At 42.8% G+C, this 123,640-nt stretch overlaps 4 protein-coding genes, 1 long non-coding RNA gene and 1 pseudogene across 11 annotated transcripts in view; 1 reads left to right on the top strand and 5 right to left on the bottom strand.

Moving 5' to 3' along the window:
- The window catches only part of LOC139573378 (glutamate receptor ionotropic, kainate 5-like), a 94,729-nt gene extending 78,573 nt beyond the window's left edge, over positions 1 to 16,156 (top strand). The window contains exons 8-21 of one of the 3 annotated variants that reach the window (XM_071396751.1): positions 447 to 605; positions 928 to 1,080; positions 3,824 to 3,928; positions 4,548 to 4,655; positions 6,599 to 6,802; positions 7,482 to 7,595; positions 7,977 to 8,086; positions 8,545 to 8,718; positions 9,248 to 9,413; positions 10,438 to 10,663; positions 11,230 to 11,358; positions 11,564 to 11,685; positions 12,322 to 12,358; positions 13,010 to 13,186. In XM_071396751.1, the coding sequence (XP_071252852.1) occupies positions 447 to 605; positions 928 to 1,080; positions 3,824 to 3,928; positions 4,548 to 4,655; positions 6,599 to 6,802; positions 7,482 to 7,595; positions 7,977 to 8,086; positions 8,545 to 8,718; positions 9,248 to 9,413; positions 10,438 to 10,663; positions 11,230 to 11,358; positions 11,564 to 11,685; positions 12,322 to 12,358; positions 13,010 to 13,062 (1,860 nt within the window). In that variant the 3' untranslated portion in view covers positions 13,063 to 13,186. Of the gene's footprint in view, positions 1 to 446; positions 606 to 927; positions 1,081 to 3,823; positions 3,929 to 4,547; positions 4,656 to 6,598; positions 6,803 to 7,481; positions 7,596 to 7,976; positions 8,087 to 8,544; positions 8,719 to 9,247; positions 9,414 to 10,437; positions 10,664 to 11,229; positions 11,359 to 11,563; positions 11,731 to 12,321; positions 12,359 to 13,009 lie in introns of all 3 variants that reach the window. The other 2 variants (XM_071396748.1, XM_071396749.1) reach the window with 2 other exon arrangements.
- A 7,831-nt stretch (positions 16,157 to 23,987) lies between these two features.
- Positions 23,988 to 37,518, bottom strand: LOC139573379 (NXPE family member 3-like). Of its 4 annotated transcripts, none has more exons than XM_071396755.1 (6): positions 37,417 to 37,518; positions 28,170 to 28,286; positions 26,495 to 27,258; positions 26,280 to 26,350; positions 25,811 to 26,023; positions 23,988 to 25,717 (listed from the first exon to the last, which is right to left on the bottom strand). In XM_071396755.1, the coding sequence occupies exons 2-6, from the start codon at positions 28,269 to 28,271 to the stop codon at positions 25,173 to 25,175; spliced, it is 1,695 nt and encodes a 564-aa protein (XP_071252856.1). In that variant the 5' UTR covers positions 28,272 to 28,286; positions 37,417 to 37,518; the 3' UTR covers positions 23,988 to 25,172. The 4 variants fall into 4 exon arrangements, with proteins under 4 accessions (XP_071252856.1, XP_071252855.1, XP_071252853.1 ...); XM_071396754.1 differs by having other exon boundaries at positions 25,811 to 26,020; positions 26,495 to 27,261; XM_071396752.1 differs by having other exon boundaries at positions 26,495 to 27,261.
- A 15,866-nt stretch (positions 37,519 to 53,384) lies between these two features.
- On the bottom strand, positions 53,385 to 66,161 carry LOC139572567 (cell adhesion molecule CEACAM6-like; annotated as a pseudogene).
- Positions 66,162 to 69,014: 2,853 nt separating this feature from the next.
- Positions 69,015 to 71,652, bottom strand: LOC139572470 (cell adhesion molecule CEACAM20-like). The gene is made up of 6 exons (XM_071395215.1): positions 71,544 to 71,652; positions 70,957 to 71,277; positions 70,524 to 70,799; positions 70,078 to 70,326; positions 69,596 to 69,715; positions 69,015 to 69,342 (listed from the first exon to the last, which is right to left on the bottom strand). The coding sequence occupies exons 1-5, from the start codon at positions 71,587 to 71,589 to the stop codon at positions 69,639 to 69,641; spliced, it is 969 nt and encodes a 322-aa protein (XP_071251316.1). The 5' UTR covers positions 71,590 to 71,652; the 3' UTR covers positions 69,015 to 69,342; positions 69,596 to 69,638.
- Positions 71,653 to 82,741: 11,089 nt separating this feature from the next.
- On the bottom strand, positions 82,742 to 84,478 carry LOC139573380 (uncharacterized). 2 transcript variants are annotated; one of them, XR_011674583.1, is made up of 3 exons: positions 84,228 to 84,478; positions 83,880 to 83,912; positions 82,742 to 83,721 (listed from the first exon to the last, which is right to left on the bottom strand). It is a non-coding gene; the product is annotated as an uncharacterized lncRNA (long non-coding RNA). The 2 variants fall into 2 exon arrangements; XR_011674584.1 differs by lacking the exon at positions 83,880 to 83,912.
- A 4,422-nt stretch (positions 84,479 to 88,900) lies between these two features.
- Positions 88,901 to 113,406, bottom strand: LOC139573381 (cell adhesion molecule CEACAM20-like). The gene is made up of 5 exons (XM_071396756.1): positions 113,154 to 113,406; positions 112,235 to 112,558; positions 92,802 to 93,077; positions 89,189 to 89,443; positions 88,901 to 89,034 (listed from the first exon to the last, which is right to left on the bottom strand). The coding sequence occupies exons 1-5, from the start codon at positions 113,197 to 113,199 to the stop codon at positions 88,916 to 88,918; spliced, it is 1,020 nt and encodes a 339-aa protein (XP_071252857.1). The 5' UTR covers positions 113,200 to 113,406; the 3' UTR covers positions 88,901 to 88,915.
- Between the last annotated feature and the right edge of the window lie 10,234 nt (positions 113,407 to 123,640).

The following is a 123,640-nucleotide window of genomic DNA, read 5'->3' on the forward strand; positions in this document are numbered from 1 at the left end:
CTAAGGGAAGATATGGCTTGTTGGGTTTGAGTCTCAGCTTCGTTTTACTCACAGATTGGTTCGCTGCTCACTCTGCTCACAGATTGGTTTGCTGCTCACTCTCTCCCGGCTGCTTGGGGATATATTGATCTATTGATTTTAAAGGCTTAATGGAAACTATGTTGTCTGGCCTCTACATATATTCACCGTTTTGAAGGTACAAAACAGAGCTACTATCTTCCCATGCGTCGAAGGGGATACGCGCATGCGCCTCTCTCTCTCTCTCTCTCTCTCTCTTAATTCAATTCAAATGGGCTTTATTGGCATGGGAAACATATGTTTACATTGCCAAAGCAAGTGAAATAAACAGAAATTAACAGCAAACTCTGTCTCGCGCTCTGTTTCTGTTTCTGAGATTTCATAGACATGTCACTCACCCAACTAATCCTCTCCTCACTCTCTCCCAGGACTTCCCCCTGCTGAGGCTGGATGACATAGTCGATGACCAGTCCAACATCATAGGGTTCTCCATGTTCAACACCACCCACTCGTTTTACCTGGAGTTCATCAGGAGTCTCAACCTGTCCTGGAGGGAGGGCTGTGATCTCATCTACCCCGGGCCTGCGGTATGTTCTACCAGGGTGTTACATTCACACATACCTGTGTCAGCTGGTGCATACCTTGTTTTAACTGAGAAATTGTATGGTAACAAGTGTTACTTCCTGGTGTGTAGGTATCAAATGGTCCATATGGACGCTTGTCTCATTGAATCACCAAATACAGACACCAAAATGGAATAAAGTTATTACTATATTATGAACCATGTTACCCCTTCCTCCCTCCTGCAATTCCTTACCTACCACCCCTATTCGCCCTCCTGCAACCCTCTTCTCCTCCTTCTGCCCATTTCTCCTTTCTTTCCCCCGTGCACCTCTTCTCCCCCTCCAGTTGTCGTCAGCGTTGATGTTTGACGCGGTGCACGTTGTGGTGGGGGCGGTGAGGGAGCTCAACAGGAGTCAGGAGATTGGAGTCAAACCTCTCAGCTGCACCTCTCCTCAGATCTGGCAACACGGCACCAGCCTCATGAACTACCTACGCATGGTCAGTACACACACACACGCGCACACGCACACACACATACACACACAGGCACACACGCAGCCACATGAACACACACAAGAACACACACAGTTCACTTTCAATTTGAGTCTTCATTTGACAAAGAAGATAGATAGTTTCTTCTCATACCACTATATCTGCCATTTAGATACCAATGGCAGCCACATTGTTAAACAAGTCACCAGCATCTACAGCATATCAGTCCGTCACACTCCTGTCCTGCCCACCATGTCGTTGTGTTGGGTCACACTCCTGTCCTGCCCACCATGTCATTGTGTTGGGTCACACTCCTGTTCTGCCCACCATGTCGTTGTGTTGGGTCACACTCCTGTTCTGCCCACCATGTCATTGTGTTGGGTCACACTCCTGTCCTGCCCACCATGTCATTGTGTTGGGTCACACTCCTGTCCTGCCCACTATGTCGTTGTGTTGGGTCACACTCCTGTTCTGCCCACCATGTCGTTGTGTTGGGTCACACTCCTGTCCTGCCCACCATGTCATTGTGTTGGGTCACACTCCTGTCCTGCCCACCATGTCGTTGTGTTGGGGTCCAGTGTTGTTGGTAATAGGTGGTTGTGTCACTCTGTCTGTCTGTCTGTCTTCCATCTGGCACTCCTCCTCCCTTGTTATTTTTTTGTTATTTGACGAGGCTGGTTGTCTGTGTGTCTCATTGACGAGCTGTCTTCATGGCTGCCTGTGCTCCATCTCTCTTTGTCTCCTCGGTACAGGCCTGTCTGTCTCTGTTATCAAACCACTGCCTGTGCTCCATCTCTCTTTGTCTCCTCGGTACAGGCCTGTCTGTCTCTGTTATCAAACCACTGCCTGTGCTCCATCTCTCTTTGTCTCCTCGGTACAGGCCTGTTATCTGTCTCTGTTATCAAACCACTGCCTGTGTTCCATCTCTCTTTGTCTCCTCGGTACAGGCCTGTCTGTCTCTGTTATCAAACCACTGCCTGTGTTCCATCTCTCTTTGTCTCCTCGGTACAGGCCTGTCTGTCTCTGTTATCAAACCACTGCCTGTGCTCCATCTCTCTTTGTCTCCTCGGTACAGGCCTGTTATCTGTCTCTGTTATCAAACCACTGCCTGTGCTCCATCTCTCTTTGTCTCCTCGGTACAGGCCTGTTATCTGTCTCTGTTATCAAACCACTGCCTGTGTTCCATCTCTCTTTGTCTCCTCGGTACAGGCCTATCTGTCTCTGTTATCAAACCACTGCCTGTGCTCCATCTCTCTTTGTCTCCTCGGTACAGGCCTGTTATCTGTCTCTGTTATCAAACCACTGCCTGTGCTCCATCTCTCTTTGTCTCCTCGGTACAGGCCTATCTGTCTCTGTTATCAAACCACTGCCTGTGCTCCATCTCTCTTTGTCTCCTCGGTACAGGCCTATCTGTCTCTGTTATCAAACCACTGCCTGTGCTCCATCTCTCTTTGTCTCCTCGGTACAGGCCTGTCTGTCTCTGTTATCAAACCACTGCCTGTGCCTCATCTCTCTTTGTCTCCTCGGTACAGGCCTATCTGTCTCTGTTATCAAACCACTGCCTGTGCTCCATCTCTCTTTGTCTCCTCGGTACAGGCCTGTTATCTGTCTCTGTTATCAAACCACTGCCTGTGCTCCATCTCTCTTTGTCTCCTCGGTACAGGCCTATCTGTCTCTGTTATCAAACCACTGCCTGTGCTCCATCTCTCTTTGTCTCCTCGGTACAGGCCTGTTATCTGTCTCTGTTATCAAACCACTGCCTGTGCTCCATCTCTCTTTGTCTCCTCGGTACAGGCCTGTTATCTGTCTCTGTTATCAAACCACTGCCTGTGCTCCATCTCTCTTTGTCTCCTCGGTACAGGCCTATCTGTCTCTGTTATCAAACCACTGCCTGTGCTCCATCTCTCTTTGTCTCCTCGGTACAGGCCTATCTGTCTCTGTTATCAAACCACTGCCTGTGCTCCATCTCTCTTTGTCTCCTCGGTACAGGCCTATCTGTCTCTGTTATCAAACCACTGCCTGTGCTCCATCTCTCTTTGTCTCCTCGGTACAGGCCTATCTGTCTCTGTTATCAAACCACTGCCTGTGCTCCATCTCTCTTTGTCTCCTCGGTACAGGCCTATCTGTCTCTGTTATCAAACCACTGCCTGTGCTCCATCTCTCTTTGTCTCCTCGGTACAGGCCTGTTATCTGTCTCTGTTATCAAACCACTGCCTGTGCTCCATCTCTCTTTGTCTCCTCGGTACAGGCCTGTCTGTCTCTGTTATCAAACCACTGCCTGTGCTCCATCTCTCTTTGTCTCCTCGGTACAGGCCTGTTATCTGTCTCTGTTATCAAACCACTGCCTGTGCTCCATCTCTCTTTGTCTCCTCGGTACAGGCCTGTTATCTGTCTCTGTTATCAAACCACTGGGTGTGTTCCATCTTCACCACCACTCCATTCATCTTAGCTCTATCAAGCTCTGTCAGCTCTGTCACACTGTGTACTAGATATGTGTAGTGTAAGTATAGTGTTCTCTCACTTTGTCGCTCTCTCTCTCTCTCTCTCTCTCTCTCTCTCTCTCTCTCTCTCTCTCTCTCTCTCTCTCTCTCTCTCTCTCTCTCTCTCTCTCTCTCTCTCTGTGTCTTTCTCTCTCGTACCTCTTTCTTTCTCAATTAATTAAATTCCATTAAATTCAAATGAGCTTTATTGGCATCATAATAATATTTCTCCATCCCTCCATCTCTTTCCCTCCCTCTCTCTCTGTCAGGTGGAGTATGATGGTCTGACAGGCCATGTGGAGTTCAACAGTAAAGGACAGAGGACCAACTACACCCTGAGGATTCTGGAGAAACACCGCAGGGGTCACAGAGAGGTCAGAGGGCACTGGGGTTATAGAGAAACAGAGTTTGACACAAAATGGCTTCTGTGTTGACAGTAATCCTCCCTAACAGTGACATTCTAGCCATATAATTAGAATTGGTTATGCTATGGAAGTGCTTTGTGATTCGCTACAGTATGGACTTAGCTATAACACCAGCTGAGGACTAAAGGCTAAATAGAACAGCAAAATCAATGGTTGTTTTTGGGTCGACATCTCCAAAAATGTAGCACTCGTATTCTAATTAGATGGTTTTCCCTCTGAACGTGAAGGTCTTTAACGTTCTACATTTCAAACACAGTGAGGGTGCTGACATACAGTATATCTACAACGCTCCTAGAAACTGTTCTCTTAGAAATGCAGCACGAGAAGAGAAAATATAGGACTTTAGAAAGAAATGATCATTCTATCTTTAGAGCCATTACCTATCTGACCCATAGAGAGATGTATGTGAACATATAGTTTATTTTCCAAAGTGCCTTTGGGCTTGTACTCTGGATTCTACCTCCTTCTTGTTTTACACTGTCACATGGATTTACTCTACCTCCTGTATAATCACACACATCCTGCAATTATTATCCTCTCTCTCTCTCCCTCTTTCTCTCTCTCTCAGATTGGTATCTGGTACTCCAACAACACACTGGCTATGAACGCCACCAGTCTGGACATCAACGTCTCGGAAACACTGGCCAACAAGACCCTCGTCGTCACCACCATACTGGTGAGGTCAAACCCTTTATTATGGCCACCATACCATATGGCCACCATATCCTTCCAGTTCTCTGCTGCCTGCGACTGGAACGAATTGCAAAAATCTCTGAAGTTGGAGACTTTTATCTCCCTCAACAACTTTAAAAATCTGCTATCCGAGCAGCTAACCGATCGCTGCAGCTGTACATAGTCCATCTGTAAACTACCCACCCAATTTACCTACCTCACCCCCCATACTGCTTTTATTTATTTACTTTTCTGCTCTTTTGCACACCAGTATCTCTTCTTGCACATGATCATCTGATGATTTATCACTCCAGTGTTAATCTGCTAAATTGTAATTATTCGATTTATTGCCTACCTCATGCCTTTTGCACACATTGTATATAGATTCTCTTTTTTTTTCTACCATGTTATTGACTTGTTTATTGTTTACTCCATGTGTAACTCTGTGTTGTCTGTTCACACTGCTATGCTTTATCTTGGCCAGGTCGCAGTTGCAAATGAGAACTTGTTCTCAACTAGCCTACCTGGTTAAATAAAGGTGAAATAAAAAATAAAAAATAAAATTGGTGAGGTCAAACTCTTTATTATGACCACCATATTAGTGAGGTCAAACATTTTATTATAACCACCATACTGGTGAGGTCAAAACCTTTATCATGACCACCATACTGATATGGTCAACATCTTTATTATGACCACCATACTGGTGAGGTCAAACCCGTTATCATGACCACCATACTGGTGAGGTCGAAATTGTTATCATGACCACCATACTGGTGAGGTCAAACCTTTATTATGACCATCATACTGGTGAGGTCAAAACCTTTATTATGACCATCATACTGGTGAGGTCAAACCTTTATTATGACCACTATACTGGTGAGGTCAAACCTTTATTATAACCACTATACTGGTGAGGTCAAACCTTTATTATGACCATCATACTGGTGAGGTCAAAACCTTTATTATGACCACCATACTGGTGAGGTCAAGACCTTTATTATGACCACCATACTGGTGAGGTCAAAACCTTTATTTTGACCACCATACTGGTGAGGTCAAAACCTTTATTATGACCACCATACTGGTGAGGTCAAGACCTTTATTATGACCACCATACTGGTGAGGTCAAAACCTTTATTATGACCACCATACTGGTGAGGTCAAAACCTTTATTATGACCACCATACTGGTGAGGTCAAAACCTTTATTATGACCACCCTACTGGTGAGGTCAAGATCTTTATTATGACCACCATACTGGTGAGGTCAAGACCTTTATTATGACCACTATACTGGTGAGGTCAAAACCTTTATTATGACCACCATATACTGAGGTCATCACCATATACAAAACACAAAAAGTGTACAAAACATTAGGAATGCTCTTTCCATGACATTGACTGACCAGGTGAATCCACTTCAATCAGTGTAGATGAAGGGGAGGAGACAAATAATGATTTTTAAGCCTTGAGACAATTGAGAAATGGATTGTGTAAGTGTGCCATTCAGAGGTGAATGGGCAAGACAAACGATTTAAGTGCCTTTGAATGGGGTATGACAGTAGGAGCCAGGCACACCAGTATGAGTTTGTCAAGAACTGCAACGTTGCTGGTTTTTCACGTTCAACAGTTTCCCGTTTGTATCAAGAATGGTCCACCACCCAAAGGACATCCAGCCAACTTGATACAACTGTGGGAAGCATTGGAGTCAACATGGCCAGAATCCCTGTGGAACGCTTTCGATACCTTGTAGAGTCCAAGCCCCGACAAATAGAGGCGGTTCTGAAGGCAAAAGGGGGTGTAAGTTAATATTAGAAAGGTGTTCTAATGTTTTGTTCCCTCAGTGTATAACCTAAGGTCATTTTAGTAAATCACATAGTAAATCACAATGCCAGAGTTGACATGCATCCCTCTGTCCCCTCCCTATCCCCTTCCTCTCTGTGCAGGAGAGCCCCTATGTGATGCGTAAGGGGAACTACCAGGAGTACCAGGGGAATGACCAGTACGAAGGCTTCTGTGTGGACATGTTGAGAGAGCTGGCAGACATCTTGAAGTGCTCCTTCAGGATTAAACTGGTGGATGATGGGCTGTATGGAGCGCCTGAACCCAATGGGTCCTGGACCGGCATGGTGGGAGAGCTCATCAACAGGGTGAGCACACACACACACACACACACACACACACACACACACACACACACACACACACACACACACACACACACACACACACACACACACACACACACACACACACACACACACACACACACACACACACACACACACACACACACACACACACACACACACACACACACACACACACACACACACGATAATAAGGGACTGTGTGCTTAATTAGATCACAGCATACTTCAATTACCACAGTGTGGTCCCCATGTGCCTCTTGCCATGGTGCTGCCCTGCTCCCCACTCTCTCTTCCCTCTCTGCTCTCCTGACTGATTAAACCAGACTAATCCCATGTTCATCAATTAGGCTTTAATTTGACTGTCTGACAGGAGGTTCCATAGATGGAACAGCCAGCCAACAGTTCTGCTGCAGTAGATCTCTGACTCTATTGTCTCTCTGAAAACACAATTTTTCTCTCCGTGTATGTGTCACTCTGTCTTTCCCCCTCTGAGAGGTAGAGGAAATGCCATTGGCTCATAGGTGCATCTCCAAACCAGGGGTCTCTGACTCCGAAGTGTCGGTTTGTTGTCATCTATTTCTGACCCCCCCCCCCCCCCCTCTCTCTCTCTCTCTCTCTCTCTCTCTCTCTCTCTCTCTCTCTCTCTCTCTCTCTCTCTCTCTCTCTCTCTCCCACAGAAAGCAGACTTGGCAGTAGCAGGCTTCACCATCACGTCTGAGAGGGAGAAAGTCATAGACTTCTCCAAGCCCTTCATGACGCTAGGAATCAGCATCTTGTACAGAGTCCACCTGGTAAGACAGACAGACAAACCAGAGCAGTTGGGTGTATTAGATTTCCCTAACTGCTGTTTGTGCTATCCTGTTTATTTTATGGGCTGTGACAATGCATTTCTTTGAGGCTATCGAGGATATCTGAATCTGATTCGGAAAGATAGAATGGATAGGTCTTATAGAGTTTATGGTTGTACATCGCACACGGTTACCGTTCAACTCTCTGAAGCTTACATTTGTTGCATTATGAACAGCTTCACATTGCGGAGATGATGTGCTCTACAGTTGCAGGGAAGAACACTGCCGCTCTGTGGTTGAAAGAGGAACTACATGCCCGCTATCTAATGTAATGTAATAGAGCCACTCCAACCTGTCCTATCTCTCTCTCTGTCTCTGTTTTAGGGGAGGAAACCGGGGTATTTCTCCTTCCTGGACCCATTCTCTCCGGCCGTTTGGCTCTTCATGCTGCTCGCCTACCTGGCTGTCAGCTGTGTGCTCTTCCTGGCTGCAAGGTAAGTACATGAGAAAGCACCACAGTAACCCAGGGCAACAGGAACAGGAAACCAGTGAGGAACTTTTGTGCATTTTGGTTGACACAATTGAATAATAATGAGTTTTAGTAGCTTATATATACACCAAATTAAAATGCCTTGGTTGAGATAGATAGATGTTGTGTACAGAGGTCCTTATGGTCCTTTCTCTCCTCTACACTCTTAGAAAAAAGGTGCTATCTAGAACCTAAAAGGGTTCTTAGGCTGTCCCCGTAGAAGAACCCTTTGAAGAACCCTTTTTGTTTCCAGGTAGAACCCTTTTGGGTTTCATGTGTAACCCTTTCCACAGAGGGTTCAACATGGAGCCCAAAAGGGTTCTACCTGAAACCAAAACGGGTTCTCCTATAGGGACAGCCAAAGAACCCTTATGGAACCCTTTGTACTAAGAGTGTTCTCCTCTCCTCCTCTCCTACTCCCAGGTTGAGTCCCTATGAGTGGTACAACCCCCACCCGTGTTTGCAGGGGCACAAGGACATGCTGGAGAACCAGTACACCCTAGGGAACAGTCTGTGGTTCCCTGTTGGAGGCTTCATGCAGCAGGGCTCTGAGATCATGCCCCGTGCCCTGTCCACACGCTGCGTCTCAGGGGTCTGGTAAGTCTGTGTGTGTGTGTGTGTGTGTGTGTGTGTGTGTGTGTGTGTGTGTGTGTGTGTGTGTGTGTGTGTGTGTGTGTGTGTGTGTGTGTGTGTGTGTGTGTGTGTGTGTGTGTGTGTGTGTGTGTGTGTGTGTGTGTGTGTGTGTGTGTGTGTAGATGTGTGGGTAAGTATGTCTCAGTCTGTATTTCTGAGTTAATGTTTCTCTGTCACCCTCTCCTCTCTCATTTCTCTCCATGTCTGTGATTCTGTCAAACTCTATTTTCTCGGACTCTCTCTCTCTCTCCGCCCCTGCCTCTGTCTCTGTCTCTCTCTTTCTTTCTCTCTCTCTCTGCGTCTCTCTCTCTCTCTGTCTCTCTCTCTGTCTCTCTCTCTCTGTCTCTTTGTCTCTGTCTCTGTCTCCCTCTCTGTCTCTCTCGGACAGTCTCACTTCTCCCTTTCTTTCCCCTTAGTCCTACCTCCCTTTCCCTCTCTCTATCCCCCCTCTCTTTCTCTTACTCTCTCTAACTCCGTCTCTCTCTTCTCCCAGGTGGATGTTTACGCTGATCATCATCTCCTCCTACACGGCTAACCTGGCAGCCTTCCTGACCGTCCAGAGGATGGAGGTGCCCATCGAGTCTCCTGACGACCTGGCCGACCAGACCAACATCGAGTATGGCACTATCCACGGGGGGAGCACCATGACTTTCTTCATGGTACGGCCCGACGCTGGCCCTGGGGGGCGTATGTAGAGCTTTGAATGGAGAACGACTGGTAGGGAGGTGTGTGTGTGGGTGTGTGTGCTGTTGTTCTAGTATTTGCCGACCAGTCTCAGATCGCTCCTATTTGTATGTGTGTGTATGGTGAAGTGTGTATGTGTTTGAGCACAGTGTGTGAGTGTAGTTGTTTCCCTATTTGCTGGCATGTCTCTGAGCTCCTGTTGTGTTCTTTATGGCTGTTAGTGTTAAGTGGCTGAGTGTCAGTGTTTGCTTATGTAAGAGCTGCTGGCATCTGTGTTGGCATCTGTGTTTGTCAGTGTGTTTGGACTGTATGTTTGAGTGTGCATGTGTGTTGGTGAGTAAATCTTTAGGTGTGTGTGTGTTCATTGTGCTTACCCAGACCTCCCTTGATGCTGCATCATCCCTCTCTCCACCTACCTCTTAACTGTACACACTACCAAATAGTCCTTCACATCCAACCCATTTTACATCTCACCTGTTTTGTTGCATATACAATACTGTATCTAACTAGTTGCTGTTACCTTGACTCTGTGTCTATGCTGTTCCTTAGCATGACATATTGTATGTACACTACCACCTGGCGTTTGATTCAGCTGCATCTGGATAAAGGATAATGCATCTGTTAATTATGAGGAAATATGAGGAAATGTATATATCTCTATTTTCCCACCCCTCCATCTCTATCCCTTCTCCTCCCTCCCCTTTCTATTTCCCACCCCTCCATCTCTATCCCTTCTCCCCCCTCCCTTCTCCTCCCTCCCCTCCATCTCTATCCCTTCTCCTCCCTCCCCTTTCCCTTTCCCACCCCTCCATCTCTATCCCTTCTCCCCCCTCCCTTCTCCTCCCTCCCCTCCATCTCTATCCCTTCTCCTCCCTCCCCTTTCCCTTTCCCACCCCTCCATCTCTATCCCTTCTCCCCCCTCCCTTCTCCTCCCTCCCCTTTCCCTTTCCCACCCCTCCATCTCTTTCCTCCACCCCCCCACCTCCCTCCCCCCTCCAGAACTCGCGCTACCAGACATACCAGCGCATGTGGAACTACATGCACTCCAAGCAGCCCAGTGTGTTTGTGAAGAGCACGGAGGAGGGCATTGCCCGCGTGGTCAACTCTAAATATGCCTTCCTCCTGGAGAGCACCATGAATGAGTACTACCGCAAACTCAACTGTAACCTCACCCAGATAGGTGGTCTGCTGGACACCAAGGGCTACGGCATCGGCATGCCACTGGGTGAGAGAGGGATGGAGGTATGGGGGAGAGACGGATGGAGGGAGGTATGGGGAGAGAAAGGGATGGAGGAGGGAGGTATGGGGGAGGGAGGTATGGGGGAGAGAGGAATGGAGGGAGGGAGGTATGGGGTCAGAGGGATGATGGAGGGAGGTATGGGGGAGAGAGGGATGGAGGGAGGTATAGGAGGAGAGAGGGATGGAGGGGGGAGGTATGGGGAGAGATGGATGGAGGGAGGGATGGAGGGAGGTATGTGGGGAGAAATGGGAGAGAGGGATGGAGGGAGGCAGGTATGGGGGAGAGATGGATGGGAAAGAGGAGAGATGGAGAGATGGGAAAGGGGAGAGATGGGAAAGAGGAGACATGAGAAGAGATGGCAAAGAGAGAAGAAGAGATTGGGTGAGAATGGCGGTGAAATAGAGGGAGGATGGGAGACAGGGAGAGACGGGGGAGTGGTACAACCCACAACATCTGGATGAGAAGGGGAGGAGACCACAAGCCTTTTAATTCCTCTTCCTCACCATCTTTCCCCTCTTTCTCCTCCTCCCTCTTTCCTTTCGTCCTCCCAGGCTCTCCGTTCAGAGAGGAGATCACTATGGCCATCCTGCACCTGCAGGAGAACAACAGGCTGGAGATCCTGAAGAGGAGGTGGTGGGAGGGAGGACAGTGCCCTAAAGAGGAGGACCACAGAGCCAAGGGTCAGTACACTACTCTGTTTCCAGTGTCTTTGAAGCGTTGTATCTCAACTAATGTCTGAGTGTTCTGAATGTACGAATGTACTGTAAGATGGGAGATTACCAGGGTCTGTGGTTTTGTCTGTGTAACTGTTCTTGTGTCATATCAGGGGCATATTGGTGGTACTGTATGTGTGTGTGTATTAACCATCATGTCTCTCCTCCACAGGTCTGGGCATGGAGAACATTGGGGGTATCTTCGTGGTGTTGATCTGTGGCCTCATCATTGCTGTGTTCGTGGCCATCATGGAGTTTGTGTGGTCAACGCGCTGCTCTTCAGAGACAGACGAGGTACGCCCTCAATCCTGCCCTCGCCGACACCACAGACCCACCCCAGTAGGTCCCCATGGCAACACACCAACCCTGACTCCCCATCCTCTGTCGTGCAGCGTGTGTGTGTTTGTTGGGCCGCCTCTGGAACTGTGTGTGTTTGAATATGTGTTCGTCGGGCTGCTTCTAGCACCATGTGTGTGTGTATGTTAATCAGTGTGTGTCTAGTCTGTGTGTTTCACTGTTGGGTTTGCTATGTATTGTGCATGGGTGATGAGGGTGGCTAGTTTTACAACTGAACCTCAAATGAAGCAGGACAGATTTCTCCTGTAAGCAGATCAGGGTCCAGTCACATGTTGTGATGTTGTGTGAACGTACTTGTGTTGGCATGCTATAGTACTAGCGTTGGTGTGTGATCGCGGGAGGGTATTTTGACTGTGATCAGAATGTGTTCATGATTAGTACAGGGTATGGATAAGCCAATATTGTGATGCCAATATTTGCTTGCTTAAGAAGCAGTGTGTAATGATTTCCCTGGCATTAAATGTCACGATCTATCTTCTTTTACATGCCTCACATGCTGGTACTCTTCCTTTCCATTCTTGGATCACTCCTCGCTCTGTGTGGGTCTGCCACACCTGTCATTCTGTCAATCAGTGTCTGTTTTCTGATAATGAATACTGTTTCTGTTTGTGTAAGAGTATTATTCATCATTGTTATGATTTTGTAGATTATAATATTCCATAATGTCTACGTCTATGTGTCCTTGTTGGTGCATTTTGTTGGAACTTTTTGTGCAAGTGTGTGATGCTGTTGGAATGTTAAGAGGTGTGTGTGTGTCTGTTTGTGTGTGTGTGTGTGTTTGTGTTGTTTGTTTACATGCACCTCAGTTTGCGGGCCTGCCTGTTTGTTCATAGTTCCTTATGTACCATTATATATATTATATATAATGTGTAATGAACACAATTTGTTCTGCTCAGTTGGTAATTTGTATGGATTGTATTAACTCTCTCTGCTCTTTGGATATTCTCCAACCTCTATCCATCTCTACATCTCCCCTCATTATCTCCAAATCATTTCTATTCATTAACACTTTCATTGCCATCCCTGCCTTTTCTACCTTTCTATACCCTCATTCGGTTCTCCTCTCCTCCTACCATCTCTTTTACTCCACCTCCGCCATGTTTCTGCTTTCCTTCTCTTTTTTCCCCCCTCTCCCCCCTCTATCTATTTCCCTTTGCCTTCCCTCTTTCCCCCGCTGTCTGTCTACTTTGCTTTTGTGGCCCCCTATCTCCCCCTATGCTCCCCTTCCCGTCGTCCCTCTCTCTCTCCTCTGTCCTCCCAGGTGTCTGTCTGTCAGGAGATGCTCACCGAGTTCCGAAACGCCGTCTCCTGTAAGAAGAGTTCCCGTTCCCGTCGTCGCCGCCCCCTGGGCAACTCCGCGGCCCTCCGCCACCCCACCCGCATCGCCCTGGGGGCCCAGCGGCCACTCCGCCTCGTACGGGAGATGCGCCTCAGCAACGGCAAGCTCTACAGTGGCTCGGGACCCCTGACTGGGGGAGCAGGGGGGCCAGGAGGGGGTGTAGGGGCTGGGGGAGGTCCATCAGACATGGGCCCCGGGCCTCAGCGACTCCTGGAGGACCCTCTGGGGGCCAACACCACCCCTCCTCACCCGCCCCAGCCGCAGGCCGCCGTGGTGCTCCCTCGCAGCTGCACGCACGTCAGGATCTGCCAGGAGTGCAGGAGGATCCAGAGCCTGAGGTCAGGGATGGGCTCCACGAGGATCCCCCCCTCATCTGCACCCTTGCCCCGCCTGCCCCCTCCTCCTCCCCCCTCCTCCTCCAACACAGACAGCGAGGGGGGAGGTGGGTCCAGCCCCCGGCGGCTCCCCCACAGCACCCCTGCACCCTGCCTACCCATACCACCCCCACAGAGCAGCACCGACACAGACCTTCTGGGGAAGCAGGACTAAGACTGACGAACTAGGAGGGGCTGGAGGGTATATGTGGGGGCAAGTTAACAGTGACTTAACTGATGTTTTTAGCTGCTCAGTGACACAATATTCTGTGACCCTCTGTACATTGGCCTCCAGGAGGGAACTACAGGGAGAGAAGGAGGGAGAAAGAGAGAGAGAGAATTAGAGGGATCAAAGACGTTGTGAAATGTGTGATGAAGCAATGGAAATTATATATTTGCACAGATACCAAAAGACACACCCATACAGAAGGAGAAAGAAGGAGAGACTTCCTATGCTCTCCAGCGCGCTGCCCAGCTGGTTCTGATGTTAGCCCAGTCTGTTCACAGAACCATGCTCCACTATGTTCTGGCTTTGTGATTTACTTGAAGATGGCTGCTCGGTTCTTATCTTGACTTACCAGTGGATCAATCAGGACTGAGCTACACTTTAAAGCAGTCAGGTAACGCACATAATTTGATGCCAGACATACTGGTTTCTCTGTTGGTCTCTCTCTGTTCTCCCCGCTCTCTCTCTCCATCTCTCTCTCTCTTTCCCTTTCCATGGTACCACAGACTCTCATCTAGAGCGGCCAGCTCTTCCTCTCTGGACGGTGACCACTGGAGGAGGAGGCCACATCGATCCTGGAGGACCTTTAATCTATGTAACATACAACAACAGAAGACTTTAAAACTGAGTCAGAGAATTATATGATTTTCTCGATTTTTTTGTTGTTGTCTTTGTCATTTGGTTACCATTGTTCTAAGTGGAAGTTACAGAAAAATAAAGACTATATATGTGACTAATGTGGTGGATCACGACACACTATGAAGAAAGGACTCCCCTGAGGTTTACTGTGTGGAGGAGGTGTTTTGTCCCTCCGGGGACCCCGTAGCTGCTTTTGAAACGACATTGAAGAAAGCAGATTTGGCTGGAAATTAGTTGCAACAAAGTCAGATATGCATAATAGAATTGCTGTGTGTGTGTGTGTGTGTGTGTGTGTGTGTGTGTGTGTGTGTGTGTGTGTGTGTGTGTGTGTGTGTGTGTGTGTGTGTGTGTGTGTGTGTGTGTGTGTGTGTGTGTGTGTGTGTGTGTGTGTGTGCGCCTGCGTGCGCGTGTGTGTGTGCGCACACAGAGGTCTGTCCTTACAGTAAGTGAGAGAAACAAATTATCATACCATTTCAGTGTAAGTATATGATAATCAGAGGCTTTGCGATATGAAATGACTTTTTATCCTGGAGAATACTTGCCAAGCCTTTTCTCCTCTTTACCTCTGTTCATAGCACAGAGAGAGAGAAAGAGGAGAGAGAGCGAAAGAGGAGAGAGGAAGAGGAGAGAGAGAAAAAAGGAGAGAGCAATGGAGAGAGGAAGAAGAGAGAGATGAAGAGGAGTGAGAGAGAAAAAATAGGAACGCAACAGTGAGGAACAGAGAGATAAAGGAGGACTGTATCAGAATGACAAATTCCAAATTGAACTACTTCCATAATGAGATCTCTCCTGATCTGGTAATTCTGAGCAGCATCTTGCAGGGGGCTTGGCCGTGCTGCCGGGTGGCTGGGACTAAAGCTTCCCTGCTCTACATCACGTTGAACTGGCTGTCTGCAGCACAGACGCCTGCCAGAGCTCCACACAGAGCTCCACACCACCCTGAGCCCTCTCATTACAGCCTGTGGAGCTTTAGATCTGGTAATTATTCCCCTTTAATAACTAATAGCCACACAATGACTATGGAGGAGACTGAGGTCATGGTTTAATGTTATAAAAGTATGATTGGGAATAATGTTAGGGTTCAAGCCTTTCTGAGGATTTCTGCTGCCTCTCTCACATATACACCACAGATCGTCACACACACACACACACACACACACACACACACACACACACACACACACACACACACACACACACACACACACACACACACACACACACACACACACACACACACACACACACACACACACACACACACACACACACACACACACACACACACACACACACACAGACAGACAGACAGACATAACCATGCAACCTAAGAAATACATAATTATCTCTGTGTTCTTCTATTGAACCAACAGTGCAGCAGTGAGCCAGACACACACAGCTGCATAGGTCACCACATTGTCTGTGATCTCCCTCTAGTCTCAACTCAATGCTGTGAAACCACTGGATGGCTTTGTTCCAATTCACTTCATTGGCCACCTTTCCTCATCTCCTTTCCTGCTCAACAATTGATCTTACAGGGATAGACAGGTGAAAGCACTGGTGCATCTCTAACCGGTCCTTTCACCTATCAGTGGTGAAGAAGGAAAGGAAATAAGAAAATGAAGACCTTTGAGTATTGGGATGCATAACAATGTCAGGGGGAGGGAAGGAGGGGTAGCCAAAGTGAATCAGAGGGGTGTCTGTGAGGGGAGAGCGTTTACTCAACAACAAAAAACATTGTTTTTGTTTACTTTTATGTTCTCTCTGTTATTTTTTCATATTTCTATACTAGTGCTAAATGGATTATTAAAAGAATGACGTTGAATATTATGAATAGATTTGTATTATTATTATTGTTCCTATTGAAAAACGGATCTATAGGAGGTTGCTGCTGTTTTGGGGAGATGGGTGGGTGGGGGGAGGGTGTTGGGCAGGATTGGGTTGATAGAGGTGACGGGTACGTCCTCTCCATAGCAACCACCTGGTGTTAAAGCCTATAGACACACTAACTCGTTTGGAATAAAAAAATATTCAAACTGTCCAAGCTGGCATGATGTATCATCTCTTCCTGCAGTGTTACTTCTTATGGCTGCAATCCCGTTAAAGGGATGATATGACAACAGCCAGTGAAAGTGCAGGGCGCCAAATTCAAACAACAGAAATCTCATAATTAAAATTCCTCAAACATACATGTATCTTATACTATTTTAAAGGTAATCTTGTTGTTAACCCCACCAAAGTGTCCGATTTCAAATAGGCTTTACAGCGAAAGCACCACAAACAATTATGTTAGGTCACCGCAAAATCACAGAAAAACACAGCTATTTTTCCAGCCAAAGACAGGAGTCACAAAAAGCAGAAATAGAGATAAAATGAATCACTAACCTCAGATGACACTCATAGGACTTCATGTTACATAATACATACAGTGGGGAGAACAAGTATTAGATACACTGCCGATTTTGCAGGTTTTCCTACTTACAAAGTTTTCCTACTTTTCCTACTTACAAATGCAAATTAATTACTTAAAAATCATACAATGTGATTTTCTGGATTTTTGTTTTAGATTCCGTCTCTCACAGTTGAAGTGTACCTATGATAAAAATTACAGACCTCTACATGCTTTGTAAGTAGGAAAACCTGCAAAATCGGCAGTGTATCAAATACTTGTTCTCCCCACTGTATATGTTTTGTTCGATTAAGTTCATATTTATATCCAAAAACCTCAGTTTACATTGGCGCCATGTTCAGAAATGCCTCCAAAATATCTGGAGAAATTGCAGAGCCACGTCAAATAACATAAATACTCATCATAAACTTTGATGAAAAATACATGTTTTACATAGAATTAAAGATACACTTGTTCTTAATGCAACCGCTGTGTCAGATTTCAAAAATCTTTACGGCTAAAGCACAATATTCAATAATCTGAGAACAGCGTTCAGCCACAAAAGGAAGCCATATAGTTACCCGCCAAATTGTGCAGTCAACAAAACTCATAAAAAGCATGATAAATCTTCACTTACCTTTGCTGATCTTCATCGGAATGCACTCCCAGGACTCCCACTTCCACAACAAATGTTTGTTTTGTTCGGTAATGTCCATCATTTATGTCCAAGTAGCTACTTTTGTTAGCGCATTTAGTACCCAAATCCAAACGCTCGTGCAGGTCCAGCCGAACGTCGGACGAAAACTTCAAAAAGTTATATTACAGGTCGAAGAAACTTGTCAAACTAAGTATAGAATCAATCTTTCATGTGGAATGCTATCATGTGGAATGCGCGTGACCAGGACCTGGCTCTCTGCCAGACCACTGACTCATTCCCCTCTCATTCAGCCCCACATCACAGTAGAAGCTTCATTCAAGGTTCTACAGACTTTTGACATCTAGTGGAAGCCGTAGGAAGTGCAAACAGATCCATATCCTACTGTGTTTTCAATAGGCGATGAGTTGAAAATCGACCAACCTCAGATTTCTCACTTCCTGGTTGGATTTCTTCTCAGGTTGTTGCCTGCCATATGAGTTCTGTTATACTCACAGACATAATTCAAACAGTTTTAGAGACTTCAGAGTGTTTTCTATCCAATACTAATATTAATATGCATATATTAGCAATTATGACTGAGGAGCAAGCCGTTTACTCTGGGCACCTCTGTGCACCTTTCATCCAAGCTACTCAATACTGCCCCTGCAGCCATAAGAAGTTAAAGTGTGTGTCTGTGCGCACGTGCATGTGTATGTGGGCACTTGTGTGTTTGTCTGTGTGTGCATGTGTGTGTCTGACAATTTGTCTTTATTGTATGTTTCTCAGTTTCAGGCTGAGCACCTAATTATTTTTGTGGTATCCATCTTAGCTGGGTCTTTCCAGTTATATGCATATCATATCTTCTGGGCCCGAGTAGCAGGCAGTTTAATTTGGGCATGCACCCTAACCCTAACCCTAACCCTAACCCTAACCCTAACCCTAGAGAAGTTAAACAGTATAGTCATTACACAGGTGCACCTTATGCAGTTCTGTCACACAACACCATGACACAGATGTCTCAAGTTTTGAGGGAGCGTGAAATTGGCATGCTGACTGCAGGAATGTCCACCAGAGCTGTTGCCAGATAATTGAATGTTCATTTCTCTACCATAAGCCGCCTCCAATGTCGTTTTATAGAATTTGGCAGTACGTCCAACCGGCCTCACAACAGCAAACCACGTGTAACCACTCCAGCCCAGAACCACCACACCCAGATAAATATTGATTTACCATTATAGCCCATAGAAACACACATTGAATAACATACAGTATTAATAATTGGCAAAAAGACAGTCAAAATACAAATAATGAGGAATAATGTTTTGAAGTGTCTGTCCTATATTCAGACCCCAGGACTTTTTCCACATTTTGTTACATTACAGCCTTATTCTAAACTCGATAAAATAACTTTTTCCCCTCCTCAATCTACATACGTATATAATGTATATATATATAAAAAAATATTTATATAAGTATTCAGAACCTTTGCTATGAGACTCGAAATTGAGCTAAGGACAGGTGCATCCTGTTTCCATTGATCATCCTTGAGATGTTTCTATAACTTGATTGGTAAATTCAATTGATTGGACTTGATTTGTTAAGGCACACACCTGTCTATATACAGTTGAAGTCTGAAGTTTACATACACTTATGTTGGAGTCATTAAAACTCGTTTTTCAACCACTCCACAAATTTCTTGTTAACAAACTATAGTTTTTGCAAGTCGGTTAGGACATCTACTTTGTGAATGACACAAGTAATTTTTCCAACAATTGTTTACAGACAGATTATTTCACTTATAATTAACTGTATCACAATTCCAGTGGGCCAGAAGTTTACATACACTAAGTTGACTGTGCCTTTAAAACCTTTTCTCAATAGGGGGTGCTGTTTACACTTTGAAGATTTTTCTTTCCCAGATTAAACTGCCTCGTACTCAATTCTTGCTCGTACAATATGCATATTATTATTACTATTGGATAGAAAACACTCTCTAGTTTCTAAAACCGTTTGAATTATTTCTCTGAGTGAAACAGAACTCATTCTACAGCACACTTCCTGTCAAGAAGTGAGATTTCTGAAATTGAGGTCTCTGTTCCAGGGTCAGTTTATAAATTCCCTTATAAGCTATGGGGCTACATGCACTGCATACGCCTTCCCCTAGATGTCAGTAAGCGGTGAGACTTTGAATGGAGCGGATAGCACCATCTGGGGGAGTATAAAACCTCTTGGAACGGAAGTACCGACCTTTTCGACGAGGCGCCTGACGCAGGAGGGACACCAAGCATGGCGTCCTGGAAAGCTTTCGGTTTAGCAGTTCTATATCTCCGGCTCTGATTTAATTTGTTTTTTGTCTTAAAAACTTCATAAGGTAGTTAATTTAAACCAACTTATAGCAGTTTATAGCAGTTTATTGCGATTTTCTGGAGTTTCTTTGTCAGGCGTTATCACGAGTTGGGCACCTCTCCGGTACATCGGCGTTAGCAGCTAATTTCTACAGGAGTAGAGGACATCTTTCAACCAAAAGACGATTGTTCTGGACAAAGGACCACTTGCCCAAGATTCTGATGGAAGATCATCCAAAAGTAAGAGCTATTTATGATGTTAATTCGTATATCTGTGGAAAGATGTAAAATTATTAGTCCGCCATTGATTTAGGCATGGTCTCGCTGTAACGCACGCTGAATGTCGAGTAACGTTAATTTAAAAAATCTAACACAGCGGTTGCATTAAGAACTAATGTGTCTTTCATTTGCTGTCCAACCTGTATTTTTTACTCAAGTTTACGATTAGTTATCGATTAGATTAGGTGCCTCTCCAAGATGGCGTCGGCCAGATTGCCTGAAATGTTGCTACTAATCACATTGTATAACCACGATTTGTGCTGCTAAATATGCACATTTTTGAACAAAACCTATATGCATTGTGTAATATGATGTTACAGGACTGTCATCTGATGAAGTATATCAAGGTTAGTCAAAAATTATATATCTTTTGCTGGATTGTTACGATCGCTAACATTTGCTACTGGTAAACGGCTTGTGTTTCCGGCTATTGTGGTCAGCTAATATAATGCTAAATTGTGTTTTCGCTGTAAAACACTTAGAAAATCTGAAATATTGGCTGGATTCGCAAGATGTTGGTCTTTCATTTGCTGTACGCTGTGTATTTTTCAGAAATGTTTTATGATGAGTATTTCGGTATTTGACGTTGGTCTCTGTAATTATTCTGGCTGCTTCGGCACTATTTCAGATTGCAGCTGCAATGTAGAACTGTGATTTATACCTGAAATATGCACATTTTTCTAACAAAACATATGCTATACAATAAATATGTTATCTGACTGTCATCTGATGAAGTTGTTTCTTGGTTAGTGGCTATATATATCTTTATTTGGTCGAAATTGTGATAGCTACCTATGCAGGAAAAAAATGGTGGAAAAAAAAGTTGTGTCTTTTGCTATCGTGGTTAGCTAATAGATTTACATATTGTGTCTTCCCTGTAAAACATTTTAAAAATCAGAAATGATGGCTGGATTCACAAGATGTGTATCTTTCATCTGGTGTCTTGGACTTGTGATTTAATGATATTTAGATGCTAGTATTTACTTGTGACGCTATGCTAGGCTATGCTAGTCAGCTTTTTTACTGTGGGGGGTGCTCCCGGATCCGGGATGGTGTGCAAGTAGAAGTTAAACAGCTTGGAAACTTCCAGAAAATGATGTCATTTGAGTGAATTGGAGGTGTACCTGTGGATGTATTTCAAGGTCTACCTTCAAACTCAGTGCGTCTTTGCTTGACATCATGGGAAAATCTAAAGAAATAAGTTAAGACCTCAGGAAAAAAAATAGTAGACCTCCAAAGTCTGGTTCATCCTTGGGAGAAATTTCCAAACGCCTGAAAGTACCACGTTCATCTGTACAAACAATAGTACGCAAGTATAAACACCATGGGACCACGCAGCCGTCATACCGCTCAGGAAGGAGACATGTTCTGTCTCCTAGATATGAACGTACTTTGGTGCGAAAAGTGCAAATCAATCCTAGAACAACAGCAAAGGACCTTGTGAAGATGCTGGAGGAAACAGGTACAAAAGTATATATATCCACAGTAAAACGAGTCCTATATCGACATAACCTGAAAGGCCGCTCAGCAAGGAAGAAGCCACTGCTCCAAAACCGCCATTAAACAGCCAGACTACGGTTTGCAACTGCACATGGGAACAAAGATCGTACTTTTTGGAGAAATGTCCTCTGGTCTGATGAAACAAAAATTGAATTGTTTGGCCATAATGACCATTGTTATGTTTGGAGGAAAAAGGGGGAGGCTTGCAAGCCGAAGAACACCATCCCAACTGTGAAGCACGGTGGTGGCAGCATCATGTTGTGGGGGTGCTTTGCTGCAGGAGGGACTCGTGCACTTCACAAAATAGATGGCATCATGAGGGAGGAAAATTATGTGGATATACTGTATTGAAGCAACATCTAAAGACATCAGTCAGGAAGTTAAAGCTTGGTCGCAAATGGGTCTTCCAAATGGACAATGACCCCAAGCATACTTCCAAAGTTGTGGCAAAATGGCTTAAGGACAACAAAGTCAAGGTATTGGAGTGGCCATCACAAAGCCCTGACCTCAATCCTATAGAACATTTGTGGGCAGAACTGAAAAAGCGTGTGCGAGCAAGGAGGCCTACAAACCTGACTCAGTTACACCAGCTCTGTCAGGAGGAATGGGCCAAAATTCACCCAACTTATCGTGGGAAGCTTGTGGAAGGCTACCCGAAACGTTTGACCCAAGTTAAACAATTTAAAAGGCAATGGTACCAAATACTAGTTGAGTGTATGTAAACTTCTGACCCACTGGAAATGTGATGAAATAAATAAATGCTGAAATAAATCTTTCTCTCTGCTATTATTCTGATGTTTCACATTCTTGAAATAAAGTGGTGATCCTATCTGACATAAGACAGGGAATTTTTACTAGGATTAAATGTTAGGAATGGTGAAAAACTGAGTATAAATGTATTTGGCTAAGGTGTATGTAAACTTCCGACTTTAACTGTAAGTCCCCTACAGTTGACAGTGCATGTCAGAGCAAAACCCAAGCAATGAGCTTACAGGAATTGTCCGTATAGCTCTGAGATAGGAATGTGTTGAGGTACAGATCTGGGGAAGGGTAGCAAAAAATATCTGCAGCATTGAAGGTCACCAAGAACACAGTGGCCTCCATCAATCTTAAATGGAAGAAGTTTGGAACCACCAAGACTCTTCCTAGAGCTGGCTGCTCGGCCAAACTGAGCAATCTGGGAAGAAGGGCCTTGGTCGGGGAGGTGACCAAGAACTCGATGGTCATTCTGACAGAGCTCCAGAGTTCCTCTGTGGAGATGGGAGAACCTTCCAGAAGGACAACCATCTCTGCAGCACTGCACCAATCAGGCCTTTATGGTAGAGGGGCCAGACAGAAGCCACTCCTCAGTAAAAGGCACATGAAAGCCCACTTGGAGTTTGCCAAAAGGCACCTAAAGGACTCTCAGACCATGAGAAACAAGATTCTCTGGTCTGATGAAACCAAGGTTGAACTCTTTGGTCTGAATGGCAAGCGTCATGTCTGGAGGAAACCTGGCACCATCACTAAAGTGAAGAATGGCGGTGGCAGCATCATGCTGTGGGGATGTTTTTCAGCGATAGGGACTGGGAGACTAGTCAGAATCGAGGAAAAGATGAACGGAGCAAAGTACAGAGAGATCCTTGATGAAAACCTGCTCCAGAGTGCTCAGAACCTCAGACTGGGGTGAAGGTTCACCTTCCAACAGGACAAAGACCCTAAGCACACAGCCAAGGCAACGCAGGAGTGTCTTCGGGATAAGTCTCTGAATGTCCTTGATTGGCCTAGCCAGAGCTCGGACTTGAACCCGATCTAACATCTTTGGAGAGACCTGAAAATAGCTGTGCAACGACGCTCCCCATCCAACATGACAGAGCTTAAGAGGATCTGCAGAGAAGAATGGAAGAAATTCCCCAAATACAGGTGTGCCAAGCTTGTAGGTTCATACCATAGAAGTCTAGAGGCTGTCAGCGCTGCCAAAGGTGCTTCAACAAAGTACATAGTAAAGGTTCTGAATACTTTTGCAAATGTGATATTTCCATTTTGCAAACATAAAAAAAAAACTGTTTTTGCTTTCTCATTATGGGGGATTGTGTGTAGATTGATGAGAAAAAACTAAACAATTTAATCAATTTTAGAAAAAGGACTTAACATAAAAGTCAAGGGGTCTGAACATTTTCCAAATGCAATGTATTAGAAAGCTCAGGATTGTTTTGTTTTTGTTGACATCCCTTATTTTTGGGGGGCACAAAACTACCTCCATACTTCCACTCATTCGTATGGGTCCTGTGACATGTGTGGTAGTCGTAGCAAAACAGACAACACCATCGTGTTTGTGAGAGTCTCCCTTTCCATAGAGTGGTCATAATAGTTTGTAAGCCAAACCGTTTGGACGCTACAGATGTTTCGCGAGAAGACCAATTTTCGGGATGTCTCATGGTCTGACAAACACCACTGTAACTCCAAATAACACTGTAACTAAGGCACCTTCGATCGCAGATGCAGAAAGCCAACATAGGCGGATGCGGTGGATTGAGACGCAGATTTTTTTATTATGTTACTTGGATTGACACACGGGTGCATCAACAGACTCTTAGGGATGAAGTAGTGAGACTACTTTCTGGAGGACAATGCCATGCTGACTCACATGCGTTTCTAATTTGTGGGTTGGGCTAAGGCTTAAGAGGGTGTGAACTATGCTGAATTGGTGTAAACAAAGAAGAGCTCTCTAGGAGGTGTGAAAATCTCATAAAAATCTTTCAAAGGGAATTTTCTCACACTTGTCTCCAAAGTGGGAGAACAAGTTTATCACCTTTTAAAGCAAAATAACTTTCCCATGTTTCCTCCAACTACAGTGTATGATATACTATTTTGAAGCTCAGTCTGTACTTTTATAAAAGATTTAAAATAAGCAAATCACTTCCGTTCGATATACACTGAGTGTACAACACATTAAGGACAACTTCTTAATATTGAGTTGCACCCTCCCCTTTTGCCCTCAGAACAGCCTCAATTCGTCGGGGCATGACCTCTACAAGGTGTCGAAAGCATTCCACAGGGATGCTGGCCCGTGTTGACTCCAATGATTCCCACAGTTGTCAAGTTAGCTGGATGGCCTTTGGGTGGTGAACCATTCTCGATACACAAGGGAAACTGTTGAGCGTGAAAAACCCAGCAGCATTGCAGTTCTTTATACCAACGGTGTGCACCTGGCACCTACAGCCATACTCCATTCAAAGGCACTTAAATCTTGTGTACTTACCATTCATCCTCTGAATGATAGACATACACAATCCATGTCTCAATTGTCTCATGGCTTAAACATCGTTATTTAACCTGTCTCCTCCCCATCATCTACACTGATTGAAGTGGATTTAACAAGTGACATCAATAAGGGATCATAGACTGACCAAGTGAATCCAGGTTAAAGCTATGTCATTGGAGGAGCGGTTGTCTTTAATGTTTTGTACACTCAGTGTAAGCCTCAATAGAGAAATCTGGACACAAATGTTCACAGACAAAATGTGCAGGCATTTTTTTACATTCCCACATTTTGAGAGTAACAATCATCATTCATTGTGATGTGACAACAGTAAAAACACATAATGTACATGTATGGTATGCAGAATTTGGTATTTCTAGGATTTTTTTGAATATTGCACACTGTAGGTGTTGAATGATAGAATTCTGACATAAATCATTCTTAATCTGCTAGCTCTACTCTGGGCAGACATGAGAGAGGATATTGTCTATCATGTTCTTGATGATGATAGGAGGTGGGTGGAGGTCATGGGGGAGGTGGTGGGCAAGGGTCATCTCCCAGGCGTCTATCAGCAAAACATCCAGACCCTTGAACATAGCCCTGAGCACCCCGTCCAGCTGCACTGAGAACCAGTCACTATTGTACAGGCTCACCTCCGGGTCCAGGGCCTGGAGGTTGGCCGAGCGCAACACCACCAGGGTCCCCGAAGCCCGGTCCAGAAGCCGCACCACCGCCCGCCGAATGTGGCGTAGTCGGCGAATGTAGACCTGCACAGGGAAGGTGCTGAAATGGGACCATATGCTGATGAACACCACAGTATTTGACCCACCAGTTAGGCCATCCAGCTCATTAGCTACATAGCGCATCTCACTGGCGATGACAGTGTTGAAGCGGATTGGAGGACCGTGACAACGGTATTTCAGCAGGATGTTGTGGGTGCTGTCCACTGCCATGAAGGGCCCCACATTCTTAGGACTGTAGAGGTTGAACTCCTTCAGGCCTGTCACAAAGAGGAAGGGAGAGTTGGGAGTTGGACAGACAGAAGAGAGCGTTAGAAAGCACAGTAGAGAGTGAAAGATGCCGCAGGACTCACCTGGTACTAAGGTGTTGAGGTACTCAAACCACTGTCTGACAGTAGAGTCTCCGTACATGTACACCACCTTGCCCTTCAGACACTGAGTGGCAGATGAGACGTTAAACTGGCGCATCACACCACCACCCAGCGCTCGCCATGACCCTTGGAAGTAATACCCGGAAGGAGTGATCCCGGTAGACTCTGTCTTCATGCTGCTTCTCTCCACGTCTGCTTTGTTTGATAGAGAAAAGCAAACATCTTCCACCAGCTAGCATCATCACTTTACAGGCAATAGAGGTGCTAGGACTTTCCCACCTTACATTACTGTAGATGCAGTAGTTGGCTTGAATACTGTCCTGCACACCCAGAAACTCTCCAGGGTTGAAGTAAACAGCCACAAAGCAGAGCAGATCAGTTAGTAGGCTGGCTAGCTAGTGTTAAAAAGATAAACACACAGTTGTACTGTGGTATCTCCTTGCTCGCCTACCTTTTTTCTCAGGCAGCACAATGACACTGTCAGACCCTGAAGGATGAATGGAAACTTTGATGTTCACACCACTGAGAAAAAGTGGAGAAAGAATCATATTTGAATGTTAAATAAACTCAATGCAGCTTGCAATCTGATACATTGGAAACAAAGTCTGTGAATACATTTCACACACTTTCAAACTCATTCACTTGCATACTGTAAAACTCACTAACTTCTGAAAGAGCAATGCCTCCTTGTTCACGAGCAGATGGTTCACATAGGGTCCCCTGGCATGGTTGATCCGTGTGTCACAGCTCAGCAGCTTGGGCTTGTAGCAGTACCAGGGCTCCCCTGTGTGGGGGTCTGTGTAATTGCACAGCGGCCTCTGGTTTGTCGGCAGACACAGGTTACATACAGTTGTCTGGGACAGTTTTCCAGAGCGGAACAGACTCTGAAATGGAATCCGGTCGGGCCGTTCCTCTCGTATCCGTCGTAGAACATGAACTGCCTCACTAGGATGGACCAGTGTCACCTCCACCTGTGCAGACCCCTGCCATAGTAATGGGAAAATGGCAGAGTAGGTCCCATTCCTGTGGTCCAGCACCTGTCCTGCAACGCCTGCCCCCAATGTGGAGGAATGCAGCCGGGCCAGCAAGAAGTCTCCACCATAGCTCTTGGGACGCCCCTGGAAGTCATGTATATGGACCAGAACCTCCAACTGGTCCCCCACGTGCCATTCTCTCCTGCCCCCTGCTGGCAGGATCACAAAAAGGCTGTGTGCAGGGTCACTGGTCTGGTTCAGGGACACATTCACAGAATGGGTCTGAGGCTGTGGCCAGGCGATGGACTCCAGGAGGTCACGCTCCTCCAGAGCCTCCTCCGGTGAGGGCTCCTGGCTACAGTGGCTCCGGTTGCGGTCCAGAGGAGAAGGGCCCTCTGGGAGGAGGATGTTGCTTTGGTGCTGGTAGAACATTGACACTGCTTGGCAGTTGAGCTTCTGCTGAGTAAAGAGGAGAGGTCACTAACAGGCATGCTACACTGGACACTAACTTTTGCAGAGCGTGTGACGCTTCCATTAATTTCAATGAAACCTGGACATAAGCAGCACAGCTCTGTGAGAGGCTTGCGCTGTTCAGTGTAAAATGACTCTCTGGTACTATTTTCAAGAATTTGATGCATGACTCACACCCAAGAAAACTTGATAAAGTGGGTTGTATTCTGCTGATGCTGGCAAAATCTATGCATCAAGTGTAGCATCTAAAAACCTACTGTTTTTGTGACGCCCTAGCTGCTGTTAGCAACGTGGGTGTATTTACATACACTAGCTTTGCTTTCAATTGTATTGGTTTGTACAAAAACAGTCCACGGAAGCTAGAAGTTAAATACATTTCAATTTCAACTTACTGTGCCGATGGGCAGGACTGTTGGTCATTATGAAGGCTGACTTTGAGAAAAAATATCTAAAGGATCGTATTATTAAATAGATTTTTCCAAATGTGGGTCTGTTGTCAACCGACTTCCTCTACTTACCTCATGTCAAAATAAAAGTCCTTCACATGTGCCATATGTGGACAGAGAGGAAGTGGGTCTACAACAGACCCACATTTGGAAAGTATGTTTCATAATACGATCCTTCAGATATTTTGTCTCAGATTCCAACCTTCATAATGACCAACATTCCTGCCACCCAGCACAGTAAGTTGAAATGGAATTGTATTTAACTTAAGGCTTCCTGTGGACTGTTTTTGTGCCACCCAATATAATTAAAAGCAACACTAGTGCATGTAAATACACCCACGTTGATAAAAGCAGCTAGTGATGCCCGAGTGTAGCTCCCCTGATGAGGGGGAGAGGGTGATAGAAACAATGTGAGATTGGTTCGTATTAGGCCAGATGGCTTTACCCTACCTCCAGAATGTTTATGTTGCTGAACAGGAAGAAGAGGCCTGCCAGGGCCAGCAGGATGAAGATACAGATATATTTGGACAGGCTCCTCCACATGGTGGCCATCCTCTGTCAGTCAGCCTGATGTTGACACAAAGAAGCTGGTAAGGGACAGATCACAATTGTATTTAATTCTGTTGAGCCATTTTCTTTGACCAAGTTAAATTGTAAAAATAAGTTTTTTTTTTTTTACATTTTCTGTCTTATACCTCTCAGATATAGGACAGAAACAAAGACCTTTCTTCTGAAACTCGTCAGTCTATTCTTGTTCTGAAAAATGTGTACTACTCCCTTCACAGAGCAGCGCAAACTGGCTCTAATCAGAATAGAAAGAGGAGTGGGAGGCCCCGGTGCACAACTGAGCAAGAGGACAAGTACATTAGAGTGTCTAGTTTGAGAAACAGACCCCTCACGTCCTCAACTGGCAGCTTCATGAAATAGTACCCGCAAAACACCAGTCTCAACATCAACAGTGAAGAGGCGACTCCGGGATGCTGGCCTTCTAGGCAGAGTTGCAAAAAAAAGCCATATCTCAGACTGGCCAATAAAAATAAAAGATTAAGATGGGCAAAATAACACAAACAGGACAGAGGAACTCTGCCTAGAAGGCCAACTGTCACGCCCTGACCTTAGTTTTCTATGTTTTATGTATTATTTTGGTCAGGGTGTGACGAGGGTGGGTATGCTTGTTTGTCCTGTCTAGGGTTTTTGTATGTCATGGGGTGTTTGTTAGTCTAGGTCTTTTGTAGGTATATGGTGGCCTGAATTGGTTCCCAATCAGAGACAGCTGTTTATCGTTGCCTCTGATTGGGGATCCTATTTAGGTTGCCATTTTCCATTTGTGGGTTATTGTCTATGTATAGTTGCCTGTGTCAGCACTCTGTTTAATAGCTTCACGTTCGTTTTTGTTACTTTGTTTAGTGTTTTTCTTCATTAAAAGAAGAATGTATTCCTATCACGCTGCGCCTTGGTCTCCTCACTACGACGAACGTGACACCAGCATCCCGGAGTCGCCTCTTCACTGTTGACGTTGAGACTGGTGTTTTGCGGTTACTAAAACAGTGGCCCATTTTAGTAAACTAAATGCCATTTATTTTTAGTCATATTGTAACGGAGACGCTGGGAGTCAAGGAGCAAGTGCAGGGGGTGAGTTTAATAACACAATAAACATGGACCGATACAAAACAAGCATAGCATCTGGATATGAAAAACAACTAATACTGCCTGGGGAATGAATCAAAGGGAGTGACAGATATAGGGGAGGTAATCAGTGAGGTGATGGAGTCCAGGTGAGTCTCATAATGAGGCGCAGGTGCACGTAACGATAGTGCCAGGTGTGCGTAATGATGGTGTTCAGAGCCAGTGATTAGTGAACCGGCGACGTCGAGCGCCGGAGTCGAGCGCCGGAGAAGACGTGACACATATTTTAGTCACATCACATTTGTATTGCCTCATTAACATATAGTTAACATAAATCACTAACTTCCATGTGTACTAATATCATAGTGTCATTTATTTGGGGGCTTATTCACCACATGAGAAAGTAAAAACTCAAAACACATTAGCTAGATCGCTAACACTAAATATAACACCCACTGCTAGTAGTCATGTATTATTCTAACAGTGTAATGTCATAAAAAAACCTTGCAGTTGTAGCCTGCTACCCTATACATTCGCAATGGCCGATGCACAATTGTGCATTTCGCACTCTTCGTATCTGAAAGCCATATAAAATATCTCAGTTGTAAAATAGTTGCTGTTAATCTCAATATTAAGAGATGACAAATAAAAAGAATACCCACAGAAAGTTGAGAACAACAGTTGCTTCCAAAAGGTATGTATTTCCTGCAATTGGATTTTGAAATGTTATACAATCAGAAGCCTTTTTTCTCTCTCCCGGAGCGCACATCAAGAGGCTCGCTTCTATAGAGGTCTGTAGTATTTTTCCCGTCAATTTATGGGTGCAAACGCTGTCTTCTCCCATGGAAAAGTTGCATCTGGTCTTGTTGGAATCATTCGGTCTCGTTTGAATCACTGGGAGGGAGCCGTGCCTTATTTGCATCAATGATTTGTTGTCACCAGATTGCAAATTACACTGAAAATAACTAAATCTCTCATTCTCTAACACGTAACTCAACACAAGGCATCCATATAAGGTCACGATTGGTTGTGTGCAAGAACGATGGTTAGCTAGCTCAATCACAGTCAAGGTTAGGGTTATGTCTAGGATAAGGCCCTAACCCTAGCTTCATGTCCACTCTGAGCTCGACCCTATTTTTTCTAATCAATTTTAGAATTAGGCTAATGTAACAAATGTGGAAAAAGTCCAAGTGGTCTGAATTCTTTCTGAATGCACTGTATATATGGAAGTAGTTTAGTACCAAAAAAAGGGGCTTACATATGATAAAAAATATATAGAATAATTTCCTGATCTTTCTTATATCTCTCAGATATAGCACAGACACCTCAAAACAATTTTAATTTTCATGAATTGTATGATTATTTTTTTCTGCAGTGTATAAATGTGTTTCTATGGGCTAATAGCGGTAATGCCAAATGCAATGTTTAATAAAAATACATATAAAATGGTGATACCTACAGGGGTCTTGAAGTTATAAATCAAGTAGCAAAAATGATCCATGGTATGACCATTTTAAAACAATCCCAAGTCAGTTTAGGATTAGGTACATGTGAATGTGAGGGCAGTTTCTTTCCTGCAGTCGAATGACAAAAGCGCCCTCTAGTGGCCTCATGAGTAGAACGTTATTAATGTTCTTAATTTCAAATCCGGTGTTTCTACGTCAAACGGTTTTGTTATATTTCCGTCTTCTGTGATGTAAATAAAGTGTAATATTGGGATGCAAAATCAAAACGGAATACATTTCAACTCTACAGTATATCTGACATGGTGCAGGTGTCTTATTTCTTTTAAGTCCACAACCCTGTGTGAGGTGTATAATTTTGTTTCAAAGTAGGTTTGTATAAGACGACCAAGAAACCCTCTACATGACCCTGATTTAGCCCAGGTTTTAAGAGGGTCTCGAATAAGAGCCATAGTTTCCCCCTGTACATTAAACACACACACACAATATTGGATCTTTAGTTAGACATATCCTGGCTTTTTTGTAAAAGTTTTCTGGCCAGGTGAAATAATGCATCATCGTCATTATTATGGATCTAAGTAAATGCCAGTAGAAAAAAAGCTAGTGTAGGCCTACTGTCGTTCCATGTGGAATGTTTGACGTGACAGAGTTGAAATCACCAGGTAGGCCAAAACTCCATCCCACCAAAACAGGCTGAATTTTCATGCAGTCTTTTCTAACAGCTCTTACACTATAATGGGCATTATCATTATTTTCACAATTTCACAGTATTGTTACATCGTCATAGTGTGGGAATATATATAAAACACAGAAAAATCACGTTTTTACTGCACTGGGCCAACCTGTTTTTTTTACCCAGGTGTTAGGCTTTAAGGTAGTTACGTCCCAAGGAATCTGGATAGCACTAACTCCAAAATACTATAATATGTTGGTAAATGCTATATAAAAGCAATAAGGCACGCGAGGCGGTGTTGTACTGTACCTCTGCTTTCACCTCTAGTGCCTTATTGCTTAATTAAATAGTTATGGCTAACGGCATACAATTTTATAAACCTAGTTATAATGAGTGTTATAGAAGACTGTTCATCCTTTTGTCATACGCTCTAATGCCAACTGTTAATAACAACTGCTATTCAGTGGTGTAAAGTACTTAAGTAAAAATATTTGAAAGTACTACTACTTTTATATTTTTGGACTATTTTTGCTTTTACTTCACTACATTCTTTAAGAAAATATTCTACTTTTTACTCCACACCCAAAAGTCCTCTTTACATTTTGAATGGGCAGGACAGGAAAATGGTCCAATTCACGCACTTATCAACAGAACATCCCTGATCATCCCTACTGCCTCTGATTTGGTGAACTCATTAAACACACAGGCTTCATTTGTAAATAATGTCTGAATGTTGGAGTGTGCCCCTGGCTATCCGTAAAAAAAATATATATTTTTTTTAACTTCCATCTGGTTGGCTTAATGATACATAAGCATGTTTTAAACCAAATACTTTGACTTTTACTCAAATATAATTTTTACTGGGAGACTTTTACTTTTACTTGAGTCATTTTCTATTAAGGTATCTTTACTTTTACTCAAGTATGATAATTGGGTACTTTTTCCACCACTGCTGCTATTACACAGTCTGCATGACAACTTATTTCATATGTTGTTACATGCTACATAACGTCTGCATACCAGATGTTATAACAAGTTGTTATGTAATTTACCAACCTCTGTGCCACATTATTACATTGAATGGAATGATGGGGGTCGTAACCATGTCATATGCCCTTATAGAGTGTTCACAGACACCGTCTTAAGTAAAGTGATGAATTTGAGACGTTATAAAATAGCTTAGAATTTGATTATATACCACAGGATGAGTTGAAAGTATCACAAAACATTACCATTCAAAGGATCTCCAGATGTACTTTTTTTACAACAAGACACTAAACTGCCCTTAGTTGTACAACTTGGACCACGCCCAGATATAAAAAAGGACATTATATTAACACTTACCAAAACGAAATTGAAGCAAATAGAATTTTACATCAAAATCAAGGTTGATGGAGTACAACATGATTTGTGACAGCTGTGAAAAAAGGAAGATGTGCAGTAACAATTAAAACTATATTATAAAAAATTGCTAGTTAGTCAGGTAACTAAGTACAGTAGTTAGGGGTTCAAGCAGCAAAGCTGCTGAAAAACCCAATTGTGTTTCTTGGCGTTCATTATTATTATTATTATTATTATTATTGTTTGTTAGCATCTTTTTCTGTAAGGTTATTTTAAAATGCAAATTCCCTTGGGATCGTAAGGCCTAGGTGGGTGCAACTTGGCCTTATGGTAAAGGCTCATGGGCCATACTCTTTCATGCAATGCCATGTGAATTGGCCACATGGTGGCGCTATAACAAGGGATTGAAGATGCAAACTTTGAAAGATCATGCCCCCTGTTTGAGCTAGAGTCCAGAAATTCAGTACAGGGATCCCTCCCCTCACAAGGAAAAAAGATGTCTCAAGGACACAAGGTCCTCCATGATGTATTTTACGTCATTTAAAAAGAATAAAACATTTAAAAAACGCTACTCCTCTTAGTCCAGTAGATAAGCTGGAACATTTTTCGATTTGGTTTAGAAGTGTGAAAATAGGCGCGGAACAAAACCTGATAGAGTGCCATTTTAGCTAAGCCTTGGTCAGTGTGCTGAAAATGCATTTGCATTCTTTTACATTTTGTGTTATGGCTTCCCCTGTGTTGGGTCTACACGACCCCTAAATAGCTTAAAATGTTTGTATTAGTTTGGGGAACACATTTAATGAACAACTGAATCCATATGGTCTTTGTTGTTACCTTGATGATTGCAACAACAATAAAAATGTATTTTACATTGCTGTACAAATTGGTATTTCCTTACTTTGAAAGTGATGTATTAAATACAAAGTTACCTTTTACACTGTAAAAAAGTTATGTTCCCTGAAGTCTACTGATTACAATGATATATAATACATGTAACTTTGTAAGTTTCCAGCTGAACAAAAAGGAGAGCAGTCAGGGATAACTTCAATAAAAATATTATCAGTTTAATTATAAGTTGCAACAGGGACATACCTCCTGCATAGAAACAGAGAAAATGTTGAATAGGCTCTTTTCTGAGAAGGCCCTAAAATATGAATTACACACTACCCGAGTTTTCAGTAAATACCAGCCCGAAAGGCTTGTAGGAAGTCACAACATCAGCGTCTACAGAACCACTCAGTGTCACAGATACATTATCAGTGTTTCCTCTGCGAAATCAAAAAGCAAACTTTAACCATAACATTCAACACTGGCAGACATTTGATACTGGCAGTTAAACAAGACAAAGGTAGGAAGATCAGTACTTAGTTATAACAGTATATACTCAAATGCAAGAAAATAATGAATCTAATAAATTCCCATTACAATATGATATTATAAAATGCCACTTTTAAGAAATGTGTCAGGAAACCTACCCTGTACACATCACTCTAAGTAAATGATGATCGTGGACTTCAGGAAACAGCATAGGGAGCACCCCCCTATCTATATCGACGGGACCACAGTGGAGAAGATGGAAAGCTTTAAGTTCCTCGGCATACACATCACTGACAAACTGAAGTGGTCCACCCACACACAGTGTCTCTTCAACCTCAGGAGGCTGAAGAAATTTGGCTTGGCACCTAAAACCCTCAAACTATTACAGATGCACAATTGAGAGCATCCTATCGGGCTGTATCATCGCTTGGTACGGCAACTGCACCGCCCGCAACAATAGGGCTCTCCAGAGGATGGTGCGGTCTGCCCAACGCATCACCGTGGGCAAACTACCTGCCCTCCAGGACACCTACAGCACCCGATGTCACAAAGATAATCAAGGACAACAACCACTGCCTGTTCACCTCACTATCATCCAGAAGGCGAGGTCAGTACAGGTGCATCAAAGCTGGGACCGAGAGACGGAAAAACAGCTTTTAACTCAAGGCCATCAGACTGTTAAATAGCCATCACTAGCACATAGAGGCTGCTGCCTATATACATAGACATGGAATCACTGGCCACTTTAATAAATGGAACACTAGTCACTTTAATAATGTTTACATATCTTGCATTACTCATCTTATATGTATATATTGTATTCTATACTATTCTACTCTCTTAGTCTATGCTGCTCTTACATTGCTTGGCCATATTTATATATTCTTAATTACATTCCTTTACTTAAATTTGTGTGTATTGGGTATATGTTGTAAAATTGTTAGATATTACTTGTTAGATATTACTGCAATGTCGGAGCTAGAACCACAAGCATTTCGCTAAACCCGCAATATCTGCTAAACACGTGTATGTGACCAATACTATTTTATTTTATTTGAAACCCATAGGAATGCATTATGTCCAGAAGGGAGATAGGTAACCCATTTTAACAAAATGTGTTCATGATGACACCACAAAACTTGTACAAAAAGCCAGGATATGTCTAACTACAGATTCCCAATATTGTGTGTGTGTCATGTACAGGGGAACACTATGGCTCTTTAAGGTCTATTTGAGGGGAATTAGAGACCCTCGTAATCAGACTGACAGCAGGAACTGCCCGTAAGTTCATATTACACATATTACACAGGCTAGGGTGTGTGTTTGTGTGTGCAGGCGCATAACCTACAGGTGGGACAAGGGGTCATGACCCCACCCCCCCAATATTAGAGACAGGTCAATTTGACCCCCTCAATAATATACCATGATGAATTTGATTGTTTGGAAATAATTTTCCTACCATCCTACCATTCCTAACAGGCAGCTACTGGCTTTCTGTGGCTTTACATGAAGTTATACGACTGCTACTTTGATATTACACCATAATACCAAAATAACAGAACAGAAACTCAACCATCCCAAAGCACACTGCCGTCTAACTTCGCACCTTGACGAAAAACAAGTCTGTGTGAGTGTGTGCAACGGTGGTGGAATCCATGTATTCACATGTTGTGTGTGTGTCTGTTTTGTGCTTTGAGGATGTCTCTGCCCACATGTGGTATAAGTACGCCAAGGCTGTTTGATACATTCTTTATATCCCCCCATGTTCCTGCCACTGTTTTTGAGTGTATGTGTGTGTATGTGTGTGTGTGTGTGTGCATGTAAACAACAACACTGACCAATAAACATTCAATTGTAACATCAACTATTTAGTTATCTAGGTTTCTTTTTTAAGAGCTGCCATTGCTACTGTAGCCTGCACATCTACATTTCTTCACAGCTGTCACAAATCCTCTTGTGCCCCAGAAACCTTATTTTGTTGTAAAATTCAATTTGCTTCCATTTTGTTTCAATATATTTATGTGTTTTGGTAAGTTATTATTAATACAACAAAATACATTTTGTGAAATATTAGCTTTTGTCTGAAGCCGAAAAAGACAGGAGATTGAAATGCTAATTTGACCTATGCACTAACAAGACTTTTCAGCGTACGAAGGTTTGACACATGCTGGAGTACTGTAGTTTTATTGCAACAAGATCTCATAGTTTCACTTACATATTCAACGTATTATGGAAGCATTAATTCCACATGGTTACAGGGTTAAAACCGAAACAACTCAAAGGGTTAAGTTTAGGTATTAATGCCGAGTGGTTTAGGTTAGGGATATGGTTTGGGATAAGCTTAAAACAAAATAATTAAAAACAATGCACTGTTTCCATCAAGTATCATCAAGTATTCTCACGGCTTGCAAGAGCATTATGAACTGTCGTAGCGCAGTGGTCAGAGCAGCACGCTTTATTCTGATCAGCGCCCTTTGCCTCTGAGCATCATGAGTTTGCATGAGTGCCCGGCAAGAGTTAAAAAATGTGTGAGCGCCGAAGGCGGCATATATCGACGTTCTCAGGGCCGTTTCAAATGTCCAAAGTCTATTTCTAGTGATCAGCCTGCTTTATTGGTCTAATGTACTTCAACAACAGAATTACTCACATTGGACAAAATGAACATGTTAACCATAATCAGAGACTAAAAAGTGTTGGTTTACAATTACATTGTTTATGCTCTATTCTTACAATAAAAGTGACTCAAATGACAATAAATGATTCACAATTCAGTTCCTATTGGGCAAAATATAATCCAAAACACAACCAAAACAAACTGCAAATGCATCCAACAAGTTTGTACAGTCAAAAGCTTGATGTAACTTTGGACTATACTATAAGTGTCAAATTACTTCAAATGGGGGGACTAGATACATGAAGTGTTTTCATTTCTAAATGGTAAAAGAGATGTATTAAAATACCCTCACAGGGGGAGGAAACAGAAAGACCAGAATTATCATTATTTTTGGCACAAAGTTCATTAGGCTGATTATGATGCCAGCAGGGTGTAGGCCACTGCAATCAATGAGAAATGGTACTTAATCAATAACCTGTTAAGGAACAGACCAAGCTAAAATTAAAGATTGGCTCTTTGCATGTCATTTCTTTTCTCTAATCCTTGATTCCACATTTACTGTGAAAAGATCAATACAATGCAGCCTGTACCAACAGATTAAATATGCTCATGTGGTTCCTGTTATAATTGATTAAGTTAGTTAGTTGTGCTGTAGTTGCTTACCGTTTATGTATTGTCCCTCTTTGTCTAGAATAAATTATTTACGAAGTTGATGTCCTGTCCACTGTTATTCAAGGCTGTCTGTCTGAAGAGCATTCTTATGTCCTTTACACCCATAGAAGTAGATAGAGGGCGCATTTAGGGCTGTGTCAGTAATGACATTTTGTCTGGCAGTTATTGTCATGCAAATGTCTGCTGGTCTCACAGTAATTGACTGTTAATTAACAAACACGTTCAGCATCTCCAGGCCTCCATGCATACAAGCCGCTGATGCGCACCTAAGGAACATCTACATTTAAAAGTCTAATACAAATATACACCATCACAATACATCCATTATTAATTTTAGGCAGGTCTAAAGAAACAATATTATATGAAGAAAATGTATTTCAGAAGAACAGAATATGAGTCAGTCTACTCCTGTATGTTTTCTGTCTATGCATCCATACCATAGGCTGTAGGCTAGTTCAATTAGCAGACAAGATATGCTTATAAGTCCCGTGCCATTATTTTATACTATATGATTTTATAGTAACAATATAATTGAACTTAGCTTGATAAAATAGAAAGGAATTTTTTCCATTTTGGGGCGAGTGCGCATATGATGTGGCTATGTTGAGTGTAAAAGTTATAATTTGAAATATGTCCTATATGCTCGATTTTGTGTTATTTGTCTACTTTAGTTGTGAATGATACAAACCTTAGAATGTCTTAGAAATCAAAACATTTATGGGCTACATGATGCGACTATAGGATACTGATTTTAGAACGTCTCAAAAAAAGCTTGCGCTCTCTTCTTTGCCTCAGGCTGTTCTCTCATCAAGTGATCATATTATCACCCTGTCGTGGAAATTCTTACACAGGGACACTCGAAGTCTATCTTAAATGAATCATTGTTTATTCGTCAGCACGCTGGAGAGGTTCCAACCAACTCAATACACCATAATACACATGTCAATCAGGAGCTCTCTCTTGGCAGACCAGGCAGTTGTCTTATAAATGGCTATACACAGACAAATTATATTTGCATGATTTAGCATAATTAATTAATCATTACCGTTTTGTTTCATTCATGTGACCGACCAATACTGTTTCATAACATGTGACAGACCAACACTTCACGAGGCTTCTCCTCTCTAAACTGAGACCTTGAAACTGAGATATCTTTAGTTTGTTCTCAAAACAAGGTCTGGGTGTACTGCCAATTTGCAGCTACTGATAAGAGGATTTGTTCAGTCAACCAGTTGCATGAACACAGAAATTGGTTTATAGAACAGCACATGATTTGAACACAGCAATTAGTTACAAGAAAAGCACAAACCTTAAAATTCCCATTGTAACACTATTCTCAATTTAATCTTGTCTTTACTAATATGTAAAATTTGTTTAGACTTAGAATGGCTCATTCTCAGGAACAGGGGCAGTGGGAAAAAAGCATTGGAATAGGGAATGGAGGCCACTTTCCCCCGGATAGGCTACTGCGGTTTTATAGTGGATCATGTGTTTAATAGCAGCTGAGAAATAAATATAGTAGCTGTCACGTCCTGACCATAGTGCTTATGTGTTTTGCTTGTTTTAGTGTTGGTCAGGACGTGAGCTGGGTGGGCATTCTATGTTGTGTGTCTAGTTTGTCTGTTTCTGTGTTCAGCCTAATATGGTTCTCAATCAGAGGCAGCTGTCAATCGTTGTCCCTGATTGTGAATCATATATAGGTGGCTTGTTTTGTGTTGGGGATTGTGGGTGGTTGTATCCTGTGTCAGTGTTTGTGCCACACGTGACTGTGACGGTTAGTACGTTTGTTGTTTTGTATTTTGTCTAGTTTTCTTGTTATTAAATCATGGAAACTTACCACGCTGTACATTGGTCCTCCGATCCTTCTCGCCTCTCCTCGTCTGAGGAGGAGGACGACTTAGACTGCCGTTACAGAACCACCCACCAAACCCGGACCAAGCAGCGTGGCAACGGGCAGCAGCGACAGCAGCAGCGGTACCAGGAGGAATGGACATGGGAGGAAATTCTAGACGGTAAAGGACCCTGGGCAGAGCCAGAGGAGTGTCGCCGCCCCAAAGCGGAGCTGGAGGCAGCAAAAGCGGAGAGGCGGCGTTTCGAGGAGCTAGCTCGGCAGCAGGAGCCGGATCTGGGTTACACCACTTGGGAGGAAATAGACAGGTGGTCGGTTGACCCAGGGAGAGTGCCGGAGTGCCGGAGCCCGCCTGGGATTCGATGGAGCAATGTGCGGAGGGATACCGGCGAATGAGGTTAGCACGACGGCGCGGTAAGAAGCCCGAGAAGAAATCCCAAACATTTCTTGGGGGGGATCTAAAGGGTAGTGTGGCGAAGGCAGGTAGGAAACCTGCGCCCACTTCCCATGCTTACCGTGGAGAGCGGGAGTACGGGCAGACACCGTGTTATGCGGAAGAGCGCACGCTGTCTCCTGTACGTGTGCATAGCCTGGTGCGGGTTATTCCACCTCCCCGCACTGGCCGGGCTAGATTGAGCATTGAGCCAAGTGCCATGAAGCCGGCTCAACATATCTGGCCTCCAGTACGTCTCCTCGGGCCGGTGTACATGGCACCAGCCTTACGCATGGTGTCCCCGGTTCGCCAACACAGCCCAGTGCGGGTTATTCCACCTCCCCGCACTGGACGGGCTACGGGGAGCATTCAACCAGGTAAGGTTGGGCAGGCTCGGTGCTCAAGGGAGCCAGTACGCCTGCACGGTCCGGTATATCCGGCGCCACCTTCCCGCCCCAGCCCAGTACCACCAGTGCCTACAACACGCACCAGGCCTATAGTGCGCCTCGAGAGTCCAGTGTGCCCTGTTCCTGCTCCCCGCACTAGCTTTGAGGTGCGTGTCTCTAGTCCGGTACCACCAGTTCCGGCACCACGCACCAGGCCTACTGTGCGCCTCAGCAGGTCAGAGTCGGCCGTCTGCCCAACGCCGCCTGCACTGCTCGTCTGCTCAACGCCGCCTGCACTGCTCGTCTGCTCAACGCCGCCTGCACTGCTCGTCTGAGCCATCCGTCTGCCCAGCGCCGTCTGAGCCATCCGTCTGCCCAGCGCCGTCTGAGCCGCCCGTCTGTCCCGAGCCGTCTGAGCCGCCCGTCTGTCCCGAGCCGCTAGAGCCGCCCGTCTGTCCCGAGCCGTTAGAGCCGTCCGTCAGTCAGGAGCCGCTAGAGCCGTCCGTCAGTCAGGAGCCGCCAGAGCCGCCAGCCAGTCAGGAGCCGCCAGAGCCGCCAGCCAGTCAGGAGCCGCCAGAGCCGCCAGCCAGTCAGGAGCCGCCAGAGCCGCCAGCCAGTCAGTTGCTGCCAGAGCTGCCTGCCAGTCATGAGCTGCCTGCCAGTCATGAGCTGCCCTCCAGTCATGAGCTGCCCGCCAGTCATGAGCTGCCCGCCAGTCATGAGCTGCCCGCCAGTCATGAGCTGCCTTCCAGTCATGAGCTGCCTTCCAGTCATGAGCTGCCTTCCAGTCATGAGCTGCCTTCCAGTCATGAGCTGCCTTCCAGTCATGAGCTGCCACTCAGTCCGGAGCTGCCACTCAGTCCGGAGCTGCCTCTCTGTCCGGAGTTGCCCCTCTGTCCTGAGTTGCCTCTCTGTCCTGAGCTGCCTCTCTGTCCTGAGCTACCTCTCTGTCCTGAGCTACCTCTCTGTCCTGAGCTACCTCTCTGTCCTGAGCTACCTCTCTGTCCTGAGCTACCTCTCTGTCCTGAGCTACCTCTCTGTCCTGAGCTACCTCCTAAATCTAGGGGGGACCTTTGTGAAGGTTCCTAGACCAGGGTCGGGGGCGAGGGTTGCCACTCAAAGGACGCTAAGGAGGGGGACAAAGACAATGGTGGAGTGGTGGCCTCGTCCTGCGCCGGAGCCGCCACCGCGGACAGATGCCCACCCAGACCCTCCCCTTGAGTTTTAGGGGTGCGTTTGGAGTCCGCACCTCAGGAGGGGGTACTGTCACGTCCTGACCATAGTGCTTATGTGTTTTGCTTGTTTTAGTGTTGGTCAGGACGTGAGCTGGATGGGCATTCTATGTTGTGTGTCTAGTTTGTCTGTTTCTGTGTTCAGCCTAATATGGTTCTCAATCAGAGGCAGCTGTCAATCGTTGTCCCTGATTGAGAATCATATATAGGTGGCTTGTTTTGTGTTGGGGATTGTGGGTGGTTGTTTCCTGTGTCAGTGTTTGTGCCACACGGGACTGTGACGGTTAGTACGTTTGTTGTTTTGTATTTTGTCTAGTTTTCTTGTTATTAAATCATGGAAACTTACCACGCTGTACATTGGTCCTCTGATCCTTCTCGCCTCTCCTCGTCTGAGGAGGAGGACGACTTAGACTGCCGTTACAGTAGCAGCTGGGATCCTCCTCTTTTTAGTGACAACCATCAAAACTCTTTTCACACAGGACTGCATATATAAAAATGTCTGGGCTTATAAAGAAAGCACTTGGCCTACTTCACTCCAGGCATCTAACACTGTTTGAGGAGCATGCAGCCTCTTGCTGCGCGACAGGTGATATTCCACCCAAACTCTGTATGCCTTTGGCTCTCCAACCCTGTTCCTGCAGCTACCCAGTACTCTGTATGCCATGAGCTCTCCAACCCTGTTCCTGTAGTTACCCAGTACTCTGTTTGCCTTGGGCTCTCCAACCCTGTTCCTGCAGCTACCCAGTACTCTGTATGCCATGGGCTCTCCAACCCTGTTACTACAGCTACCCAGTGCTTAATTTGGGAAACGAAGTGAAATCTGTTCGGGAACATTGATACCAACATGGTTTCACAACGAAACATACTGTGTATTATTAAACTGTTGACTACCTCCCTCTCTCTCTCCTTTGTTCTGTTCTCGAGGGCGCAGAGGAGGAGATGAAAACGCTCGGTTGTGAGATTCTCAGATCAAATCAAACTTTATTTGCCACATGCGCTGAATACAACAAGTGTAGACTTTACCGTGAAATGCTTACTTACAAGCTCTTAACCAACAGCGCAGTTCAAGAAGAAGAAAATATTTACCAAGTAGGCTAAAATAAAAAGTAATAAAAAGTAACACAATAAGAATAAAGAGGCTCTATACATGGGGCACCGGTACCGAGTCAGTGTGCAGGGGTACAGGCTAGTTGAGGTAATCTGTACGTGTACAGTTGAAGGCAGAAGTTTACATACACCTTAGCCAAATACATTTAAACTCAGTTTTTCCCAATTCCTGAAACTTAATCCTAGTAAAGATTCCCTGTCTTAGGTCAGTTAGGATCACCACTTTATTTAAGGAATGTGAAATGTCAGAATAATAGTAGAGATAATGATTTATTTCAGCTTTTATTTCTTTCATCACATTCCCAGTGGGTCAGAAGTTTACATACACTCAATTAGTATTTGGTAGCACTGCCTTTAAATTGTTTAACTTGGGTCAAACGTTTCGGGTAGCCTTCCACAAGCTTCCCACAATAAGTTGGGTGAATTTTGGCCCATTCCTCCTGACAGAGCTGGTGCAACTGAATCAGGTTTGTAGGCCTCCTTGCTCGCATAAGCTTTTTCAGTTCTGCCCTCAAATTTTCTAGAGGATTGAGGTCAGGGCTTTGTGATGGCCACTCCAATACCTTGACTTTGTTGTCCTTAAGTCATTTTGCCACAACTTTGGAAGTATGCTTGGGGTCATTGTCCATTTGGAAGACCCATTTGCAACCAAGCTTTAACTTCCTGACTGATGTCTTGAGATGTTGCTTCAATGTATCCACATTGTCACAAGCCGGCTCATAGCCTGTGACAAAAATGAGGGGACACGAACAACAGGTATAGGCCAATTAAAGTGTTCTTTATTATAAACAAAACTATTAACTTCAAACTAAGAAAAAGGAATGAGTGTGGAAGTATCATAATGTAAGGTGTATGTAAAGTGCATGGATGCGTGAATATGTGTGTGTGAACATGACTGAGTGAAAACTATGCAAAACTACAAAGGAACAAACAAAACATGATCATACCTGGAGGAGCAGAGAGAGAGAGAGAGAGGTGATTAGTGAAACAGTTTATAAATACCCTGAGCCCAGGTGACTCCAATCACTAACGACCCTCCTCTGCCTGCAGGAGGAACAGCCCCCTGCACTGCAGAGGAGGAGCCGTGACAACATAATTTTCCTTCCTCGTGAAGCCATCTATTTTGTGAAGTGCACCAGCCCCTCCTGCAGCAAAGCACCCCCACAACATGATGCTGCCACCTCCGTGCTTCATGGTTGGGATGGAGTTCTTCGGTTGCAAACCTCCCCATTTTTCCTCCAAACAAAATTATGGTCATTGAGGCCAAACAGTTCTATTTTTGTTTCATCAGCCCAGAGGACATTTCTCCAAAAAGTACGATCTTTGTCCCCATGTGCAGTTGCAAACCGTAGTCTGGCTTTTTTAATGGTGGTTTTGGAGCAGTGGCTTCTTCCTTGCTGAGCGGCCTTTCAGGTTATGTCGATATAGGACTCGTTTTACTGTGGATATAGATACTTTTGTACCTGTTTCCTCCAGCATCTTCACAAGGTCCTTTGCTGTTGTTCTGGGATTGATTTGCACTTTTCGCACCAAAGTACGTTAATCTTTAGGAGACAGAACACATCTTCTTCGTGAGGGGTGTGACGACTGCGTGGTCCCATGGTGTTTATACTTGCGCACTATTGTTCATACAGATGAACGTCGTACCATCGGACGTTTGGAAATTGCTCCCAAGGATGAACCAGACTTGTGGAGGTCTACAATTTCTTTCTGAGGTCTTGGCTGATTTCTTTCGAATTTCCCATGATGTCAAGCAAAGAGGCACTGAGTTTGAAGTTAGGCCTTGAAATACATCCACAGGTACACCTCCAATTGACTCAAATGAGGTAAACTAGCCTATCAGAAGCTTCTAAAGCCATGACATTATTTTATGGAATTTTCCAAGCTGTTTCAAGGCACAGTCAACTTAGTGTATATAAACTTCTGACCCACTGAAATTGTGATACAGTGAATTATAAGTGAAATAATCTGTCTGTAAACAATTGTTGGAAAAATTACTTGTGTCATGCACAAAGTAGATGTCCTAACCGACTTGCCAAAACTATAGTTTGTTAACAAGAAATGTGTGGAGTGGTTGAAAAACGAGTTTGAATGACTCCAACCTAAGTGTATGTAAACTTCTGACTTCAACTGTAGGTGGGGGCGAAGTGACTATGCATAGGTGACAAACAAACAGCGAGTAGCAGCAGTGTACAAGTAGTGGGGGGGGGGGGTCAATGTAAATTGCTTGCTGACGATCTTCTCCACTTTGGTGTCCTTGGCAGTCTCTAGGGCTGGCATGGAGGTCAAAGGGTACACGGTGACAATGTCCTGAACCAGCTGCACGTGCCCTGGTTTCAACGGAAATGGTCCTTTTGTGTTTGTGTGTCTGAAGGCATGTCTTGTATCTTATGTTATCTGTTTCAGACTGAGCACCTATTTGTTTATGTGTTATCCCTCTCCTATGGTAATTCTTTGGAGAGTTTAGTGCATATTTTGCATGAGTAACATGATGATATAAAACAGAAAGATACTGACCGAGTACTTTCACACTTTCATTTGAGGCTTTTATTGAACAACAATTACCATGAACACAAACTCTTGCTCTAAAACATTAAAGATCCTATCTCTATCTATGTTTTCTAACATGCTAGTCTGCTATCCTTGGTACAATTATTTTTATTATGTGTTTTTTTTGTTTATTTTTTTGTTTGTTGGTATTTTACAAATGTTCCATCCCAAGAATAAATCACTTTTCTCCCTGGTAAAACGGTATTTCCAACCAAAACCGGAAGAATAATTCTAATGCATATAAAACCATCAGACAGAGCCATGTCAGAAAAAAGGAGCAGGGCCCATAGCTGCGGGAAGTAGTGGTGCTGAGGGCACCCCCTGAAAAATATTAATAATACAAATAAAAACATTTATTTTTTCTTTTCACAATCAATAGTGCATTTTTTTATGTCATCACTGCGAGCCGTGACAGCCGCAGTTTACTTGTGAAGATAACTTTAGTGCCGCCCTAAAAAACCCTATTCAAATTCGACACAAACCTTCAAATAGGAATATAATGACACATTATATAAACTCTTTGAAGTGTAATTTAGAGGTGATAAGTTGGACAAATCGGGTGAAAAAAGCAGTTTCCCCACACAACATATCTTCCCTTTTCACGTTCACTCAGTAGCCTTCGCTTCCCCCTCTACCAATTTTTAAAAGACCCGGTTGGAGCTCCATTGCTTTATTCAATCATGGAGAGACGGGCAGCGTGAAGGTCTCGTCATTGATTTTGCTGGAACGGTGAGCAATTGTGTTTTACAATGGTATTAATATTACAGTTGACCTGGAAGTATAAAAAATGTTGGCCGCTAAAATAAGGTAAAATGTACGGAACACTGATGTACGGAAGTTCGCTAGCTACCATTACTTACGGGCCCTTCCCAACAATGCAGAGAGAAGGGAAATAGAGAAATAGCAGAAAAGTAAAACATGTAATAAAAGTAATAATAAATACAAAATTAGCCACGATAACTTGGCTATATACAACTACCGAGTCGATGTGCAGTTGTACGATGTAGTTGAGGTAGCTACAGTATGTACATAGAACTAGTATTAAACTAGTATTACTAGTATTAAAGTGACAGATAATAAACAGTAGCAGCAGCGTATGAGTCAACAAAGTTAGTGCAAAAAGGGTTAATTTAGATTGTTAATTCGTCTGTGTAGCTATTTGGTTTACTAACTATTTAGCAGTCTTACAGCTTGGGGGTAAAAGCTGTTCATGGTCCCCTTGGTTTCAGACTTGGTGCATCGGTACTGCTTGCCGTGCGGTAGCAGAGAGAACAGTCTATGACTAGGGTGGCTGGAGTCTTTGGCAATTATTAGGGCCTTCCTCTGACACTGCCTGGTATAGATGTCCCGGATGGCAGGAAGCTTGGCTCCAGTGATGTACTGGGCTGTACGCACTACCCTCTGTAGCGCCTTGCGGTTGGAGGCCGAGCAGTTGCCATACCAGGCGGTGATGCAACCAGTCAGGATGCTCTAGATCACATATGTCAGAGTCAAGGCCCGCGGGCCACATCCGGCCCGCGAGAAGGTTTTTTACGGCCCCTGGGATGATCTTGATTTATTATTAGAACCGGCCCGCAGACCGCAGCAAGCCGGCAGCCCGCAGATCTTTTACACGCACCAATACTACATTTCCCACAATGCAACGGTGACGCACCGAGCAGTAGGCTGCTTCATTTCAATATTTATTGGCACAGCAGTCGTCAGCATCACAGTAAAATTAACTTTCAGATACCCATCAAAAATGGCAAAACGGAAGGTGGACACTGAGAACCGGGGGTTTCAAACAAGGTGGGAGTCGGAGTATATGTTCACGGAGGTAGCTGGAAAACCTGTGTGTCTTCTGTGTGGAGAAAGTGTGGCGGTACTGAAAGAGTATAATCTGAGACGACATTATGAAACGAAACACGCGGACAAAAACAAGAATATGGACATGGAACAAAGGCTACAAAAGGCAGAGGAATTAAAACGAGGCCTCAAATCTCGACAGGCTCTGTTCAAAAAAGCCAAATCACAAGGCCAGGCTGCTGTCAAGGCCAGTTTTATTTTGGCAGAAGAGATCGCTAAATCAGCCCGGCCATTTACGGAGGGGGATTTCATCAAAAACTGCATGATTAAAGTTTGTGACGAAGTTTGCCCAGAAAAAAGGCACTTTCCCAGCTGCTTCAAAGATGTTTCGAGCTTCGTGAGGAGATTTGTCTGTTCTTGGACAGCAAAGGGAAAGACACAACACAACTCCGAGACGAAATGTTTCTGTGTGAAATGGCTTTTCTGTGTGACATTACGAGTCATCTGAATGCAATGAACTTGCAGCTGCAGGGTCGGGATCATGTCATCTCTGATATGTACAGTACAGTGAAGGCATTTAAAACCAAACTGACTCTGTGGGAGACGCAGATGCGGAAAGAAAATTTGAGCCACTTTCCCAGCTGCCAGACCATGAAAGAGAAGCTCTCTACCAGTGCGTTCCCGAGCGCACAGTTGGCTGATAAAATAGGTATGCTTGCCGCTGACTTTCGACGCCGATTTGCTGACTTTGAAGCACAAAAAAGCAGGTTGGAACTGCTCGGTAACCCATTTGCTGTTGACGTGGAAAGCTCACCACCAAACCTCCAAATGGAGTTGATTGACCTCCAATGCAATGATGCACTGAGGGCAAAATATGCGGCAGTGGGTGCTGCGGAGTTCGCCCGTTTCCTCCCCGACACAATGCCCCAGCTGCGCATCCAGGCTGCTCAAACGTTGTCTATGTTTGGCAGCACATACCTGTGTGAACAACTCTTTTCTTTGATGAACCTGAACAAAACATCACACAGAAGTCGACTTACTGCTGAACACCTCCACTCAATTCTGAGGATTTCCTCAGCTCAGAGCCTTACCCCGAACATTGATGAACTTGTGGAAAAGATGGGACACCACCAAGTATCACCCTCAACCTCAAACAAGTGAACATTACTGTGCAATCACATATTTAGAGTTTTTACTCAGTTCAAGTTTAAAAGTTAAAGTTTAATATTTGTTTTCACTGCATGTCCTTAAACAAAGTGTTGTTTTTGATTAATAGATTTTTGCACTTTATTTTATTGTATTTCAATCCAATTATATTTTAAAAATATTTCAGTTGAGTGGATGATAGAAAATTGCTATTATTGTTTTTTTCTTTGAAGTAAATTTAGCCCACTTTTGCTAAAATAGAAAATATAGGCTACTGATGGTGCCTTGAATACCGGTTTCTTTCATTTAATGTTCATGTTATGGGGATTTTTATATAAAGGAAATTTGTCTTTTGTGTCTGTTGAAAATTAAAGATTACTGACAGAGCCATAAGAAAATATTGCTTTATTTATCTGATCATATTGGAATATATTTGTTAGGTTTTCAGTAGGTTCAATTAGGTTCACTAGACTATATGCGTCATTTAAAAATTTTTCAATGAACATTCGAACAGTCCGGCCCTCGGCTTGTAGCTAAATTTTTTATTTGGCCCTCCGTCCATTTGACTTTGACACCCCTGCTCTAGATGGTGCAGCTGTAGAATTGTGAGGATCTGAGGACCCATACCCATGTCTCTTGAGGGGGAATAGGCGTTGTCGTGCCCTCTTCACGGCTGTCTTGGTGTGTTTGGACCATGATAGTTTGTTGGTGATGTAGAAGCTTGAAGCTCTCAACCTGCTCCACTACAGCCCCGCTGATGAGAATGAGGATTGCATAACCTTACCACCTGGATTGGATCCAGTTACAGAGGGAGGTGTTTAGTCCCGTGGTCCTTAGCTTAGTGATGCGCATTGAGGGCACTATTGTGTTGAACGCTGAGCTGTAGTCAATGAATAGCATTCTCACGTAGGTGTTCCTTTTGTCCAGGTGGAAAGGGCAGTGTTGATTGCAATAGAGATTGTGTCATCTGGGAGCAGTAAGCAAAGTGATAAAGTGAAGGGTGCTATGGTAGACGCATCCAAAGGTTTAAGAGTAGTGGCTGCTGCGTTCCGATAAATGGTGTCACCATGGTTGATTGTACAATCTGCTTCCTTCTGTTTAGGGAGAGGCATGGTCTATAGTATTTCTTTAAAATAAGCCTAGTTTAAATCTCAGCTTCTTAACTCGCTCATCCGTATGTTTTTTAAACGTCTAATTATTGTCAATTCAAAAGCCCAGATATTTATAGGCGGGAACCTGCTCGATGAAAGAACCATTCAATGCATAAATGTGTAAGCCATCTGAAATATTTCTACGAGAATTAGACATTAAACTACCAATTTTTAAATCAACAAGAACTTTCTGCAAGATGACAAAATCAGATTGCAGCTCCAACATAGCCTGGTCAGCCATAGGGGCGAAAGCATACATAACTGCAGATTAATGTTACAGGTTTTTTAAATAATTTATATCAGTAGTAACGAGGACTGGTCCCAAAATCTACCCTTTTGGGACACCTTCAGTAATATTAAGGTAACTTGACACCATCAGAAAGCACGTAGTGTCCTGTCTGACAGATGGTTCCCAAACCACTTGCAAGACGAGTAGGGAATGGTTGACAGTGTCAAAGGCCTTGGATAGGTCTATAAATATGGCAGCACAGTGATTCCTATGATCTAAGCAATTGAATATATAATTTAAGACAATCGTAGCTGCTGAAACAGTGCTACTGTATGTCCAGGTCTAAAACCAGGCTGGTACACAATAAAATAATTTGACGTTAAAAAAGTTCTTAGCTGAGAGTTTGCCAGTTATTCTAATATTTTTGCAACGCAAGATCATTTCTTAACTGTCTGTCCTCGGTTGCAACACTCACTACCGAGTTCCAAACTGCCTCTGGAAGCAACGTCAGCACAAGAACTGTTCGTCGGGAGTTTCATGAAATTAGTTTCCATGGCCGAGCAGCCACACACAAGCCTAAGATCACCATGCACAATGCCAAGTGTCGGCTGGAGTGGTGTAAAGCTTGCCGCCATTGGACTCTGGAGCAGTGGAAACGCGTTTTATGGCGTGATGATTCACGCTTCACCATCTGGCAGTCCGACGGACAAATCTGGGTTTGTCGGATGCCAAAAGAACGCTACCGGACCCAACTGTAAAGTTTGGTGGAGGAGGAATAATGATCTGAGGCTGTGTTTCATGATTCGGTCTAGGCTCCTTAGTTCCAGTGAAGGGGAATCTTAACACTACAGCATACGGCATGACATTCTAGATGATTATGTGCTTCCAACTTGGGAAGGAATGTTCCAACATCTAGTGGACAGCCTTCCCAGAAGAGTGGAGGCTGGTATAGCAGCAAAGGGCGGGACCAACTCCATATTAATGTCCATGCTCTGGGAATGAGATATTTGACGAGCAGGTGTCCACATACATTTGGGCCATGTATCTCCATGGGGCGGGTTGATATAGGTGAGGGGTGACGGGTATGTCCTCTCCATAGCAACCAGCTAGTGTTAAAGCCTATAGAGTCACACACTCATTTGGAATAAAAAAACATTAAAACTGTCCAAGCTGGTATGATGTATTGTCTGTACCTGTGTTAAAATGTTCCGATGTGTGCGTCTGTGTAGATGCGTGAGCCTGTACGTGTGCACTTCTGTTTGTGTCTGTGCGTGTACACTTGTGTATATGAAAGTGTCACGTTCCTGACCTTGTTTTCCTTTTGTATAGTTGTGTTTAGTGGGTCAGGACGTGAGCTGGGTGGGCAGTCTGTGTTGTTTGTTCTATGTTAAGTGTCAGTGTTAATTGACCTTGTATGGCTCTCAATCAGAGGCAGGTGTTTGACGTTTTCCTCTGATTGAGAACCATATATAGGTAGGTTGTTTCACATTGTTTGTTGTGGGTGGTTGTCTCCTGGGTCCGTATATGTTACCACACGGGACTGTATCGTTTGTTTGTAGTCTGTACCTGTTTGTGCGTTCTTCGTTATATGTAAGTTCACATGTTTTAGGTCAGTCTACGTCGTTTGTTATTTTGTTAATTATCAAGTGTTATTTCGTGTTTCGTCGTTTGTTTAAATAAATCATTATGTCAACATTTCACGCTGCGCTTTGGTCCAATCCCTACTCCTCCTCTTCAGACGAAGAGGAGGAGAACGACCGTTACAGAAAGTCTGTCTTTTATTGTATGTTTCTGAGTTTCAGGCAGAGCACCTATTTGTTTGTGCGTTATCCCTCTTAGCTAGGTCGTTCCATAAATAGTGCCTTTTTGGTAGTATAATTTTTTTAAAGAATATAGGCTCTATTCAATCCGAATCACAGAAGTTCAGCTTTACAGAGTGATTGAAATTTAAAGGAAATGTTCCCACTTTAGTGGAGACTGCATCCAGTGTCAGCGCTGTATATGTTTACATTTACATTTTTACATTTAAGTCATTTAGCAGACGCTCTTATCCAGAGCGACTTTTGTCTCAATTGAAAAACTACATTTACATTTCTAGTGCAATATCTTTACAGATTGAATAAAGCCCCTATTTATTTCATTAAAAGCACATTAAATGTTATAATCAAACATCTCCAGAGCTTAAATTAAGAAAAATAACTTTAAAAAGGTGACAATTAAAGTAACAGAGTTGACCGTAACAGGGTATGACAACTTCCTATTACAATCAGCCAAACTTCTCTTGTGAAAGGGGTAATGGAAGCTTGTTGTGTGCAACCGGGAGGGGCATTTGAATGCAAGCTTAACAAAACATTGGAACTTACAACATTTCCAGCCCATCCATCCATCCATGGCTAACAGGGTTGATGTGTTGCTGTATTCTTAACACACTCAGTTTCCCACCTGTCACGCCCTGGCCTTAGTATTCTTTGTTTTCTTGATTATTTTAGTTAGGTCAGGGGGTGACATGGGGAATGTATGTGTTTTTGTATTGTCTAGGGGTTTTGTATGGTATATGGGTCAGTGTCTTGTCTAGGTGTTTGTATGTCTATGGCTGCCTAGATTGGTTCTCAATTAGAGGCAGCTGTGGTTCATTGTCTCTGATTGAGAGCCATATTTAAGGCAGTCATAGGCATTGGGGTTTTGTGGGTAATTGTCTATGTTGAACGTTTGTTGCTTGTGTATGCACCTACGTCGTTAGCTTCACGGTTGTTTTTGTTTAGTTTGTTATCAGTGTTCGTTTCGTGTTTTTTCCTTTCTCTAAATAAAGGAGAATGTATTTTGCACACGCTGCGCCTTGGTCCTCTCTCTCACCCATAGACGATCGTGACACCACCACAAAATTGCAACAGAAAAAATAGTAGAACCAGCTCACCTGCTTTTACACTATGATTTGACTATTACACAGAACAAAAATATAAACCCAACATGTAAAGTGTTGGTCCTATCTTTCATGAGCTGAAATAAAAGATCCCAGAAATGTTCAATATGCACAAAAAGCTTGTTTCTCTCAAATTTGGTACACACATTTGCTTACATCCCTGTTAGTGAGCATTTCTCATTTGCCAAGATAATCCATCCACCTGACAAGTATGGCATATCAAGAAGCTGATTAAACAGCATGATCATTACACAGGTGCACCTAAAAAGGCCACTAAAAATATGCAGTTTTGGCAAACACAATGTCACAGATGTCTCAAGTTGAGGGTGCGTGCAATTGGCATGCTGACTGCAGGAATTTCCACCTGAGCGGTTGACAGAGAATTTAATGTTAATTTCTCTACAATAAGCAGCCTCCAATGTCATTTTAGAGAATTTGTCAGTACGTCCAACCAGGCTCAAAACCGCAGACCCAGCGCATGGGCGAGCGGTTTGCTTATGTCAACGTTGTGAACAGAGAGCCCCATGGTGGCTGTGGGGTTATTGTATGGGCAGGCATAAGCTATGGTTAACAAACACAACTGCATTTTATTGATGGCAATTTGAAGGCACAGAAATACCGGCCCATTTTTTTTAAGGTACAGTATCTGTGACCAACATATGCATATCTGTTATCTGTATTCCCATGTGAAATCCATAGATTAGGGCCTAATGCATTTATTTCAATTGACTTGTTTCCTCATATGAACTGTAAAATCTTGGTAATTGTTGCATTTATATTTTTGTTCAGTTTATACTAGATGTGTTACCATATTAACACAAGAGTTCTAGAACCCACAATATTAAAGTTGATCTTTAATATATCTTCCTTGTTCAGGGGCAGAACAGATATGTACCTTGTCAGCTCAGGGATTCAATCCACCAACATTTGAATTACTGGCCAAATGCTCTAACCACTGAGCTACCTGCACAATGGTGAAAACTTGGGGGAAACTTAGAGAGTTTAGTAATAATCCATTTAGTATAAAGGAAAATAAACAAAAAAAGGTGGTCCTCCAACCCTGGAAGCATACATTTTGCAGAAAGTGCTACGCTCAAATCAATTTAAATTATACCTGGACGTAAGCAGCATTACTCCGTGAGAGGCTAGCGCTGTTCATTGTAAAATGACGCTATTTTTCTGTTTTCAAGAATGACACATGGGTCACACCAGAGAACATTTGGTAAAGTGGCTTGCGCTCTGCTCACGCTGGCGTAAAAACAAAATCTGTGTCCAGTGTAGCAGCTAAAAACCTAGAGTTTCGCCAAGCCCCAGTGTAGCTCCCATGTGAGGGGGAGAGGGTGGTAAAGGAGGTAAATTGTGATTGAAGCCATGTGAGAAATGAATCATGTTTGACCTGTAACTTGTTTTGAGTGCAGATGGATTTACCCTACCTCCACATTTACATTTACATTTAGAGCAGAGCAGCGAACAGTTTTGACTGGGCTGAGCGGGAACTGTACTTCCTCAGAGGTAGGGAGGCGAGCAGGCCAGAGGTGGATGAACGCAGTGCCCTTGTTTGGGTGTAGGGCCTGATCAGAGCCTGAAGGTACGGAGGTGCCATTCCCCTCACAGCTCCGTAGGCAAGCACCATGGTCTTGTAGCGGATGCGAGCTTCAACTGGAAGCCAGTGGAGAGAGCGGAGGAGCGGGGTGACGTGAGAGAACTTGGGAAGGTTGAACACCAGACGGGCTGCGGCGTTCTGGATGAGTTGTAGGGGTTTAATGGCACAGGCAGGGAGCCCAGCCAACAGCGAGTTGCAGTAATCCAGACGGGAGATGACAAGTGCCTGGATTAGGACCTGCGCCGCTTCCTGTGTGAGGCAGGGTCGTACTCTGCGAATGTTGTAGAGCATGAACCTACAGGAACCTACAGGAACGGGTCACCGCCTTGATGTTAGTTGAGAACAACAGGGTGTTGTCCAGGATCACGCCAAGGTTCTTAGCACTCTGGGAGGAGGACACAATGGAGTTGTCAACCGTGATGGCGAGATCATGGAACGGGCAGTCCTTCCCCGGGAGGAGGAGCAGCTCCGTCTTGCCGAGGTTCAGCTTGAGGTGGTGATCCGTCATCTACACTGATATGTCTGCCAGACATGCAGAGATGCGATTCGCCACCTGGTTATCAGAAGGGGGAAAGGAGAAGATTAATTGTGTGTCGTCTGCATAGCAATGATAGGAGAGACCAGAATGTTGATATTGCTGAACAGGAATAAGATGCATGACAGGGCCAGCAGGAAGAAGATACAGATAAATCTGGTAACTGTTTGCCCTATAAGTGTTTGCACATGTGCATAAATAGAGCAGAACTAGAAAATCTGCATTCATTTAGCATAGCAGGCTTCACAAAGATGGCGCCAAAGAACATGGCTGACGTTTTACATTCTCCCAACCAATTGTGCAATTTTTTTTGTGTTTTATGTAACTTGTTTTTTTACTTATTGTGTACATAATGTTTCTGCTACTGTCTCTTACGACCGAAAATAACTTACCGCGAACAGGAAGAAACTTTTTCCTTTAAAAACTTTTTAGGGCTAGGCCCCTTTTTTCTCGATTTCCCCTGAATGACATACCCAAAGTAAACTGCCTGTTGCTCAGGCCCTGAAGCCAGGATATGCATATAATTGGTACCATTGGAAAAAAAACACTTTGAAGTTTGTAGAAATGTTAAAATAATGTAGGAGAATATCACACAATAGATACGGTAGGAGAAAATCCAAAAGAATAACCAACCAGAATTTCTGTTTTGAGAGACCATGCTCTTACAATGGCAAGTATAAGGGCATACTCAATTCTAGCTCCCATGATGCAATTCCTATGGCATCCACAGGGTGCCAGCAGTCAATATTTAAGGTTTCAGGCTTGTAACATCCAAAACGAATAAGAAATATCAGTTTTAGTACAGGGACACAGTCTTGGAAATTTGTGTTTGCATGCGTGATGAAGACAGGACGCACCTGCTAAAAAAACGGTTTCCTATTGAACATACTTCTTTCCGTAAGAAATATTATAGTTTGATTACATTTTAGGGTATTTGAGGAGTACAGAGAAATGTATTTTGACTTGTTGAAACAAAGTTTAAGGGTAGATATTCGGATTCTTTCTCTGCATGTTGAACGAGTGGATTACTCAAATCGATGGCGCCAACTAAACTGACTTTTTGGGATATGAAGAAGGATTTTATCTAACAAAACAACACTACATGTTATAGCTGGGACCCTTTGGATGACAAATCAGAGGAAGATTTTCAAAAAGCAAGTGAATATTTAAATCGCTATTTATGAATTTATGAAACCTGTGCCGGTGGAAAAATATTTTGATGTGGGGCGCCGTCCTCAAACAATCGCATGGCATGTTTTCGCTGTAATAGCTACTGTAATTGGACAGTGCAGTTAGATTAACAAGAATTTAAGCTTTCAACCGATATGACAATTGTATGTACCTACATTAAAAAATATATATATTTCAACTTTTTTTAACCAGGTAGGCTAGTTGAGAACAAGTTCTCATTTACAACTGCGACCTGGCCAAGATAAAGCAAAGCAGTGCAACACAAACAACAACACAGAGTTACACATGGAATAAACAAGCGTACAGTCAATAACACAATAGAAAAAAAAGAAAGTCTATATACAGTGTGTGCAAATGGCGTGAGGAGGTAAGGCAATAAATAGGCCATAGTAGCAAGTAATTACAATTTAGCAAATTAACACTGGAGTGATAGATGTGCAGATGATGATGTGCAAGTAGAAATACAAGTGTTTTTTTATTTAATTTTTATTTCACCTTAATTTAACCAGGTAGGCTAGTTGAGAACAAGTTCTCATTTACAACTGCGACCTGGCCAAGATAAAGCAAAGCAGTGTGACACCGACAACAACACAGAGTTACACATGGAGTAAACAATAAACAAGCCAATAACACAATAAACAAGTCAATGACACAGTAGAAAAAAGAAAGTCTATATACAGTGTGTGCAAAAGGCATAAGGAGGTAGGCAATAAATAGGCCATAGGAGTGAATAATTTCAATTTAGCAGATTAACACTGGAGTGATAAATGAGCAGATGATGATGTGCAAGTAGAGATACAGGTGTGCAAAAGAGCAGAAAAGTAAATAAAATAAAAACAGTATGGGGATGAGGTAGGTAGATTGGGTGGGCAATTTACAGATGGACTATGTACAGCTGCAGCGATCAGTTAGCTGCTCAGATAGTTGATGTTTAAAGTTGGTGAGGGAAATAAAAGTCTCCAACTTCAGCGATTTTTGCAATTCGTTCCAGTCACTGGCAGCAGAGAACTGGAAGGAAAGGCGGCCAAATGAGGTGGCTTTGGGGATGATCAGTGAGATATACCTGCTGGAACGTGTGCTACGGGTGGGTGTTGTTATCGTGACCAGTGAACTGAGATAAGGTGGAGCTTTACCTAGCATAGACTTATAGATGACCTGGAGCCATTGGGTCTGGCGACGAATATGTAGCGAGGGCCAGCCGATTAGAGCATACAGGTCGCAGTGGTGGGTGGTATAAGGTGTTTTAGTAACAAAACGGATGGCACTGTAATAGACTGCATCCAGTTTGCTGAGTAGAGTATTGGAAGCTATTTTGTAGATGACATCGCCGAAATCGAGGATCGGTAGGATAGTCAGTTTTACCAGGGTAAGTTTGGCGGCGTGAGTGAAGGAGGCTTTGTTGCGAAATAGAAAGCTGATTCTAGATTTGATTTTGGATTGGAGATGTTTAATATGAGTCTGGTTTACAGTCTAGCCAGACCTAGGTATTTGTAGTTGTCCACATATTCTAAGTCAGAACCGTCCAAAGTAGTGATGCTAGTCAGGCGGGCGGGTGCGGGCAGCGAACAGTTGAAAAGCATGCATTTAGTTTTACTAGCATTTAAGAGCAGGCCACAGAAGGAGTGTTGTATGACATTGAATCTCGTTTGGAGGTTTGTTAACACAGTGTCCAAAGAAGGGCCAGATGTATACAGAATGGTGTCGTCTGCGTAGAGGTGGATCAGGGAATCACCCGCAGCAAGAGTAACATTATTGATATATACAGAGAAAAAGTCGGCCCGAGAATTGAACCCTGTGGCACCACCATAGAGACTGCCAGAGGTCCGGACAACAGGCCCTCCGATTTGACACACTGAACTCTGTCTGAGAAGTAGTTGGTGAACCAGGCGAGGCAGTCATTTGAGAAACCAAGGCTGTTGAGTCTGCCGATAAGAATGTGGTGATTGACAGAGTCGAAAGCCTTGGCCACGTTGATGAGTACAATCTTGGCCAGGCTGCACAGTACAATCTTTTATCATTGGCGGTTATGATATCGTTTAGTACCTTGAGCGTGGCTGAGGTGCCCCTGTGACCAGTTCAGAAACCGGATTGCACAGCGGAGAAAGTACGATGGGATTCAAAATGGTCAGTGATCTGTTTATTAACTTGGCTTTCGAAGATTTTAGAAAGGCAGGGCAGGATGGATATAGGTCTATAACAGTTTGGGTCTAGAGTGTCACCCCCTTTGAAGAGGGGAATGACCGCGGCAGCTTTCCAATCTTTGGGGATCTCAGACGATACGAAAGAGAGGTTGAACAGACTGGTAATAGGGGTTGAAACAATGACGGCGGATAATTTTAGAAGAGAGGGTCCAGATTGTCTAGCCCAGCTGATTTGTACGGGTCCATGTTTTGCAGCTCTTTCAGAACATCTGCTATCTGGATTTGGATGAAGGAGAAGCTGGGAGGCTTAGGTGAGTAGCTGCGGGGGGTGCAGAGCTGTTGGCCTGGGTTGGGGTAGCCAGGAGGAAAGCATGGCCAGCCGTAGAGAAATGTTTATTGAAATTCTTGATTATCGTGGATTTGTCCGATGGTGACAGTGTTACCTAGCCTCAGTGCAGTGGGCAGCTGGGAGGAGGTGCTCTTGTTCTCTATGGACTTTACAGCGTCCCAAAACCTTTTGAAGTTAGAGCTACAGGATGCACATTTTTTTTGTCCATGTTTACTTGATTAGGGTGTAAAACTTGATGGGTGAAGTCCAGAGCCAACTGAAGATATGTAGTATATATATATATGAGTGTGAGTGTGAGTGTGAGTGTGAGTGTGAGTGTGAGTGTGAGTGTGAGTGTGAGAGAGAGAGAGAGAGAGAGAGAGAGAGAGAGAGAGAGAGAGAGAGAGAGAGAGAGAGAGAGAGAGAGAGAGAGAGAGAGAGAGAGAGAGAGAGAGAGAGAGAGAGAGAGAGAGAGAGAGAGAGAGAGAGAGAGAGAGAGAGAGAGAGAGAGAGAGAGAGAGAGAGAGAGAGAGAGAGAGAGAGAGAGAGAGAGAGAGAGAGAGAGAGAGAGAGAGAGAGAGAGAGAGAGAGAGAGAGAGAGAGAGAGAGAGAGAGAGAGAGAGAGAGAGAGAGAGAGAGAGAGAGAGAGAGAGAGAGAGAGAGAGAGAGAGAGAGAGAGGTTGGAGCTCGTTTTCTTATTTCCTACGTACTCATACTTGTGTACACCTGCAGAAGCTGTATGGGCATGTGGTGGGTGGAGAGAGAGATAAACAAAATAGCAGCTGATGAAGTTGATAACAAGACAGATTGTTGTCAGCTTGCAAATGTTTGCTAAACTGTATACGCAAACCTCTCTCTGACCTTTGGTTCCTGGTGCATCGCTGGTGGCTATAGTATGGCTGGTGGCTATAGTATGGCTGGTGGCTATAGTATGGCTGGTGCCTGGTTGTGGTTGCTTGTGATCATGGGTTCTGTCCCGGATTTGGGTAGTCAGTTCGTGCCCCTCACGTCCTTTGTCAGGGCTGGACATGGACATATCCTCTGTCTGGGACGATCTGCTCAGTGCGTCTGTATCTGATGGACATCACGGATGATAAAGGACAACTGTGGTCAGCAGCTACAGCACAGAAAGGCTCTCTACTCTCATCTCAGTGCATGTATGAATGATATCTCCATACAGTAATTGATAAACGTGTACTAGACTACAATTACAATGTTTTATTTTACCTTTCTCTTCGTTGGTCCCTTTCTTGTTCCTAAACAACATACAGAAAACAATTACATTTACTGCCAAAATGGTCTGCAAAATATTATAGTATTGTTATTTCCCCATAACTGATGGAAGAAATGTTTTCTATTGAAATCAATGGTTTTCATTTTTTGTTACACCAGAAGAAAAATGACTTATTGGCGAAACCAACCACATTGGTTTCATAGACTCACCGATGATGAGTTATACCGAAATAGAGACCAAGAGTCACAGCAACCACTACCGACATCACAGCGACTGCTATACCTGCTGCTCCCGCTGGGCTCAGGGGTGGAGGGGTTTTAGCTGCAGTGCACCAACACAGGAACTCAATCAATAAACAAAACACAACCTATAGAACTGATGCTGATGTGATGTTGATCGTTTTTGCCATTAGTTAGCTTTGATGGTCTACATCTAATGGTGAATGTATCAGAGACCAGTACCTTTAACTAACAGACTGTGGCCCATAGAGACAACGTTTTCAGTGAGATCATTCCTAGCATCACATCTGTAGTCCCCGCTGTTGTTGTAGCTGACGCTCCTTATGATGTATCCAGCTTCATGAACACCTGTCCTTTGCCCATTGAACAACCAGGTGAACGTAGCAGGCGGTACAGACTGAACAGAGCAGGAAATGAGGGTGAATGACTCCCCCCTCAGCGATGTGTTGGCACAGGATGGTATTGGAATCTGGTATTGGGTCTTCTGCTCATGTAAGCCCATGAGCAGAAGACCCTCAGACTGTATTAGTAAACACAACATGTACAGATGTAGGATCTTAATTTGAGCCAGTATGCTACAGCAGGAAAATGATCAATTATTTATTGTTTTATAATTCAATCAAATTTCAATCAATCAATCAAATGAATTTATAAAACCCTTCTTACATCAGCTGATGTCACAAAGTGCTGGGCAGAAACCCAGCCTAAAACCCCAAACAACAAGCAATGCAGGTGTAGAAGCACGGTGGCTAGGAAAAACTCCCTAGAAAGGCCAGAACCTAGGAAGAAACCTAGAGAGGAACAAGGCTATGAGGGGTGGCCAGTCCGGCTGTGCCGGGTGGATATTATAACAGAACATGGTCAAGATGTTCAAATGTTCATAGATGACCAGCAGGGTCAAATAATAATAATCACAGTAGTTGTAGGGTGCAACAGGTCAGCACCTCAGGAGTAAATGTCAGTTGGCTTTTCATAGCCGATCATTGAGAGTATCTCTACCGAATGGACATCTTCGTAGGAGTTGCTAAATTCTTCGTAAGGAAAAACAAGTCTGAATTTTCAAAATAGAAACTACAAACTTCAGAAACCTTTTAAAACTTCTCACGAGTCACCAACTCTGATCCGGTAGCACCCCCCACCCCACTGAGTAGCATAGCTAGCATAGCGTCACAAGTAACTTGTAGCATCTAAATATCATTAAATCACAAGTCTAAGACACCAGATGAAAGATACAGGTCTTGTGAATAAAGCCACCATTTCAGATTTTTAAAATGTTTTACAGGGAAGACACAATATGTAAATCTATTAGCTAACCACGTTAGCAAAGGACACGATATTTCCTGCGTCAGTAGCTATCACTAATTCGACTAAATAAAAATATATATAGCCACTAACCAAGAAACAACTTCATAAGATGACAGTCTGATAACATATTTATGGTATAGCATAGTTTTTTTGGGGAAAAATTTGCATTTTTCAGGTATAAATCACAGTTCTACATTGCAGCTGCAATCTGAAATAGTGCTGACCCAGCCAGAACAATTACAGAGACCAACGTCATATAACAAATTACTCATCTTAAAACATTTCAGAAAAATACACAGCGTACAGATATTGAAAGCCCAACATCTGGTGAATCCAAACAATATTTCAGATTTATGAAATGTTTTATAACGAAAACAAAATGTAGCGCTAAATTAGCATAGCTATACCAGGCAGATTCGGCTAGGCGCCCACGGCCAGTTCACATGCACAACAGATATGATATAACATCGTAAATTGGGTCTTACTATGGCTGATCTTTCATCAGAATGTTGATCAAAGTGTCCTTTGTCAAGATGAGTCGTTGGTTCCGTTCAGAATTGTTCCTTGCCCACTCCATTTAGCACAGGTACCGGTCGAGTGGCACGGATCTCTCAAACGTAAATAAATTCAGACAACGGAACACCACAAAACTCCCGAAAAAATTCAAATAATCTGATTAAACTATATTGAAAAAACATACATTACGATGATCTGGTCACATGTATCAAACAAACTTCGAGACGGAGATAGTTTTCATCCATAATGGCCGCACAAAAGAAGACAATCGCAGCTATAAGTCGCACGATTTAGACAACCGGAAGTTGTCGGTCACGCCAAAGAATTAGCTCTCATTTCACGTCAGTCCCAGATAAACAAGATATTTTTCCTCTGACGTCCTCTTGACACCCAGAGGAAGGCCAATGAGGTGTGTTTCGGGTCATAGGGGGCACGACCATATATAGGCAGAGCGTTGAAGCTGGCATACACATCTTGCTTTTTTCTTCTTGGTCATGGAAAGTGCTGTCAAATGACTTCTGTATCACTCAGAGACAAAATTGAAACGGTTTTAGAAACTAGAGATTGTTTTCTTTCCAATGGTATTATTTATATGCATATAGTAAGAGCAATAATTGAATAAGAGGCAGTTTAATCTGTAGAGCAAATTATGCTAATGGGAAAATAGCACCCCCTGTATTCTCAAGAAGTTAAAACCTCAATACACTACACTTTTTAAATTTCCTGCTAAGCAGGAAAATTATCCTGCAACACAGTAGTCAAATTACGATCCTATGATGATGGCCAAGAATTCTTCCTGACCACATGACCTGACCAGGAAAAAAGTGGGCTCTAAGAACTGGGCATTATGAGTGTAATATCTCATAGGGCAGTTTTCCCAGACACAGATTAAAGGTACACTATGCAGAAATCGCTCCGCCATTTCCTGGTTGCTAAAATTCAAATAGTTTCAGTTTATGTGACAAAACAAGCAAGCATTGTGTAGACAATCATTGAACCTTCTAAATCACTTTTAAATATCTTTTCCACAACCAAAAATATAGTATTTTCATCAGTTTTAAACTGGTGTACAAAACCGAAAGTAAAAGATGCAAAAATGGAATTTAAAAACTGGAAACATAGAAATAGCGCACATAGAACAGATCTACGGCTTCTTAGACTTGTTTTTAATGAGAATGACAGATCTATAACTCACGCTTCTATGTGAATTTGGTCGATTCGCCCAAGAAGTTACATATTGCAGCTTTAAGCCTAGTCCTGGATTTAAAATACTTGGAAGCGTGCTTGTTAGTTCAGGACTAGGCTTAATCTGTGTCTGAGAATCCAACCCATAGAGTATTATATTAGTTGTAGACCTTTACTCACAGTTCACTATTACATTATAGGAGGCAGTAGCAGAGCTGGCAGGGTTGGTGAGTTTACACACATATTCTCCGCTGTCATGTCTTTTCACAGGATTGATGGATACTTTCCTGTTTTCCAATGAGAATAATTTGTTGCCACCAGCAGACGGAGGCTGACCTTCCTTCATCCATTGTATAGTAGTGATGTTACCAGCAGCCTCACAGGTTAAGGTGGCGGATCTCCAATCTGCAAACAGATGGTTTGGTGGTCCTGTGATGTTGGCATCAGATACATTCTCTGTAAAACAAGACGATATAGCCAAAGACTGAGGAATATCAAATACACCACAATGATGATGATTTTTATGGTTTTGATGTTGATAAGGTCAAGTGAATATCTATTTCAAACTTTCCTCATTGTAACTAAACTCTTAAAGCTAGAATCCTTATTGCCACATACATTTTCTGACTTCTAAATTGATGACATATACCCATTGATTATTGAATGTAACTTCCCACTGGGCACACTGGTTGAATTAATGTTGTTAGCACCTGAAATTACGTTGAATTGATGTATGTGCCTCATAATCTTAGTTCAACAGTTATATCCCATCATAACCCAAAAATATAAGCTTGTTTTAGTCCAATGTTTGTATATATATAAATGTAAACTATAATGTTGATATCATGGATGGTTAGTCCTTGAATCCATGGCTCTGTCTATGAATTTGAGAATTGTTCCATTTCACCAGGCCCATATCTCAGCTTTTTACCAAAACTGAAGCAACACAACCACTTTGTTATTGTTTCATTTAAGGATTTGAGCTTTAACTCTCTTTGTCGTGGCACTTGGACTTACCATACACAACCAGTTCAGTTGATTGTTTCTGCTGTAGCTGTTGTTATAGCCACTCTGTATTCTCCTCTGTCAGCCAGGCTCAGATTCCTGAGTTCCAGAGATCCAGTAGTTTTGTTCAGAGTGATCCTGTCTCCGTATCCAGACCCTATAGAGTCATCCCCGGTAGAGGTTATAATACTGACTCCACCAACCCTCCAGGATATTGTTTTGAACGATCGGTTGGTGGATTTAGATTTGTGATGAACATCACTGTCCCTCCTTCTGCTCCATTCACAGGGCCTTATTGTAACACACCCACAGAGACCTGGAGGGAATACAGGGCGGCAGAGAGCATGGGCTCAGACAACATACTGTACATGTAGGTACACACTGTACACTAAAACGTTCCATCATCCAGGACCGCTCTAAATGACAGACTCAGAGAACAGGCCCAGTAACAATCACACACTACTAATAGTCAGACATAGCTAGCTATACGTACACACAACACAGACAGACTGTCTTGCACAAAAAGGGTGTAGCCAACATTTGTAGTTCAAACACAGGAGAATAGGACGTGGAATCAACATTTTACTAATTTCACGTGGTGTCTGACAAATACATTAATAAATCAACTGAATAAGGCATGATCAGTGACAGAGAGTTTTCTCCCCTACTTTGGTAATCAGAGTGTAATTACTGTACTCTACTGTACACAGTAATCTATAGTACAATAATTTAATTTCAATGAAAGGAAACTGTAGCTGTATGAAATGAGCAACGAGTGTAGTTATTGTGCAGTTAGGGCTACGTGCAATTACAAGGAGGGTAACAACGAGGTTTAAAGAGATAAAGAATATATCTGCTTTACCTAATATATCTGCGTTTCACAGAGTGAGAGAGATGGCTACTGCAGTTTCCATTGCTGTTGGAATACTTTGTTCTGTTCCAGATTTAGAGAGTGCTTCTAGTACACTCACAGTATGATGCTATAGAATAGGCTGAGGTGACAAGGAAGTTCCGGTGACAAGGTGACAAGGAAGTTCCCCATTTAGCATAAGCCACATTGCAGTGACCTTTGTATTGGTTCAGGTAATGGCCCTGTAATGTTATTTTGATACAGATATTCATGGTTTACTGTACATGAAGGACAGGAGTTCGGTAAACTGGATAATGATCTGCATGGCAGATAAACACACACCGTTTCCTAACATCGTCATTCATGAATGTGATTCGCCATTCAGGATTGGGCCTTGCTGTGGACCATGATCGGGAATGAAGTTAGGGCACAAGGATGAGGACCAAAACTACAGCTTTTAATTAATCCAATAAACAAGCTCTAGTTTAGTTGTCAACCCAAACATGAACTTGAACTACAAACAAGTTGTGGCTCTTATAACTTTATTCAGTCTTTACCTGGACAGCCACACCCTCAATTAGCCAATTACTCACATTTGTTAGACAATGTTACGTTTTTGGTAACATTTCCCTTTATTATAAATACACTGAACAAAAATAGAAATATAACATGCAACAAACAAAGATTTTACTGAGTTTCAGTTCATATAAGGAAATCAGTCAATTTAAATAAATAAATTAGGCTGTAATCTATAGATTTAACATGATTGGGAATACAGATATGCATCTGTTGGTCACAGAAACCTTTAAAAAGAAAAGTAGGGGCGTGGATCAGAAAACCAGTCAGTATCTGGTGTGACCACCATTTGCCTCATGCAGCGTGATGTAACGTTGCTTCTAACTCACACTCTCAAACACATAAACACATAGATCCCCTGAACGCAGCTCACATTCCAGATCCTAATCACCTGAATTCTGATCACCTGTTCACACACCTGTATGTCATTATCACACACTATTTAGTTCAGTTCTTTGCACCCTGTCATTGTGAGGTATTGTTTGTTTTGTGACACCCTTTTAGTTGAAGTGCTGGGTGTCCTGTAATGGAATCCTCCTATGTATGATAGTTTTTGCCTGCCTCACTAACGATGCCTTTTTGCCTATTCCCTGTCTGTATTTTAGCAGATCGGATTTCCTGTTATCAACCTATTGCCTGATCTTCCGGACAACGTTACTAGCCTTTTCCCTGCCTGTACTGTTGCCTTTTTGGACCCTCTGTGTATGACCTTCTGCCTACCCCTGGACCCAGCTACCTGCCTGCCCCTGTGGTCCTTTACAAATAAATAACCTGCGTTCGAAACCAATTCGGTCTCCCATTGCGTTCATTACATGTAGAGTTGATCAGGCTGTTTATTGTGCCTGTGGAATGTTTTCCCACTTCTCTTCAATGGCTGTATGAATTTGCTGGGCATTGGCGGGAACTGGAACATGCGGTGGATGAATGACACGACAATGGGCCTCTGGATCTTGTCACGGTATCTCTATGCATTCAAATTACGATCGATAAAATGCAATTGTGTTTGTCTGTATCTTTTGCCTGCCCATACCATAACCCCACTGCCACCATGGGGCACTCTGTTCACAACGTTGACATCAGCAAACCACTCGCCCACACGACGCCATACACACTGTCTGCCATCTGCCCGGAACAGTTGAAACCAGGATTCATCTGTGAAGGGCACACTTCGCCAGTGGCCATCGACAGTGAGCATTTGCCCACTGAAGCAGGTTACAACGCCAAACTGCAGTCTTGTCATGGTACCCTGGTGAGGACAACGAACACGCAGATGAGACAGTTTGGTCCTGGGCTGGCATGGTTGTACATGGTCTGCGGTTGTGAGGCCTCTTGGACATACTGCCAAATTCTCTAAACCGGCTTATGGTAGAGAAATTAATATTAGGTTCTCTGGCAACAGCTCTGGTGGATGTTACTGCAGTCAGCATGCCAATTGCACGCTCCCTCAACTTGAGACATGTATGGCCAGGAGTACGAGTACGGGACATCATAAGGCTGCTTCCGACTGCTCTACAACAGATGCCGGGAGCTGACACTGTCTTAGTTCACGTGGGGTCAAACGACATCAGGAGGGCTAGCTCGGAACATCTGAAAATAGATTTTTAAAGAACTAATAGCTTCAACAGGCTCCTGGCATTACACATCTGGCTAAAAGATTACTGTTGCTCTGCTGGAGTCACTTTTATAGATAACGTTGACACCTTCTGGAAACAGAAGATTCTCTACAGGAGTCCATCCAAACCATCTTGGCTCCTGGACTCTGTCCTTGCATTTCAAGGCTGCGTTGAAACAATGACTTATCAATGACCCAAAAAAAGCCAACTCGGCTCCTTCATTCATTGAATCAGATGGCTCATCACAAAACCCACTGATATTGTCAACTACGTTAATACATTTTTCATTGGCAAGATAAGTAAGTAGTTAAATAAAGGTTAAAAAAAAAATTGTGGGAAAAATTGCTCGGCCTCTGACTGCAAGGCACTACAGAGGGTAGTGCGTACGGCCCAGTACATCACTGGGGCTAAGCTGCCTGCCATCCAGGACCTCTACAGCAGGCAGTGTCAGAGGAAAGCCCTAAAAATTGTCAAAGACCCCAGCCACCCCAGTCATAGACTGTTCTCTCTACTATCGCATGGCAAGCGGTACCGGAATGCCACGTCTAGGACAAAAAGGCTTCTCAACAGTTTTTACCCCCAGGCCATAAGACTCCTGAACAGGTAATCAAATGGCTACCCAGACTATTTACATTGTGTGCCCCCCCAACCCCTCTTTTTACGCTGCTGCGTTTATCATATATGCATTATCATATATGCATATATGCTTTAACTATACATTCTTGTACATACTACCTCAATTGGGCCGACCAACCAGTGCTCCCGTGCATTGGTTAACCGGGCTATCAGCATTGTGTCCCACCACCCTCCACCCGCCAACCCCTCTTTTACGCTACTGCTACTCTCTGTTCATCATATATGCATAGTCACTTTAACCATATCTACATGTACATACGACCTCAATCAGCCTGATTAACCGGTGTCTGTATGTAGCCTCGCTACTTTTATAGCCTCGCTACTGTATATAGCCTGTCTTTTTACTGTTGTTTTATTTCTTTACTTACCTAACACCTTTTTTGCACTATTGGTTAGAGCCTGTAAGTAAGCATTTCACTGTAAGTTCTAAACCTGTTGTATTCGGCGCACGTAACAAACTTTGATTTTATTTGATTAACAACACTATCAACAAGGCAGGTCCTACAGGCCCTGGATTTGTTGCACCTGGACTACTGTTCAGTCGTGTGGTCAGTTGCCACAAAGAGGGACTTGGGATAATTGCAGTTGGCTCAGAACAGGGCAGCACGGCTGGCCCTCTAAAAGTACATGGCGAGCTATCATTAACTACATGCATGTCAATCTCTCATGGCTCGAAGTGGAAGAGAGATTGACTTCATCATTACTTGTTTTTGTAAGAGATGTTGACATGCTGAAGGTACTGAGCTGTCTCTTTAAAATACTAGCACACAGCTCGAACACCCATGCATACCCCACAAGACATGCCACCAGAGGTCTCTTTACAGTCCCCAAGTCCAGAACAGACTATGGGAGGCACACAGTACTACATAGAGCAATGACTACATGGAACTCTATTCCACATCAGGTAACTGACGCAAGCAGTAGAATCAGATTTAAAAAGCAGGTAAAAATACACCTTATGGAACAGCGGGGACTGTGAAGTAACACAAACATAGGCACAGACACATGCATACACGCACATGATAACATAAGCACTATAAACATGTACACATGGGTTTTTGTATTGTAGATATGTGATAGTAGAGTAGTGGCCTGAGGGAACACAATGTGTTGCAAAAAGTGTTTATAACTGCTTTAATTTTGTCGGACCCCAGTAGCAGCAGCAGCTAATGGGGATCCATAATAACTACAATTACAAATGGCATTGTGTTGTGTGAAAAAACTGCACATTAGAGTGGCCTTTTATTGTCCCCAGCACAAGCTGCACCCGGAGCGCCAAGACTAGGACCAAAAGGCTCCTTAACAGCTTCTACCCCCAAGCCATAAGACTGCTGAACAGCTAATCAAGTGGCCACCTGGACTATTTACATTGACCCTGCCCCCCCCCCCCCCCCCCCCCCCTTTTTTACACTGCTGCTACTCGCTGTTTATTATCTATGCATATTCACTTTACCCCTACCTACTTGTACAAATGACCTCGACTAACCTGTATCCCCGCACATTGAATCGGTACCGGTACCCCCTGCATATAGCCTCGTCATTGTGACTTACTTGTGTTACTTTTAATTTTTTACTTTAGTTTATTTGGTAAATATTTTCTTAACTCTTTCTTGAACTGCTTTGTTGATTAAGGGCTTGTAAGTAATCATTTCAAGGTAAGTGTTACGTGTTGTATTTGACACGTGACAAATATAGTTTGATTTGATTTGTAATGGTCGTGCTGTTAAATCAGCTTCTTGATATGCCACACCTGCCAGGTGGATGGATTATCTTGGCAAACGAGAAATGCTCACTAACAGGGATGTAAACAAATGTGCAAAAAAAATAGAGAAATAAGCTTTTTGTGCATCTGGAAAATTGCTGGGATGTTTTATTTCAGCTCATGAAACATGGCACCAACACTTAACATGTTGCATTTATGTTTTTGCTCTGTGTACAGGAATCTTTCATGACATGTACCATGGATTGCTTTGATTCATTTATATATACTGTATATATATAATCATAATATTTCATATAAAGCCCAGGTAATATTGCAGTTTGACAGGCTAAAGTACATCTCTACATATTAAAACTAACGACAGGTTTGATTCTATACAATATCCTCTTGCCCAGAAGATTCCAAAATCAAGATTGTCCTTCATCAGCAAAGAGGCTCTGGGGTTGACAAATCTACAGAAATATTTACAACAAATATGTTTTACACAGAGTAACCAACACAAAATCATGGCCATTATTAGATCAACAACAACAAATATGCTATTATTATAGAATCATTATTCACTATCAATAAATTCATGAAAATATTATTACATAATAATATCATAAAATTCTGTATTCAAAGACTTATCATAATAAAAAATTATATTTAAACATTAAAACATTTAAACATACTCATCATATTTATGATCACATTCATCCTCACCCTTCATCAGCCCCTTCTTGTCCCTCTCTCTCCTTTCAGACATCTACAGTTGCAGCAGTCCCACCGCCAGGACACTGGTCACCATCAAAGCAAATGACCCAATGGGGGCAGCAGAGGAGGCTGTAGAGGGGAACAAGTCATATCACCTGCTCTGGTATGAAGCTACGTCAGGTCAGTTCAGTGATCTCAGGGATAAACCTTATCCAGCAATTCGAATGAAATTCCAGAGCAGTGTAAGGCACGAATTAACCCTTTGTATTTACACAAATTAGAGTGACTAAAATATCAGGTTTGCAACTTATTATTCAGGCTCAGAATATGGATACAAAGTAAAGGTACAATGCCAAGTCACAAAGTTCTAGATGTCTTACTTTACACAATACATTTATTTTGTTAACTTATACTGTATGTGTTATGTACTTAATCTTGGATACACTTAATTTTTTCATGAATCCTAACTGCAACATCAAGCTGTAACTAACCTCTCAGCTTGTGGACCACGGAGTCTTTCAGTCCGGTGATGTTATTGGTGGCAGTGCAGGTGTAGTTCCCAATGTGTAGCGCCTCCATCCTCTCTATGACGTACAGGGTGTTGTTAACACCCGTCTCTGTCCTGTTGAACATCCAGGTGAATGTAGCAGTAGGGATAGAGTCAGCCGAACAGCTCAGAGTTACCCTGTATCCTGTTGATGCTGCTGATGGTCCATCTATTGATATGTTCTGAGGTCCAACTGCAACATGGTCAAATAAAATAATGATCAATGCTAAATAAACAAAATACTTATTCCGTGGGTCTATACACTACTGAAAAGCAAAGGCAAGCATTTTTTTTCCCAACAGCAACATCCAGTGAGTTGGTAATTGACACAAGGTTGCCAAGCACAATCACAATCACTCCTGGAATTAGGATCTAGTAAGCAGTACTCACAGTTGACAGTCAGGTTGTGGGATGCTGTCCGGTTGCTGACAGGGTTGCTGACTAAACAGTCATACTCTCCGTTGTCAATGTGCTGAACAGGACTGAGATGGACTGTTCTGTTGTCTACAGAGAAGGTGATATTGTTGCTGGGACACAGAGGGAGGCCATCTTTGATCCACTGTATGCAGCTGATGTTGCCAGCAGCCTCACAAGTCAGGTTGGTGGAGCTTATGCCAGCTATCAGGGTGGCTGGGGGGTTATTGATGGTGGCAGCAGATAGCAACACTGTAAAGAGGTTAACAGTATGGGGAGAGTAAGACAGGTACAGTACATTTGAATAATCTGTCTTAATGTATACAATTTTCATATTCATAGCTGAAAAAATGCCTTGGTGAGTCTAAGATACGGTGATGTGACTGCCAAGAATAGAACTGTGGCCCACCATAGACATCCAGAGTGGTAGCTCCTTGTAGCTCCAGAGCCCCGTCTGGTATGATGCTGACTCTGTATTCTCCTTGGTCCCTCAGGCCCAGGTTCCACAGCTCTAGAGAGCCAGTGGTTCTGTCCAGACTGATCCGGTCTTTGTGGTCAGCATTAGTTATGTTGACTGTAGTGGAGGTGATGATGTTGACCCTGTTGAAGGTCCAGCTCACTGAGACAAAAGGTTTGGCTGGTGGATTGAGGGTTGTGGTGAACTTCACTCTCCCTCCTATGGCTCCAGTCAATGGTCCTGGCGGTAACACACTCTGACCTACACACAGACCTGGGGAAGGAAATGTAGTTATGTACACATAAGACGTAACAATACATGAAAATAAAAACAATACATTGAAATATAAAAATAAATAAAAATATATTAAGGAAATGGGCTTATGTAAAAACCTTGCTTGTGAAATACCCCAAAACACGTTTTTATTTCTAAGTCCAGTATAGATATGGCAAGTTAAATAGTTTCAGCAAGTAACATATTTGAATAACACCCTTCAAAACCCATTATGTTCTGCATGTTAATTGTAGCAATAGGCATACCTGATGTTAGAAACACAATGGCTGCTGTGAAAAGTGTATAGTCCATGGTGAAGGATGGCTCTGTCTAATGGAAGTACCTGTAGTGTTGACCAGACCATGTCCCTACTCCTTTTATATTCTTATACCCCTCCGCGTGTCCCCTCTGAAGACAAGGCCCGGCCCCCCACTCAGTGATACAGAACAGAAACTAGCTGTATGATATAGCTGTGTACACACATTACAATGCCCTCAGGGCATTTCCACTCTAAGAGGTTATTGGAGGTCATGTTGATGAGTGGAAAATAACAAACAATAGCTTTGTAGAGACTTCCTCTTTAGGTCTTTATCTGTACCATTTACCATTGAGACAGTAGCCTATCCCATTGATGATTCATTCTGCTTCCTATTGGCTATGGTCTATCTAAATGATCAATGGAGGCTTCAACAATTGAATTAACTCAATAAAGCCTAAAACGGAACTAGATTAAATGAACCCTGCTGTTTCTTATTGCAGTGCACTGTCTACTAACTATTGATATAATGATCAAAGAGTAGAGGTGTTGAATATCAAGAAGATACTTGATAGAATCCTAAAATGGGATATTTGGTACATAATGGAAATAGTATACTTTATTTAGATACAGGTTAAAAGTCCAATGCAGTCATTTTTATCTCAATATCAAATCATTTCTGGCTAACAATTAGGTACCTTACTCTAATGGTTTCAAATAAAATGATCGAAAAGAAACAAAATAATTCCTTCTTGGCAAAGAGTACTTTCTCAAGTAAGAATTTTGCCAGGACTGTCTGGGAGTGGTCTGAGAGGGGAGGGGAAAACTGAAAACTTGCTGTTATTGGCAGAGAGATATGGAACTCTCTTTTTTATTGGTCTATTAACTAATTTACCGCCTAGTGATGTCACCAGGCAGGCCAAAACTCGATCCCACCAAAACAGGCTGACATTTCAGGCGATCTTTTCAAACAGCTCTTACACTAAAAGGGAATTATCATAATTTTCACAACTTCACAGTATTATTCCAACCTCATAGTGTGGCAATATACACTGAGTGTACTAAATATTTGGAACACCTTCCTAATAATGAGTTGCACCCCCTTTTGCCCTCAGAACAGCCTCAATTCGTTGGGGCATGGACTCTACAAGTTATCGAAAGCGTTCCATAGGGATGCTTGCCCATGTTGACTTCAATAATTCCCACAGCTGTGTCAAGTTGGCTGGATGTCCTTTGGGTGGTGGACCATTCTTGAAACACACAGAAAACTGTTGAGTGTGAAAAAGCCAGCAGCATTGCAGTTCACACTCAAACCGGTGCGCCTGGCACCTACTACCATACCCAGTTCAAAGGCACATAAGTCTTTTGTCTTGCCCATTCACCCTCTGAATGGCACACACACACAATCCATGTCTCAGTTGTCTCAAGGCTTAAAAATCCTCCCCTTCATTTACCCTGATTGAAGTGGATTTAGCAAGTGACATCACTAAGGTGTCATAGCTTTCACCTGGATTCACCTGGTTAGTCTATGTCATGTTTTGGACACTTTGTGTATATAAAACACATAAAAATCTAATTTTTGACTGCACTGGGCCTTTAAACACATTTCAGTCAAGATTTACCTACATCAGTGAATCATACAACAGAAGTAGTCTGTTTACCAGGTTTACAAGGTTTTGTTTGGGAGTTGTGTTTGAGCAGGGTCAGTCAGGTGATGCATTCCAATGCAAGGAGGATCAAAGACACTGACTAGTGGTAATGCACAGGGTCAGAGGTCAGGTGACACAATACGGAGCAAATGAAAACCATCAAACAACCAAGAAAACTTCCACTGATTTATTTAGGAGACACTTGTCTCTCTCTATAGGACAACCATGAAAACCAGCTAGGTTTGGGCAAAATTTGTCAGTATGTCCAAAAACCAGGAAACAATGTTGATGGTAGGATCCCTTGAAAGAGTATTGAAACTGATTAAGAATTGTTTACACAATAAACAAAACTTAGATACTGTATGACAAAGTTAACCTTAAATGCTTAACTCCTTTCTTGTGGTCACTCAAAAGTAACATGCACGATTGTACATACTGTAAGTATCCTTTATAACACGTGTGATTGTACATACAGTGCATTCGGGAAGTATTCAGACCCATTGACTTTTTCCACATTTTGTTACGTTAGTCTTATTCTAAAATGTATAAAATGTTTATTTCCCTCATAAATCTACACACAATACCCCATAATGACAAAGCAAAGTTTTTAGACATTTTTGCAAATTGACTAAAAGTAAAAAACTGGCTAGGCCACTCAAGGACATTCAGAAACTTGTCTCGAAGCCAATCCTGCATTGTCTTGGCTGTGTGCTTAGGGTCATTGTCCTGATGGAAGGTGAATCTTCGCCCCAGTCTGAGGTCGTGAGCGCTCTGGAGCAGGTTTTCATTAAGTATCTCTATGTACTTTGCTCCGTTCATCTTCCCCTCAATCCTGACTAGTCTCCCAATCCCTGACGCTGAAAAACATCCCTACAGCATGATGCTGCCACCACCATGCTTCACCATAGGGATGGTGCCAGGTTTCCTCCAGATGTGACGCTTGGCATTCAGGCCAAAGAGTTCAATCTTGGTTTCACCAGACCAGAGAACCTTGTTTCTCATGGTCTGAGAGTCCTTTAGGTGCCTTTTGGCAAACTCCAAGCGGGCTGTCATGTTCCTTTTACTGAGGAGTGGTTTCCGTCCGACCATTCTACCATAAAGGCCTGATTGGTGAAGTGCTGCAGAGATGGCTGTCCTTCTGGAAGGTTCCCCCCTCTCCACAGTGTAACTCTGGAGCTCTGTCAGAGTGACCATCGGGTTCTTGGTCACCTCTCTGATGAAGGCCCTTCTCCCCTGATTGCTAAGTTTGGCCAGGCGGCCAGCTCTAGGAAGAGTCTTGGTGGTTCCAAACTTCTTCCATTTTAAGAGTGATGGAGGCCACTGTCTTCTTGGGACCTTCAATAATGCAGACATTTTTTGGTACCCTTCCTCAGATCTGTGCCTCAACACAATCCTGTTTCGGAGTTCTACAGACAATTCCTTTATTCTCATTGCTTGGTTTTTGCTCTGACGTGCATTGTCAACTGTGGGACCTTATATAGACAGGTATGTTCCTTTCCAAATCATGTCCAATCAATTGAATTTACCACTGGATGATCAATGGAAACAGGATGCACCTGAGCTCAATTTCGAGTCTCATAGCAAAGGGTCTGAATGCTTATGTAAATAAGGTATTTCAGTTTATTTTTAATACCTTTACCAACATTTCTAAAAACCTGTTTTCACTTTGTCATTATGGGGTATTGTGTGTAGACTGAGGAGGACATTTTTTATTTAATACATTTTAGAATAATGCTGTAATGTAACACAATGTGGAAAAAGTCAAGTGGTCTGAATAATTTCCGAATGCAATGTAGGTACAAAACATGTGTGATTGTATATAAATGCACAATTCCACATTGTCTAAATTGTCCAGGTAAACTGTGTCAGCTGGTTCTCTAATTCCTGACATGGGTTTATGTGGGAGCTTGGCGCCACCCTGATGTCGCTATACATACACACCTCAGAGTATCTGTACTGAAACTGGCCACACTAAGTCAACACACATAGCTTTATAGACAGTAAGCATGGGGCCAGAGAACTCTATGTCTAATGGGACTGACCAACAAAATCTTTCTTTTAGTGCCCATTCCTTAAACACAAACACACACACACACACACACACAACTTGCCAACTTCAGACAGTGAGTTCAATGTGGCTGAATCCTTTGTATGGAAGTATGTTTGTGTAAAGGCAATACTGGTGGCAGGTAGCCTAGCGGTTAAGAGCATGGGGCCAGTAACTGAAAGGTTGCTGGGTTGAATCCCCAAGCAGACTAGGTTAAAAGTCTGTCGATGTGCCCTTGAGCAAGGCCCTAATTTCTCCTGTAAGTCACTCTGGTTAAGAGTGTCTGTTTTTAGTTTTTACTGTAATAGCAAGAGAAAGCTCCACAAGCTATGTCCATTTACAGTCTATTCATTCTCATCATTATGAGGTTTGAATTTAATATGTGGCTGTTTTTCAACCTCATTCATTTGATAAGTGTAGATAATGGAACTGAATAAGATATAATGCTTGAAACGTCAATACAAGGTTTACTACACATCTTGGTGCGTTCCATCAGGGCAGATCGCCCTGTCTTACTCCCTCCTGGCAAGTGGAGGAGGCATTGTCTGCTGCCTGATTAAAGTGAATCATCTACAGTAAAGTTTATCTGGTTTATTAGGGTCAATATGTCATAATGTTAGTGTATCTATGCTGTTGCTTCTGTCTATGTATGACTGTTTTGTGTTGTGTTTTGGGTGGACTCCAGGGATACGAGGTCGAAACACATAGCTTATAAATTACGTATACTCCCTTTAAATACTTTTCAAGTATGCCTGAAAGTAAAATGTTATTGTTTATTTCTCTTCTTAAACTGTGAGTCAGTTAGCGACTGCGAACAGAGCCCCAGACTAAGTCCTGAGTGCAGAGGAGATGTGAAGCCACTAGAGGGTGATCTGCTGCTAGTCCATCATGGAGGGACCAAAGGTTCAGATCAGTGACGTGTGAAAATCCAGACTGTTAGGAGGTCATAACACCTACATTAATGTTGATGAAGGGGATAGTATGTAGCGTCTGGGGAAAGGCCAAACGTTGAGTTGTATATGGGTCTGACAACTAAAGTTTCTGTGACAGGCTGGTCATACCTCAGTCTTCTATTGATAAAGGGAGAGTTGGGATGTGCAAAAACAACATTTTCAATTCACATTATGCCTATCAATACACACTTGAAATAGGACAAATATAAGCACCCACCAAATGATGCATTATTATTTATTGCTGGTCTGACACAAAAGACACAGTTGATCATAAAACCGAAGGCAAACTTTACGAATTCTTATTTAGTTTTAACAACATTATTAACAGAATTAGAGTACTCTAACTGCTGTCCCCTTTCTGCTCCCTTACAGCTTCCTTTCCACTTTCCTTCTCTTGCTGTTACAGTAGATTTAAGTGGAGGTAGAAAATAAAATAATCTTCACTTTCATACTTGAGCAATGATACAGTATAAAGACCATATTTATAAGGCAACACCTACAACAGTTGTAAAAACAAAATATAACAAAGATAAACCTTTGTGTATTACATTTAAAAAACATACATACACATACAGTACATATATATGAAATATAGATAAGATAAAGATAGAAGACATAGATTAATCATAATGACTTTCATCTCCCTGTCTGGTAGATGTGGAGATTGTGCCATGTCTCTGGCCTGTTCTCATACAGGTCTACTGGAGAGTTCATACAGCTGAAAGAAGGTTCAGGATGGAAACTTGATTTTACACAATACAATTTTATAAGATGCACATACCCCTCCGCTGCAGATACCAGGGAGAGAACCAGAGATGACAGAAAGACTACACATACTAACCAGGAAATGTTGAAGTGTTGCCAGATTGTTCATTCATAATCACTCATCCTATTTGTTCTATGCTTGTTTGATTTGAATACAAAAGGAGTGAAAACATTGTATGGATAACATGCTTATAGAAGACTACTTACGGTGTACAGTCAGACTGTATGCAACCTCAGCAGAGCTGACTGGGTTGGTGAGTTTACATAGGTATTTTCCAGCATCACCTTTATTCACAGGATTGATAGATGCTGTCTTCTTATCCTCAGAGATGGTTATGTTGACACCAGCAGCCTAATAAAGGGCCCCACTGGACTGAGGGGCGCCTCCGGACTGAGGGGCGCCTCCGGACTGAGGGGCGCCTCCGGACTGAGGGGCGCCTCCGGACTGAGGGGCGGCTCCGGACAGAGGGGCGGCTCCGGACAGAGGGGCGGCTCCGGACAGAGGGGCGGCTCCGGACAGAGGGGCGGCTCCGGACTGGCGGGCGGCTCTGGCGGCTCCGGACTGGCGGGCGGCTCTGGCGGCTCCGGACTGGCGGGCGGCTCTGGCGGCTCCGGACTGTCGGGCGGCTCTGGCGGCTCTGGACAGATGGGCGGCTCAGGCGGCGCTGGACAGACGGGCGGCTCAGGCGGCGCTGGAATGGAGGAAGACTCTGGCGGCGCTGGACAGGAGGAAGATTCTGGCGGCGCTGGACAGGAGGAAGACTCTGGCGGCACTGAGCAGGCAGGAGCACCTGTAGTGAGGAGACGGAGAGACAGCCTGGTGCGGGGGGCTGCCACCGGAGGGCTGGTGCGTGGAGGTGGCACCGGATAGACCAGACCGTGAAGGCGCACTACAGGTCTCGAGCACCGAGCCTGCCCAACCCTACCTGGCTGAATGCTCCCCGTAGCCAGGCCAGTGCGGTGAAGTGGAATAGCCCGCACTGGGCTGTGCTGGCGAACCGGGGACACCATGCGTAGGGCTGGTGCCATGTACCCCGGCCCGAGGAGACGCACTGGAGACCAGATGCATTGAGCCGGCTTCATGGCACCTGGCTCGATGCCCACTCTAGCCCGGCCGATACGAGGTGCTGCTATGTACCGCACCGGGCTATGCCTGCTCACCGGGGACACCGTGCGCCTCACGGCATAACATGGTGCCTGCCCGGTCCCTCTCTCTCCACGGTAAGCACGGGGAGCTGGCTCAGGTCTGCTACCTAACTTAACCACACACCCCGTGTGCCCTCCCCCCAAGACATTTTTGGGGCTGCCTCTCTGGCTTCCAGCCGCGCTTTCGTGCTGCCTCTTCATACCACCGCCTCTCGGCTTTGGCTGCCTCCAGCTCTTCCCGAGGGCGGCGATATTCTCCAGCCTGTGCCCAGGGTCCCTTGCCGTCCAGAATCTCCTCCCAGATCCAGGAGTCCTGCGATCGCTGCTGCTGCTGCCCGTTACCACGCTGCTTGGTCCGGTTGTGGTGGGTGATTCTGTCACGTTCGTTGTAGTGAGGAGACCAAAGCGCAGCGTGATATGAATACATCGTTACTTTTATTAACGAATAACACTGAATAAACTTACAAAACAATAAAACGAACGTGAAGCTATATATAAAAAGTGCAGACACAATCAACTAATACATAGACAATCACCCACGAAATACTCAAGAAATATGGCTGCCTAAATATGGTTCCCAATCAGAGACAACGATTAACAGCTGCCTCTAATTGAGATCCAATCTAGGCAACCATCGACATATAACTACCTAGACTAGTCAAAAACCCATAGACATACAAAAACCCCTAGAGCAGAAAAAACTAAACAAACCACCCCTTGTCACACCCTGACCTAACCAAAATAATAAAGAAAACAAAGAATACTAAGGTCAGGGCGTGACACCAATACAGCAATCACATTTCTAGCAATGGCCCCCGCAGACAGTCCTGGTGTTATATGCCAGAGATGAGAGAAAGCCTACACATACTGAACATGAAATGTTGACATTTTGTCATGCCCTGACCTTAGAGAGCCTTTTTTGTTGTCTCTTTTTGGTTTGGTCAGGGTGTGATTTGGGTGGGCATTCTATGTCCTTTACTTCTAGGATTTTGTGTTTCTATGTTTTGGCCGGGTATGGTTCTCAATCAGGGACAGCTGTCTATCGTTGTCTCTGATTGGGAACCATACTTAGGTAGCCCTTTTTCCCTCCTTTCAAAGTGGGTAGTTAACTTTGTTTGTAGCACTAATGCCCTGTAAGCTTTACGGTTGTTTCTTTCGTTTGTTGTTTTGTTGGCAACATTTCTAAAATAAAAGGAAAATGTACGCTTACCACGCTGCACCTTGGTCCACTTCTTACGACGGCCGTGACACATTTGTATGTGTTCATTCATAAATTATAAAACACAAGTGTGAATCCTACTATTCGTGAACATTATCCACATATTACTAATAGAGTGCATTCACACATTTACGCTCAGAAATATTTAGCAAAACATAAATTCTGTGATTTTAAAGCAAAATGAGTGAAAACACAGTACTAACATGCTTATAGCAGACTACTTACGGTGTACAGTCAAACTGTATTCAGCCTCAGCGGAGCCGAGGGGGTTGGTGAGTTTACATCGGCATTTATTCATAGGACTGATAACCCATTTTTATACCCCAGAGAACAAAATATTGTCACCATCAGACTGAAGCTGATCATCCTTCATCCACTCTCTGGTGATGATTGTCACACCAGACTTCGCTTTGGCTCCCCCTCCTGTCTAGCTCAGTCGTTCGGCGTCGCCGGCCTTCTAGCTGCTGCCTAACCTGCTGCTTGCAAACGCCCTTCACTCATCAACCCCGGACGTCTCATCATCATTTCACAGACCTGGTTCCAATCCCCACTCTATCACTGTATATACAGTTGAAGTCGGAAGTTTACATACATTTAGGTTGGAGTCATTAAGACTCAACCACTCCACAAATGTATTGTTAACAAACTGTAGTTTAGGCATGTTGGTTAGGACATCTACTTTGTGCATGACACAAGTCATTTTTCCAACAATTGTTTACAGACAGATTATTTCACTTATAATTCAGTGTATCACAATTCCAGTGGGTCAGAGGTTTACTACACTAAGTTGACTGTGCCTTTAAACAGCTTGGAAAATTCCAAACAATGATTTCATGGCTTTAGAAGCTTCTGATAGGTTAATTGACATCATTTGAGTCAATTGGAGGTGTACCTATTGATGTATTTCAAGGCCTACCTTTAAACTCAGTGTGTCTTTGCTTGACATCATGGGAAAATCAAAAGAAATCAGCCAATACCGCAGAAATAAAATTGTAGACCTCCCCAAGTCTGGATCATCATTGGGAGCAATTTCCAAACGCCTGAAGCTACCACGTTCATCTGTACAAACAATAGTACGCAAGTATTAACACCATGGGTCCACCCAGCCGTCATACCGATCAGGAAGGAGACGCGTTCTGTCTCCTAGAGATGAACGTACTTTGGTGCAAAATGTGCAAATCAATCTCAGAACAACAGCAAAGGACCTTGGGAAGATGTTGGAGGAAACAGGTACAAAGGTATCTATATCCACAGTAAAACGAGTCCTATATCGACATAACCTGAAAGGCCGCTAAGCAAGGATGAAGCCACTGTTCCAAAACTGCCATAAAAAAGACAGACTACGCTTTGCAACTGCACATAGGGACAAAGATCATACTTTTTGGAGAAATGTCCTCTGGTCTGATGAAACAAAAATAGAACTGTTTGGTCATAATGACCATCGTTATGTTTGAAGGAAAAAGGGGGAGGATTGCAAGCCGAAGAACACCATCCCAACCGTGAAGCACGGGGATGGCAGCATCATGTTGTGGGGGTCCTTTGCTGCAGGAGGAACTGGTGTACTTCACAAAATAGATGGCATCATGAGGGGGGAAATTATGTGGATATATTAAAGCAACATCTCAAGACATTAGTCAGGAAGTTAAAGCTTGGTCGCGAATGGGTCTTCCAAATGGACAATGTCCCCAAGCATACTGCCAAAGTTGTGGCAAAATGGCTTAAGGACAACAAAGTTAAGGTATTGGAGTGGCCATCACAAAGCCCTGACCTCAATCCCATAGAAAATTTGTGGGCAGAACTGAAAAAAAGCATGTGCGAGCAAGGAGGACTACAAACCTGACTCAGTTACACCAGCTCTGTCAGGAGGAATGGGACAGAATTCACCCAACTTATTGTGGGAAGCTTGTAGAAGGCTACCCGAAACGTTTGACCCAAGTTAAACAATTTAAAAGCAATGCTACCAAATACTAATTGAGTGTATGTAGACTTCTGACCCACTGGGAATGTGATGAAAGAAATAAAAGCTGAAATAAATCTTTCTCTCTACTACTATTCTGACATTTCACATTCTTAAAATGAAGTGGTGATCCTAATTGACCTAAGACAGGGAATGTCACCAGGATTAAATGTCAGGAATTGTGAAAATCTGAGTTTAAATGTATTTTGCTAAGGTGTATGTAAACTTCTGACTTCAACTGTACGTGTGCCATCTCTGAATGAGCATTTTCCTGTTTACTTATGGCCGTATAAATCTCATTGAGTGCGGTCTTAGTGCCAGCATCGGTTTGTGGTGGTATGCAGACAGCTACGAAAAATACAGATGACAACTCTTGGTAAATAGTGTGGTCTACAGCTTATCATGAGATACTCTACCTCAGTCGAGCAAAACCTTGAGACTTCCTTAGATTTCATGCGCCAGTTACTGTTTACAAATATACATAGACCGCCACCCCATGTCTTACCAGAGGCTGCTGTTCTATCCTGCCGAAAAAGCTTAAAACCCGTCAGCTGTATGTTGTTCATGTCGTCGTTCAGCCACGACTCGGTGAAACATAAGATATTACAGTTTTAATGTCCCGTTGGTAAGATATACGTGATCGTAGTTTGTGTATTTTATTATCGATTGATTGTACGTTGGCTAATAGGACTGATGGTAAAGGTAGATTACCCTCTCGGCATTGGATCCTAACAAGGCACCCGGATCTTCGTCCACGATACCTCCGTCTCGTTCTCCTGCGAATGACGGGGATCAGGTCCTTGTCGGGCGTCTGAAGTAAATCCTTCCCGTCCGACTCGTTGAAGAAAAAGTATTCCTCCAGTATGGGGTGAGTAATCCATCTCCTGATATCTAGAAGCTCTTTTCGGTTATAAGATACGGTTGCAGAAACATTATGTACAAAATAACTTACAAATAACATGAAAAAACAAACACAATAGCACAATTGGTTACGGGATTGTAAAACGGCAGCCTTCTCCTTCGGCGCCATTCTCATACTCCAATATTTGTTAAAAAAAAGTACATGTAAACAAACACTATGTAGCCTCAAAACATGGTTACAACTATAATTTTGTTATCATGGATGGTCAATCCTTGAATCCATAGCTCTGTTTATAAATGTACTGCTCTATTTACGTTGGTAACCAGTTTATAATAGCAATAAGGCACCTCGGGGGTTTGTGGTATATGGTCAATATACCACGGCTAAGGCCTGTATCCAGGCACTCCGCGTTGCGCATAAGAACAGCTCTTAGCCGTGGTATATTTGCCATATACCACACCCCCTCGGGCCTTATTGCTTAAAAATACACATGTGTTTTATACTCCTTCTCTAACACTAACATAATTGTAGGATCATTTAGAACCAATGCCCAGCGTTGTGGGAATGAAGTAACTGAATGTCATAACACAATACTGATCAAAGAACAATAGTTGATAAAAAAATGGATGGGGATCTTTATTAATAATATTTTTTTTACATCATGAAAAGCAATAAAGTACTCCAGCTTTTTTCCCCTTTTGCCATCACACTTCACAATAGTGTTCTATATACTGAAAAAAATATTAACGCAACATATAAAGTGTCGGTCTCGTGTTTGATAAGCTGAAATAAAAATCCCAGAAATGTTCATTACGCACAAAAATATTATTTCTCTCTAATTTTATGCACAAATTTGTTTACATCTCTGTTAGTAAACATTTCTCCTTTGCCAAGATAATCGATCCACCTGACAGGTGTGGCATATCAAGAAGCTGAATAAACAATATGATCATTACACAGGTGCACCTTGTGTTGGGGACAACAAAAGGCGACTCCAAAATTTGTCAAACAGCACAATGACACAGATGTCTCAAGTTGAGGGAGCATGCAATTGGCATTCTGACTGCAGGAATGTCCACCAGAGTTGTTGCCACATAATTGAATGTACATTTCTCTACCATAAGCCACCTCAAACGTAATTTTTGAGAATTTGCAGTATGTCCAACTGGCCTCACAACCGCAGACCACGTGAGGCCGCGTGAGGAGTATATCTGTCTGTAATAAAGTCCTTTTGGGGGAAAAGCGTATTCTGATTGGCTGGGCCTGGCTCCCAAGTGGGTGGGCCTGGCTCCCAAGAGGGTGGGCCTGGCTCCCAAGTGGGTGGTCCTTACATTGTTAACATTGCATCCCCCACATTATTCTTCATTTAGCTAAGTTACAGTATAAATTTTGTCATATACTTTCATTAAAAAGGTTATTGTTGTCAAATAATAAAGTACACAATCAAGCAGACAAACATGAGATAAATGTATTGATTATGTACATTATATTACAGATCCACACTGGGTGTTATCATGGCAGGTTTTATGTGTTGATGGGGAAACTGGAGAACGGTGGTTGAATGGAGATATTTTCCACTGACTTCTCTTACTGTTAGATTGAAGGTGAGGGAGAAAAGAAAAGATACATTAACATCTATTTATCAGCAATGACACAGAATGAAGATCATTTTACAAAATAAGACATAAATCAATTGTTTTGATCGTATTGCAGTCACTTGGTGCACTGTTGTCTTAACACAAACTTACCATTATCCTAGTATCATAGGTATTATTTAAATCCTTCATTTCATAATTTGGGATAAAAGCAGAAATAATAAATGCCATTAGATAGAAGGCAACAGCCACACCAACAGTTGCATGACAAAAAAAACAGCTATCATATGTTAATGAATAACCTAAATAGGCCAGAAACTGATAACTGCCTTTGAGTTAAACAGAAACGTCCTGGAATACACTATCATAGGCAAACAGTCTTTGCATAGTATTTTTACACTGTACATCCTGTTAAGCAAAGTTATCTTGTTCATGAATAGTAAGATTGTTGTAGAATACAGACATGCACAGACACATCCTAGGTGACCAGAGCTTACTTACTGTCAGGGGTAGAGGTGGAGATTGATTTTGTCTTGTGTTCTCATACACAGGTGATGGGTTGTCATGTACAGGTTGTTGAGAGCCTATTAGAGATGCACAAGTAGAGGGGGTTGTATAAATGCTGCTATCTTGTCTGTATAAGCATTGTTACAGTGTTAAAGGGACAATCAGCAGTTACTACATCCATTCTTGGATTTGTAAATGAATGTGTAAGATGAAAGAGAAAGGAAACCGCACACTGATCTTGATAGTATCACCGATATTTAATAAGCTTACGTATCGGCCACACGGCCTTCGTCAGAGCTTTTGTGATTTTTTGAAAGTTGCACCCTTATGTAGACCTGGCCCCACCCACATCCGTTCTACACATCGAAGGGGGTTGGAGGCAAAGGAAAAACAAATAAGTGCTACCAAATATAACAATATGCATTTCATAAATATTACAAAAGTGTATAAATAAGGCGTATTGAACACGTCTGTAAAATCTCAATGAGGACATAGCAAGTTTTCATTAGTCATTGGGTACATCATACGAAAAACGTCAGAATAATCTACAAGAGACACATATTTCATGTTCAAATTCACAACATAACATACATAGGCATTTCATCATTAAGTCCTTTAGGAAATAATGTCTGGAGGGTGAAAATCCCAAAACATTCTCTTTTACTCAGAGTATTATTAATATCTCCTCCCCTGTCTGATATCTTAACTTTCTCTATGCCACAAAATCTAAAGGTGGAAATGTCATGCTTCAGGTCATTGAAATGTACAGCGACTGGATAATCCCTGTCGTTTCTCCTGATTGAACTTTTATGTTCACTAATTCTCTGTTTGAGAATGGGCAGTCCATTGGGAAATACAGAGACTCTCTACAAGCAACAAAGATCAAGAAATACCAGCGAGACACAGAGGACTACCAGCTCAACCAGGTGTACGAATGGGAAGGCCCAAGGACAGGAGCACGGAGAGGCCGACGGAGGGACGCACCGCTGATCGGGGGACGCAGATACGCAGCAGCGGGAGGACATGGAGACTTGGACACAGAGGCATCCACCGAGAGCGAATTCCCTACAGACAGTGACTCCAGCTACCATGGCACACAGTCCGTTTTTTTAGCCCGGAAGCAACAGAGGGCTCCACGAAAGAAAAGAAACGATGCAGGAGAGGCAATCGGTCGAAGAGGAGACCGGAAACACAGGCCGTGGACACGGAGCTACAGCGGGACGCAGTAATTAACCTCTCCAAAAAATACCTTACTGACGCTCAAGTCTCAGTCTTATCTAAGGGCCTCTCTTTTGTACCTACATGTACAGATAAACCATTCGATACGAAAGTAGATCTGTTTAAATTCGTTCGCAAGATTAAACTTAAGCATGTGTTTTCGCAAAACACTGATTCGGGCCTAGTAACACATCAAAGAACTGGTACCCATTTTAAGCCCAAAAGCAAATTCTGTCCCATGGTTAACAACTCCTCGATTAATACCTATTGTAAGTTAGTCGAACAAGAAGCCATGTCAGTATATACGAGACAAACAAACCATATTCAGAAGAGTCTCACTAGAACAGAAGAACTGGCACTCAATTAATTAATGAAAGATTCATCTTTGGTTATAAAACCTGCAGAAAGGGGGGGGGTGCTGTGGTTGTTTTAGACTTTGAAAAATATAAAGAAGAAATTCAGAGACAACTCAGCAATGAACGTTTCTATAGAAAACTGAGTGTTGATCCCACACAGGTGTTCCAAAGGGATATATGCTCGAATCTGGAGCAAGCCCTATTAAACCACCTTATCTCAAAACCTGAATATGAATATCTTTGCTGCAAATGTGCCATACGTCCATGCTTATAGATTTTACTGAAATTACACAAACCTAAAACACAACAAGGCAACTATCCAGGCAGACCAGTGGTTGCAGGAATAGGCTCAATGCTAAAGCCATTGTCGAACTTTGTAGACTCTTTTATTAAATCTCATATGCAATCATTGCCATCATATGTAAAAGACTCTATAGACTTCATAAACAAGATCTCACCAATAACGGGTTTAAAAGAAGACTGTATTTTGGTCACATTAGATGTCGAGAGTCTATATACCAGCATTCCCCATGTGGGGGGGGGGGGGGGGGGGCTGGCAGCACTAGCACACTATTTGGGAGACAGAGATACTAATGAATATCCACCAACAAACATCATTCTAGAGTTGGCTGAATATGTTTTGACGTATAACTATTTCAGGATTGATGATGAATACTACCTCCAAACGAATGGAACATCGATGGGCTCTACATTTGCGCCGAGCTATGCTAACCTCTATATGGGTCTTTTTGAAGAACGTTTTGTTACTAATGAAAACGAGAATCCATTTTTGAATAAGGTCCTGAAGTGGTATCGATATATTGACGACATTTTTTGTATATGGGAAGGAACTGAAGAAGAACTGTCAGATTTTATGGCACTACTCAATGACATTGACCCTAATCTCAAATTCACTATTGAACGTGACACTCAACGTGTTCATTATCTCGATATGTGGATTGAGAAATCAAATGGAACCCTGTTTACAACTCTGTATAGAAAAGAAACGGACAGAAATACTCTATTACAGGGTGACAGCTTCCACCCTGAGCCATTTTAAAGAGGACTTCCAAGAAGCCAATTTTTTAGACTGCGCGGTATGCGGTATATGCCACTCCACAGAGGATTATCTAGAAAAAGCAGCGGAGATGCGCATGAGGTTTCTAAGAAGAGGCTATTTGTCACAATGTGTGGATGGAGCTCATAATTTGGCATTGGAAAAAACACGAGATGAACTGCTACAAAAAAGACCCGCTAAAGCCAAAGAACACTCAGTAATGTTCACAACTACATATACTTTGAATTCGTGAAAAGTGGGATTTAATATTTGCATATTTTATCATTGGACCCAGCTTTGCCGGCTGAATTTAAATATCCACCACATATTGTGTATAGGAGAGGTCGCAATTTACGCGATAAATTGGTTCATGCCAACTGCCAGCCACAAAAGAAAATCAGCTAAGCTCTTTTACGCCCTCTACCAAATGGTAGCTATAAATGCAGAGTATGCGCACAGTGCAACAATATGATGAAGTGTAAATATTTCTGCCACCCACACACAGGAAAACGGTTCCAAATAAATGACATTATTACGTGTTCCACCACCCATGTTATTTACATTATTAAATGTCCATGTGGGCTCTGTTATGTCGGTAAAACCACCCGCTCTCTCAAACAGAGAATTAGTGAACATAAAAGTTCGCTGTACATTTCAATGACCCGAAGCATGACATTTCCAACTTTAGATTTTGTGGCATAGAGAAAGTTAAGATATCAGACAGGGGAGGTGATATTAATAATACTCTGAGTAAAAGAGAATGTTTTGGGATTTTCACCCTCCAGACATTATTTCCTAAAGGACTTAATGATGAAATGCCTATGTATGTTATGTTGTGAATTTGAACATGAAATATGTGTCTCTTGTAGATTATTCTGATGTTTTTCGTATGATGTACCCAATGACTAATGAAAACTTGCTATGTCCTCATTGAGATTTTACAGACGTGTTCAATACGCCTTATTTATACACTTTTGTAATATTTATGAAATGCATATTGTTATATTTGGTAGCACTTATTTGTTTTTCCTTTGCCTCCAACCCCCTTCGATGTGTAGAACGGATGTGGGTGGGGCCAGGTCTACATAAGGGTGCAACTTTCGAAAAAATCACAAAAACTCTGATGAAGGCGGTGTGGCGGATACGTAAGCTTATTAAATATCGGTGATACTATGAAGAGCAGTGTGCAGTTTCCTTTTTCCTTCATCTTGTTCAATTGTTTCCATGCACCTGCAAATAAGATTGCTCAGATGTGCGAGTGCCTTTTGAATTTTGAATAAATGAATGTGTACCCATTGATTCTTGAGGAATATTACTTATAAATGTCTCATGAGCTTAGTTCAACTGTCGGACCCCATCATAACCTAAAATATAAGCTTGTTTTACTCCAGTGTTTCTAAACAAAGTAAATGTAAACAAACACAATGTAGCCTCATAACATGGTTACAACTATAATGTTGATATGATGGATGGTCAGCCCTTGCATCCATAGCTCGGTCTATGAATCTGAGAGTGGTTACATTTGTCCAGTCCCATCCCTTAGCTTTTTACCGAAACGGGGTGGGTGATTGCCGGCTGATTGGCGCTTTAAGCTTTGTCATATACAATGGTGTTTTTCTGCTGTCTGAATCCATTTAATTTCTTTGTGGAAACTGTAAGTCACTCTGGATATGAGTGTTTGCTAAATTACTAAATGATAAATGTAAATGTGGAGTAAGCAAAAATTTGAAAGACATTATTAATTATGACGACTTTTAAGATAGAGTATATGCTTACCTCTTCGATGCATTGGGTCAGCATTGGTTTTATATACAACAAGAAACACAAATTGAAAGGTTGCTGTTAAGAAAGTCATTCGAACATTATGCTTTTATTAACAGCTTTTGAAATACACCAAGGCCCTCTTAGTGACCAATTTGGATCAATGTGAAAATAGAGCCTGTTTTCCACTACCAGTGATAGAAAATTCACTTTTGAAATTAAATGTTTTGTTTTTTGTTTTTTTAAGTTGACAAACATTAACAATATTAACATCTTTGACACTTTTTAACTCACCCATTTTTATTGATGAACACTGTAACACCAACTCCCACTCCCACAACCAGCAATACTCCAATCACAATCCCAGCGATGGCACCAGCAGACAGACCTGGAGTTAGAGAGCCCTTCGCTGCAGAGACCAGAGATAGAACAATACACAGATTAGAGAAAGGCTACACACAATGAACAAGCAGTACTGCACATTACAGTGCATCTGAGTGACAGTTACAACACAATAAAGACACCTACTATGTTCATATTGTCTTAAAAGCTGCTAACTTTACCTTTTACTGACAGTTTATGGACCACAGATGTTTTGTTTCCAGTGACATAATTTGTTGCTGTACAGGTGTAATCCCCACTGTCAGAGTATTCACTCTTCTCTTTAGTGAACTCAGGTGAATGTCCAGGTATCTCTGTCCCGTTAAGCACCCAGGTGTAACTAGAAGTCGGTATGGAGTCAGCAGAGCAGGTCAATGTAAAGTTCTGTCCTACTTCTATTTCAGATGGACCCATTATTTCCATACCATCAGGTCCATCTGTAACACAGATCACCAGTTCCAATTAGAGGTAGCCATGTGTTCGTTAGTTGGTAATCAGTGTGATCTAACACACTCAAACATATATACACACATATATATGTATATATATATACATATATATATATATATATATATATATAAATAATACATATATACACTGCTCAAAAAAATAAAGGGAACACTTAAACAACACAATGTAACTCCAAGTCAATCACACTTCTGTGAAATCAACTGTCCACTTAGGAAGCAACACTGATTGACAATAAATTTCACATGCTGTTGTGCAAATGTAATAGACAAAAGGTGGAAATTATAGGCAATTAGCAAGACACCCCCAATAAAGGAGTGATTCTGCAGGTGGTGACCACAGACCACTTCTCAGTTCCTATGCTTCCTGGCTGATGTTTTGGTCACTTTTGAATGCTGGCGGTGCTTTCACTCTAGTGGTAGCATGAGACGGAGTCTACAACCCACACAAGTGGCTCAATGCGAGCTGTGGCAATAAGGTTTGCTGTGTCTGTCAGTGTAGTGTCCAGAGCATGGAGGCGCTACCAGGAGACAGGCCAGTACATCAGGAGACGTGGAGGAGGCCGTAGGAGGGCAACAACCCAGCAGCAGGACCGCTACCTCCGCCTTTGTGCAAGGAGGAGCACTGCCAGAGCCCTGCAAAATGACCTCCAGCAGGCCACAAATGTGCATTTTACAAAACTTTCTTCTCCAACACTGTTTTTGCATTATTTAAACCAAATTGAACATGTTTCATTATTTATTTGAGACTAAATTGATTTTATTTATGTGTTACATTAAGTTAAAATAAAAGGGTTTATTTGTTCATTCAGTTTTGTTGTAATTGTAATTATTACAAATATATATATATAGAAATCAACCGATTAATCTGTATCGGCTTTTTTTGGTCCTCCAATAATCTGTATCGGCGTTGAAAAATCCTAATCAGTCGACCTCTAATATACACACTCATCAGTTCAAAAGTTTGGGGTCACTTAGGAATGTCCTTGTTTTTGAAAGAAAAGCACATTTTTTGGACATTAAAATACCATCAAATTGATCAGAAACACAGTATAGACATTGTTAATGTTGTAAATGACTATTGTAGCTTGAAACTGCAGATTTAACTACTATTTAATGAAGCTGCCAGTTGAGGACTTGTGAGGCATCTGTTTCTCAAACTAGACACTCTAATATACTTGTCCTCTTGCTCAGTTGTGCACCGGGGCCTCCCACTCCTCTTCCTATTCTGGTTAGAGCCAGTTTGCTCTGTTCTGTGAAAGGAGTAGTACACAGCATTGTACAAGATCTTCAGTTTTTTGGCAATTTCTCACATGGAATAGCCTTAATTTCTCAGAAGAATAGAATGACGAGTTTCAGAAGAAAGGTATTTGTTTCTGGCCATTTTGAGCCTGTAATCGAACCCAAATGCTGATGCGCCAGATACTCAACTAGTATAAAGAAGGCCAGTTTTATTGCTTTGCTTCTTTAATTCATAACAACAGTTTTCAGCTGTGCTAACATAATTGCAAAAGGGTTTTCTAATGATCAATTAGCCTTTTAAAATGAAAAACTTGGATTAGCTAACACAACGTGCCATTGGAACACAGGAGTGATGGTTGCTGACAATGGGCCTCTGTACGCCTATGTAGATATTCCATTACAAATCAGCTGTTTCCAGCTATAAAAGTCATTTACAACACAAAATGTCTACACCGTATTTCACTTATTTTAAATGGACCAAAAAAATATGCTTTTCTTAAAGAAATAAGGACATTTCTATTTATTTTCTACATTGTAGAATAACAGTGAAGACATCAAAAAGATGAAATATCACATATAGAAATAAATATATATAAACTCAGCAAAGAAATAAATGTCCCTTTTTCAGGACCCTGTTTTTCAAAGATAATTAGTAAAAATCCAAATAACTTCACAGATCTTCATTGTAAAAGGTTTAAACACTGTTTCCCATAATTGTTCAATGAACCATAAACAATTAATGAACATGCACCTGTGGAACGGTCATTGAGACACCAACAGCTTACAGACGGTAGGCAATTAAGGTCACAGTTATGAAAACTTAGGACACTAGAGAGGCCTTTCTACTGACTAATAAATGTCAATGTCCGTACTGTGAGACGCCCAAGACAGCGCTACAGGGAGACAGGACACACAGCTGATCGTCCTCGCAGTGGCAGGCCACGTGTAGCACCAACTGCACAGGATCGGTACATCCGAACATCACACCTGGGGGACAGGTACAGGATAGCAACAACAACTGCCCGAGTTACACCAGGAATGCACAATCCCTCCATAAGTGCTCAGATTGTCCACTCTAGGCAGGACTGAGGGCTTGTAGGCCTGCTGTAAGGCAGGTCCTCACCAGACATCACCGGCAAAAACGTTGCCTATGGGCTCAAACCCACCGTCGCTACACCAGACAGGACTGGCAAAAAAATGCTCTTCACTGACGAGTCGCGGTTGTGTCTCACCAGGGGTGATGGTCAGATTCGCGTTTATCGTCGAAGGAATGAGCATTACACCGAGGCCTGTACTCTGGAGCGGGATCGATTTGGAGGTGGAGCATCCGTCATGGTCTGGGGCAGTGTGTCACAGCATCATCAGACTGAGCTTGTTGTCATTGCAGGTAATCTCAATGCTTTGCATTACAGGGAAGACATCCTCCTTCCTCATGTGGTACCCTTCCTGCAGGCTCATCCTGACATGACCCTCCAGCATGACAATGCCACAAGCCATACTGCTCGTTCTGTGAGTGATTTCCTGCAAGACAGGAATGTCGGTGTTCTGCCATGGCCAGCGAAGTGCCCGGATCAATCCCATTGAGCACGTCTGAGACCTGTTGGATCGGAGGGTGAGGGCTAGGGCCATTCCCCCCAGAAATGTCCAGGAACTTGCAGGTGCCTTGGTGGAAGAGTGGGGTAACATCTCACAGCAATTAATGGCAAATCTGGTGCAGTCCATGAGGAGGAGTACTTAATTCAGCTGGTGGCCACACCAGATACTGACGGTTACTTTTGATTTTGACCCCCCCTTCCTTTGTTCAGGAACACATTATTCCATTTCCGTTAGTCACATGTCTGTGGAACTTGTTCAGTTTATGTCTGTTGTTGAATCTTGTTATGTTCATACAAATATTTAGTTAAGTTTGCTGAAAATAAACGCAGTTGACAGTGAGCGGACGTTTATTTTTTAAATAAAATATATATATAAAAAATTACATCTTGCATATCCAGCATTTACACTGACTGTCAGATATTAAATGCAACAAAAAGGTTAAAAAACAGTAATTGTAACCCCAGGCTTATAGCAGAGTAGGCCTACTTACAGTTTACAATGAGACCGTGTTTAGCATTAGCGGTGCTGATGGGGTTGCTGACTCTACACCGGTATTCTCCAGTGTCTGTTCTCTTCACAGACTTTATGGACAGCACGCTCTTATCCTCAGAGATGGTTATGTTGCCACCAGCAGACAGAGGGTGACCATCTTTCATCCACTCTCTGGTGACGATGGAGCCAGAAGCATTACAGGTTAAGGTCACAGAGCCCCCCTCGATGATTGCAGGGTTTGGGGTAGTAGTGATGTTAGCACCAGATATTGGTTCTGTGAAGGATAATGGTTATATAAATTATATGAATTTATAATACAGATTGTAGCCTAGATTACAATTAAGCAATATACCACGGCTAAGGACTGTTCTTAGGCCACATACCACAAACCCCCGAGGTGCACTATTGTTACTATAAACTGCATACCAACGTAATTAGAGTAGTAAAAATACATGTTTTGTCATACCCGTGGTATACCACGGCAGTCAGCCAATCAGCATTTAGGGCTCGAACCACCCAGTTTATAATGTAGATTGTTTTATTTTGTCAAACAGTAACACTTGCCTGTAAACACAAAGCACAAGTGAAATGAAAATGCAACATGTTAAACTTTGTGTACGATAAAGTAAGTAAAGGCCCACATATAGTATATAAAACATTTGCATAAATATGAATTATTAAGTTTAGAAGTGTAATAGGTGCAGAAGAGCTCTCAAAGCTATGACAACATCTTGATTCATCCTCACTGAGCTAAAGGCTAAAGCTGCCACTTTGAAAGAAAACACGCTACGCCCTCCAAAAAAACATCAAACAGTCAAAACGTCAACACAGGACTAAAATCTACACCGGCTCTGACGTTCATCGGAGGTGGCAGGTCTTGCAAACTATCACGGATTACAAAGGGAAACCAAACCGAGAGCTGGCCATTGACGCGAGCCTAGCAGACGAGCTAAATGCCTTCTATGTTCTCTTTGAGGCAAGAAACACTGAACTGTGTGTGATGCACCAGCTGTTTCGGGTAACTGTATGATCATGCTCTCCATAGCTGATGTGAGTAAAACCTTTAAAACAGGTTAACATTCACAAGGCTGCAAGGCCAGACGGATTACCAGGACGCGTACTCAGAGCATGCTCTGACCAGCTGACAAGAGTCTTCATTGACATTTTCAACCTGACCCAGTCTGTAATACCTAAATGTTTCAAGCAGACCACCATAGTCCCTGTGCCCAACAACACCAAGGTCATGGCTCACATCAACATTCAAGAAACCCTACATCCATTCCAATTCGCATTCCGCCCCAACAGATCCAAAGATGACACAAATCTATATTGCACGCCACAGTGCCCTTTCCTAACTGGACAAAAATAACACCTACATGAGAATGCTGTTCATTGACTTCAGCTCAGCGTTCAACACCATAGTGCCCTCCAAGTTCAACACTAAGCTAAGGATCCTGGAAGTGAACACCTCCCTCTGCAACTGGATCCTGGACTTCCCCCATATGGTGAGGGTAGGCAACAACACATCCGCCACGCTGACCCTCAACACGGGGGCCTTCAGGGGTGCATGCTCAGTGGCCTCCTGTACTCCGTTTACCCACGATTGCGTGGTTGCGCAGGACTCAAACACCATCATTAAGTTTGCCGATGGTAGGCCTGATCACCAACATCGATGAGACAGCCTATAGGGAGGTCAGAGACCTGACAGTGTGATGCCAGGACAACAGCCTCTCCCTCAATGTGGGCAAGACAAAGGAGCTTATCATGGACTACAGGAAACAGGCCTGTTGCGGAGCGGGTCGAGAGATTCAAGTTCATCGTTGCCCACATCACTAAGGATCTATCATGGTCCGACCAACACAGTCGTGAAGAGGGTATGACAACTCTTCTTCCCCTTCAGGAGGCTGAAAAGACTTAGCATGGGTCCTCAGATCCTCAAGTTCTATAGCTGCACCATCGAGAGCATCTTGAAAAATTATCAAAGACTCCAGCCACTCTAGTCATAGACTGTTCGCTCTGCTACCGCACGGCAAGCGGTACCTGAGCGCTAAGTCTAGGTATAAAAGGCTTCTTAACAGCTTCTACCCATGAGCCACAAGACTCCTGAACAGCTAATCTAATGGCTACCCAGACTATTTGCATTGTCCCTGAGGACAAGCTGAGGTTTCAATACAAGGTTAAATAATGAATAGAAGGATTGAGCTTTGAGACTGACAATTAGATAAGCCGCTGGCGAAAGCATATGGTGCCCGCTGGGCTAGAGCGGGCTGTAAGAGACGTTTGACAATTTCCAATTATTATTACTTAATTTTATAGTTTGGGTAAACACTAATGATTAGGAAACCGTTTATAATTTAGCAATAGTCCTGTGTGATTTGGACCATGACACAGACAGCTACCCTTTACTGCTGAAGACAGTGATATTTGACCTGTTGCATACTTAGAAATGTGCCTGTTGCAGACAGATGTTTGTTCTCACAAGGTCGGCTCAGTGGGTATGGAATATCGGCTGAACGCCCAGACTCTGATTGACAGGTGTTCTCTCCTAAACTGGGAGCAAGCGCTTTGCTGAGAAAGGATTCACTTGGCTATCTTTGACACTGGCAGGTTAGAACTGTATATGGCATGTGTAGAAGGTTTTAAACGCCGTGGCACAACAGAAGCCATTTACGAAGATAATGTACTAGTGTAAGAAAGCACTCTCCTACAGACTGTACTGTTTCTTGGGAGGCTGAGCGCGCACGATGACGTCCAGTCACATGCAGGAAACGATTCAATGTATTTTTGCCTTTAAGCTTCTTGTTTTATGAAGAATGTAGGCACTGTGAATTTGGATTTATTATGTGGATTCTTTTCATTTGGTTTTTCACAGGTTAGAGAGGATGTACCTTACAAAAGGCACACAAATACAATGGAAGTTTTTATTTTCTTAGTTTTAATTGAACACATCAAAATAATTAATGAGAAATGTACTTAAATGTGATTTCACTTTTATTATTTTTAATACATTTGCACAAACTGTTTTTGCTTTGTCATTATGGAGTATTGTGTGTAGATTGATGAGAAAACAATTTCATCCATTTTAGAATAAGGCTGTAATGTAACAAAATGTGGAAAAAGTCAAAGGGTCTGAATACTTTCCGAATGCATCGTAATTGTTTTAAGATGGTCATAATATGAATCTTTTAGCCATCTGATTTGGAATTTTAGGACCCCTTTAAGTAAAAAAAATAAAGTGCATTCAGAAAGTTTTTATTTAACCGGTACTGGTTACCTAGTCCTGTGACACTTGTGGGGGACAGAGCAAAACGGAGAACACCACTGTCTTTGTGAGAATCTCCCCTCACACATTAGTAGGCCAAACTTTTTGGATGCTACAGCCGTTTTTTGTGAGAAGACCAATTTTCAGCATGTCTCATAGTCTGACAAACCCCGCTGTAGCTGGGCCACCTTCCTCCACAGATGTGGCGGATTGAGACGCAGCCCATTTCTCTAGCCTAAACTGACGGATGATGGGGATTCTTTTATTATTTGACTTCCATTGTCACACCGGTGTGTCAATTAACTCGTTTTTCAAACAATACAATAATCTTGAAGTAGCATAATTTAAATGTAATTTGAAATTCAAGTACTGGAATAGGCCTACCTTGAAAATCTGACAATCTTAATTTGGTGATTGAAAAGTGTGGCAACAGGATTACAAGATTGTTATATTTATGCACCAAATGGTTGTTTTATGAACTATAGTTAGTACGAGTCTGTCTCTCTCACACACACACACACACACACACTTCAGAGTGTGGGATCGACGGTTTCATTATTGCAATAATAAAATCAATATTAAATAAAGATGATTGCTGGAAGAAATGAGAACGTCTCTTAGTACTACCTTTCCACGACAAAAGTCATTTTAATTATTGAAGCCAATTTATTAGTTCTCCTGCTCCCTTATAATTATCTGTGATTTCATTTTTGGTCCGTTTTGTGAGAGATGTGGCCACTTCTGTTTTTTCCACTGTTTTCATTGAAGGGTGTTCCCTACTCTGTTGCGGTAAAACCGTGTGCAGTTATTATGAGGATGTCTAATGTTGGCTTCAACTTGGCTTTCCATACAAATCCTTCATAAAAATAAAACAAAAAAGAACCTGGTCACTAACTCGTAAAAACAGCGATGGTGAAATTCAAATGGTGAGATTAATGTTACCGCAATTGATGGATTTATTATGTGTGCCTGTGTCAGCCACACAGGCTACAGAAAAATCTCCATGCATGCATCCAACAGGGATGCAAACTGGTGAGGGCCAAAAAAGGTGTTACTTTTTTGGTTGCACTGAAACATGCAAAAAACTCCCTGCCAGGGGGGGATAATAATAAATACAGAAAAATAAATATCAGTTAGAAAATGCTAATTTCTAGTGACTGAGGCTAAATCCATCCTTGAAATGCAGATGAACTAATTTAACAAAGAATATGATCTATGTGACTGTGTTTTAATAATGTGTGTGTAAAAGTGGTTAGAAAATGTAAGGAAAGCAATCGAATGTTATTTGTTGCCTAGACTTTACTGCAAACGACACTCAAGTCCAGAGAAAAAAAACAATACATTAATATTGCATTAGCCATAGAACGCTTGTGACCACACACCATCTAAATATTGCACTTGGGGGAAAAAAAATCTTAAAAGTAGAAATAGAACGAAATACATTTTTTTTCTCTATTATAGTGGCCACTATAGATCAAACTTTGCCTGAATACAAATGTGAATACAAATGTGGACCTTACCATGAAATGCTTACTTACAGGCCTCTAACCAACAGTGCAGTTCAAGAAGAGCTAAGAAAATATTTACCAAATAAAAATAACGAGGCTATATACAGTGGGAGAACAAGTATTTGATACACTGCCGATTTTGCAGGTTTTCCTACTTACAAAGCATGTAGAGGTCTGTAATTTTTTATCATAGGTACACTTCAACTGTGAGAGACGGAATCTAAAAAAATCCAGAAAATCACATTGTATTGATTTTTAAGTAATTAATTTGCATTTTATTGCATGACATAAGTATTTGATCACCTACCAACCAGTAAGAATTCCGGCTCTCACAGACCTGTTAGTTTTTCTTTAAGAAGCCCTCCTGTTCTCCACTCATTGCCTGTATTAACTGCACCTGTTTGAACTCGTTACCTGTATAAAAGACACCTGTCCACACACTCAATCAAACAGACTCCAACCTCTCCACAATGGCCAAGACCAGAGAGCTGTGTAAGGACATCAGGGATAAAATTGTAGTCCTGCACAAGGCTGGGATGGGCTACAGGACAATAGGCAAGCAGCTTGGTAAGAAGGCAACTGTAACGGCTGTCTATCTCTTCCTCCTCATCTGACGAGGAGAGGCAAGAAGGATCGGAGGACCAATACGCAGAGTGGTAAGTGTCCATGTTTTAATAATAATAAACTGAACACTACACAAATAACAAAATAACAAATGTGAACGAACCGAAACAGCACCGTGTGGCGACAAACACTGACACGGAAGACAAACACCCACAAACCAACAGTGAAAACAGGCAACCTAAATATGGCTCCCAATCAAAGACAATGCAAAACACCTGCCTCTGATTGAGAACCATATCAGGCTAAATGAACAAACCTAAACATAGAAACAAATAACATAGACTGCCCACCCCAACTCACACCCTGACCATACTAAATAAAGACAAAACAAGGGAAAATAAAGGTCAGAACGTGACAGCAACAACTGTTGCCGCAATTATTAGAAAATGGAAGAAGTTCAAGATGACGGTCAATCACCCTCGGTCTGGGGCTCCATGCAAGATCTCACCTCGTGGGGCATCAATGATCTTGAGGAAGGTGAGGGATCAGCCCAGAACTACACGGCAAGACCTGGTCAATGACCTGAAGAGAGCTGGGACCACAGTCTCAAAGAAAACCATTAGTAACACACTACACCGTCATGGATTAAAATCCTGCAGCGCACGCAAGGTCCCCCTGCTCAAGCCAGCGCATGTCCAGGCCCGTCTGAAGTTTGCCAATGACCATCTGGATGATCCAGAGGAGGAATGGGAGAAGGTCATGTGGTCTGATAGACCAAAAAGCTCTATTTTTGTCTCATTTACATTTACATTTAAGTCATTTAGCAGACGCTCTTATCCAGAGCGACTTACAAATTGGAAAGTTCATACATATTCATCCTGGTCCCCCCGTGGGGAATGAACCCACAACCCTGGCGTTGCAAGCGCCATGCTCTACCAACTGAGCCACACGGGACCACACGGGACCACTCCACTCGCCGTGTTTGGAGGAAGAAGAAGGATGAGTACAACCCCAAGAACACCATCCCAACCGTGAAGCATGGAGGTGGAAACATCATTCTTTGGGGATGCTTTTCTGCAAAGGGGACAGGACGACTGCACCGCATTGAGGGGAGGATGGATGGGGCCATGTATCACGAGATCTTGGCCAACAACCTCCTTCCCTCAGTAAGAGCATTGAAGATGGGTCGTGGCTGGGTCTTCCAGCATGACAACGAAACACACAGCGAGGGCAACTAAGGAGTGGCTTCGTTAGAAGCATCTCAAGGTCCTGGAGTGGCCTAGCCAGTCTCCAGACCTGAACCCAAAAGAAAATCTTTGGAAGGAGCTGAAAGTCAGTATTGCCCAGCGACAGCCCCGAAACCTGAAGGATCTGGAGAAAGTCTGTATGGAGGAGTGGGCCAAAATCCCTGCTGCAGTGTGTGCAAACCTGGTCAAGAACTACAGGAAACGTATGATCTCTGTAATTGCAAACAAAGGTTTCTGTACCAAATATTAAGTTCTGCTTTTCTGATGTATCAAATACTTATGTCATGCAATAAAATGCAAATGAATTATTTAAAAATCATACAATTATTCCGTCTCTCACAGTTGAAGTGTACCTATGATAAAAATTACAGACCTCTACATGCTTTGTAAGTAGGAAAACCTGCAGTGTATCAAATACTTGTTCTTCCCATTGTATATATACAAAACCAGTCAAAAGTTGACACATCTACTCATTCCAGGGTTAATCTTTATTTTTAATATTTTCTACATTGTAGAATAATAGTGAAGACAGTCTGTCCTGCTCCTCCTCTGGCTCCTCCCCCTTCTTTTACCGCTGGCTGAATGGAAATCACAGCCAGTGATGGAGTTCAGCTTATTGATGGGAACAGCACTCTCACCATAGTCAGTAATGTGTTCAAACCAATGATGTGTATACACGCTGGATTGCTGTTGCTATGTAATGGCCAATGAGAGGCTTTGAAGCCACCATATTGGTAGTCCACAGAAGGAGCAATCATCCATAGGAATAAATGGAATTCTACAGTATTTCAATCAAATGTTTCAAGAACAATATTAAATGTATCTAAGTATGTATTTGTTGTACTGGGGACAGTAATATTATCATTTTACTTTAAGTTAAATGTTTTTATACATTTCAAAATGTTTTACGTTCAGTTCACATACAGTACCAGTAAAAAGTTTGGACACACCTATTCATTCAATTCATTCAAGGGTTTTTCTTTATTTTGTACTATTTTCTACATTTAATAGTGAAGACAACGAAAATATGAAATAACACATATGGAATCATGTAGTAACCAAAAAAGTGTTAAATCTAAATCTATTTTATATTTCAGATTCTTCAAAGTAGCCACCCTTTGCCTCGAGGACAGCTATGCACACTTTTGGCATTCTCTCAACCAGCTTCATGAGGAATGCTTTTCCAACAGTCTTGAATGAGTTCCCACATATGCTGAGCACTTGTTGGCTGCTTTTCTTTCACTCTGTGTACCAACTCATCCCAAACCATCTCAATTGGGTTGAGGTCGGGTGATTGCGGAGGCCAGGTCATCTGATGCAGCACTCCATCACTCTCCTTCTTGGTCAAATAGCCCTTACACAGCCTGGAGGTGTGCTTTGGGTCATTGTCCTGTTTGAAAAACAAATGATAGTGCCACTAAGCGCTAACCAGATGGGATGGCGTATAGCTGCAGAATGCTGTGGTAGCCATGCTGGTTAAGTGTGCCTTGAATTCTAAATAAATCACAGACAGTGTCAACAGCAAAGCACTCCCACATCATCACACATCCTCCTACATGCTTCATGGTGGGAACCACACATGCGGAGATTGTCCGTTCACCTACTCTGCGTCTCACAAAGACACGGCGGTTGGAACCAAAAATCATCAGACCAAAGGACAGATTTCCACCGGTCTAATGTTCATTGTTCGTGTTTCTTGGCCAAAGCAAGTCTCTTCTTCTTATTGGTGTCCTTTAGTAGTTGTTTCTTTGCAGAAATTTGACCATGAAGGCCTGATTCACGCAGTCTCCTCTGAACAGTTGATGTTGAGATGTGTCTGTTACTTCAATTCTGTGAAGTATTTATTTGGGCTGCAATTTCTGAGGCTGGTAACTCTAATGAACTTATCCTCGCAGCAGAGGAAACTCTGGGTCTTCCTTTCCTGTGCCGGTCCTCATGAGAGCCAGTTTCATCACAGCGCTTGATGGTTTTTGCGACTCCACTTGAAGAAACTTTCTTTGACTGACCTTCATGTCTTAGAGTAATAATGGAATGTCGTTTCCGTTCACTTATTTGAGCTGTTCTTGCCATAATATGGACTTGGTATTTTACCAAATAGGGTTATCTTGTGTATACCACCACTACTTTCTTACAACACAACAGATTGGCTGAAATGCATTAAGGTGGAAAGAAATTAGACAAATTAACTTTTAACAAGGCATACCTGTTAATTGAAATGCATTCCAGGTGACTACCTCATGAAGTTGGTTGAGAGAATGCCAAGAGTGTGCAAAGCTGTCATCAAGACAAAGGGTGGCTACTTTGAAGATTTTCAAATATAACAGATTTTGATTTGTTTAACACCTTTTTGGTTACTACATGATTCCAAACGTGTTCTTTCATAGTTTTGATGTCTTCACTATTCTACAATGTAGAAAATAGTAAAAATAAAGAAATACTCTTGAATGAGTTGGTGTGTCCAAACTTCTGACTGGTACTGTATATATATATATTTTTTTACAGATATTAAACCACTTTTTGGGGGGTAAGCACACAACTACTGTACCTTTATACTTTCATTTGTTTTTTAAAACCGGTACTGGTTACCTTCAGATGAGTCTCGTGACACTTGTGGGGGTCATAGATTAAAACGGTGAACACCATCGGGAGAGTCTACCCTTTCCATAGAGTGGTCATAATAGTTTGTAGGCCAAACCGTCAGATGCTACATGCGTTTTCGTGAGTAGTGTCGTGGAAAATCATTTTCAAATACAACGCTTACCAGAACTTTTAAAATCAAACATGCTCTTTATTACAACTGTACAGCCCACTGGCATGTCCCCGCGGAACACACCCCGCGGAACACACCCTTTCTCAGAACTCCAGCTACTCTATTTATACACACATAGTATTGTCCGTCCCCTATGAAGTCATTCACCACCATCTGCTTTCAATTTGTTTATAATAGTGGCTGGACCCTTTATCCCAGTGTGTCCAATTACCTCTAGGCGCCACTCTGTCTGACATGTATGTTTGTAATAGAATTGTCAGACCATATGTCTAGTGTCCAATTGCTTTTAGGCGCCACTCTGTCTGACATGTATGTCAGCACAATGGAGAATCTACAAGGGTCAGAACGTCCCTTAGTAGACCTCCATCACCACGGTCCCATGACCCATGTTAACATGTGGTTCGTTACTTTAATGTTCAGCTATCATTTATATTTATATGTTATCCATGTATCTTATGTTACCACTACACTACTACACCATCTGCTAATCTTTGGTTTCCTGTATTTACCAGAATGGCAAATGCACTCACATCTGCTCTCTTATACTACCTTCCAGTATACTCCTGTCTACTGTCCAACAGTGTGATATCTACCCACATATGTCACCTACTCCTACAGTAGACCGATTTTCGGGATGTGTCATGGTCTGACAAACACCACTCTGCCACCTTTCAAAGCAGATGCGGAAGTGCAACATCGGCGGATGCGGTGGACTGAGACGTGTCTCTAGCTTAAATTGACAGATTTTGTTAGGGATTTTTGTATTATGTTAATTATATTGACGCACCGGTTCATTAAATCAACTCTAGGTTATAATCCAAAAAGTTATTTAAATGCTATTTTGTGACATTTGAACAGTAACCTGAAAACAGCACCGCTAGCCACACAATACCTCTCATAAAACGTGGCTAGATGTTGCTAGTCATTTGTATGAACAAGAAAGTACCAAGCACCCCCAAACACACTCTGCTGGTGATTCACCCAAATTCAACACCAACCAGGAGGGAGCGGAGGTAAACATAGCATTTTTTGCCAGATTGCCACAGTAATGTTCTCATGGTGGTACAAAACCTGCCGTGGCTTCTATTGGTTTACTGTGCGTTCTAAAATGGCACAGTCTGTGGATTCGAAGGTAACCGCTCCGTGGAAGCCTCTTCCCCAGCTGAAGATCCAAATCACATTCTGTCATTGTAGGCTCCTCAGAGGAGGACTAACCTCCTCAGTGAATTTCATAAAAAAATTTTTTTTTTAAGTCATCGTTTTTTGACAAAACTATACTAAATATTTTAATGTCAGCAAATAATTTATTAAAACACACTGTTTTGCAATGAAGGTCTACAGTAGCCTCAACAACACTCTGTAAAGTAGCACTATGGTGTAGCTGGAGGACAGCAAGCTTCCGTCTTCCACTTGGTACATTGACTTCAATGCAAAACCTAGGAGGCTCTTGGTTCTCACCCCCTTCCATAGACTTACACAGTAATTATGACAACTTCAGGAGGATCAGAGAATAAATCTAGTACTGAAAGCATAAGCTACAGCTATCTAGCACCGCAGTGCATAAAATGTGCAGAGTAGCTGACTCTGAGAGAGAAAGACAATAGTTGAACAGTTTTCAACAAATTAATTTCTTCAAAAATGGAGGAGAAGCAAGAGAAAGAGATAGAGTGTCATTCTTTTCACATTCAGTTTCACCGACTTGCTAGCAAATGCAGCTGGCTAGTTTAGTTACCCAAACACCTGGCTTAAACAGAGGAATGCTATGTTAGCTAGCTGGCTATGACTATCCAACACAACACTGGAACTCTTCCAAGTCAAGGTAAGCCACCGAGGCCTGCCGGTCTAACTGCTTACTAACTATACACTGTAATGATACTGCATGATTGTAGCGGGTTTACTAACGTATTAGTTATATTAGCTAATGTTGACTAGGACGTTACTTTAGCTAATATGGGCACAACGATGTAGGCTGTGTGTAGCGGTTATTTGATTTGATTTATTTCACCTTTATTTAACCAGGTAAGCCAGTTGAGAACAAGTTCTCATTTACAACTGCGACCTGGCCAAGATTTTTTTTAAGCAGTGCGACAAAAGCACATGGGATAAACAAACGTACAGTCAATAACACAATAGAAAAATCTGTATACAGTGTGTGCAAATGAAGTAAGGAGGTAAGGCAATAAACAGGCCAATAGTGGCAAAGTACTTACAATTTAGCAATTTACACTGAAGGGATATATGTGCAGATGAGGAAGTGCAAGTAGAAATACTGGTGTGCAAAAGAGCAGAAAAACAAATATAGGGATGAGGTAGGTAGTTGGTTGGATGGGCTATTTAGAGATAGGCTGTGTACAGCTGCAGCGATCGGTAAGCTGCTCTGACAGCTGACACTTAAAGTTAGTGAGGGAAATACAAGTCTCCAACTTCAGTGATTTTTGCAATTTGTTCCAGTCATTGGCAGCAGACAACTGGAAGGAAAGGCGACCAAAGTAGGTGTTGGCTTCGGGGATGACCAGTGAAATATACCTACTGGAGCGCTTGCTACGGGTGGGTGTTGCTATGGTGACAAGTGAGCTGAGATAAGGCAGAGCTTTACCTAGCAAAGACTTATAGATGACCTGGAGCCAGTGGGTTTGGTGACGAATATGTAGCGAGGACCAGCCAACGAGAGCATACAGGTCACAGTGGTGGGTAGTATATGGGGCTTTGGTGGAAAAACGGATGGCACTGTGATAGGCTGCATCCAATTTGTTGAGTAAAGTGTTGGAGGCTATTTTGTAAATGACATCGCCGAAGTCAAGGATCAGTAGGATAGTCAATTTTACGAGGGTATGTTTGGCAGCATGAGTGAAGGAGGCTTTGTTGCGAAAAAGGAAGCCGATTCCAGATTTAACTTTGGATTGGAGATGCTTAATATGAGTCTGGAAGGAGAGTTTACAGTCTAGCCAGACACCTAGTTATTTATAGTTTAGAGTCCACATATTCTAAGTAAGAACCGTCCAGAGTAGTGACGCTAGTCGGGCAGGCTGGTGCGGGCAGCAATCGGTTGAAAAGCATGCATTTCGTTTTACTAGCATTTAAGAGCAGTTGGAGGCCACGGAAGGAGTGTTGTATGGCATTGAAGCTTGTTTGGAGGTTTGTTAACACAGTGTCCATAGAAGGGCCAGATGTATACAGAATGGTGTCGTCTGCGTAGAGGTGGATCAAAGAGTCACCCGCAGCAAGAGCGACATCATTGATATATACAGAGAAAAGAGTCGGCCCGAGAATTGAACCCTGTGGCACCCCCATAGAGACTGCCAGAGGTCCGGACAACAGGCCCTCCGATTTGACACACTGAACTCTATCTGAGCAGGAGTTAGTGAACTAGGGGAGGCAGTCATTAGAGAATCCAAGGCTGTTGAGTCTGCCGATAAGAATACGGTTATTGACAGAGTCGAAAGCCTTGGCCAGGTCGATGAAAATGGTTGCACAGTACTGTCTGTTATCGATGGCGGTTATGATATCATTTGAGCGTGGCTGAGGTGCGCCCGTGACCAGCTCGGAAACCAGATTGCATAGCGAAGAAGGTACGGTGGGATTCAAAATGGTCGGTGATCTGTTTGTCACTTGGCTTTCAAAGACTTTAGAAAGGCAGGGCAGGATGGCTATAGGTCTGTAACATTTTGGGTCTAGAGTGTCTCCCCCTTTGAAGAGGGGGATGACCGCGGCCACTTTTCAATCTTTAGGAATCTCAGACGATAGGAAAGAGAGGTTGAATAGACTAGTAGTTTGCAACAATGTTTGCAACATTGGCAGCGGATAATTTTAGGAAGAGAGGGTCCAGATTGTCTAGCCCAGCTGATTTGTAGAGATCCAGATTTTGCAGCTCTTTCAGGACATCAGCTGTATGGATTTGGGTGAAGGAGAAGTGGGGGTGGGGGTTTGGGCCACTTGCTGTGGGGGGTGCAGAGCTGTTAGCCAGGGTTGGGGTAGCCAGGTGGAAAGCATGGCCAGCCGTAGAGAAATGCTTATTGATATTCTCGATTATCGTGGATTTATCAGTGGTGACAGTGTTTCCTAGTCTCAGTGCAGTGGGCAGGAGGAGGAGGTACTCTTATTCTCCATGGACGTTACGGTGTCCCAAAACTTTTTGGAATTAGTGCTGCAGGATGCAAATTTCTGTTCGAAAAAGCTAGCCTTTGCTTTCCTAACTGACTGTGTGTAACGGTTCCTGACTTCCCTGAAAAGTTGCATATCGCGGGGACTATTCGAAGCTAGTGCAGTACGCCACAGGGTGTTTTGTGCTGGTCAAGGGCAGTCAAGTCTGGAGTGAACCAAGGGCTATATCTGTTCTTAGTTCTCCATTTTTTGAAAGGGCATGCTTATTTAAGATGGTGAAGAAAGCACTTTTAAAGAACAACCAGGCATCCTCTACTGACGGGTCGATTAGAAAGGCCTGCTCGCAGAAGTGTTTTAGAAAGCATTTGACAGTGATGGGGGTGGTCGTTTGACCGCGGACCCATAACGGACGCAAACATTGAGACTGAGGTGTTTTTAGAGGGCAAGTTGGTCAGGATGATATCTAAGAGGGTGCCCATGTTTACGGACTTGGGGTTGTACCTGATAGGTTCCTTGATAATTTGTGTGAGATTGAGGGCATCTAGTTCAGATTGTAGGACGACCGGGGTGTTAAGTATATCCCAATTTAGGTCACCTAGCAGTATGAACTCTGACGATAGATGGGGGGCAATCAATTCACAAGGTTTGTCTTGGAAAGGTTTTTTCGCCTGGCCACATACAGCTGATGTGTTGTTCATTGAAGTCCACAAACGAAGGGAACAAGTGAGAGGTGGAAAGTGCATAGAGGCTAGAAAGAATACAACGTGGCTGCTATGAAAGTGAACCCTGTTTATGTGTGAAAAACGTTTCTTAAATGGAAGCAAATGAAACTGTGATAAAAATACCTGAATTTGTCCTATAGAAACTCTCGTTTGCAACTGCTGGACTAATGATTACACACTAGATAAGTTAAATGCAGACGAAACTGTGCAAGGCAGTATTGAATATGTCACTGTCTGTCATCTCAAATTTTTCTCTCAACCTGTGTGCATCTACATTGTAAACTTTCATTCATAGGCTAGGTTGTAGCAACCTCATGATGGATATAGGGAACATTTGAGTATCATATAGTAGCGTAAACCTATCGATGTTACTTTTAACTGGGTGAATGAAATATGAATGACAGTCATCCAACATGCTGTAATAGAAATAAGGCCATGTTCCTGAAAAAAAAAATGGTGCTCCTTCATCATAAACAGCCCTGACCACCACTGCATTCAGTGTATGCATATCATTACCTCTAGTTTATGCAGAAATGTTTGTGGTCACTCTTCCTTCACATTTCTCACTGTCAATCGTTTTACAAGTGAAACGTCCACGCAGCATCTGCATGCCAACCACTTGATCTTGATTAGTTTAATGGGAATATAAGCATTTAAATATTTTTGAGTTATGTACTGTGTTGTTTTAAAGTACAGTGTTGTTTTGAATTATGTGATCTAAATTTAGAGCCGATGGTATTAAACTGGAGCATACCTGTGTTGTGTTTCAATCAAAGCACATACTGTATCTTGCCTAGTGGGGCTCGCTGTTGAGTTGTGTCTAAATGACAGAAAAATGTGACCATTCACTAAAATCATCCTCAAATATTTTAAAGGCCCAGAAGTGTAAATTGCCTTTTTTCAACTGAAAAAGCGAAGCCCAGAGCTTACCCTTGATTTTGCACAAGGATTAAAGTCAATACGTCAAATTATGATATACTTGGGCTTGACGTGGTAAATCCGAAGTGGGGAATTTTCCGTGGCAATGCCATGTGTTTCCTCTATTGTACGACATACTAATACTTTTCAGTGTACGTTTATTTTACAGGGCCAGGTTTCATAAGAATGTTACCACCCACCAGCATGGCATTGTTTACTATGCAGAAACATCTGCAAAGTTCTTCCACTTCGCACGTTGCTACTGAGCAAAACTGGCATTCTGCCTAGCCTATATGCCTGAGACATGGAGCAAGTATGTTTTGTCATCTCTACTTTTTTACCCCAAAATTAACAATCCATTGGATCATTTGTGAATTTTCACTTATTGAGATTGTCTCCATTAAAATATACAGTATAATGAACAAAAATATAAAACGCAACCTCCTATCGGATCCTATCGACACGGGGCCGTACATTATCATGCTGAAAGAAATAGGTGATGGAGGCGGATGAATGGCACGTGTCGTGTCTTTGCTATCATTAAATTGAAGACTTATAGTTTACATCAAAGATTCCTGTAATTAGTTATTACGCAATCAACTGATTAATAACGTAACTAATTAACTATGAATTTGAGGGCACCAGGGAAAGTAGTCAGATTACAAAGTTATAATTTCCCAATATAACCTTTCAGATATTTTCATATCTGATCAGTAGTCTTCTGATGAATGATTTATTTATTTTACCTCACGTTAGTCTCATTCCAAACGTCGTAAATTGTTGGTTATCTGCACGAACCCAGTCTTCACTATGAGTCATCCATACATCAATTGTCTTAAATCATTTATTTATTACTAACTAAGTAATTCACAGAAATGCACAAACAAACAAACAAACTTAAAATGGTTACACGAAATGATGGGAGAAATATGCCCTAGTGGGCTGGACCGGCATGGCGGCTTGTTAGACAGGGGAAAATTGGGTTCGACTAGGAAGTCACTACAGAGTCCATAATTATAACAATTGACATGCTAATCCTTTACACATGAACGCTCACTCATTCGGGAACAATTGCAATCAATATATATATATTTACGCTCAGTGTGTCGTCTTCACCGCTGGAGAAAAGTTAGTTTCTTTTGGAGTTCCTTCTGTCTCGGTTATTGTGGATAATTCAGAGTGACATTCATTATAGAACGGATGTTTCGGCGGTTGTCTTTCTTCGCGTTCAATGATACCGAATTCCTAGCTGCAGACTAGTAGTCAATATCAAAGACTTGTTCTTATTCGTCTAAGAGTTTAACCACGTGGTATGGTTAAAGATTCAGCAATGGTACTTAACCTTCGTTCTCCTCCTATGGAGAAAAACATGGTCTGTTGATAATTTCTCAGAGTTGGGTCTTTATACGGAATTGCAGAAAGGGGCTGTCCCAGGATGTCTCACCCTAACTGGGCTCAGGGGCGGTCCTTGGATATAGTTCAAATCAAAAGGGATTTGTATTTTTCTTCATTAAACAGTCCAAAATCATATTACACAATTATACAAACAGTATCATACTCACTCATTCATTTTGTACAACAAACAGATGTAAGCCTCATATCTGAGGTTATTATACAAACAGCGGTATGGTAATGTAGCCACAGTCTCTCATGAGTTTCCCACATTGTGACGAACGGACCGGTTAATAGCTGGACTTTTCACCGATCTTTTATACTTTTCCCGGAACATGAAATCTGTTCATACCTCAAGTTCTGTGAGGTGGAAGAAACTTCCTTTGTCCTGAAAGTTTACCCTCTCTCTAATACTGTTTGGCCATGAGGAGATTCTCAGGAATTTACGACGTCTCTCTGTGACTACAGCATGGGTTGAAGGAGGAAAGGGGGAGGCAGGGAGAGGGGATGGGTTTTATGTACCTAAACAGGCAACGTCATGACACACGACAATGGGCCTCAGGATCTCATCACTGTATCACTGTGCATTCAAATTGCCTTTGATAAAATAAAATTGTGTTTGTTGTCTGTAGCTTATGCCTGTTCATATCATAACCCTACCGCCAACATGGGGCACTCTGTTCACAGCATTGACCTCAGCAAACTGCTTGCCCACACGACGCCATATACTCTGTCTGCCATCTGCCCGGTACAGTTGAAACCGGGATTTATCCGTGAAGAGCACCGTGTGCCAGCAGACCATCGAAGGTAAGCATTTGCCCACTGAAGTCGGTTATGACGCGGAACTGCAGTCAGGTCAAGACCCTGGTGAGGACTAAGAGCACGCAGATGAGCTCCCCTGAGGCGGTGACTGACAGTTTCTTCAGTTGTGCAAACCCACAGTTTCATCAGCTGCCCTGGTGGCTGGTCTCAGACAATCCCGCAGGTGAGGAAGCTGAATGTGGAGGTCCTGGGCTGGCGTGGCTACAGGTAGTCTGCGGTTGTGAGGTCAGTTGGACATACTGCCAAATTCTCTAAAACGACATTGGAGGCTGCTTATGGTAGAGAAATTAACATTCAATTATCTTTCAACAGCTGTGGTGGACATTCCTACAATCAGCATGCCAATTGCACACTCTCTCAAAACTTGAGGCATCTGTGGCGTTGTGTTGTGTGACAAAATTGCACATTTTAGAGTGCCATTTCATAGCCCCCAGCACAAGGTGCTCCTGTGTAACGAGCATGCTGCTTAATCATCTTCTTGATATGCCACACCTGTCAGGTGGATTTATTATCTTGGCTAAGGAGAAATGCTCACTAACAGGGAAGTAATCAAATTAGTGCACAACATTTGAGAGAAATAATAGTTTGTGTGTATTGAACATTTCTGGGATCTTTTATTTCAACTCATTAAATACGGGACCAACACTTTACATGTTGCGTTTATATTTTGGTTCAGTATATATTCAGTTCTGTTATGTAGAATAATATCATTATGTGATCTTGCAGACATTGATTCTGCTTTGATCTAACTTAATTTAAAGAGCACCATTCATCTCTGACATTTACCATGAGTAGTCTGTTCTCTGGGCAGCCAAATGAGTAGAGCAGAGTGTGCAAAAAGTAGAGAACTCCAAACATGGGCAGAAGCCACGGACATTTAGCTGTCAGAAGAGGGTTCAAGAGAATTCGGATCTGCAGCCACTTCATTCTAAAATTACTCAGAACACCATGGTCTTTATTTACAAAACACTATTGCTCGCTACAAAAGAACAGGCACATAATAATAACGATTCGAGCATAGATAAATAATTCCTTGCAGACTCACTGTGTATTTGCACATGTGTTTTTGCACACATTTAGTTTAGGCATGCTAGCAAGTGGTTATTAAGGTTAAGGTTAGGGTAAATTTAGGTTAAGACATTGTCAGGTTTAGGCATGCTAGTAATTACCCCAACCAGGTACCTGGCTCACCATTTGCAATATTGACTCTTTCCACTCTCTGCCACATGAGGTAGCAGCATACACATTGTTGGCACACTGCATACATTATAAGCAAATACACTCATCTGTCAATGTCTTCTAGATTGGGGGACAAGATACTGTAGTGATCTTTGCTAATAAGCCACATTACAATTCCCACTGAGGACACCCTATTGGCATAAATGTGTAGGGTGTTTTCCTATCCTGCCAGTGATCTGGGTTCACATCCCTGTCTATTCGTCTGCTACAATACCTTGTTCACAACAGCCCCACCTAACCAGTGATGACAAGCCAGCTATCGAAAGACTTCTTATTGCACCACACTATTGCAAAATTGTTTAGGTTTACCAATTGATACAAAATTATACTTTGGCCTGTCACATTCTATGTTTCAGTGCTGAAAACACCTTGACATTTAAAAAAAATTATTAACTGCAATTCAAGTAAATAAAAATGTATTCTCAAAGTAGATAACCCAGGTACAACCTAAGAACAATCCTCTCATAAAAGGGGAAAACCGAGAACATACCATTTAGAAATGTAAATGGTCAAATTATAGAGCATTGTGTTCAGCCTATATTGCAACAATGCTCAAAACCATTTCAAAACGCCAGGTGTTGACCCTGAACTGGTAGTTGACCTAAATGAGTGAGCGGTTGTTTTCATACGCTGTCTAAACCTTAGGGACCTCAGCCAGCCTTTTAAAAAATATATATATTTCACCTTTATTTAACCAGGTAGGCCAGTTGAGAACAAGTTCTAAGCCTTGCTTAGATTGTCTTAACTAGTTTGATCAAAGAAAACACTGACGGTGCCGTTATCCACGCATTGTGACAATTGTTCTCCCAGTATCACTCTTCGTGAACGTAACGTTTGTGAATGTAACTTTATGTACATACCTTACACTGCAACATTTGGAACTCACCATAGACAATCAGTGAAGTAGATCCCACCTGAGGAACAGCAGCGGTTCTTAGGGTCACTCTGTATGTCCCACTGTCAATCAGGGTCAGTTTCCTGAGCTCCAGAGATCCAGTGCTATTGTCCAGACTGATCCTACCAACATATCCCACTCCGGTCACAGAACCTGCAGAACTGACAAAGTCAACAATGGAGACAGGGGGTTCACCAAAAGTCCAGATGATTGTAAGAAGTGTGGTTGGATTGATGGTGGTTTTGAAAATCACATTTCCTCCCAATGTTCCATTCACAGGTCCAGGTGGAAACACATCTTGACCAGCACAATATCCTGATGAAACAACAACTGGGCTTGATTATAATGTTTCCAAAATAAACACAAAATTCAGCAGACAAAAGATATTAGTGGAAAGTTTCCAAATTCTTTTTTTTATAGTTCTTACAGAATAATTATTTTACCAAGACAATTTTGGAAGTCACTGTAGAAGCCACTGTGCCTAGTAGAATAACTATATTGTATACATGCAAACATTAAGATGGACTAATGGGAATATGTGTCACCACCTTAAAGGGATAGTTTACCCAAATTACAAAATTAAATGTGGTTTCTTTACCATGTAAGTGGTCTATGGACAAGGTGTGACAGCAATTGGCCTTAGAGATAGATATTAACATAATTGAAACCATGTCTATGACTATTGACAAAGAACCTGCTATTGATTGAAGAACAATTCCTACTGTCATGGGAGCAGAGAAGAATATATTACATTAACACAGAAATCATGGTCCTAAAATTTCAGAAGGATCCAAAGAGCTTAGAAATTGAAATGTTTTACTCCTCGGTGTCAAAATTGACCCCAGTTAGTGCTTTTAGGGGTTACCTACAGTATGCATGCCTTTATTTTATTGAGAGAATAAGGTCTCACCTGAGAGTATTCCCATGGTAAGAAAGACGACTGCAGCTGCCACCATCTCTTCTGATGTAACAAATGTCTGTGATTCAGACTAGTTCTGTCTCTACAAATAAGTATTAAGTAGGAGACAGGTTTTCAATAAAAACGATCTACAGTAACACCAAAATCTGATATGAGGAAGAAATAGAGAGGAACTATTTTCATGAGGTAAATCGCTGCATGAAGGAACAAATTACCATACTGCACTACTTCCACTAAAACTAACTGTGTGGGGTTTTTCCTTTAATGAGCCTGTTAACAATGTTGCACTCTACTGCTTTGCAGGCGTTGACTGATTAACATAGTGGACTTTGGTCTTGCAACCTGGTCACAGAGCATTTCGTATTATTCTGTACGTAAATCCGAGACACTCCATATAGTATGATATGTTATGTTTGAATGGTATGTATTAATTTGTGGATGTCCATCACCCATTTCATATGATATGTTACAAAATACAATTCAAACTCTTTGTCCTGAATGTCCTTGAGGGGCCCAGCCAGAGTACGGACTTGAACCCTATTGAACATCTCTGGAGACATCTGAAAATAGTTGTGCAGCGACGCTCCCCATCCAACATGACAGAGCTTGAGAGGATCTGCAGAAAATGGGAGAAACTCCCCAAATACAGGTGTGCCAAGCTTGTAGCGTCATACCCAAGAAGACTCAAGGCTGTAATCGCTGCCAAAGGTGCTTCAACAACATACTGAATAAAGAGTCTGAATAGTTATGTAAGTTATGTTGAATATTTCATTATTATTTTTTACCTGTTTTTGCTTTGGCATTATGGGGTATTGGTTGAAGATTGATGAGGAAAACAACAACAATTGAATCAATTTTAGAATAAGGCTGTAAAGTAACAAAATGTGGAAAAGGTCAAGGGGTCTGAAGAATTTCCGAATGCAATGTATGTCTGTATCTTTCTCAAAGGCTTTTCAATTATGTTGTTCACACCATAAGAAACTTCCGATCCCTTATTGCGATCCTTCCAGCTGATTCAATTAATCAAAGCTCGACGATGAGCTGGTTATTTGAATCAGCTGTGTAGTGGTAGGGGGAAGAAAATAAAAAACGTGCACCCAGGTTGGTCAGGACCGAGTTTGGGAAACCCTGCCTTATTGGACGGTAGTGTTCCATTCAGAGCCCAATGAAACTGAGCAGGAGGACTGAACTCAGCTGAGCAGGACAGAGTGAGGTCTGACCAGAGATGTTAGAGAAAGCGAGACACCCCACTTCCTCTTTTTTTCCAGGTTGGGCCACTCTGGTCTACTTATACCCCCGCCATACGGTCTGACGCGGGAAATCATGCTCAAGCAAAAGAGGGAATGACCAATTACACAGACAGGAACTTTGACAATTTTTTTCAATGGTAAACTGCTTGAGTAAGACATCTTCATTAATCCACCATGTTTGGTGTGATACTGATTCATACAGTACATCTACATTTTAGTCATTTAGCAGAGGCTCTGATCCAGAGCGACTTACAGGAGCAATTAGGGTTGAGTGCCTTGCTCAAGTGCGCATCGACCGATTTAAACCAGCAACCTTTGGGTTACTGGCTCAATGCTCTTAACTGCTAGGCTACCTGCTGCCCTAGAGGGGTCTAGAGTGGTTATCTAGAGGGGTAACCTTCATTGTGGTGTTTTCTGGACCATCTACAACAACTATATTCTTCAAATGTGTCTCAGTAAAACATTAATCTCATAGTCAAGAACAAGAGGAAAAATTAAACCAGCTATAGTGGTCAACAAGTGTAGGTCATATGAGCATGTAGGATAACTTGAAACATAAAAAATACAATGCATACAGTTTATTAATGAAAATGGACTCAAAGCTGAAAGTTAGGGTTAGAGGCTGGCTGGTTCCATTACTGATGGGGTTGAACCAATTATATGCATTAACCCTAGATGAGTGACAAGGGGACGCTGTTTTCACTCCGGCATTTTAGTACTCCTCCATAGTAAAAAAATATATTTTGGAAGGTATAGATATCCATTTATTAATGTCTACATTCATTTTTGACATGAACTGTATATTCTATTTCAGACAACTTATGCATACATGTAAATTACAGTACCAGTCAAAAGTTTGGACACACCTAATCATTCAAGGGTTTTTCTTTATTTTTACTATTTTCTACATTGTAGAATAAGAGTGAAGACATCAAAACTATGAAATAACACAGATGGAATCATGTAGTAACCTAAAGAAAGTGCTAAACAAATCAAAATATACAGTTGAAGTCGGAAGTTCACATACACCTTAGCCAAATACGTTTAAACTCAGTTTTTCCACAATTCCTGACATTTAATCCTAGTAAAAATTCCCTGTCTTAGGTTAGATAGGATCACCACTTTATTTTAAGAATGTGAAATGTCAGAATAATTGTCACGCCCTGGCCTTAGTATTATTTGTTTTCTTTATTATTTTAGTTAGGTCAGGGTGTGACATGGGGTATGTGTGTGTTTTGGGTGATTATATGGTATAGGGGGTGTTGGTTGTAGTGTATGGGTTTGTGTTGAGTGTATGTGTCTAGGTATGTCTATGTCTATGTTCTATGTTGCATGTGTGCACTTAGTTCTTCTTAGCTTCACGATCGGTTGTTTTGTTCATTTTGTAAGTGTTTGTTTTTTCCTTCATTAAAAGAAGATGTCTTATTTTTCACACGCTGCGTTTTGGTCCTCCATTCAAAGTCAAGACGATCGTGACAATAATAGAATAATAGTAGATATTTTTTGCCATTTTGACACAAATATGGAAGTATGTTTGGGGTCATTGTCCGTTTGGAAGACCCATTTGCGACCAAGCTTTAACTTCCTGACTGATGTCTTAAGATGTTGCATCAATATATCCACAATTGTCTCCAGCCACCCGAACATGGCCTCATCCCCGTCATTCGCAGGAGAAAGAGACAGAGGTTTTGCGGAAGGAGATTGGGGTGCCTTGTGAGGATCAGGCGACTAGTGGCTAATCTGCCTTTGCCATCCGTACTATCGGCCAACGTACAATCGCTGGATAATAAATTGGACGAACTAAAAGCACGTATATCCTACCAAAAGGACATAAAAAATATGAATAACATACAGCTGGAAGATTATACACTGTATCAGCAGGATAGAACAGCAGCGTCTGGTAAGATAAGGCGTGGCGGTCTATGTATAATTGTAAACAACAGCTGGTGCACAATATCTAAGGAAGTCTCAAGGTTTTGTATCTCATGATACGCTGTAGCCCACACTATCTACCTAGAGAGTTTTCATCTGTATTTTTAGTAGCTGTCTACCACCACAGACCGATGCACTAAGACCACACTCAATGAGCTGTATACCGCCATAAGCAAACAGGAAAATGCTCATCCAGAGGCGGCGCTCCTAGTGGCCGGGAACTTTAATGCAGGGAAATGTAAATCTGTTTTAACTCATTTATATCAGCATGTTAAATGTGCAACCAGAGGTAAAAAAACTCAAGACCATCTTTACTCCACACACAGAGACGCGTACAAAGCTCTCCCTCGCCCTCCATTTGGCAAAGCTGACCATAATTAAATCCTGCTGATTCCTCCTTACAAGCAAAAACTGAAGCAGGAATCACCAGTGACTCAGTCAAAAAAAAGTGGTCAGATGAAGCAGATGCTAAGCCACAGGGCTGTTTTGCTAGCATAGACTGGAATATGTTCCGGGATTCTGATGGCATTGATGGCATTGAGGAGTACACCACATCAGTCACTGGCTTCATCAATAAGTGCATTGATGACGTCGTTCCCACAGTGACTGTATATACATACCCCAACCAGACGCCATGGATTACAGGCAAAATCCTCACTGAGCTAAAGGGTAGAGCTGCAGCTTTCAAGGAGCGGGACTCTAACCCGGAAGCTCATAAGAAATCCCGCTCTGCCCTCCGACGAACCATCAAACAGGCAAAGCATCAATACAGGACTAAGATCGATTCGTACTACACCGGCTTCGATGCTCGTCAGATGTGGAAGGGCTTGCAAACTATTACAGACTACAAAGGGAAGCACAGCCAAGAGCCGCCCAGTAACTCGAGCCTACCAGACAAGCAATATAACTTCTATGCTCGCTTCGAGGCAAGTAACACAAACATGCATGAGAGCATCAGCTGTTCCGGACAACTGTGTGATCACGTTCTTGGCAGCCGATGTAAGTAAGACCTTTAAACAGGTAAACATTCACAAGGCCGCAGGGCCAGACAGATTAACAGGACGTTTACACTGAGTATGCACTGAACAACTGGCAAGTGTCTTCACTGACATTTTCAACCTCTCCCTGTCCGAGTCTGTAACACCAACATGTTTCAAGCAAACCATCATTGTCCCTGTGTCCAAGAACACCAAGGTAATCTGCCTAAATGACTACCGACCCGTAGCACTCACGTCTGTAGCCATAAAGTGCTTTGAAAGGCTGGTCATGGCTCACATCAACACCATTATCCCAGAAACCCTAGACCCACTCCAATGTGCATACCGCCCCAACAGATTTACAGATGACGCCATCTCTATTTCACTCAACACTGCCCTTTCCCACCTGGACAAAAGGAACACCTATGTGAGAATGCTATTCATTGACTACAGCTCAGCGTTCAACACCATAGTTCCCTCAAAGCTTATCACTAAGCTAAAGACCCTGGGACTAAACACCTCCCTCTGCAACTGGATCCTGGACTTCCTGACGGGCCGCACTCAGGTGGTAAAGGTAGGTAACAACACATCCGCCCCCCTGATCCTCAACACGGGGTCCCTCAGGGGTGCGTGCTCAGCCCCCCCCTGTACTCCCTGTTCACTCTTGACTGCACAGCCAGGCACAACTCCAACACCATCATTAAGTTTGCCGATGACACAGCAGTGGTAGGCCTGATCACCAACAATGACGAGACAGCCTATAGGGAGGAGGTCAGAGACCTGACCGTGGGGTACAAGGACAACAACCTCTCCCTCAACGCGATCAAGACAAAGGACATGATTGTGGACTACAGGAAAAGGAGGACTGAGCACGCCCCCATTGTCATCGACGGGGGTGGTAGTGGAGCAGGTTGAGAGCTTCAAGTTCCTTGGCTTCCACATCACCAACAAACTAACATGGTCCAAGCACACCAAGACAGTCGTGAAGAGGGCACGACAAAACCTATTTCCCCTCAGGAGACTGAAAAGATTTGGCATGGGTCCTCAGATCCTCAAAAGGTTCTGCAGCTACACCGTCAATGAGGATTGTGACGGGTTGCATCACTGCCTGGTATGGCAACTGCTCGGCCTCCGCGTACGGCCCAGTACATCACCGGGGCCAAGCTTCCTGCCATCCAGGACCTCTATACCAGGCAGTGTCAGAGGAAGGCCCTAAAAATGGTCAAAGACTCCAGCCACCCTAGTCATAGACGTTCTCTCTGCTACCGCACAGCAAGCGGTAGCGGAGTGCCAAGTCTAGGTCCAAGAGGCTTCTAAACAGCTTCTACCCCCAAGCCATAAGTCTCCTGAACATCTAATCAAATGGCCACCCAGACTATTTGCATTGCCCTCTCCCCTCTTTTACACTGCTGCTACTCTCTGTTATTATCTATGCATAGTCACTTTAATAACGCTACCTACATGTACATATTACCTCAATTACCTCGACTAACCGGTGCCCCCACACTTTGACTCTGTATTGGTACCCCCTGTATATAGCCTAGCTATTGTTATTTTACTGCTGCTCTTTAATTATGTTACTTTTCTTTCTTACTTTTTTGCAGGGTATTTTTCTTAACTGCATTGTTGGGCTTGTAAGTAAGCATTTCACTGTAAGGTCTACACCTGTTGTATTCAGCGCATTTGACAAAAAAAACGTTGATTTGATTTGAACTCGGGCCAATTTCTAGCACTCCAACTTTCTGACCTGATGATTACTTAAGTCAATATTTGACCTCGTATTTTCCGAGTTCCCAGTTGTTTTGAACTCAGCATTAGAAATCAATGTTGAGTGGAACTCATAGTTACGTGATGATATCTTCAAAAGTGTTCGGCAATCATTATTTGAAAAACAACATTTCCATCATTATTTGTTGCCAGAGACGTCACTAGAGATTCATGGATAGGGGGGCTAAGCCTCTTTTAGGGGGGTCTGGGCATACTCCCCCAGGATTTGTTTTAAAGCCCCCAAAACATATTTTCATCAGGTATTTTTAGAGTAACAACGGGTGTAAAATCAATCAAAATAAGGTTATTTTTGGTCAAGGTTGGCTAAAAGTATACCTGTCTCATAGTTTGTTTTAGACACTGATATAATATGACTTAATTAAATTCTATCCAAATAAAGAAATTAAAGTCCACTCTGTCTCCATCCATCCAACACCAACAAAATGCACAAAAATGGCTGTACTATCTAGCCAAAATACATTTGGGATGTTATTTTGAGAGAGAGAAAAATGTAAAGACATGCAGGTCATATTATACCATTAGAATAAAATCTTCATTTAAATTTCACCCTTTTGTTAATTGTTGCTCAAAATTAACCCAATAATTCAGACACATGGAACATCTTAAACAGTATCATCCACAATGGGGCAAAACTAAATTCAACTAATGAGCTAAATATAATTTTTAAAAACTGAAAGATAATTTGGAATAAAATCTGAATAAAATGTAAGATCCCAAACAAATATTACAAGCTATATTACAGAACTGCTCCTCCTGCTTCTCTCTTTTGATGCTTATTTTGTGGGTGGATGCATCAAAGTGTACCTCCTATTTTTAAAGGTGGCAAATCGGCCCTCTCTATTGTGGCTAATTTGCCAAAGCACTTCACCCTCAATGGACATGGCTGCAAGACTTGCAAGCCTTTTCTGACCCATTCTCTTACGCACCCAGGAGTGCAGCCGACGCAGTACACTAAAGGACCTTTCACAGGAGCAGCTGCTCACAGGAATTGTGAGGGCAACCTGAATGATTTCCTTCAGAGAAAGAAACATATCTTCATCCAGGAGGTTATGCACAGCAAGCATATCTTTGGGAGGACATCCAGCCTCTCTTTTCCAGGCAAGAAAGTGTCCTTTATTCCAATTTTTGCTGCCATTATTGTTGTCCCTCCCTGTCTGGATCTGTCTGTTGTCCCTCCCTGTCTGAATCTGTCTGTTGTCCCTCCCTGTCTGGATCTGTCTGTTGTCCCTCCCTGTCTGGATCTGTCTGTTGTCCCTCCCTGTCTGGATCTGTCTGTTGTCCCTCCCTGTCTGGATCTGTCTGTTGTCCCTCCCTGTCTGGATCTGTCTGTTGTCCCTCCCTGTCTGAATCTGTCTGTTGTCCCTCCCTGTCTGAATCTGTCTGTTGTCCCTCCCTGTCTGAATCTGTCTGTTGTCCCTCCCTGTCTGTTGTCCCTCCCTGTCTGGATCTGTCTGTTGTCCCTCCCTGTCTGAATCTGTCTGTTGTCCCTCCCTGTCTGAATCTGTCTGTTGTCCCTCCCTGTCTGTTGTCCCTCCCTGTCTGGATCTGTCTGTTGTCCCTCCCTGTCTGGATCTGTCTGTTGTCCCTCCCTGTCTGAATCTGTCTGTTGTCCCTCCCTGTCTGGATCTGTCTGTTGTCCCTCCCTGTCTGGATCTGTCTGTTGTCCCTCCCTGTCTGAATCTGTCTGTTGTCCCTCCCTGTCTGAATCTGTCTGTTGTCCCTCCCTGTCTGGATCTGTCTGTTGTCCCTCCCTGTCTGGATCTGTCTGTTGTCCCTCCCTGTCTGGATCTGTCTGTTGTCCCTCCCTGTCTGGATCTGTCTGTTGTCCCTCCCTGTCTGGATCTGTCTGTTGTCCCTCCCTGTCTGAATCTGTCTGTTGTCCCTCCCTGTCTGAATCTGTCTGTTGTCCCTCCCTGTCTGAATCTGTCTGTTGTCCCTCCCTGTCTGTTGTCCCTCCCTGTCTGGATCTGTCTGTTGTCCCTCCCTGTCTGAATCTGTCTGTTGTCCCTCCCTGTCTGAATCTGTCTGTTGTCCCTCCCTGTCTGTTGTCCCTCCCTGTCTGGATCTGTCTGTTGTCCCTCCCTGTCTGGATCTGTCTGTTGTCCCTCCCTGTCTGAATCTGTCTGTTGTCCCTCCCTGTCTGGATCTGTCTGTTGTCCCTCCCTGTCTGGATCTGTCTGTTGTCCCTCCCTGTCTGAATCTGTCTGTTGTCCCTCCCTGTCTGAATCTGTCTGTTGTCCCTCCCTGTCTGAATCTGTCTGTTGTCCCTCCCTGTCTGGATCTGTCTGTTGTCCCTCCCTGTCTGGATCTGTCTGTTGTCCCTCCCTGTCTGAATCTGTCTGTTGTCCCTCCCTGTCTGAATCTGTCTGTTGTCCCTCCCTGTCTGGATCTGTCTGTTGTCCCTCCCTGTCTGGATCTGTCTGTTGTCCCTCCCTGTCTGAATCTGTCTGTTGTCCCTCCCTGTCTGGATCTGTCTGTTGTCCCTCCCTGTCTGGATCTGTCTGTTGTCCCTCCCTGTCTGGATCTGTCTGTTGTCCCTCCCTGTTTGAATCTGTCTGTTGTCCCTCCCTGCCGGAATCTGTCTGTTGTCCCTCCCTGTCTGGATCTGTCTGTTGTCCCTCCCTGTTTGAATCTGTCTGTTGTTCCTCCCTGTCTGAATCTGTCTGTTGTCCCTCCCTGTTTGAATCTGTCTGTTGTTCCTCCCTGTTTGAATCTGTCTGTTGTTCCTCCCTGTCTGAATCTGTCTGTTGTCCCTCCCTGTCTGGATCTGTCTGTTGTCCCTCCCTGTCTGGATCTGTCTGTTGTCCCTCCCTGTCTGGATCTGTCTGTTGTCCCTCCCTGTCTGAATCTGTCTGTTGTCCCTCCCTGTCTGGATCTGTCTGTTGTCCCTCCCTGTCTGGATCTGTCTGTTGTCCCTCCCTGTCTGGATCTGTCTGTTGTCCCTCCCTGTCTGGATCTGTCTGTTGTCCCTCCCTGTCTGGATCTGTCTGTTGTCCCTCCCTGTCTGGATCTGTCTGTTGTCCCTCCCTGTTTGAATCTGTCTGTTGTCCCTCCCTGCCGGAATCGGTCTGTTGTCCCTCCCTGTCTGGATCTGTCTGTTGTCCCTCCCTGTTTGAATCTGTCTGTTGTTCCTCCCTGTCTGAATCTGTCTGTTGTCCCTCCCTGTTTGAATCTGTCTGTTGTTCCTCCCTGTTTGAATCTGTCTGTTGTTCCTCCCTGTCTGAATCTGTCTGTTGTTCCTCCCTGTCTGGATCTGTTCGCTGTTCCTCTCGCTCTGGATCTGTTTGTTCTCCCTCTCTCTCTGGGCATGCTTGCTCTCTCTCACTTATACAGCTCGCATGTTGATCTCAACCTTACGTAGAAGCCTCTCTTTCTGCATGACCCTTTAAGATGTCATGAACATCATTTATGTATGCCTAACAAAATACATATCCTGTCATATGCTGTACAAATTTAACTGAAAGCTTAAACATCTACTTGCTTTTTTAAATCACTAACCTTCATCAGACATGCTCCCTTAGCCCTGTCACAGCCTCCAGCTTCTTTCCCTCATTATTGTCTGCTGTGTTTTGACATGTATTGTTATTAAACTCATATTTACAAAAACTCAAGGCTTAATAGGTGATTAATCAGTTAAGTTTTAATTTGTTTGGTTGAACTGGTAAAATCTTAATTTCTCACCGGACTGGCCTTCGGCAGAGCTGCTGGCACTGCCTTTGAAGAATTTCCCTATATCCATCTAACGTTAGTCGTTAGCTAGCCTACAGTTTAGAAATTGAGGATAATACAATGACATTGTGATCAACACTGTCACCTTTTCTACACATGACCTACTGATAATTGTTTTGCAATGGCCTACTGAATGAAAGCAAATGAGTATGAAAATATATGCACTTTATGTTACGTCATCTGTCTCATTTATAGCCTGGCACGGACAGCAAAACTACATTAAATACAACGATAACTAGATATCATGGCCACATAACTAATTTCGAATTTAAAAGACACCGTTAGCTGGCTCGCAACGTCTGTTACACTGTAACTTACAAGCAGCCTCACATAAAAACGTATTGGTTAACAAAGTTTTGATTATGCCCAAAGTCCATAGTGGTGAATATATTCTCTCGCTCAATTATAAACATATATCCGTCCTGGTCCTAGTGACCACCTTTTAAAACGTTAAAGATGCGATGGAACGGTTGACGGAAAAAAAATACACCCCTGTCTAATGGATAAAAATGTTGTAGATCTTTAGAAACGTTATCCTATATCTTCCATTACATGTCCCAATAAATTTCATTTTGTTGAATAAACCTAGTTTTAGGCATAATTTAGGTCGCGTTCCACTGATTAGATGTTGCATGGATCAACAAATGGTTGCGTGTCACGTCCTCGACTACGTCATTGATGACAGTTGAGGGGATTCGATTCATCTTTCACGGGCACCCGGCTAGACATGTTTTGCACCGGATGAAAGTTTATTGCATTCCTTTTGGAACCGGACTGCCTCCCGGATGTAAACCCGGTGCCC

Source organism: Salvelinus alpinus, chromosome 4 (genome assembly GCF_045679555.1).
Source record: "Salvelinus alpinus chromosome 4, SLU_Salpinus.1, whole genome shotgun sequence".
Lineage (NCBI taxonomy): Eukaryota > Metazoa > Chordata > Actinopteri > Salmoniformes > Salmonidae > Salvelinus > Salvelinus alpinus.

Bases quoted from the DNA above. Each gene is read 5' to 3' on its own strand.
- LOC139573379 (XM_071396752.1), bottom strand. From the start codon at position 28,271: ATGGCCACCATGTGGAGGAGCCTGTCCAAATATATCTGTATCTTCATC. The intron at 26,351-26,494 runs GTTAGTGAGTTT...ACTTTTTCTCAG, and splicing joins GAGGCATTGCTCTTTCAGAA to TGGTGTGAACATCAAAGTTT. The intron at 25,718-25,810 runs GTGAGTCCTGCG...TCTTTGTGACAG, and splicing joins CCTCAACACCTTAGTACCAG to GCCTGAAGGAGTTCAACCTC.
- LOC139572470 (XM_071395215.1), bottom strand. From the start codon at position 71,589: ATGGACTATACACTTTTCACAGCAGCCATTGTGTTTCTAACATCAG. The intron at 71,278-71,543 runs GTATGCCTATTG...TTCCTTCCCCAG, and splicing joins CATTGTGTTTCTAACATCAG to GTCTGTGTGTAGGTCAGAGT. The intron at 69,716-70,077 runs GTTAGTTACAGC...TCCCCTCTACAG, and splicing joins CGTGGTCCACAAGCTGAGAG to CCTCCTCTGCTGCCCCCATT.
- LOC139573381 (XM_071396756.1), bottom strand. From the start codon at position 113,199: ATGGTGGCAGCTGCAGTCGTCTTTCTTACCATGGGAATACTCTCAG. The intron at 112,559-113,153 runs GTGAGACCTTAT...TTGTTTCATCAG, and splicing joins TACCATGGGAATACTCTCAG to GATATTGTGCTGGTCAAGAT. The intron at 89,444-92,801 runs GTAAGTAGGCCT...TCTGTGTTACAG, and splicing joins ACACGGTCTCATTGTAAACT to ATGGACCTGATGGTATGGAA.